Consider the following 144,179-nt stretch of genomic DNA (forward strand, 5'->3'; position numbering starts at 1 on the left):
GTTCAAATGTTATGTAGTAGTGCTACACTTATTAATTGTGTGTGAATGCATTTGGGGTTTGTTCATGGGTCATGTTCTCTCCCAGCTCTTATTAACAAGAGTAGCCTAAGTAACCCATTGCAGTCCAAAGTTAAGACAAATGTGTAATAAACTCTTGTGCTGTCGTTGCGATGTGTTTATGAGTGAGCGAGGAAGTAGGGCCGTGGCATGGCATAATGGGACTTGTTGTAGGCTACAAACACATTTAACCAATCAGAAAATGATATTTATGTAGAGGAGCAAACGAGGGCCCGCGTTTTTGCTTTAACTACATCTATACTGACAGACAGATACAAATGATAAAACAAACAACTTGTCTAAGATCTGGCAGTAAGTATTTCTTTCTGCATTCCTTTTTCAAATTCCTTTTTCAAAACTCACACTCCATCCATCCCTCACTCATGAACAAGAACCCAAGATACTGTACTTGAACTTTCCCACTTTAGGCATGGACTCTCCATCTAGAGAGATGTAGTTGTGGTGAAGGTGGAGCTGAGTCGGAAGGCAAAGCTCTCAATTTTCCGGTCTACGTTCCTACCATCACCTACGAAATGACAGTGTAACAGGGCAAACAAAGTATCGTTTCTCTGCCACTTTAAGTGGGTGTGTTTTTTTCCTTGTATGACTTTTCTCTGTGTTGGTGTGGGCCAATGGCCATGTAATTGCAGCTGGAAAGGGGTGGTGCTTATTGTTTAAAAATCTTGTGAAGCTTTTCCTTCAGTCTCTCTCACACCCTGTTGTCTCTCTATCCAGGTCAAGCAGCTCACCACATTACACCTGTAGGACCCACTGGGAATGTTGGGTGCTGGGGGGGATGCTGGTTTTGGATTGAATTTAATTTTAGTTGTTTTGACCAAATGTTTGTTACCGAGACTCTCTCTTACACCCTGCTTATTTCTCTATCTAGCCATGGTCCGCCAGGCAGTCCTAAGGGGCTCGGCGGGTATTACAACAGAAAAGACAAGATCATGGATACAAGTGGTGAAAATGAGTTTCCTCTGCAAGGGTGGCTTAAGAGATAAGACGAGGAGCTCAGTTACATGGGAAGAGCTTGGAGTAGAGTTGCTGCTCGTCTGTGTCGAGAGGAGCAGCTGAGGTATCTATTCTGGATGGCTCCTGAACCCCTCTCTGCGGAAGCCCTGGGGAAGACCCAGGACATGCTGGAAGGCCTCTTTGATTGCTCTGGGAACACCTTGGGATTCCCTGAAACAGCTGGAGAAAGGGTGCGTGGAAAGGGAAATGCTCATACTGCTGCCTCCACATCCCATCCCCAGATAAAGTGGAAGAAAATGGACAGATGGCTGGATTAATCAAAACTTTTACTAAATTAAGAGTAGGCTTACTGTTTACTTAAACAAGCAAACAAAGCATGCCAACTACCTATTTGGAACGTGGCAGCTAGCGTGTTAGCTATGTCCATTTATATATACAATCTATGCCAGGGGTCTCCAACCTGTGGCTTGGGAGCTCCCATTAGCTCTCCACCACTTTCCGAGTAACTCGCCAAGGGATTTCTGAAGTATTCTATTGTGCTGAATAACAACAATTGTATTAATTACATGCCTATTACCATTGAACATGTATCACATTCAAGCTCAACTTTATGAACTAATAAATGGACTGTGGTTTATGATTTATAGGCATCAAACTGTACCCAAAGGCTCGCCCTCTTTCTTATAATCGTCTCAATTTCTTGTAACCATTAAATGAGTAGCTCTCTAGCAGTTTCATTTTGTAAAAGTAGCTCACTGGAGGAAAAAGGTTGGAGACCCCTGGTTTATGCTTTGTACTCCAATTTTCTGTCCGTTCAGACATTGCTTACATTGACAAACAAGGTTTCACACAATTCCCAATTTGAGTTGTACTGCATTTGTGTTTAGTTATTTATCTGATGATGGCTTTGATTCATTTGAATGTATTTCTCCATAGGTTTTTGCACTTTATCAGATTCTTCAATACATTAGTGATCTAGAGTCTCGCACGTTGGCCAGAGGAATAGGTCTGGCCTTGCTGTTGTTCAGTTCTGATCTCTTTTGTGTTATCTTCGATTCTGGACCATCAGCCTGCACTTCAGTCAGACTGAAAGGGGCCTTCTCAGCTCTAGCTTTCCAGAAGATCCTCTCTCTTCGAGTCAACAGTGGCCTTCCTATGGGTGAAGTAAACATCCTGTAGCACAGATGCAGCTGAAGCTAGTACTATAGTAGAAGTAGTATAGTAGAGTTATAACTCTATATTGTTGTATATGCTTTCTATTTTCCTGTTTAGGTGATAAATGTTGTGACCAGTGATGGACACTAGATCTTTGAGGTAGTCTTAAATAGAGTTTATATACTAACGTCACTAGTGCTTTTTATTTCATGCACTGTGTATGCCTGTTGCATTTTGGGTTACACTACTTTAGTAGGAATCATCACTTATGCCCTTTCCATACCTATACAGGTGGGTTCTTATTCTTTTTCATTATGGTTATTATATTGAGAGACTGCTCACTATTTTTGATTTGTATTTTTTGCCTCTTTCAAAACTTCTGTCGTTCAGATGAAAATGCTACTTCAACCTCTTTACATTTGCATTAATTGTGTCATGGTTACGAATTATTAATTAAAATAATATTTTACCAATGCCTTCAATACACATAGCCCCTGCTCCAAGTCTTCACCTCCACTCCTAAGCCCATTCACCTTTCCTCTCCTTCCCTCTTTATTAGTTTATTAGTTTATTCCTAGTCTGGCCAGTAGATGGTGCCAATAAATACATGTGAGCCGGTAAAGTATGTTGCACTCACTTCATTAGGCCCGAGTTCTCAGGCACAAACCAAACCAGGAATGCAGACGGAAAACACAGAGACACCGTTGAGGAAATCTACCTGCAAAATAAATTATTAAGTACAGTTAAAATAGTGAAAATTGTGTTAAGACCCTAAGGACACAATAGTGCAAAAATAATCTGTCTTAATTTATAAGAAAAGTGAATATTCTGTTTAATTTAAGTAGCACAATGTGGTTATGAGCCAAAGCCTATTTTAGGCAACAGAAAACATGAACTGTCTCATCTAATCTAACCTAAGGCAATGAACGATTATTTAAAATAGGACTTAAATAGCAGGTGCTCCTTCCTATAAACAGCTAGGGTGTGTTTGTTTGTTTTGTTTGTTTGTTTCTGTAAAAAATAAAAAATAAAAAAAAAATGAAGAAAGAAATAAGTTGTGTCATAAGGGTTGTAGTAATATGAAATATTTGTATTTAAAAACAGGATTGCCCACAGATATTGTGGTGGATACCTCTGCCACCACTCCATAGTGTCAGTATTATTTAATTTTCATTATTATTTACATTAAGTTAATTACACTACACATCATTTAATTCCGTTATTTAGACTTATGTTCTAATTTGAGTGCACGCATTTTAGTTAATATAAGTCTAATTTACTTACACTTGTTCTTTTTGTTTTTTTGAGCACCGGACGGAGGACCCTGGGAGAGACCATCAGGACTCAGCAAAGGGGGGGAGCACTATTTAGTTTGTTTTACTAAGTTAATTTGTTTAGTTTGTGTTAAGGTCACATTATTATCACTTATTATTTTCTGTATTATAATTATTAGCTTTTTTGTTTACTTTGATTAAGTTATTGGTTTAGTTAGTTAGTGTAATTCCTCCCTCTTGTGTTTAGCTTTAGTTGGTCCTCAGGTATTTAAACACACCTGTTCCTTTGTCTGGTTAGGTTAGTTTTGTTCTGTTCAGTTTGATTTTGAGTTACCCCAGTTGGGCCCAGCTTTTTTGTTAATAATTTGCCTAATTTGAGCCTTTGTTAAATTATATCTTTTTTGGGCTTTATTAAATTTAAACTTATTTTTATACCTTGTCTTTGCCTTTCTGTTTGGTCCACTACAGATATAATGTGGACCCTTTTGATAATTAGTGATGATGAAATTTGGACAGCACCGGAGAAAACCTGCATGAAAGAATCTGTATGTTGACTCATTTGAGTCTTTTATTTTTTAATTAATGAATTAATTAATCAATGGATTTATATCTCACCTTTAAAGATACCCAAAGTGCTTACAATGTACTCAGTGGTAAGCTAATATAGTAGCCACAGCTGCCCTGGGGCAGACTGACAGAAGCAAGGCTGCCAATCTGTGCCATTGGTTTAGGTGAGCATGTTGCTCTCTGTTCAAAAACACTCCTTTCTAAAGCCCATATTTACACAATACCTACTCTATACTAATGTTCCCACCTTGGTGGTTGTAGTGCTGAGAGAGGGTGGGTCTTCTCAGCTGTAAGTCTAGAGGAGGAGCGCATGGGCTTGTGTTAGTGTGGAGACACTGTGAATGTGAATGTATCACATTTATATAACACCAGTGAAAGACTTAACTCATTTCTGCACACTGCAGGGAAATGGCCGCTGTCGATGTCTGACTAGTTTGAAATGACATTTGTGCCACTACAGTGACCTTGTTTCGCCACAGATCTCACAGCTTGAGGAGAAGTTGCTTGCTCCAGGTTTGGAAAATGGAGAGAACTTCTCAATAGGAGAAAGATAATTGCTGTGTATGGCTCGAGCTGTACTGCGCAATTCAAAGGTTTGTTTTAAAGATGACCCAAAATGTATTTGTGTATCACTAGTGTTATATTCAGGAGGCTTGATGACTGATTATTTTGAGAACAAGCTTTAATGCTAGTCTGCAAATGATGTAATGTAGTGTTTTACACATAAAACACATATTATGGGCGGCAGTAGCTCAGTTGGTAGAGCATTTGCCTACTGATCTAAAGGTTGGCGGTTTGAATCCAGCTCTCAACATAAACATCACAGGTTGAGCAGTCAGATCCACTAACCCACAGGTTGGCTGGTGTGATTCCAGCTCCCACAGATGAATGCTGTCTTTGTGTCCTTGGGCAAGACACTTAACCCACCTTGCCCACTGGTGTGAGAATGGGTGAGTGGTTCCTTGTTGTAAAGCACTTTGAGTGCCTTGAAGGTGGAAAAGCGCTATAGAAAAATGTGACCATTTACCATAACTGTGCTGTACATCTTAACTATTGTAGATTATTGTTCTGGATGAGGCAACAGCATCCATCGATGCAGAGACAGACGCTCTCATCCAGAATACAATCAAAGAAGCCTTCCAGGACTGCACTATGTTGACCATTGCACACCGCATCAACACCGTTCTGACCTCTGACTGTATTCTGGTCATGAACCAGGGACAGGTAGCACCCTATGAATAGCACATATATGGCCATCTTCCTCATCTCCATCTTCTCTTCCCTGGTGGAGGCTACTAACACTTCAAGCAACTGAGGACCATCAAGACACATTTGTAGTGATCTTCAGAATATTGTCAATATATACAGTTCAAAGCAATCCCTTTTGTTATGCCGATTAAAATGCATTTGGCTCTCATTTATACTGACCCTGTAATTTCTACATCATTTGGACATCATAGCCATGATGAAATTAAATAAAGAAATTAAATAAAGAAACACTGTATGACATAGGCTGCATATTGACTAACAACAGTAGAGTGATTCAATTTAAAGTAAGGCCTATGCAATGCGTTGTACACCAGGCGGACTGACTGCAAATTAGCAATGTATCAGCAATAGATTCAGTAAGGAGGCCTAAGTTAAGTGAATGAAAGATGGACACAAAATAAAGTTGGTTATATAGATGGTTGTACTGTTATTATTATAACTGTTCGTATATTAATAAGAAGGAAATAATAATACAAGATGGTGTATTCTTAGCTCGCCATCACAGTTGTGAGGGGAAATAACAAAAATAGACACAAAAACGGTTGCCAATTACACAAACTAGGGTGTCCTTCAGTTACTAAAGATTTGGGCCTTTAATTCGGTTACTATAGAAATTAGAATTATGTCCGTATTTAATCAAACTAAGTAGGCCTAGGCGCAGCAAGCCGGAAACCTGGCCTGGATCAGAAGACGGTACAGAGCAGTTGTTCTGTCGTCTCCCACAAGATGGCACCGTGTTATTACTTTTTTTTGTTACTTTGTTAAGACAGACGTCCCTGTCCAGGCAAAGCTCAAATTCTGAAACTTGGCACTCACATAAGCCACCATTCATATATACAGCCTATGTAGGCCACTGGGCAAGTGGCCTATGCAATGTCTGTATGATAGGTGGGCCTTTCTTGTGTTTCATTTTCACATTATTTTTTACATATTTTGTGTGAGTACAATGTGTGGAAATCGACAAAAATACAATATTAGAGCCTAAGTATTATTATTATAGCCTATATTTTTAGAATAAAGTGGTAAGGATGAAGAGTAGACTAATTTAGGCCCACCACTGTTGTAGTAAGTCAGGGCTGTGTTCGAGTGGGCGCGTTCCTAGAGCTGCGCAGCTCCGGAGGGAGGGGCGAACATACGTCGATACTCTGTCCGAGTTTGTCAGTTTCCCAAACATAGCGGGGAAGTGTCTCCTGCCTTGGACAAGGCGTACGCGGCTTTAAATCAGCGCACTGAAAAGAGCTTTGGGTAAGTACAGCCGCGGAACTCCTGCATAGGTCTACATGGTAATAGGCTGTTTGTTTTTGCTACAGCTTTACTTGCCTGTACGGGTTATCTTGATCAAAGCCACAGCCTACAAGATCATTTCAGTTAAATAGCCTATTGGACAATGTTGTGTCCATCAGTAGACTATCTTCTGGTTTGTTGTGATAGTAGGCGTGTGGACGCTGTAGTTGTCTTAAACGATAGCTTCCTATAGACGTGAGAAATAGTGTAAAAAGAGACATGAGTTCTAATTGCGTAAACAAAGTAGACGTATAAGCTATTAGTTGCTGATTGTAGTGAAAATAAACAGTTGAGGTGGGCCTAGACATTGTTCTATTGCACAACATTGTGTTCTTCAAATACAACACAGGGGGCCTTCACCTTACATTTAATGTCATCAGGTTTTCACAGTTATTATTTTTTCTTTAGACAGGACATAACCTTTGAGGACCTGCTTAGACAAGTGGATTTCTTGAAGTTCTTCCTTGTCCAAAACTTAGATTTCTTGGCTCTAGTCTATCAAATAGGATAATAGCTATATATCCCAATTCATACTATGATCGGTTTCACTAGCCACTACGACAGACAAAGTTTTAATCCATTTAGAGTATACAGGAGGGTGCAAGAAGGCTGGTCTGTATATCTTATATGTTTTCATATTCCATTAGCAGCTCTTGTGATGTAGCTTCACATTGAACTATCGTCTGTCCGTGGAGCAGCAGTGCAGGCTGTCTTCTGGCTTTTGTGATTACAGGCTTGAGGGTACAGGTAATCAGGTCATGGTCATCACGTCACCCTGTCATACTGTGATGACCACAGGGAGCATATGGGAGCCTCTGCCCAGCACACACAAGACCACTGCTGTATAGACCACTGTTATACATGTAGAGGTACTCTGGTTTACCATGTAAATATACTACATTTTAATACAAAGATACATACTCATTATAGGTTTTTATACAACCAAGATCATTTTAAAACCGTTAACAAATGTTATTTTCAGTGCAAAAATTGTGTATTCGCATCCTACCCTCTAGGTTGGGAATTTCTAATCTTGTAATTCGAAGACATTCTGAAAAATGTTCAACTTTGTCCTATATTTTTTCAGTATTTTCAGTATACCTGCTCAAATGAGTTTTAGTATTGATTTGTATCATTGTTTAGATTTTTTGACAATCCTAATGTTCACATAAATTCAGACATTGGTTCAGTTTTGATGATGCTTATAATGTAGCATCATTGTTTCATATCACAGAATATTTAATGTATTTTGCTAAAAATACATTAAATGTTCCTCTTGCTTGCAGTTTCAGTAGAATGTCACTGTATATATATGACTGTATTTTTCTTACTTTACTTTACTTTACATGGTTAACAGCATTTAACCTCCACCTCTCCTCTGTGTCCATCCGTTTCCCCAGTGCTATTTCCTTCCCCTGCAAGTTTCCCTAATGGCTGAATATTTGGGGCCTTGTGGTCAGCAGAAATAGCAGCACTTGTGAAGCACAGACTTCTCTTTTTGCACCAAAGCGCCTGCTGTGTGTGTGTTTTATTTTAAAGTTAATTTGGAGTGGGTTTTTTTGTTTTGTTTTTTTTGTTTTTTTTTGGACAGTTGCTGAACTTATGTCAGCAGACAATGCTAATGTATGAGCTATAAATATGATGTATGTATGATTTCAGTATAGTAAATATTTCAAAATATTTAAGTTCAAGTAGTAGTAGTAGTAGTAGTAGTAGTAAAGGGCTTGTTTTTTTTTTGTTTTGTTTTGTTTTGACTTAGACCAGTTCTTGTAGATCTGTCACAGTAATGACTTTATGGATTTATTCTAACAATCACAAACAATTTAGAATAAATTTTGTAGTTTAAATCTGCTCTTAGGGTATTGTGTCAATGGTATAAATTTGTTTCACTGTTATTGTTTATCATCTATATTTATTTCAGAAATATAACAGATTTCACGCCTTATTGTTCAATCATGGTATAAAATTATTAATTTCAAAACCATGATATTTCTTCTCATAGTAATCATCAAATGTTATATAATGCAATTTGTATTTAATGGATCCCCCTTTCCCCAAGAATTTTCAGTTGTCTTGACTTGTCATGGAAAATTCTTGCAACTCTCTTTAAATTGCTTTATATCAAAATGGCAACAGGGATATAGAATTGCTACTTTGTCACATATTTGCCCTTGTTCCTTACGTAATACTGACAAACTTTATCGGTAGCCTTTGTCAAACTCTAGTAGCCGATAGCCATAAGCCTTCAGTGTAACTTTTTCTCTCACTTTCAGATTATTGACTGATAACATCTCCAGCATTCCTACAGTTATCGACACTTGTAGGTAAGCATGGAAGCAAATTCAATTCTGGAAGTGTTTTGGATTATACTAATAATGAATTGGTTCAAGGTGCTCTACGTTACTTCACAATTTCACGGTTTATTTATTCACTTCTCACGTACTCAACGGTGAACTTAAGTAGCCACAGCTGCCCAGGGCTGGACAGACACAACAATGTTGACTATCTACCTTGAAAATATATATTACAAAATATACACTGAAAACACCTCTAGTCGTGTTCGCATCAGATACAAAATATTTCATTTATTCTGGCATATTTAAAGACGCTGTACCTGATTTTTATTGCTTTAAAAATTTGATGAACATATCTAGTTCATTTTAAATGGTTTGCAGTGCTCTAGATTTAAACCACACTTACCTTCAGTTCAGAGTCCAGTGAAGTTTTGCCATCACAGTAAAACGAACAACAGCTAACTTGCTAACTGTGAACTTTCTGATTATCGGACAATGGAATACTTTAGAATTAAATGCAATCTATCTGTACTATCAAAAGATAAATTTTGAGAACAGACACTTTAAAGCAAAACTCTAAAACTAATGTTATAAATTGTTGTCTTTGTGCTGACTAATCAAGTGAATGGGAGTTGAAAAGTTTAAGTGTAATTTTACCCACACTTTTTCCGCCCAGCTGTAGAACTCAGCTCCTATGGCACTGTCCTGGTCTGCCCAATAATCCATTTCTTCATATCAGCCAAACCTCTGGCTGCCTGCCGTCTCACCACCAGGCCACACACCCCATGTTTGATGCTAAAATTGCCAAAAAGAGAGTACGGATATTACCCTAGGTAAATACAGAAATCAAATAAAACAATTTCCAAATATTAGTCTTGCAATCGACTTTCCTGTACTTGCATAAAACTCCCTTTGTTGGTGAGATTAAATTGGTTTCCTCGGCTGTGCCAACTCAAACACTTTGAGAGCCAATGGCGGCGTGGGGTGACTTAATTAAACTCACTGTTGATTTGCTGAGACGAGGTCCAGACCTGAAAGTGGTTTAGGTCTCTGCTGCTTGATGGCCTCTTAATGCTAGTAACATTTTTTTATGGTACTTATAGCATATTCACACCTAGGTTGAATTTGTGTAGTGTGTTGCTTTTTTTTGTACAATATGGTTTCAAAATTTATATAAGAATATCTAATAGTATAATTGTATTAGCCAATAGTTAGAAATAATAAAAGTAGTAAGTAAAACTTAAGTTCCAACTGTGAATACTACCCGAGTAGCTTTTTGACAAAAGCTATGTACTACAGCATTATAAATGCTTAAAATAACTTAAAATAGACATGTGATTCAAAATAATAGCCATTGTTACATTAAGTACATTACTGTACTTTTTGAAATATTTTCTATCAGACTCATAATTGAACTCCTGCTTATGTTGTGAACATATCTTTCAAATAGTTACAAGGTACTTTCAAACTGACAGTCCATGCATTTATAAATTTGGATGTGCTACTGTTAATAAATACTACTTATGTTCCTGCTTGAATTAGTCACCCTCTTTGCTGTGTACATGCTATACCACACATACAGTCTGTTTATTGAGTGGTGGAAAGGCTTGCATTTCACAGTGTGGCCATGTGACCATGTGTGAGTCAATGTGAAATGGGTTGTGAGATTGCCTGCAGGACCCTCGGTGCAGGGCCTCAGATCTACTTTCCACAACATAAAAAGGAAGATACAACTTTGCTGAAAGAACAGAATTTTGATGAGAGCAGGAGCAAACTCAACTGTTAAAGGACTCATTAGAATATCATTTAGGAGATCAAAAGATTGGCCCGGATACAGATGTGTGCTTAGACACAGTATATCATTGTTTACACAAGGGAGCCTGCATGAGTTTGGATGGTGTCAACTAGTTGGCCAACTTTTTATTAGCAAAACACAAATTAACCATAAATGTTTTTTGATCATTTTGTTTCCTCTTCTCCACTAGGGAAACCTTATTCAGTGTTGGGTTTGAATTATATTGACATTGATTTTAGATTGTATTTCCCACGCAATAGAATGCTACAACAACTGTTCCATATTGTCATACTGCTAAGACAGCAGCAGATCGCATGGTTAGCATCCCTAAAAAAAGTTGACCTGGGTCAAAGTTTTGGGGTGACACTTGCTCAAGGATAGAATTTATGATTAGAGACCCATACTAGGTTTTAGCAATGAGTATTTATATCAGATTAGCCATAAGATTAGTTTTGGTTTATTGATGGCTTGATTGCCATTACTATACTAGCCTATACATTTTTTGTGTATATTACCACTCTTGTCATTTTTTTGGTCATTTCATTATTATTATTGTTATATTTTTAGTAATACCATACATTAGAAGAGAGGAGTGTAGCCAGGGATCACTCATGCAGTCTTCCAAGTAGTGTCCTTATAAGTAATTGAATTCAGGGGGTCCTTGGAATGAGCTATGCATGGAGCAGCTGCAGATTTATAAATATCATATTAATTTAGTGTCCCGTGCAAATCTGCGCTCTGTCGTGGCTGTTAGGATGATAAACCAACACATGCTCGCCGATTACACTTTGGAAATGCATCATTTCACTGTACCACCATACACGGCAGCTTCAACTCTAACTGACAACTGTGACATAAAGCTGTAGAGGGATGTCAGACCAACTTTCTTTATAAAGAGCATGGGGAGTGTATGGACAAGAGCAGTTTACTAGAAGTGAACCTGCAGCTTGTGTTTCAATCTTGTAGCCAGCATGACATCACTGTCTCTGAGTTGAGACAGGAAAATCTTATCCGCTCTCTGCCACTGTTGTAAAAGCAACACAATAATGAAATGACATCACAGCGGGACGATAATTAAATGAGCAGACGGCTATCCTACTGATTTTACTAGCACAGTAGTGAGTAACAAGGCAGATTTTCCTCATGAGTGTAAAGGCTACTAGACCATTGTTTATCAAACTATGGTACATGGACTGCCTCTGGTCACCCTCTGGAGTTTGAGTATTTGTTGAATTTAAAGATAAATCTATGTATGTTTTGGTCTCCGTTGGGTTGATCATTATTTAGAACTACCTTATCCTTGCCAGACCAGCCAGTCCCTTCTACTGTTCTAATCCAGAAGGTCCAGAACGGGCCTAAAGGGTGTCAAATCACTGTCCAAACCACAGCCACTAATTACTACCACATCTCTCTCAAATTCTGAACATTTCTTCAAAAATTCTCACATTCAGAATATATAGAAATATATACAAATGTAGAACTTATTTTACCTGAGATAAATAAGAGTTTAGTGCTTTGCTTGTTGATTGTGCAGAAATCTGTGCTATGTCTCACTATTTTTTTCACTGTTTCTCACTACTTGTTTTACCTGTAAGCCACCATGTTTTTTTGACACAAACTGAACATGTGTCTCTCTGATTGGTTAATTCACCTGTCAGTCATACCTGTCTGAAATTGAGCAGACAAGGTATGGCTCCAGACCCACACATCTTTGTAAAGTATAGTAAAAATGTGTGGTTTTGGCTACAGGGCCACGCAATCCTTATCCATAGTTTAGTCCATTTTAGACCTGGTTTAGCCCTGATTTAAGACTGATTTTCCAGGTTTACTTCTATTGAGACTTAGAGACAGATATTAGGTGGTCCTTGGTGTGAAAAGCTTGAGACCCACTGCACTATAAGACCAGCAGTAGCAATTTGAATCCACATATCTGTCCTCTTTTGGGCTAGTTCTTGTTTAGAACTAGTGTAATGAATGCTATTTTAGAACTGGTTTAGATCTAATTTAGACCTAAAATAGAATAATTTTAGATCTGATTTAGATCTGGTGGTGCTTGGAAGGCCAAATATTTTCATAGGTGGGACTTGGTGTGAACGGTTCGAGAACTGCACTAGACCACAGAGTTGTAATCCTTCATTACAGATTCCTCAGGTCCTTATAGCTCAGCAGATCTTGGCTCATTTGATTGGGGTCTCATGTTGTGGCCACTGACAGTTTGAGCCATCTAATCTTTAGCCTTCAGCGTGGCATTAAACGTCAGTGCTGCTAGCGGGGAAGATGAGTTTAATTATGGCGTATGTGGCTAAAAGTCATTAGCTTGGTGACCTGAAAAGCACAGAGGCCAGTGTCAATACTGAGCAGCATGAATCCTGAGGCTACAGCTTGCCTGTCTGACTGTGTGAGGAATGAGCCCAGCGCGAGTCCCTGCTGGGCTGCCAGCTCACACCAGCCACACACTAGTTTCCTTGGTTTTTCTATGAAACCAATGTTCCTGTTGTAAAAGCACTCCAAACGTGGAACACTTGGTGGTTCAGTCCTCTGTCATTTGCAGGCAGACTGCAGCTGTTGTGGCTTGTGGCACATGAAGTAACTCTGGGCTCAGTTTTCAAGATGTTTGGGGCATTGTTCAATTTGCTAAAATATGCTAATTTCATCTGAGTGCCTTTTAACTTTCTTCAACTCTTTATGTTTTTCCATACATTGTCACAGGCTTCCCTCACTTTAAAGATTCTGGTGGAGGGTTTGTACTCAGTAAACAGGGAGGTGTAAAAGACTAGAGCCAGTCAAGAGGGCTGATCTCACCCCCCTCAGGGAGCATCTACTGCCAAGTCTGTCTGTTTACCACATGCACACACACACACACACACACACACACACACACGCATGCACCCCCACCCCCCAAAAAAAAAAAATTTAAAAAAAAAATTATTAAACATTTTACATTGGCCTGTAAAGACACACCCTGGATCAGAGAGTGTGAAACAGAGGTCATACTGGGGTCAACACAATTAAAAGATAAAACCATTGTCATTAATGAGACAGACTGATGAAAAGATTCCTAGTTATGTTAGTACTAATCCTAACCTGTACTGTCTAGGCCCCGCATCATTTACCCTTAGCATCTTTAATATGTATTTCCCTCTCAGGAACAGAAGACTATGGTAGATACTGGAAATCAGATACTAATCAATACTAATATCAAAATTAGTTACTAATTTGAGTAGGTATCTACACTAAAAAAGTCGCATTCACAGGACAGAAATTAACCTTTACTGAATAGCTTTAGAATTATCTTAAAATGAGGGATTAAACAGATATAAGGCCACATGGTAATTTCTAAAGAAAGAATGTTTGTAATTATCATTGTGATATCAGAATTGGTAAAGAGGATTGAGTCTTTTCCTTAGTATTAAAATCATTTAAGATGTTTTTGCCCTTGTATTTTCCATCAGAATCAGATTGAAATGGTCAGCTCACTCTATGTTTGGTTAGCATTATTAGGAGAGAAAAAAGCATTTGTCTGTCTGTAAACTGGGTTACACAAATAATGAGTTTATAATGATGTGGTGATATACTATATGTGTGGTTTGTGGGAGAAAACTAGTGGCACAGGTCATAAAACAGGAAGTAGTGTGCAGAACACAACAGGAAGTACAGACTGTGTGAAGGAGGTGGCCTGTCCTTAATGAAAATGATAAAAGAAAATAGCTCAGGTTGGAAGCTCAGACAACTGGTATTTGACAATCCAACAGAAATGGACTAAAACATGCCTTTAAATGTATTAGTTGAGTGAGGCTATACATCTGATATTATACATCTTTAAAACACCATTCACAACATTGTGTACTAACCTACTGTATTTATAAAAATATGTTTCACACTAGAACAAAGCATGGTCCTGCATGTACAATAAGGGGAATTAGATTTCATGAGTGAGATAGAGAGGTCCTGTGGTTTGCGCCTCGGATAAGGCTTCATGTAAAGGAGACATGCAGCCGAGTGAGGAAGAGAAGCAGAGTGAGAATGTATTTGTTTTTCTTTAACTCCTGAATACATATTATGATTAAACTATGATTATCCACCTTTATACAGAGGTGTTGTTGTTTTGAGCTTTTCACCAAAGCAGGAGTCTTGACATGTCGGGATCACACACAGTAGGTCTTTGTGCCGTAAGTGTTGGCTGCTGTGAGCGTGTCCAGTGACTTTCATTGATTTTCACGTTGCCAGATCGGGTTTCTGCCATAGGGGCATATTACATCTGCATTGATCCGCTCAACTGAGGAAGTGTAGCAGTGATGAGAAGCCAATGTCACTGCAACATTCTGTACTTTATTTAACACAGCAAACTCACTTAACTGTTGAATAGCAAAGTAAAGGTTTTAAAATTGTATTACTTTTTCAGCCTTGTAAAAGTAACCTTTAAAGTTGTGTTTATTTTATATTTTACCTTCAATTTAGATAGCTATTTATTGGACAATATATGTATGCATTGTCTGTGTGTTCATGGAACCTAAAATCCAATAATAATTGTTTTTATTTAATTAAATAGCCTATGCATAGCCTAGACAGAATTTATACTGTGCCAATGCTAGGAAAATAAGGAACAACCCACAGATAATAACACAGAAAAACAATTTCCTTAGTTCCCCTATTATTCTTAGTGTTATAGACTTATTTTGAATTCTAAACTAGAGAGATTCAGAGATTAAGCTTTCAAACTGGTAACTACACTCTTCCCCTAGAGAATAAACAAGATCTCCTATTGTCAGTGACCATTGTACAAGTCTATCTGATCTCATGTTCATCACAGAATGCAAGTTTTCCTCAATGACTGTGTCTCGTTCTCATTGTTGGCCTGCACAGGTTACATACTGTAATCCAGGGAGGGTTAGGATAAAGCCTAGCCTCTCCTCCTCCTCACTCTGCCTCCTCCCAGATCAGATGAGATTAGGAGAGCGTTAAGGAGCTTGGGGTGAAGAGAAGAGAGCGAAGAGACACAGGAGAGGCAGGTGGCCAATTCTGCAGCGCTACACAGTGGGAAAACCCAGGGTTCAACACTGGTACTGGGAGATACTGATGTGGTAGCTTGGTAATCAAACAGTAGGTGGATTGCTTTCTCTGTTGTTGCTGTATAGGGCTTGTTTTGGATTCTTTAAGATGTTGTTTAAAATGAACAAACTGGATTGCTATTTACTTTTAATATAATTTCTTTCTGGGATTGCATAATTGTTAATGAAATTGTTATTGGCTTTTTATATTATTGTTCTAATTAGTTACAGAAATGAAATGGATTGGGCATTTGTGTATTACTTGTCTAATCTGTAATGAGTGTTAGTATTGTTAACGTTTGATGGTACATACTTTTGTTTTGTTTTTTCAAATAATCATGATGTCAGTTCTTGCAGTTCAATTCCTTCAATTCTTTGTTTCGTGCATTTTTTATTTCAGCCAATAGAATGGACTGAAGAGATCATGATTTCATATTTGCTGGATTCTTGTATGTTACCATTGAGAAAAGGCGCTGTGAATATTGCTATGTAAAAGTAGGATACTGTTTCAAAATTTGAATCTAATTTGCTATTATCTGTTTTACAGCTATCACAGTGTCCCATCCAAAAGCATTGTTATTCTATGAGACATTCACCAACGCCTATAGGGAGGAAGCGTCAATAACCTCTTCTTTAACGGTAAAATTGAGTCAGAATACAGTAAGATCATGTTGACCTTGTAGATTGTGTGAGATAAGTTCAAAGTGGTTTGCGTACATACACTCTTTTTCCTGTTGGGGAAGTTGGTAAGAGGCAGCTGATGATGTGTGCTTTAGTCAACGAGGCAGTGTCACAGAGCTGTCATTATCAAACAATGGAATGAAATATGCCTGTGTCTAATGCTAGCATCTTCTGCTCAAATTAATGTGCATGCAATTGTGTCTTCTCTCTTTGTTTTTCAGGGAGCCATGTAGAGCTGGACTGACAATGCTCACAGCAAGACAATGCTTTTGGGATTTCTAGTGATCTGAAACTTCCTGGGTGGCAGATATTTATATAAAATTTTCAGATTGTGCATAAGTTGTCATCACAATGGGAAGAAAAAAGATCCAAATAACCCGGATACTCGATGAAAGAAATCGTCAGGTAAGCACATTTTTATGGAAATGTTGCTGTTTTCTTCTTATCCAGAATACATACTTACTCCAATAGTTGTAGATGTGAGTTTGATCACCTGTTGTATTACCTTGAGTTCAAATGGACATGACTGACAATCAGGGACATGCATGGTCCATTAGTTTCAAAACAAATATGGCTGCTTACCAGAGGCGAGATGAGACATGAGATTTGGTCCACGAGAATGAGACGAGATGAGATTTTGATACTATTTTTAATAAAGAAATTGGGCAATTCAGTTCACATTTTTTCACATTTTTCAGTACACCATTTCGTCAAATCCAAGTTGAAACAAATAAAAAAAAAAAATCTCTCAAGACAAGTTTTCTCATGTGCACAGTTTTGTGGCAATTTTTTCTCGCAAGATTTTGAGGAAAAAAGAAAGAAAGAAATAGCATTAGGGACTGAAAAACAGTCAATATTTCTGCAGAATCAATGAGTGAAGCGCTAAATTCTCTACATTTGACTTGAGATATGTTTGATTTTGCTTTGATTTTGGTCAAAATAATAAGTGACCAACGAGCTTCTTCATTTCACATGTGTCACTGAAATAAACAGATCTGATTGCACGGTTCTATCGGAATCTGACTCAAGGCGCCACAGAGGGAGTGGGGACCAGACTGATATCCCTCTGTATAAACCAAAGAGAGAGATATCATTCTGGACTTGCCAGGCAAGTTTTCTTCCGATTTCAGGAGTTGTTGTGATTGCCATGTTGGATTCCTTTGGGTTGTGAGCGGTCATAGCTGGTGGCAAGGGCAGTAATTTGGGGTTAGCTCGGGCCGGACAGCACCCTATGATTAGCTGGGTGGGTCAGGGTGAGGGACACAGAGCACCCTCTCTGCTTGGCGTCTCGTAGCGCCACCACTATGCCGGCCACTGGAATCTCTCCCTGTCTGCCTCCTCTATATATATCAGCCCCACAGCACAACAAATACCAGTCTGTCTGGAAGGAAGGGCTGGAAATAGGGATGTGGCTGGAAAATAAATATGCATTGGTTATGTTTGTATTTGATGTTTGGTTGCCTCAGACATTTTTAGATAGACAGTAGTTTGCTGTTGGCCTATCAAATGTGCCAGTTTTAAATTTAGATATGTGTAAACTATATTGGGATGTACTACTACTTTATCTGCAGAGTGTCAAGTGTTGAGTCTGGCATTGCATAGTGCAACTATACATACCATTACTGCAGCAGATGTACTTTACTATTGAGATACAAGTTTTCACGTCCATTTTAGGACCAGTGATAGTATGCACATGATTGTCGATGATGCTACTAAACTTAACATTTTCAAATTTTCAAATTTAATATAAGTGATTTACAAATATGAACAATTTTGTTCAGAGAATTGCAACTGATTTTGTGTAATCCTGAATATTTTCCATTTAGTTCTATGAAAGTTGAACATCGAGTGTTCCAAAAGGCTTTAACCCCATTGATTTCACTAAAATAACTGTAACATAATTGATACATCCCTTGATTCTAGGGTCAGGATATATAGTTATAGTTATATTGTGATTTCCCCGAGATTTGATTACTTTTTTATTTTCATCATGATTCATGAGCATGAAGTAGATTTACACTGTCTAAGAAGAAACTACGTCCGCTTCTTCTGACAGTTCACACAGCATTGCATTTGGTTAAATCAACTTGTCACTCAGCGCCGGATGTAGCTCAGTAATGGCGTTGCATTAAACAGAGCACCCAAGTGACAATCTAACAAAAATAGCATAATGTCATAGAGATCATATCACAGTTTTATTGCCATATTGCCTATAGCCTTGTTATATAAGGTGTTCATTTACTGGTCGGGAAAGTAAAAAGTGATGATTGTTGTTGTTGTAAGTATGTATTTACCACCAGCCTGACATCCACATGATATTTTCACCACTTCTAAAGGCAGCCTGTGTGGACGTGCTAATATGAGTCAGGATCCCAGAAGATGAGAGCACATGAATCACTTAAAGGGTGTAAACTGCTCAGTGAAGAGGGCAAACACATGACCGGACTGTGATCTGTCCTCTCAGCTCCTCTTTATGTGTGCTGCAGGGTCTCTGTGGTAAAAACATGCACATGGACATTCTCCACTGCCTTGTTCACACCACAGCAGTGGCTATTAAAAGAGGCCCACATAGAGTTAAACTTTGACAAACTTTATTGATCCAAAAGGGAAATCACAAGGGACACAGCAACTTAGAAATACAACATAAAACCCAATATGTGGTAGTAAAGAGCTAATTGTATAATAATGAAAGTTATCAGTGGTAGTTGCACTGAAGTAATAGTGCAGTTACATGGCTGCATAGTACATGTGCTGCTGCCAAAATTGGTACTTAAGTTACTGTTTAACATATTTTTAGAGGCATTTTAGACCGTGCTTCTATACAAAAGTCGATCAATAAAATATCGTCATTTATTTATGTGAATGTTGCATGTATGAATAATTACTTTAATCTGCAACTGTTTCTAGCCAATCAGAGCAGGCTACACAGTGCTTTAATGTGTATTTGTTGGTGTAGAAAGAAAAGACAGCAGTGCATTGGGACCATAGACTCTATAAAGAAGTGGACTAAGGGAATGTGACGTCACCCATAGCATTCGGCTCCAGTCAAATGAAGTTACAGGGGCGACTTTGGAGCCGAGTTCCTTATTAGGAATAGGAATTTGTTTACAGACAAAATAGGATCATGTAGAGCTGGTTAATACGAACATTTTAAGATCAAAATGATGAGGCTCACAGCAGCAGTTACAGAAAGAGGGGCAACAATTTTTCAAGTATAAAGTCAGTTGGATACAGTTGATGGCGTTGGAAGCGCTCTTATGTTCACTTCTTATTTGGAACGCAGTGGCTAGTGGGTTAGTTATATCCATTTATATATACAGTCTATGACTGGGACAATTGGAACTCAGTAACTTCTATGGTAGCTAGAAATATATACTAAGAACAACTGCAAGTTAACCTTAAATATTTTCTAATATGTATAGTATTTTCCACCCATGAGTATAATACTAATATAAATCTGAAAAGTAATACTAAAAAAAGTTTGTAGCCGGGTGGGAACTATACAAGTAGTTTATAGACTGTGGGTTAGAGGAGGAGATTCTGTGAGATCCACATTCATTGTAAAAGCTTGTGAGGTTTTACTGCTGCCATTTTGACATAGACGAGCCTTCTTTTTTTCTTGCTGCTTTATTGCAAATACTATTTTGTCATATAAGGGATAGCCGTGGCTAAGCTCCCTTGACTTTCATCCTCCTCCACAAATATCCATTTAGCTTTATGTCTTCAGCCCTGACATTTGATTCTACAAGCAAATAAACTGTTAAACAGCGTTGACTTTCTGGACTTTTTATGATGAGGTTCAGATTATGCGCACTCAAATTCCAAATTAGATGTGGCATATGCTAGGCATGTTGTGAGATATAGGTCAAAATATGTTATGTCATTTACTCATCCCACTGCATGCTGGCCATAGTTGGAAGAAGTTTCTGCCTAGAGAGAATATATATATATATATTTATCTGTTTAGTATGTATAAGCAAAAATATGTTATTTCAATTTAATATTCCCATAATCCACATTTAAAGTGAAGTGTTTTTTGTTGTTGTTTTTTTAAATGCAGAAGTTGTTTGATTTTAATTGAATGACTGTAAAATTATTATGTTTCTTCTCACAATACTCATAACACACAGTTTGGTTTCCATATGTTTCCATTTACACAGTATTTTCCATCCATGAGTATAATACTAATCTAAATCTGAAAACTAATACTAAAAACAGTTTGTAGCTGGGTGGGAACAGTCTCCAACAATTGTACTTTTTGGAAACTGGCAGGTTTAATTTATGTCTCTCTTTTTTAAATTTTAATCTTCATGATTATTTATGTTTTGATTTGTTTTTATTATGATTTTAATGTATTTCTTATTCTGTGAAGCACTTTGAATTACTTTGTGTACGAATTGTGCTATACAAATAAACTTGCCTTGCCTTGCCTTTAAGTTTACTCTGTTGTTTCTGTAAGGAAATTTGTATTGCATTACTTTAACCTTAAGCCTAACTGTAACCTATTTTAAACCTGAACTTTAAATCATATTAATTACTTAATCTAATAACAAAGGACCTGATTTTTCCTAGGTCCTCATGATTTGAGTATGTATATTAGTAAGGTGATAAATACATGCACAAATGCAATACAATACACAAATGACAACTCTAGAATGCAATGTGTAAATAGATGTAACTGTATATATCTTGTCTTTATTTGTTTTTAATTTCCATGTATATTTCAGGTGACATTTATGAAAAGAAAGTTCGGTCTGATGAAGAAAGCCTACGAGCTGAGCGTTCTCTGTGACTGTGAGATTGCCCTGATCATCTTCAACAGCTCCAACAAGCTCTTCCAGTACGCCAGCACAGACATGGACAAAGTTCTGCTCAAATACACTGAGTACAATGAGCCACACGAAAGCAGGACCAACTCAGACATTGTGGAGGTAAGCCACCAAAGCCTGTGTCAATGTTTACTATGAGCTAACTCCAATAGGATCATACCGAGATTAGCCAGTGGTAGCAGCTTGAAGTCTTTCTGTGAGATGGTTGGATTGCTATATCATCTTCAGAGCTGGAGTGAAAATACATGCTGCTACTTTGAACAAAAAACAACACCCTTTTGTTTCTCAAACCTCACCCTCCATTTTGAACCTCCGACCTTTCTGCAGTGTAATCAGTGCTGTTGCATCATGGTCCCTTAGCAGCACGCTCCTGTCTCGCACAGCACATACTCATCCCCTCTGCTGCTGCCATTAAATTGAATGGTCATCGTGACTCACTTTGTGCCTGTTTATGTAAGCCTCTAATGTGTGTGTTCTACACATTGCTGAAAAGACTGGCCCTCCGTCACCGCATGTACAGTGCATACAGTCTGAAGTAGTGCCAAGTGCAAAAAAAGAAATGCTCCCTTTCATGAAATGGAGAGCAAATTTTGTTCACAGAAACTTTGCTGGATTTTGCCATGACATACATTAACTGTCACATACAAGCCAAGGTATAAATCTTCTATATTCTATAAACACACCAAACAGTGGCAAGTATTAGGAATCTAAACAGACTGGAACTTGAAGATCTGTGGTTCAAAGAAAATATGACTTTTTCCTCGACCTACCCTTTGTAGCCAGAGGTAGTATTTTTTGGCAGTTGGACCCTTACTAACTGGTGTGATAAGCTCCAGCCTTCCCCTCCACCACATAAGCATTAATGACTGAAAAACAAACACACACACATGGGAAGAGCTCCTCGTGGTTGTTTTAGTTGTTTTCTTAGTTGAATGGCCTGATTTGATTCTCCCTCTTTCCCACAGAGACAGTCCATATTACGGCAAACAGCAGACTCGAGCTCCCCCTGCTAACCACAGGCAGACACCTGTGTCATCTCAGCACAACAAATGTCATTTGCCTAAGATCTTTGTTTGCTTGTTCTCACAATTATCACGCAGTCTGACAAGCAGCTTAAAACAAAGCCTGCATTGGCAGAGGGCTTTTTACATGTTGGTCAGTTTATTTGCAACATTAGTGCTGCACATTTGCCTATTTGTAAAGCAACACCTTGTTGATATTCACAGAGTTTGCAAGCCAAAGATGTCAGACAGAAAGTTTCTACACATTCTTTGTGGTTGCATGAAATGAATATGTTGTGATCTCCTGATGCTACGATAGACCACACAATAAGTCTCTGTCTTATTTTCAGTTTAAACCTCCAAGTGTGTAGCTCCTTTTAGTTCAATGATCTGCAACAAGCGTACTGCCATATTTAATCCTTATTTAGACAGATAAGATCATCACTCAGAGATGTACACTGACAAACATCACTGGGCGTGTGGGGTATGCCTGTACAGTTCATGGCAGTTCACACTTGTAAAGTATGCTTCTTCAGTCCTTGGGAGCATCTGGACACCTTGTTTGTTTTATTTACCATACGTACACATAGAAAGGCCTCCTGGGGAAACAGCCTGACTGTACTGGTCAGTCCTGCTCTGTTCTCCTGACAGATTGCTTTTGTCATAATAATGAGACGGCTTTGTGTGCAGCAGAGTTGAGTTTCAGTAACAACAGAGCAGCAGTCCAAGATATGCAGCGTTCCTCATTTGCCTGCCGAGCACAAAGATGAATTACATTGTAACTAAAAGTGAAAACTTCACTTCAGACACAAAGCATCATTTGAATCTTTGGTTTAGTCTAGTTTAATCCCACACTTTAAAAAGTTGAACAGATTTCATCTAAACCTGTCCACTGGTCTACAATTGCTGTCTGGATAAAACACTGCGAGGTGAAAATTGTTTGGGTGGTTTTCAGGTTCTAGAATGTGAAATGTCTGTTGTTTACATTGTACTTGGCCTTGAAATATCCAAAAGGTAAATTCACAAACGGTGAATCTGATCATTTGTTTTAAACTCACTCTATTACAAGAAAAATTTCAAATCCAGCCATTCTTTGAAATCTTCCAGTTCTAACAGTAACATACTTCATAGCCATGTGTTGCCACAGTTATTGTAGCAGTGGTGGCACACATCCAGATGCCCTGGCAGATCCAGTTAAGCCCACTTTGACATTTGAGCTGATAAGGAGACCCTCACTCTCTCAGCCCCTCACAGCCACTTAAAGATAGCTGTGCATGGCCAGACATGATGTAGTGGTTAGAAACAGCATGTGTTGGGCCACAAATAGCCTGTGGAACTTGCATCAAATCCCTCTAGGCTGCATGTCCTCTATTGAACCCTGATAAGGAAAAAAACATAAATAAATACTCTCCAAAGACAATGCACTCTTATTTGATCTAGTCTATGTTACATACAAATATAGAAGTCATTACAAGTGATTAGCAAAGGCTGTCCTCCCTGTTGATGATGGGTCAGGCAGAGTTTACATGTCAATAGGAGACTGTGTACACTCACAATCTCCCAATGCTGAGCTACACAAGTGCGTAGTCCTCTCCCCCGCGTGGCCCTCTCCGCCCATTTCCCCTGACAGCATTAAGAACCATGGCTGAGTCATTAAACTGCTCAGTGATGCTATTTGCTTTGAAGTTTGTCTAGATTGAATATTTATGATGTGTTTTCCGAGCATAAATTGTCTACCCACCTCTCCTTTGTTGCAACACATTCCAGTTAGGATCATCTGGATTATTCTACTGTCTAAAACATTGATATAGAAGGTCTGTTTGAAATAGACTCTACATCAAGTGAAGACACCAAATGATGTTCTTTCATAGGGTTAGCAACTGTTTCAAGAACAAGCTAAACAAATGTGGCTGATGTATGAGAATTTGTCAGTGTCTAAATCTGTATCTATCTACATAACGCTATTTCTGATCTATGTTTCTCAAATAGAAAACACACTTCCAACTTGTGATGTCATGTAATAAAACAGGAATTGCTCCACTGTGTTTTTAGATTTCATACATCTTCACTAGAGTCATTTGGATAATTTAGAGATGTAGACAGACTAATAAAGGATAACGCAAACATGTATGAATGAAATAAAACACAACTACGGGTGTGTTTTTGAGGACGTAACAATGTTCTAACATGGCTTAAAGCTCACAAGAGTCAAGTTTGTGTAATGTAGGACCTTTAATCTAATGCTAATATTCAAGACATTATATATACCTTTTCCATAGGGATGAGTGGCATGTCAGTTCAGTATTGGTGATATCAAAGGGCTTTCCAAAGATTTTGAGTGCGTCTGAAGAAAATTTGGCATTGGTATTTTTTCCAGTGCATCAGATTTGACCCGCCCTAATTTTATGCATATTATTATTAAGGCTTTGGTCATCAACAAAACATTACAATAGGCGAATGAGTAGTTTGGTAGTTTGTCGGTCTAAGTGACACTGTTGGGAGGACCATAGAGATAAGCATAAGTATGTTCAAACTGTAGTAGGCTGTGTGCTAGGGCTGCAAGATTAATCAAATCAGTCAATCAGAATCAAGTTGAATTTGCAATTTGAATGGACACAGTTAGCAAAGGCTGCAGTTTTCCTCCATAAATATCTGTTGCAATAAGTACTACATCGACTTATTGTTCAATATATGAAAGCTGGAACAATATATTTAGGAGCTTAATAATTTATTGTGTGTACATTTCAAAAGTTTGCATTACTAACTTCTATTTCTATTGCTAATTATTGACCTATAATAAAGTTACTAGAATTATTTGAATATTTAAACATTTATAGAAGCACAATACTTTCAAAATGTTCAAAAAGGAGTAGGATGTGTTGTGGAAAAGATTTCTCTTGATGATAAATAATTAATCCATTTGCGAAGTCTGATGAGTTTTTGGAATACAGTCAAAGGTTTGTTCTTGTTACACCAGATATGGACAGGGCCTAGGCCTGCCCTGGCCAGAGACCAACAGCCTCTCCTCACCAGCAGTATGTCCCTACCACATTTGCCCAAATCTCTCTCCCCTAGTCTCTGCCCCAGAGCATTTGAGCTCTGAGTATTATACAGAAATTCAAGTTACATACATATCAGCACAGAGTGACACTTGTCTCACAGGCTGATGCTAATCAACTTAACATACATTTGGGGACAACACACAGTTTCCTGTAAGTTGGGGACAGTTTATGTTTGCTGAGCCTTTACACGTCAATGACTGGTCTGGTCTCAGGTAGAAATCACATTCATTTACACAAAGACAGAATGAGAGAAATCTTTCCACACTATAAATTTCCATCATAGGAAGGAACAAAGCTTATTTTAATTTTAATTTAATTTCTACAATTTACAATATTTCATCAACATAATATTCAGTAAACAGTTAAGTACATTATAGTGTCTCTTTGTGTGTGTGTGTGTGCGTGCGCGTGTATGTGTGTATATATATATATATATATACACATACACACATATATATATATATATATATGTGTGTGTGTGTATGTGTATGTGTATATATATATGTATATGTATATATATATATATATATGTGTGTGTGTGTGTGTGTGTGTGTGTATATATATATATATATATATATATATATATATATATATATATATATATATATATATATATATATTAGGGGTGTCAAAATTATCGCGTTAATTGCGATTAATTAATTACAGTCATATTTAGCGTGTTATGTTTTTTAATCGCGTTAATCTCATTTTTAATCTCTAACTTTAGTGTTTCTGTATGCGAGTTGCTTTATTATAAAACCTGTTTTTATGTGTTGTTGCACACAAAAACACATTTATACATTTTTTTATTTCGGTAATTCCACTCATTGCCGGAAACCCACACAAAACGCGCGCAGTAAGAGCGATGTAAACGTCATGTTCACGTTTGTGGCGTCAGTCACACAATTGACGAGGTCGAAAAGCCAGTAGAACAGGTGCACAGGTAAAAACACATTCGTGTCTTGGAAATTATTCTCCCGACGTGAAATATAAAAGAAAATAACATATAAAATCGCCTACAACTTAAATGTCACTGGTGAAAACAACCTGCATAGGCTCATGATGTCTGCACTACTGTCCTATAGTGACCTGCCACATGAGGGGACACGCACACAAACACACACAAACACAAACACAAACACACACCTTCATCATCGTCATTAACCTGAGAACGCGCGGACCACGTTTCCTTCCGTAGTTACTGCGCGGACACCGACGTGCTGCCGTGAGGATCGTGTTTTCTCGCTACGCTGCGTAAACCGCGCTTCCTCCTGTGAGCCTCTAAACCAGAACTAACACCAAGACTAAAACCAGGACTAATCCAGTCCAGAACTAAACCAGGACAAAACCAGAACTAAAACCAGAACTAAAACCAGACTAAAACCAGGTCTAAACCAGGTCTAAACCAGGACTAAAACAAGGACTAAAACCAGTGATCTCATATATAAAGCATTTCTCTATCAATAATATTTTTAGTATGGTTAAGGAAAGACTGGACTTTTTATTGTCTTTAAGTAGACAAAAGTTATTATGTTCAGATTTCCTCGTCTTTGCTTCTTTACAGCAAACAGTTTCTTATTCATGGAGACTTGGGCTCAACAACCAATTTGGAGAGATTTGTTAAACAATAAATTACTTTATAAAGTCACTTTTTAAAATCTAGATCAGTCTTTTGATCTGCCACAATAATGTAAAAATGAATTTAAATGAAAATACCTCAAATTGAAGGCTTTTCTCAGCAATTTTTAGGTGAGATTAAAATGAGATTAATTAGATTAATTAATTACAGATCATAATTAATTAATCTCTCAATTTTTTTAATCGCATGACAGCACTAATATATATATATATATATAGATATATATATATATAGAGTCTTTAATGATACCATCTATTCAAAAATGATTTACTGGGATTATCTTTCAATTTCGCAGAATATCTCTGTACCAACATATCGTGCTTCAAAATTTGTTATCATGACAAGCCTAGTTCAGAAATGTGATTCTTGTATTAGTCATTTCATATTTCAGTCTTTTTGTCAGTTCTCTTGGACGCGTTTAAAATGTGACCTTTGACCAGAATCCTATTATTAAAACATAAAACGCAAATCTTATCACAGTGCTTGTCAGAAAAATTGCAACTTGATATTATTTCCCAAATCCTTCAGCCCTGCTTGTGCACTGGCCTGACTGTCCATCTGGCTATGTGACTCTATGACGTGTAATGTAATGAGAAAAAGAGATGACATGATGGATACCAGAGGAGTGTTGTCAGAGGCCAGGCTCACATGACGTTAGCATGATTTGATTTGTACAGCAACGGCCCCACCAATCTTCAGGTGCCTTAAATCAACATTCATCCATCCAGCCTCTAGTATATTTTATAAACAATGTAATACTCAGTGTGACATTGCCAAATCCCTTTCTTGGCTCAAATCAAGTGAACATTTGAGAAACATTATAGAAGCTTTCAGTGCATATTTCATCTTTTGAGATTCCTGGTTAAAGATGTAATATGATGCATTGTTAGAAGTTAATACAGTTGTGAACTGTATATATATCTACCTCTATTTTATTGTTTTGATTTCTACATTTTAGTCTGCCCATGCATTAAATTTCAGCATACTAGACTCTGACAAAACAGTAGCCTCCTTTTATTTTTAAGTGGAATTTAAAGTTACACAAAATTGATTCTTGTGAGTGTTAAGTCATGTTATATTGTTGCTAACTCCTCAAAAACATACCCAAAGTTGTGTTATTCCCACCTGTTTGAGTAATCCTTTATTATTAGTTTGCCTACATCTCCAAAGCCAAAACGCTCTGTTCCACTGTTGCGATGTCATAATGGTAGTTTCAAGTTAACAGCTTTTTACCTTTAGTTCAGTACACATTGGCAATTCCACAAGTGAAATCATCCAAATGATTCTAGTGAAGGTGTTTGGAGATTTAAAACACAGTTCACAAGGTGGAACAGAGCGTTTTCATTTGAGAGAAGAAGCTAGTCTAAATATGCAGGGTTTGTGTGTTAAATGAATGAAACAAAACACAACTCCAGGTATGTTTTTGGTAAGGGAACAACATTATAGCAAAGATCATAAAATGGGCCCTTTAAGCCATTGTTATTGTTTTTTCCTGCCTGCTAAATGATGAGAAAATGTCACTTATTGTGTGATCTTGTTTTACTTGTGCATTTGAAAAATATACAGATTTCATGGGTAAAATATCAATTCCAGTATATCCCTGTGTAATTTGTAGGCCCTGAACAAGAAGGAGCACCGCGGTTGTGACAGTCCGGATGCAGACTCCTCCTACGTACTCACTCCAAGCACAGAGGAAAAGTACAAGAAGATAAATGAGGAGTTTGACCACATGATGAGGACACACAAAATTGTAAGTTGCTTGATTGCTTGCGGTTTTGCAGAATGTATTTTAAAGAAGATATATTGTGTTTTTTTCTAGTACTCAGTCATAACTCTAACACATGTAGATCGTTATTTTACATTTAGTTCATTGTAAACCACAATATTGATTTAAAACAGCATGATTCATAGTGGCATTTCAATGAAGCAAGCAGTGGATTTGCGTGTGTGTTTTATGGCAGCACATCATACACAACCCGGTATTAAAATTTTCTGAACAAATGCAAGATATTCTGGGCAAGTGGGAGGAGATAGGGGGTAGATGAAAACAGAAATTTTCTCATCACTCAAGCCTTGAAATGCAGGACAATGCAGGATTACTCAAACATACATGAATCAATTGAAATGCAACTTTGAGTAAGCTAATGATGAGGGAACACTGTTAAAACATAATTCAAATGTCTTAAAAAGTTGACTTAGCATAACATGACTGTAGTTCAGTTGGTAGAGTTGGTTGTCCTCTGATCCAAAGGTTAGCGGTTCGAGTCACACGTTCAACATAAACATCATTAGTTGAGTGGTAAGATCCACTGAGACACATGTTGTGATTCCAGCCCCCACAGTTCAATACTGTCATTGTGTCCTTGGGCAAGACACTTAACCCCCACTGGTGTGTGAATGTGTATGTGAATGGGTGAGTGGTTCCTTGATGTAAATTGCTTTGAGTGCCTTGAAGGTGAAAAAGCACTATATACACGTATATATATATATATACCCACTTACCATTTAACATGTCGCCTTTATTGAGTCTATTATCTGTAGTCCGCAGGTCACGCTCCCCCAGTCTTCATGCACGGTGTACCCTACAGCAGCAGTGTGGGGGCAGCCTCAGCTCTGTCGGACAGCGGCCTCCTCACAGCCGCTCACAGCCAGCTCCAGAGGAACAGCTCGCCCCAGAGACCTCCCAGCACTGGACCCACAGGTGGGCCTTAGCATTTCACTGGTAACTCTGCAAACCACTCAAACCACTGCTTTGAACTGACTGACTGCTCTCTACTGAATTTTAGGTGGTCACCAGGGAAGCTCAGACCTTACCTTGCATAATGGATCCGGTAATATTGGTGTGTATTTAAGAGAGTAGTGTGTACTATCTTGTTTTTGATGAGGAAACAACATTATAACTGTAATATGGGCCTTTAAGGTGAAGTTTTGCTTAATGGACCCATAAGTACATTTGACTCATCCTTCAACACCACAGCACCAGCCTGTCAGGAAACGGCATCCACAATTTATTGCACAGGGACCATTGTCTTGATCTTTAGTGAGTTTAAACTAAACTAGCATACCCTGAAGTAGCCCACTCAGGCACACAGCGAGTATGTGTCTCAGATATGAACACTGCAGTTATGTAATGTCAAACGCAAGAGCATCAAATCAATTATTCATTCTCTTTTATTATATATAACCACTTTTTCCTTCTCTCAAACACTGCCAAAAGGTTCACTGCTATTTTTATTGTGCAGTTTCCTGTTAGGTCAAAATAAAACAGAAGTAAAACGTGAAATTTTTGGCTGAACTCTGGCATAGCCCTATATTTTTTCATACAGATATTACAGTAAAAACATATCCAGTCTAATCTTGTATTTCTTGATTTTTTTTTTCCTGTTAGTGAATGGTTTTTTAAGTCCATCCAGTGGCAGCAGCATGGGGAAGATCATGGCACCCAAATCTCCCCCAACATCTTCATCCAAAAGCAAGACAGATCTGAGAGTTGTCATCCCCCAGTCCAAAAACATGACACAGGTAGAAAAACACACACGCACGCACGCACACACACACACACACACACACACACACACACACACACACACACACACACACACACACACACACACACACACACACACACACACACATACACACACACACACACACACACACACACACACACACACACACACACACTTAACTTATTTTCTCTTTCCTTTTATTCTTATTGCAAAGACAAACCATTTTAGGGGAAAAAAATTATACTGATTAGATCAGCAATTTATGTGTAAAAGGTAGGATTCCGTTCATAGTGCAAACAAACAAATGCAAGAGCATTGAAGGAGACTGAAATATGAACTTCGAAATTACATGCATTTCACAGCATATCAGATTGTAGAGGTCTGAAACATGATAGTCAGGCCCAGTAAACACAAACATAAATTGTGGCTAACAGAAAACTAACAGTTTATGCACATTAAATCAGCATCAGTTGTTCAGACAGCTAGCATAACATCAGTGAGGAAAATCATAGTCGTTGAGCGCAGCATTGTATTATCCAGAACTATTTGAAAACATGTTCTTGAACAGCACATAATGAACAGTCTGTGATGGAAAACGCATAATTAGTTTGTTTGGCAACTTTTTTATAATTAGTGTACGGCCATCTGCATCAGACTCTTGGTGGGTTTGCCAGTGTGATTAGAGTTGTTAAAAGGCGTTCAGTTTTCAATTTGACTTGATAAATTTCACAAATCTACTAGCGAACAATTATTAGAATTATAATATTTTGCACATTTGGGTTCATACTAGCAAGGGTCAATGTGTAAAACCATTGCGATGATGGGTTTGTGGGTTGTCTGTGGTCAGAGTGTAGTTGTTGTGTTCATTCTGAAACTGCACTTCCTCTTTTGTGCATATGTGTGCATGTGTGTGTGTTTGTAGACAAGGGAGTACAATGGGGTGGGTCCTTTACAAAAACATACAAGACCCTTTCTTCTAAGAAGGTTTACAAGAATCGTACAGGATGAAGGGGGTAGTGCTGTTGATTTTGAGAAGAAAATAGAGGAGAAACATGACAGCGTTAGCTTAGTGATAGCTTAAAGGACATGTTTTGGCACACAAGCACGAGTTATTCCACAGAGTCTAGTGCTAATGATCTCATTCAGGGTGATGTCATTTCTGACTTGTCACACTAAAACACCAACTGCTAAAGAGGAACAAGACACTTGAAGCAGCTAACAATCTGTCTTTAACAAACACTGAACTGCAAGGCGTTTAAAAACAGTACATGTCCTATGCGAGGTATTCATTAATTACACATTAATCAAACACTGGTTTTGATCCAAAGTGGGAAAATTCTCACTTCCTGACTGTTTTGGCACATTTCCCTTAAATGTGTCAGAACTTTTGCACAATTTGCTAAACTATTCAGTCAAGTCACCAAACACTTGGAATGAAAAATCACACTTTGTCTGCAAAACTTGAAACCATTTTGTAAAAATGATATTTTGGTCTAAATATAAAACACAATCACCAGACATGTATTCTAAAACCTACATCTAGCATCCACAGGACACAGGAAACATGCATTGAAACGTGTAGGCTACATCACTTTATTGAACAATAAGGCTGGTATCAAGCTGTTTGCCTGAGAGCATGGTTCATGAGACAAATTATTAAGTTGTATGTAATGCCATATACACTGTGATAAATATATCTCCTCTAAAGTAAAGCTTTCCTTCAGAACAATTCCTGAATTCAAAACAACTACGACATAGCTGACACCATGTGGCTGAAATGTGCATTGCATTTATCACCCACAATAAACCAACTCCTGCTAACTTTCTTTCTTTTTCAACACATATGTTTTAGAGTTTTCTAATATACTTTCGGTTGTTTTTATTTTGAAAACTCTGTATAGTATTCACTTTATTACAGAACAAGGTTGGCTATCTCCTTCTAATAAATAATTAAAATTAAATGAGATCTTTCCCTGATGTGACAGAATAATCATAGACAGTCCAGTCAGCCACTGTCCACCCCTGTGGTCTCCATGACAACTCCCAGCCTGCACCAGAGCCTGGTCTACTCAGGGAGCAGCTCCGCCTATAACAATGGTAAATAGACGTAGGGCTGCTGTTGTTTTTATCAACCTATGTGTTTCCAAATACAAATGAGCTGTGCACATGAATACCCTTAATGTTGTTTGTTTGTGTTGCTGTGACAGATTATCCTCAGTTGTCAGGCTTCTCCTCCCCTTCAGGCCCTTCTCTGGGCTCCATGGCAACATGGCAGCAACACCAGCTAAACTCTCTGAGGTAAATGCGGCAGAATCAGAGGTTTGGGCTAAGGATAGTAAAGACACAAACACCCACTACAGTGAAGGTGTGGCACAAAGTTAAGACATTGTGCTCTTATTCATTCAGCCACTTTTACATGTTTTACATTAGTATAAAATCACTTCATTTACTAGTTGCACTGTGAATACAGCTAATAGAAGTTCATCCTGTGCATTTGTCTGTCCCTAGTTCAGCAGGTTCCAGTTTGACCATCAATTCAAACCACAACATCAACATAAAAGCTGAGCCGCTGTCCCCACCTCGCGACCACCTAAACCAGTCCAGATACATGGGTGTGTCTCACAGAGTGGCCCCTCCCCCTCACTCCACTAACTCCTCCTCTGTTCAGGCAGAGGTGGGCAGGTCACCCACAGACAGCATTGGCTCCTCCTGCAGCTCCCAAGAGGGTGGTACCAGTGACCGTGATGAGCACCCACACAGAGCAGACTTCCACTCACTTCCTGTTGGACACATGAGCCGTGCAGAGGGCAGGGAGAGCCCCACTTTCAAACGCATGCGGTTGGACAGTTGGGTGACCTAAGGGCCTGATCCAAATCAAAGACATTTGCTGTTAAATTAAACCTGTTTTCAGATGTTGGACAATGACCAAGGCCAAGGTTAAACAACTTGAACATACCAAAATAATCATATATTAAACCTTTGAGGAAACTGGCACCAAGTGAAGCTACAATCCAAGAATTAATAATCAAAACAAGGAAATGTTACAATGTACTTTTAGATTTCCCTAATAGATGGCGCCAAGTGCTCAATTTGTTGCATATCTCAGGGCTTGGAACTTGGAATAAAAGCAATATTTCTTTAATTTTCTTACTCATCACAAGGTTATTTAATATCATGTCATCTGTGCTTTTTCTTTCTTTTTTTGTTTTTTTGTATTTTGTATGAACATAGAAAATAATTTATAACTAATAGTATACAATAGAACTATGTTGTTGTTGGTTTTAAACATAAGGCCATGCACTCTTTCTCTGTATTTGTATTTCAAATGTCCTTATTGGTTTGTATAAAGTATCCTTAATATATATCACTTTTGATTTAACTGGTTTGATGTTCTTTTCTGCTGTAGTCCCACATCATATTGCCAATATTTTGACAGTTGCCTTATCAAATTTATATATGAAAACAACCTGGACTACACAAAAGGGAAGTGAAAAGCTGTACCATGATCAGTAGATAAAGCAACACAGTTTCCATTGAGGAGGAAAGAGACTCAATAAGCCTACCTGAACATGGTACATTTCAAAGTAAGATCTTATCAATGCCACTTTAAAGAGAGCACATCTTCCAAAAGCTGTCTTTGAGCAAGTGCTGCAAATGTGTAGTAATTTTAAAGGTGGGATTAGTCTGATGCCCTCTTCTGATGAGGGCTGGTGAGAGTATGAGACCACCTCAGTTGATGAACATCCACACACACACACACAAATCTAGACTTAAGAGCATACATAACATAATAGCCTAGATGATGAAAACAAACAACTGTGGCAAATGAATAAAAACTAAACACAAACATAGAACATAATACAAAATCAAATTAGAAATGTATTAAGGCCTAACAATAAAAAAAAATCCCAGTAAAATCAGAATGAAACTCAGAAAATTTAACATTTAGTTTCAAAAAATGTGGATTATATCTGTTATAAATATGTACAACAATTGATTTAATTTATTAGGTCATTTGAATTACACAGACCCAACTCCTGAATAAGTTCAGTAGGTTATCTAGGCTTACGTCATGGTTCAGATTGTGCCTCCCTGTCCTGAATGATGGAGACTTTTTGGATACAAGGGCAATTTCTGACCCTTGGATATAACATCATGGTCCCCCAGATGTACCCAAACCACACATGCTTATTACAAATACATGGTTATTAAAAAGTCTGGATATTAATCATGTTTTTCAATTTGGGTCATTAATCTAAAATAAATAATAAAAGGTGCATTATGTAACTTTTCTGGTGGAGGACCTGCAACTGCTTGACTCCTTGGAGATATTAGAATGACCAGGTTTTCAAAATAAAAAAGCTGGGACACCCCCAGTTGTGGTGGGTGGTAATAATAAAATTGTGAAACGACTGCGTAATTAAAGAAAATTGTTCTGCACTCGGCCCATTCACGCCTAGCATGTGTTTATAGATGTCCCTGGTGTCCCTATTTTTAATAAATAGGGACAAAAATAGGGACACCAGGGCATTTCTTATATAAAACTGGGACAAATCAAGGGACAAACGGCTCAAAACTGGGACTGTCCTGAGGAAATGGGGACGTCTGATCACCCTAGATATTATTCCTATCCTATCTCTCCCTCCTGTAATGTTGTTTGTTTCTCATTTTACAATTTTATTACTAACCACCCCTAACTGAAAGAGGGTGTCAGCCCAGTATTCCCTCAGCCCTAAGTTCCCCTATTTCTAAGATTTTTCTCAAAAATAAACTCTAAATCAAGTTGTTTTTATTTTTATACAGCATTTAAAGGGATGATTCAGAATAATTTAAACCTAGGGTCTTTTGCACCATAACCTCTACATTACATTTGTAGTCTACTGCTGCTGGATAAAATCTGATGCAAATTGGTGATAAAGGAAATGGGGGAACATTGGGCCTAATTTTGGAAAGAAAAAAATGACCTTAGAAATGTGGAAAAATAAGGCTGAGGGAACATAGGCACGCTCCCACCGAGAGTGTCCTAGTTTTTTATTTTAAAATCTGGCCACCCTAGTAAAATTACGCATTACAACTTGTATAGCTTGGGATGAAAGTGGTAACAGTATTCACTAAACGGAAACCCCTCTAGTCCTTTTATTTTGGAGAGCTGACATTTCTGGTCTCCACGTGGGGCACGTTACAGCGCGTGTAACTTGACGACATCCGATGCACCGTGTGGAGAAGAGGAGGAGGAAGTCTGCCTCAGCCGAGTCTTCTGCTCTGACGGTATCGTGTATGTGGGACTATTAAACAGACACGATGGTGGCGACGGGAGGCTGATAGCAGTTTAACATGTGGAGCTTTAGTCATCATTCCAAGGTAAATGCGTTGGAGAGACTTTTATTTTAGTTGAGCGTCTCCCTTGACGTAAATTGCTCCCTTTATCGGACATGCTCTCACCTTCCCCTAGTGGACAGGTAGGCTACGTGCCCTTCCCTATTTTTGTGTGCTGGGGAAAAAAAAATCAGGCTTCTTAACTTTATTCTTAATTCTTAACTTGCGCCTAAAAGCCCTGCTGTTTATCATCGGTGTATTTAATAGACCGTAGTACAAAAGTGTGCGTTAGATTTCTGTGTATATATATACATATATATATATACACTATACGCTAAAGACACTACTTTTAACAACGTGCTGCAGCAGACAGTTATGTTAATAATGGGTGTAGGCACTTGTACCTACATCTGTGATGTGTGTCAACTTACAACAAATAAGCCTAACGATAGAACTAGTCATAAATCCTTGTTTTCATTCATAGCCTATTTATGCCACAACAATATAGTCTAAATCTACAGCTCAAGCAAACTAAAGTTAGACTAATAAGTTAGTTATGCAGTCTGACTTATTACGTCTTTTCCCACGTTGTGATAGTTCTGCACCTCCATCTATCAGAACTAACCACAAGCCCCAGCTTTCAGGAAATGACTACTCTTCTTCTGTCATGACACAGTTGGAACATAGTTGCTCAACTTTCTTTTTGACCAAAACGTAAGCAAGTAAAGGTGAAGTAAATCCAACAGTCTGATTTTTTGCAATTGCTATTATTCAAACCCCTAAATATAGTCACCATTATACCACTATACCAATAATATAGTTTGTATAATATTCATATGCTATGTGACTTTTCAGTTCAACATGTGTCATTTTGGGAATCTGTCTTTTTATGTAAACTCTAGTTCTTCCTGGATGTTTGTACATTTTTTATGTAATAAAGTTGGCATAAGCTGCTCCTTCTACATGTGCCAGCCTGTTGCAGCATTGTGGATTAAACAAACGTCTTATAATGGAAAGAATGCCACAATTGCACCAAAATATTAGGCTATAAAGCTAACTGATTACAGAGCTGCATTGTAGAAATCGTATAATTAATGTGTTTTCCTGCATGTAAACACATACATGGTAACTTTATTACCATTTCTACTGTGATGTTAGATAGCAAAAGAAAAAAAAATAATTCTGTCAACTTTTTGAGTTCACAGACATATAATGTTAGATGTTAAATCACTGTATAGTATTTGGACTTTACTTGGACACTACTATTATGATAATTAGCATAGCAGCTGATTGTTATTTTTCTGCCTATATTTTATTTGCTCTAATTGGCTTTTTCTAACTACTCTAATATTTATCCCACTAAAAATCTATACATTTTTAACTGATAATAATCACTTTTTGCTATATTTTCAAAAGCACTGTATGACACTTGAAAACTTTTTATTGTGGCAGGCCTGACACTACTTATTCCATGCGTCACACTGATGCCTGATGATCATAATAGATTTACAGTAGGTACATAGTGCTGTTTGCTTTGCGCTCTAACCTTTGATCTGTGTCCTTCTGTTGTATTGCTGTATCCCTAACAGACCAGCTCAGTGCACAAGGACCAGATAAACGAGTGAAACGTGATGCAGACCATGGCCTAGGGACCAGGGCCTCCGGACAGGGGTGTCAGCGGAGACCCAGACAGTCTCGTGGGTTTCCGTGACTTGAGAAGCCTTCACTTCTACTCTGTTTGTTTATAACCCTCAGCATCCTCACTGCTCTGGACCACAGGTTAGCAGGTAATAGCTTAGTAACTGAGGGAAGAGGGTTGAATGTATTTTGCAGCTGTGTTTCTATAGGCCAACTTTAGGCAACTTTGTCTATTCTCGTTACAGAATTATACCCTTCAAATTACTTTCTTTCCAAGTTTTACATTTATTTTCCCATTTGTTTTATTCAGTAGATATGGAATTACAATGAACTGCTCATTTTACACCAACAACAAAATACAAAATTAATTATTGATTTTAAAAAAGTAGTCCATTCCTCTTCATCGTACCAGCAGAAAACAAGATATTTGTAACTTAAAAACTAAAAATAATGTATTGGATTTTCATATTTAATTCTCACATAACCTTTTCCACAAAGTACAACATTAAATGATTAATTGTGTGATTTTTGTATGTAATTACCTATTTATGACTATTTCTATCCTGTTACCATGCTATATCTGTGTAGTAAAATGTTACCAAAATATTTAGTTTGTAAAATACAATTGCAACAGTACAGGTTTCAGAATTTTTACATAAATTATTTTTCACTGAAATGTATAGAAATATCCAAAGTGAATCTCTACATGTCAAAGCTGAGTAGTTATATTACTTACTCGTACCATGCTCTTTCATTTTCATTCACCCTGTCATCTCTATTAAACATTGCAGGGCTATAAAATGGTGTGATAGCGTGTAAAAAATCTAATGTCGGTCATTCATTTAAGATTTGATATTGCATTGGTAAAGGCTTTAACCCAAAATATTTCCAGATAAAAAGCCCATTAAAGGTGTTGCCATGTTAGAGACCTGGTTAATGTGATGATTAGAAGTTAATTATTAATTTCAAGGGTCATCATTAGGCAGCTGCTCAGTGTTCTTCATCTTATACTGCAAATGTGTACTTTACTTCCTCCAAGTTTCCACTATGAACAATGTCAGTAAAAACTGCGTAGTATTTTAACACTCATCCTTCAGTTAGAAGTGCTACATCATTTTAACACTCCTGCCTCAAAGCAGAATTTAAAGTTTCACACTCACAGAGGGATGTATAAAAAATACCCTGCATGCATACTGCAAGTTAAACAATTAAATATCATACAGCATATAGTTTTTATTGGACCACTTGATAAACTATATATTTAGACATACAATAAATGTGAATTAGTGGTCAGGAAGACTCTTGTCCTGTTGATTTAACTTTTTAGTGCTCTTGCTCATATGAGTATCTAGTTTGGATACTATTTTTAGTATTGATTTGTATCAAATTTTTGATACTTTTGACAACCCTTCCGCTTATGCTTGTCTTCGAAAACTTCAACTTTTAACCATTTGTGTAATTCAGATATGTGGCCACAATAAATGACTTTAAGGGTTTATTGTATGGCATCAAAGTCATGTGGTTGATATAATTAAAATTTACATTTATTAAACATTTTGTCATAATAAACAAAAACAGAAAAAAATAAATAAATACATAGACATAGAAACAGACAGAGACATTGAAATATTTGTCCTCATCCTTTTTTATTACTGCTTAAGATTTACCATTCTCATCATCTTCTTACTGAATGGCTGGTTACTTTTCTGGCATTGTTTTTTTTTTGGAATTACTATAATTATTATTTTCTTTGTTTCTGTGAGTGCAGTCCCACTTGTTTATAGCCCATTTCAGAGAGCCACTATCTAATCCTTATATTTGGGTCAGTCCAGAGTATTCTGAATGTAAGCTGCAGATGTCTGAGGCATTAGATTTTCCCATGCTTTTTTCCTTTACATTATATAATAGACCCGGTAGTGTTTTCTAGGTTCCTTTTCAACCTACTGTGTGGAATTTTATTTACATGACCATCTCTCAACATCTCACATACCTTTGGAGTAAAACATAAAAACTTGATTTACCTGTTGCAGTAACTTTATGCTTCATTTCTGTGACAGCGAGACAATTGGTGAATAACATGTGTATTAGTATTGTGTTTTGTAACTCATATGAATGCCAGCTCATCTTTGTCATTATTACTGTGTAATATGTTAGCCCGGCCCAGCCTGACCAATCACACTGCTCTGATGACAATAAAAGTATGATGTCACTAAGAGGCTTATGTTGCTGCTTGAATCTTAAAAGCAGGTTTTAGAACGCTGTTGTTGGTATTGTTGAGGTCACTGAACTACGGCAGCTTAAACTTGGAGCAGAAGATCACATTGATGCTTTGTTATTTGTTCTTTGTAGCTTTTACCCATAAGGTTATGTAACAGTCCGGTACTAAAGACATGAAAAAAGTGTGAGGTGTATGAGAAGAGTAGTAGTTACCTCTACATAAGGAAGCATGCTTTGTCTCTTGTTTCCTATGGGCAATGCAAGTTAATAATTACACTCATGTAGTAGATGTTTACATTTCTTTTTTAGCTTCCTCTCTTTTCCACACCTTTTCTTTTGTTAGTTAAATTATTGGATATAAATAGGTCCATTGTATTGTTGTTATAAATAGCTGAATATTCTGTCCATGTATCATATGAACTGGAATAACATATTATAATAGTTGTACATATGACAGGAGGCACAAGTGGACCAACTGAGTGATTCATTCAGCTCATGAAACATTTTATCAGTTAAGTTTAGACCAAGATTTGTTTATTTGTCACCACTGTTACCACTAATACTACATCCATAAACAAACCATTTAGGTGAATGAATGAATTTAGGAGCTTCATTGATATCTAATATAGGGAGTGTTTAAAAAATATAACTTGTTATATTTAGATTAAAATCATCAAGTATCAAGTAATCAAGTAGAAGTTTTGCTAAACAATACAACTATTTTCATACAATGTAGCTTATTTTGTGGTATTTTAATTTTTGACTTTGAATTTGTTTAATCTTTGATTTCCATCCATCTTTCCATTTTCTTCCGCTTTATCCGGGGTCGGTTCGCGGAGGCATGATTTTTGAATTTGTTAAATGCAATGTATTCAAGAAAAAAACATATTGGAAACCACTCATGCAGATTTTCTTTTGCATCATTTCCAACAACATTATTTTTGCTGTATGCATGCATTTATTCATAGACAAAGAAAGTGAAATTATCGGCATACAAGATAAACACAATTTTAATAATTTTGTGTAAATATTGCATAATGGATTTGTGGCAGCATTAATCCTACATATGCTGTTTCAGTACAGCCAGATGTTTTTTTTGTTTTCCAGATGACCAGAATGTGCAGCTCCTAAACTTGGACAGAAGCACTCTCCATCATGGACTCCAAAAAGCAAGGGGTCTTGAAGCACCTGCGCCAGAGGGTGCACCCGCTGCTGCCTAACTTGCTGAGGAACAAGACACCCTCAAAAAAGGGAGCTCTGCAATCTGGGCTGGCCCCAGACCACCGCATGAGCTCCTCTGTACCGGACATTAGACACAACTATGTCCCTCTCCCATCCACCGCACACATCCAAAAAAGGGACATGTCCAGCTATAGCAACCCCTCAACACCGCTCAACAAAACAGCTAGGAGGCAGGCAGCAGGCGGGAGTGGCCTGAGGATGGAAGCAGGGAGGAGTGAACAAGTCTTATGTGTGCCAGCAGACTGCACAGATGGGAATTCCTCCAGAAACTCTGATAGCTACCTCAGCCAGAGGCACCTGAGAGGTGCTGCAGACATGGAGCCAGAGGAGTTGAGCCTGCCTGAGGTCATGACCATCTACAGCCCAGAGCAGCCCACCGGGGAGACACAACAGGTACATGCTAATCAATGAGTGAAATGAAATGATTAAATAATATACTATATTAACACACACTGGTAGATTTCTACCACTAAACTACTAGGATATCTCAGAGATTATCCTTTGTGGTGACTGACAGTTTATACTTTCTTTTTTTCTCACCATAGCCTGATTTTTAATTTTTTTTTGCATTATTTTAAATGTTTGCATTTATTGTAGCTACACATACTCCAGTGTAGTCAATGCATTTGCACTTTTGCCAATGGTCTTTTTCCTCTTTACATTAATATTCATATTCATTAATACTCGATAGAACTTGGCGGAGCTAGACAACATAAGAGCTAAAAATGCAAATTTTGTTTATTAGAAACTGTGGCATCTTGTCAGAGTTCATTTTTTGGAACAGGTTATCCAAACACAAGAGTGTCTCAAATGTCAGGTGTGTGGTATTTGCAAAGAGTGTTCAAACTTTACTTGCCGCTTCTTAATGCTACAGACCTCCCAAAATCAATAGTTTACAAGAGGATTTAGATAAACTGTGTGTGTGTTTGCAGAGTCACAAGACACGTCTCTGCCACCTGCTCAGCCCCACAAGAAACAAGGATATGCACTAAACTAGAGAGTAAATATGGAACATGCAATGCACTTGCTGCTTGTGTGCACTAGTACAAGTTATTCTGTTATTTCAGTCTATTTTATCAGTTCACACTCTGGAATGAATCAATAAAGATGGCTAACCTACACAGAGATGGCCATTGCATAAGTCACTTGCTGTATATCAAGTGTAAAGCTAATTTTTTCATAATGTCAAATAGATGTAAAGCTATCAGCTCAACAGATTTTTTTCTGCACATAATATACAATTCTTGTCTTCTCAGCAGGTGCTCATCATGTAAAATCTGGCAAATACACTACATCCACGCTAATCTGCATTTGTCTACTTTTGTTCTTAACAGATAATGTTAACTTTATTTGAACAAGCTGTGAAGGTCAAAGCTGTTTTCATTTGCTGGGAAACAGCATAGAGAATTTTAAAATGAAGTGTAAAATATAATAAATTACTTATAGTAGTACCTGGCTCATTAAAAGAATCACCAGGGTCAGAAGGCACTACTCTGTGATAAGCCACTATGATCTCCACATTAAGCATGACATACATGACATAGATTATTTGACCAGATCAAATCTCTTTACATCTTTATATCTCTTCACATGTTTGATATTACTCATCATATTTTCTATTTTGTGATGGGGACTTGTATGCATGAATATGGACTCATGGAGACATTTTAGAACACATTTTACTGCTGTGGCTTGAACATTATTTGAGTAGTATCCTGTTTTGTGTGACTTGCTGATTGATGCCACAGTAAACATACCCCTGCTTTTACACAGATTCAAAATGATGGACTTTTTTGAATTTTCCAAAGCAGAAGTTGAACTGTAATCTGACCAAACTTGTGTAATGACCTGTGATTTGAGTGGGCCTTCTTGCACTAAAGTGCTTTCTGTTAAGATTGAAGTTGTGCACATGATTCCATATAGTGTGTGAAACAGTGTAGCTAAATGTTGATACCAGCTGCTTAGTTACTAGAGCAATGTTTTATGTCTGAGTCAATTCCCAGGATACAGTAATTTCTAATAAATGCTCCAAGGATTAACCAGCATGCACCATTTTTAACACTGACTTCACAAGCAAAACATAATTTTTTAAAATGTCTTTGTTTTTCTTCTTGCAGCAAGATGACAATACTGAATTGAACAGTGACATGATCATCAATGGAGACACCCAAACTGTAAGTGCTTATATGAAATAATTAGGCAGTCTAAATTCCGTTCATGGCTTGGGTGCGTTTTGAATATATATTCTTTAAATGCAAATGTAAAATGCTCTTCTACCACTAAATACTACATTCTGTCTGACATGTGGTTCAGTGTGGCCTGTTTATTGTTTTTGAGCTGCCCTGGTTTAGACTGGGGGAAATCTAACCTGATTCTCTGTTCTCTAAAGCACATAATTTCACACAAAAAAAGCTTTATAGAGATTAAAAATCTGTTGCAAAATAAAGCAAGGACTTGGACAATGGCAATGGCAGTATTAATGCAACAAAAGTAAAGGGACATCGTTCAGCAAAGAATATATTTTAGTGCTTTTTATTTCCAATTCAGTAGTAGTTCAAAATAGTGATGCCCAGATAAGAAGACGTTTTCATTATTTGGCTTTTGTATGTGTGTTTAGATTGAGCCGGGCGGTGAGACTCTGGCTGGGTCAGAGGTCACTGAGCCTGTAAAATCCTTTCTGGTGACCATCACGCTGAAGGAAGGACACAACCTCGTCATCAGAGACCGATGTGGTAACAGCCTTATCTCACCCTGACACCTCCACTTATCAGATAGACTTGAGATGATGGACAGGCTCATTATCTTTGTGCACATCAGTACACTAGTGTGCAGAAACAGAAAACTAAAACCCAATAACCTGCCAACAATAGGGCATTTTGAACATGTGTTTATGTGCATGTGTATGCAAAAGGCTGTGGCGAAACAAAACAAACATTACTAAGCATCACTGCAGGTTATGTGGACATGGCTCTTGCAACTGACACCACACTCAGATGATTCTGTGGTGTAACATGAAACCTCAACCATCGCCCAATTTCCCAATTTAAAGAAGTGTTGTTTGATGTTTGATGGCACTTTAAAATTACATTTGACAAAGTCAAACCTTCAACAATGTGAATTAGTGCTTGTGTTTCAAGGACACATGCCTGTTTTTTAAACCAGTTTATTTCCTTTTATTTCCTTAGTTCACTAAATCTTATAAGTGTGATAGAATGTCTTGTGTGGGAAATGATAAATTATTCAGATGCTGTCAAAGGTCTAGAATAATACAAAGAGAAAGCAGTTCAATTACTGCATATCATGCCTCATCTTAATGAGCATGGATTTTTAAAATTTGGATGCAAACTTAGATTTCTACTTAAAGGTACATTGTGTAACTTTTCTGGTTCAGAGCTTGTCAAATGCTTTTCTCCATGGAGATGTTATTGCTTTGTCTGTAATGTTTCAAAGTATGGCATTAAGCCTTTCTAATCTTCATGGAGACCAAACCAGACTAAGTTACAGGTTAGATCTGTGGAGAGGTGACCATGCTCATGGTCAGAATGTCTGTTTTTCTAGGTATTTTTGAGCTATTAAAACAACCAGTAATTTTAAAAATGTAAGATAGAGCTGTTTAATGTCATACTGTGGAATATTCCAGGCAGAGCAATGACATCTTCATAGAAACAAGCAGATGATGGAACAACCAAAATGTTACATAGTACACCCTTAAAGTAGAATCAGACATATAACTGGATGCAATAATATTTGACTAGCAGTAAAAGTCTGTTGTTAAGTTAGTTTACATACCACACTCATACCACCATAGCTATAGATAGATATAGATAAAAATCTGCATGTCTTTGATTTGTTGTGGTAATAAATATTAAATCACATATATGATCATATATATAATCATATCTACTTAGAAAGGTCATGGCAGCTTTGCTTTTTGAGTTTAGCCTTTTGTACATGTGTGAATATCTGGTTACAGCTCATGTTATTGACTCCTGGGACATGAGACAGCTGAGTGTCAGGTTAGCCGCTCAGCTCATTCGTAGCCAGAGCAGGATTCCACACTGCAAATTAGAACCTGTCTGCACCACACCCACTATTCTTCACACGTATGTTCACTCAGTATGTGTTTGGATTACCTCTATGCCACATAGTTTTATTTGTACACATCTACATAATGCAGAGAAAAAAGGATCAGGAAGATTTTTTTCTGCAGTGTAGTTAAAAGTGGAAGTATAAGCCCTGAGTGGTTAAGAAAAGAATGTTGCGAATTGATATGTCAAAACATTACAAGTTAATTCTTCACTTTACAAAGAATGACAAGTTATTAGTAGAATGTTGTGGCCTGCCAGTTAAGCAGAAAAACCACAAGATCACACTTTGTAGACTGCTCTTCACTAGTGTTAATAGTTTACTTGCACAGACATGATATAAATAATAAAATGGTCTAAACACATATTTTTGTGTTTACAGGTACAAGTGATCCATATGTCAAATTTAAACTGGACGGAAAGACGTTCTATAAGAGCAAAGTTGTATATAAAAATCTAAATCCTTTATGGAATGAGACCTTCTCTATGCCAATCAAAGATCTGAACCAAAAGCTCTATATTAAGGTAAACCAATTATAAGGCATCTACAAGTTTGAAATGATTTTATATTAGTTTTGGAATTAACTTTACTACATACTGCAAAAACGTATTACTTACAAATGTGTGGTGTTCTGAAATACAGGTATATGACCGTGATCTAACAACTGATGACTTTATGGGCTCTGCTAGTGTACTTCTGAGTGAACTGGAGATGGACAAGTAAGTACCTATGCAGTAAAAAGAGAATCTTGTTTACAAAATGTATATATTTAATAATACGTGGACATTAATAGTGCTATCTTAGCCAGTCACATTGAAGCAACCTACAAAGCACAATATATTAAAGGAGTGTTTTGGAGTGACAGATTGATGAGACTGGTATTTTGTAGTTTCTTCCTGTTCAGTTTTTCTTCAACCTAATATTCTCAGACTGATGCACCCTTTAATTACACTGATTATTACATGATTGGTAATATTACAGGCATGTATTTATATCCACAAAGTAAATCTGATAATCAACACCTGGTAAAGGGTGTTAGTCAGTCTTTAACATTTTCTCTTTCATCTTTGTCTTTGTCACACCTTTGTTTTGTTTTTGCATAGTTTTCCTGCACAGTTTGATAATCGGATAACTCCAAAACTTAGATAATGATCAAATATTTGTAATGCATGTACACATACCCAATGTGTTCAAGTTTCCAGGTTCCTTAGTAAATCAGTTTTATTAGACATCCAATCTCACGCCTCTCTTTACAACACTAGAGTTATTTCAATTTTCTCCAACATGCACTAGTAGGTAGCATAGTTCACAAAATAAAAGATTTTCTTTTAAAGGTTCTATATTACTCAAAATTGACTTGTGAGATTTTAGCCATGTTAGAAGGTTGTTACATCATCAAAAACATTCCTAGAGTTGTGTTTTGTTTCATTTTCACATGTTTAAGTAACCTTTTATTATTAGTCTATCTACATCTACGTGTTTTTCTGTTTGAGAGAAGAACTCAGTCTAAATATGCAGGGCTGTGTGTTAAACATGTTTAAATGCAACAAAATGTAACTCCAGGTATGTTTTGATGAGGAAACAATAGCATAATATGAGCTCTTTAAAAGTACATAGCTTGCCACTTATCAATTTTATTTTTCAACTGTTTTCCTAGACTAACAACGATGTCCCTGCCACTGAACGACCCGAATAGCCTGGAGGAGGACATGGGGCTGGTGCTTATGGACATGACCCTTACACTCAGAGATGGAGGCAGCAGGAAATTCAATGTATGCTCCCAAATACTCAAATAAGCACACATGATCCCCATAGCAACCAGCACTATGTATATGTGAAGCATGCTTTTCCAGTGTTTGTGTCCACGGCCTACTAACCTGTCTGTCATTCTGTCTAACATGCATGCGACGGTTGCAGCGATGGTCCAGAAAACGCAGCAGTAGGGTAAGGCATAATAGGCAAAATGTATTCATATCAAACTATATATTTTGCTTATACAAAATAGCTCAGTATATTAGAAAAGTAACTCACTCGGTCCTGTAGTGTGGTCAGGAGCTAGGCATAATCTGTCCACAAGAGGGCAGCAAATCTTTACAATAACATAGTTGAAATAGCGATCGGGAAAGCGCTAGTATAATATGTCTTTGTTGCCTGTGCTTTGGTAGTTGGTAGATGCATGCTTACTGCTGTAGTTTGTTACTAGCTGCTGTAGTTCCCTTTTCTTTTCTTTCTGTTTGTTTATTTATTTGTATGCCCTAATAAGTAATTCCTTGAAATCCTTATAAATAGGTTTCCATTTTAAAACCATAGCTCTTAAATTCTCTATAATATGCAGGGGTGAAAAGTACAGCAACTAATTACAAATACTCGTGTTACTCTACTTTTCTGGATAATTGTACTTTCTTGAGTACTCTTGCGTACTTACATAATTTTTTTTTAAACATGTAGATGTAATTGGGGTAATTCTAGCAATGCAGTTGTAATTAGCTATTATTTTGCATACTTTATAAAGTTGGCACCAATACAATCATTGTAACTGATTACATTCTTAGCCATATAAATGTACTTATACTTGAGTACCCATTTTTCCGTACTTTTTACAGTACTGAAATAATATTTTACAGTAATGCACATATTTTTCTGATGCAATGGCCACTTATTCTCTTAGCTCATTCCTCATGCTGGTACTTGAAAGTGTGTCTAGGCAATAGGCGTGGGGAGGTGTAACATGTGTGAGAGTTCACCAGGGTGCATTTGATGTGCTTTAATTGATTCAGGGTTAAACAGTTCTCCCCGCAGCATTGTGTCAGAATAGAAGCTCATCTAATTATCCTCCTATAGATTATTAGGATTTTATATAAAGGATTACTGCAGGCTTTAGTCAGTTTAGGCCTACCAGTGATATGCGTTTTCTGTTAAACAAAACGTACAATCTATTAAAGCCTATGTACATTATAATAATAGGTCGAAAAAGTACTAACTGATCTTAACACTTGAAAAGGCTAATTAAAACATAATCAGAATCAAAAAACGTTTTATTGTCAGTGAACAATGAAGGAATTAGAAATATGCTTCAGCGACATGGTGCAACATAAAACAATGAATAATAATATTAAATTTAAACTATGATTAAAAAAATAATAAAGAGATGCATTCAAAATAAGGTAGATACAAATATACTTTAATATACAGTGTGCGAAGGACAAAAGTGCAAAACATTTGTCAGTGCAAATAGATTAATGACTAATTATAGTAATTACAGTTGAAGCTGTTTAAAGTGAGAGGCGTTATAAAGTGACAGCTGTTATAAAACCAATTAAAACTAAATAAATTTTAAATCCCCAAAAATTAGTCTGGTAACATGCCATATAATGTATCTGTGATGTATTTATAACTTGCTGGTTTGGTAAAATCATATGAGTTCCTTCTATTTTTTGTGATTGCTGTTTACATTTGGTCGTTCTCCTCTCATAGTCAGGAAACCCACAGCAGACTTTTCGCCTGTCAGACACATTAAAGAAGAGCCAGCTGTGGACGTCTATGGTGACAGTGACTCTGGTGGAGGGCCAGGACCTGCCTGCGGAGCCTTCAACGGGGCACTATTTTGTTTCCTTCAGACTTGGAGAGCAGAGATTTAAAAGCAAGGTGCTTTTCCAGACTTTTTTTGTTAAAGCTGCAATAATTTGGGGAAGACAAATTCAAGTGCACATTTTCGAAAGCAATTTCAGCAATTAGATATATGCTTTCCAAATAAGGATTCATGGATGGATGTTGCTTACTTTAAATACATTCAGGACATATCGAATTTTGAGAGAAATTAGAAATACAAAATGATGAACATATTTGTAAAGGTCTAAGCTACAGGGTTAGTTCTTTTCCATTACCGCACAGAATCATTTGTTGTTTGCAGAGTACATTCTATTACATAAATAATTGCAGTTTCTGTCATTGTGATCGCAAATTAATTTGAAGTTGTTGTTTTTTTTTAGTTTATGTTTTTCAAGCATTGCAAATGAAAAGTGAATTCTGTCAACTGAACAAAAGTTTGAGGAGTGAATATATTCCATCACTCATCCAAGCAGCATCCTCAGTTCTGACAGAATTGTACTTACATGGACAACTGAGGGATTACATGGATTTACCATTTAGTCCTGCTGCGTAATAATATATAAACATTGTTTTTTAGAGTAAAAGCAAAATGGCCAATCCACAGTGGAAGGAGAAGTTCACATTTAACCAGTTCTTCGACAGTCCGGACATTATGGAGGTGGAAGTCTGGTCTAAGGAGGGACGCAAGACTGAGGAGTGTCTGGGAGTGTGAGTAAACCTATGCACACTGTTTTATGTTCTTCCACAAAAAAAACCTTTAAACTTTCACAGTGTATCAAATATGCAAATTCTGTGAAATGTTGTTAGTAAATGCAAATTGGACCTGTGTAAAGAAGCAGGTGTGCTGTTTCCTGAATTCGAGGTGTGTTTTTTGTTGTGAGCAGGTGTGAAGTGAACCTGTCCCAGATCTCTGTCAATCAAAGGAAGCTCTTCACGCACGTGCTGGAGCATGGGAGGGGCCGTGTGCTCTTCCTGGTGGAGCTAAGCGCGTGCAGTGGCGTCTCCCTGTCCGACCTGTGCGCCGCGCCGCTTGACGAACCACGTGAAAGACAGAGCCAGCTGGAGAACTATGTCAGTACCCACACATCTGCACGTTGCTACAACTTTGCATGACGGGTCCACACAGCTTGCAAATATCATAACTGTCTCATTTAGCATCCATCTCAAAAGTTACATTCCTGATACTTAGTTTTAGTCTGAATTTTAAAATTGTATTACAGACCGTAACATAAAATTTGAAATTGCTAGATTTTTTTCCCTTGTACATTATTATTTATTTATTTATTTTTTTAGTGCTCATAGAATATGACAAGCAATAAGATCAATTTATTCACTTGCCATTCTTCAACTACATGCTATAAAGATTTGAGCAACTTTTTACATTTATTTTTAATTGTTCAATTGAATTGCTTTATATTTTTGTATTTTAACAGCTTGCCAAGTGGTGGCAGTATTTGACAGAAACTTTAAAAATTTTTTGGCCTCGATCAGATGAATGCCAACATGAATATTCTTTTAATATTTAAATAAAACATATAACAGTTTTTTTTTCACTGTTGTTAAATAAAAGGCTGGTATAATTTGCATTAATTTGGGTTTATTCAGGTTTCGTTCTTTGCTCAAGTTAATTTACAATAGATATAATATTTAAACTCATTAGATTTTTTTGTCCTTCTTTCACCAGAGTTTGAAGAGATCTTTAAAAAATTTGCATGATGTTGGTTTTCTTCAAGTGAAAATCCTGAAAGCTTCAGACTTGATAGCAGCTGATATAAATGGTTTGTAAAGTTAGTGTTTTATTTATTCATTTTGTCCACTCTTGTTTGACACATCTACACACAATACTCTCTTTAGGGAAAAGTGATCCTTTCTGTGTGTTGGACTTGGGAAACGACAGGCTTCAGACGCACACAGTCTACAAAACCCTGTACCCAGAGTGGAATAAAGTGATTACACTGTCAGTATGGGAGAAAAAACTGCAGACATGCTTTTGTAATGTTTTATGCTGAATATTTGGAGTGATGTATTTGGCCTTCATGTCTGTCCACAGCCCTGTCAAAGACATTCACGATGTTCTGATGGTGACGGTCTTTGATGAGGATGGGGACAAGGCGCCAGACTTTTTGGGGAAAGTTGCCATTCCTCTGCTTTCGGTACAGTATCTCACATCATTGTCTCAGTAACATATTTACACCTTTAGCTTAAATGAAAGTGAAAAGTGGGCTTTCACTACAGCAGGTTGGAGACTTGCTAAGATGTAATGCACTGTGACTGCTGGTCAGGTTCATGGCTCTGCTCCTCACCTTGTGCCCTTTCTGTCCTGCAGATCCGGGGGGGACAACAGATCACACTCCCACTGTTAAAACAGGACCTGAGCGGCCTGTCAAAGGGGAGCATCACTCTGGAGCTGGAGGTCATCTTTAACCCTGTAAGTGAACCCACAATTTACTGGAGTGTACGGTAAGACTTTGACCAGTAAATAATTGTATAATAAACTGGGAACAAGGCAATCCATATCAAAACAGTCTTCTTTTTTTAATCAAATATGCTTTTAATAAATATACAACATCATATTCATTCAAAACATAATTAGAAAAATACACATTTTATGCCAAATGTGATTAACCACTTCTTTTGTATTTTCAGATCAAAGCAAGTATAAGAACATTTCAACCGAAAGAGAGGCTTTTTATTGAAGATAATCCAAAATTTTCCAAAAAGGTTTGTACTTTTACATTTTTATGTGTGGCTAAATACATCAGTAAAATAATATCAGATTTGTGCAAACTGATGCACAATCACATTACCACCAAGCAGCACTAAGGAGGTCAAAGGTGAGAGGTCAATATTGGGTGGAATACCTAAGTAAAACATAAAATAGATCCATGTTTTTATGTTTATTGCCAAATATGTTTTTGTGTGAACTGATTTTGAAACCACTTAAGTTTGATTGTCCTAGAAGAGCCAAAAACACAGAAGCCAGGACTTAGATTGGTCGGAATGAGTTTGCTGGGGCTGTAATTGACCCCGGCTGTGACAGAGTTCCTGCTCGCTGTTCTGCTACATTAGTTTGATATACAGTGTGCAGGACAGGGCGCGAGACGGGGTGCCTGACTGTCTATCCACTGCACAAAGACTCTTTGTTAGGAGACAATACAATGCTTATTAATGCCAAAATTGGTTAACACACCAGGGACCAAGTTAGGATTTCTCTCCGATTTTAATGTTTGAAGTTGGTTGAAAAAATTAGGTCACATTACTGAGTCTTTTCTTTGCCCACTGACTACTATGGCTCATCCAAATCACTATCTCATCAGATACGGCTGGGCAATATTGACTATTATTTCATGATTTTTTTCATTATCTCAGTAACAATATTCAGACAATATTTTAATAATGTGTGAATGGGCCAAAATGTACCATTAAATGTCTCAGCTGAGGTATCAGTATCGCACAAAATGTAAATGGATTAAAAAATGAACCCCAAAAGGGCTTGTTTGGGTGATTACACTAGACATTTCTGTGTCTTTTTGAGGTTTTTAATGTTATTTATTATACACAATATACCCTTTAATTCTAATTTAGCAATCTCCAAAATATTAGTTTCAATATTACGCATTTTTCAGTATATCTTCCACCTCTACTGTCAGATATACATTCACTACAAATGTATTGGCATATACCTATGTGCTTTTCATTTAACTGCAATTCAATCGAGCACCATTCAGTTACACCTTGTAAAAATCTAATTTCATACTCATATATCTTTCAGGCCCTGGCTCGAAATGTGATGCGCGTTCAGACACTGTTGAGGGCTATCATGTCTGCACTGCAGTACATCAAAAGCTGCTTCCAGTGGGAGAATACTCAGAGGAGCCTGCTCGCCTTCTTGGTAAAGTGGCTTAACTACTTATCAACACACTATCTGCATTTCTCTGTGTCTCTCCTCCGAGCTGCAGAATACAAGTGCAGCCTGGCCAACCTCCACTTGAACCCTTCTTCTGAGAATCTTAATCGATGCTGCGTTGGGCTGAGTCGAAACTGCAGCCCTGGCCCCATCTCCGTGTCGGAATGGCCGCTCTCGACGTTTGCGTGCCTGTGCGGAGGCCGAGTTAAGCCTCAGCTGGAGAGAGAGGAGTCCCGGTGGAGACGAAATGCAGTCTATTTTTATTCTACATCTCTGACAACTCATTAACCCTCGGTCCAGTCTGTGCTCAGTTTGATTTGGAGCCCATTACACAGACACAAGTCCAATTAAAAAGCTCTGTGGAGATAAGGCTGATTTCCCTTCCTACCATTGTCGCTTACAAGTGCTAAGCAGCTGTGAAGACTGAAATAGAGGGGCAGTCTTTTAGCACACCTTCTTAAAGTGGGTGCTGATCTCTTCGACATTATTTTCCTCCACATCTAGGCTGATAAAGATGGCACACAGCGCGGTATGTATTAACTATGCAGGCAATCAAGGTCATCCAAAGTTCCTTTTGTTTTTACACCTGTCCGCCTATAGATGGCACTAAGGCTTTGCTTGGCTTCTGAGGAATGTCTTGTGATGCTGATGAGCGGAAACTGTACTTCAGCCAATGGTACAGTTTGTTCAGGTGCTGTTGAAGATGGAGATGCAGCAGTAAGATGGATGTAGCCCCTGCACTGTCATCATTCAGGATTCTCACCTAAACTATAGTGGCTATTATAAGTTACAATTTAGATTAAACTATAGTTCACAGTTGCGAGATTAATCGCAATTTAATCAAAATTGCAAATTGAAAAGTCGCTACATTTAACAAAGATTATTATAAGTATTTATGTAAGAACTTGAAAGAAAGCTACTGAACAAATCTAGCTTTATACCTCAAGAAAATGTTGCATTTTATAGCAATTTATATAAATAAAATAAAACACATAGTAATAACAATCAATCATTCAACACACTCATAGCTACATTTTTTGCATACACTCAGTAATACATAGCATGCGTTACTCTTGTGCTCTTGGATTACTGCTGTACTATGCAAACCCATTGTTAGGCTCCGGCCCTGAAAATCCCACCACTGCCTGCGAACATACCACCCCTCTGTACAGTAGCTCTTCTGACATTATCTGCCCTTTCATTTTTTTATTTCCTCTGATCTCAATTGCATTTCCAGAACACCGCATCGGCCCCTGTCCTCTGCCCCTTCATGCCTTTCAACCTTTACAATTATCAGCATCTTTACGGGCGGCGTATACAGTTCCACTAAAGCGTGACACTGCTGTCTCTCCATTCCCTGTGCCCTCAGTCATTACAAAGTCCCCACTAATAACACATAACCCCTTCAGGGAGGAGGGGGGTTCAGCTCTGCTCCCAGACCCTGATTTTGGCCGCTGATAACACAGAGCAGAGCGTGCTTGGCTTTTTGCACATTAAATCCACTGGTGGTAGTAGTAGCGTTGGTAATGTTAGCGGTGGGTGGATGGGGCAGGAGTAGTACCAACCTTTAATGCCTCAAAGGAGAGTGATGTCTTGACCAGATGTGCATTTTTTTTATTAGCAATAAAAAAAAAAGTAAAAAAATAAATTCCACCCCCTGAATTTGGCCCTCTGCCACTTTGGCAAATGTGGCTCCTGTGTCTGGATTATTTCATACTTTGATTCAGCCAATCGAGACATAATATCCTCTTATCCATTTATGCGCGCACATGTAGCAGCAGCGGCGCGAGGAATGTCACACAGAGACTCCATGTGGCTGCAACAAATGGCGCGGTCAGCTTTATTAATACAGCCATGATTATAGAGCCAGCAATTATGTTTATGATGCTCATGTCAGTCAGTGGGAACAGAGTGAGAGAATGTTAGGCTAGAATGAACTAGTAATGAATTAGATATATTAGTATGTTTATAGACAAATATTTCAAACATGTAATTAGGAATGTTTAGATGATTTGGTTACTTGATAATCGTGATTATTAAGGTAACATTATAATCAAAAGGAAAATTTAGATGCAAAAATGAAGCCATTTAAAGTCAATATATAATCAGAAAGAGTAAGCCTATATGTATAATTATGTCACATTAACTTAATCATTCAGAAGGTTTGATTTCATAAAGCTGGTCACATACTAGACGAATGCTGATCTGTTAGACAGCAGTAATGAAAGAAATGTTAATGCTGTGTCAGTAGTTGTAAAAAATCTAATTGGAATGTTTCTTTTCACCTTTTTTCTCTCTAAAACTTCATATTGTGACATCCCTACATGTATTTAAGATGAGTTATCATAAGGTTATGATAAACGTAAGGCTTTCCCTATGACATTAAACAGCACAATTAAGCTAAATGGTTTTGAAATTAAACTTCAAAGTAATTATGCCTTAATAAATAATGTTAGCAAATATCAATTACATAATGTACTAAATCACATACTTGTGTTTTTGTCTTTGCAGTTGTTTGTTGTGGTGGTGTGGAACTGGGAGTTTTACATGCTGCCGCTCTTCCTGGTCGGACTCATCTCATGGAAATATATGAAAATTCGGTCTTCTCCGGCCAGTCAAGATCTGGTTTGTATTTTGTCTATTTTGCCTTTTTTATTTTGTATAAAGAGAACTTATTACTTTTATGTTTAAATTAACACCAACTGCAAACAGAAACAGAAACAGTTTTGAATCAATAAAAGGCAATAATGAATTACACATCCTTGAATGAAATAAATTATTATCTTAATAATAGAATTTTTTAAAAGCAATAAAGCCTATTATATGCTGGATAGATTTGCCGCTTCTAATGTGCAAAGCTTATAAAAATGAATTAAGATATTAAAGTAAGTAAATAAAATACTATAGTCCATTATAATTATAGTTGTTAAATATTAACACATTCAAAAAGGAGTGGGAACACATGCACACATTAGTACAATATAGTAGTACAAATGCCAGAGGCGTGAAAAAGCAACAATAAAATATTTATAGTTAGATCTGAGAATAGATCTATGTTAATTTTTGAAGACCAATAACAATATTATTTAAAATTTTACATTTATTTACCCTTTTTGAGAATTAAACTGTCCTACTACTAAACCAATTAACGTGTGGTCTTGCTGTACTGAAAGAGCCCTGATCACTCAAATGTGTCATTCTGTAGTACTTAAAAGAAGCACTTAGAAATACATAAATTACAAAATCCACTGCTACTTCTGACGCGCTACAAATATAGACACTGAAAAGAGCTGCTAATTGCTATTATTACCACTGAGACTGCACATGTCAAATTTAATGAACTGTTTAGTAACTGGAAATTATTTACCAAAAGACCACTTTTATGCTTGTATAATGGCCATGTGATGATAGTTTTATAGTGAATTTAAATGAATTATGTTAAGTTTAATTTCCCTTACCTCAAGATGTGTTCATGTTCCGTGGGAAAACTGTGTGCGCTGTGTCCACAAATGACAGCGAGAGACTATGCAGGCAGACCTCAGGGTCAACCTCACACTAGCAATTGTAATAGCCACTTCTTTAAGTCATAGACTAAAATTTAAATGTCTGTACTAAGTCATTTTTACTTTCACTTTTGAAGGAAAATATGGATGTGGCCGATGAGGAGGACGAAGATGAAAAGGTATGTGTGTATGTGTATGCTAATCGAAGGTTCCCCTTGCTGTGAATTATAAGAATTTTCTAAAAACTGAGTAAAATGTCTGTAATCTAGGAAACCCAATTGTTATTTTTGAGATTTTAGCACTTGACAACTTCTTCTAATTTAGTAAACTTGCGGTTGTCAGACAGACATTGAGGCTTAATAAAGACCTCACAGACTGGCTTCCACATGTCACCACACATTCATATGGTAATAAAGGGGTGGGCCGAGGGGCTGTGCTGCATTTGGGAAAGTCCCTAAGCTTATACACCATATAATACCATCAATATGGAACTAATGACAGTACTTAGGCATGCTTTTAATGCCTGCTCGAGTGGAAAGTGTTACCACGCTTTTAGGCGGCGATATATTTCATCAGAATGACAGCAGTTTATTGTAGGTGTCGTGAATGGACTGCGCTGTCAGCACAGTTGAAACTGCTGCTCAGGGCTGGATATAGGCTGGAGTCATCCACTCTAATATTACTTGGACATGCAGTTGTAGCAGACATTGCAGACAGTTGATGGGATGGGACAAGGCCATTGGATGGATGGAAGTCAGCTGACTCTAAAGAGAATAAGCATAATGCAACACAACACATTCCAAAAGCAGAATCAGAGTCATTTAAAACACATGATTTTGTTCTAGAGGAAATTGTGATAATTAAACTAAACAACAGATATCTTATATTGTATTCTGTAAGATGCAAACATTGTGTTGTAGCAGTATCATATGAAATATAATAACACGTAATGTTTAAGATTCACATATATACAGGATACACAGATACATATATTAGTTTTTATGTTTTTTTTTACACTGAACTTATTTTAATATTGCATGCTTATTTGTTTTGTTTGTTTGTTGTATTAACTTAATTGCCACAGGAAATTTGCAAAATGTTAAAAGTTTTTTCTTTAGTGGCACAAAGCATGATTCAGATCCATAAATGATTCCTGTATTTTTTCATATACTGCATACATATTTAAAATAATGATTTCAGTCTTCCTCTGTGCACCGTGCATTTGAAATAGCAATATTAAATGTTTTATGACATTTGGACACATTGTGGCTCTTTCCCAAACACTAGTATGGCTTAGAGCTAGTTATAATTCTTTGTCACATCACCAGCAGTTTCACTAAGTTGGGCCCATGACAAAGACCATGACTTTGGCTGATAAACAGTGTCCCCCCCCCGCATCCTGCTGACGCCGGCCCCTCTCCGGAGTCTTCACCCGGAGCAGTGAGTGTGTGTTTGATGTGGACACTGGCTCTCTCCACACATCCTCAGATCCGCACTGGTGTCTAGTCTGTTGTTTACTTTAAAGCCCCCCTTCCCCTCTGGGATCTGGATGAGCCTGAGAACGGAGCTTTATCGCTTTTATAATGTGCAGCCCAGTCCCACTCTCAAGAGCTACCACTTCAAAAAAGCCCTTTCAAAACTTGTTCACATAATATGCGCCTTTGTATTTGGGATTTATAGACATCCTACAGAGCAGCTTTGAACGCTTTTATTAATACGGCTGTACTTACACATTTGTCTTCTCACAGTTTTATATGGAGTCTAAACTGTCAGTCACTCCAGATATTGTATGCAAAATATATGTATAAAATAAGGCGTGCATCCTTAGAGCTACCCCATTAAATAAATATTAAGATCAGGCTCAGTGACTCGCCAAACTAATCCGTGGACCTAATAGTGAGACGCTGGGGTTTGTAACTCGCGCACATTTATTCCATGCTATCTCCCAAAATTCATTATTTTACCATTATTATATTATCCAAAAACAAAACATAAAAGTATCAGTATCATTTCTCTGTATATTTATATTTCTACTATTATGTGCTTTTTTTTTTAAGGAATCAGAGAAGAAAGGTCTGTTAGACAAAATTCACATGGTCCAAGACACTGTCATTTTAGTTCAAAATATCCTCGATGAGATCGCCTGCTTCGGAGAGAGGATTAAAAAGTGAGTTATTTTATTAGCAATTCCTGAACTATTTTATTTATTTTCAGTCCCTGTGTAGTTCAGTTTATTTTACTCACTTATTGCTATTACTTATTATTGTGTCCTGTTATATTATTGTACTTATCTTTTGTGTTTTATTCCTTAGCACATTCAACTGGTCTGTGCCATTCCTGTCCTGCTTGGCTTTTATCATCTTTGTCATCGCCACTGTGCTCACGTACTTCATCCCAATTCGTTACATCATTTTAGTCTGGGGTGAGTCTCACCAGTACCACTTGTGTGACGCTTGGTTTCAAACATACCTGCTGCTTTTTTGTCGTCCATATCTCCATTCACTTTATATTTTACATGCTTATTTATTTACGAGGGCTCTGATAGTCTGCATAAAACCTGTTGTTCAAGATAAGTGCATAATATAGTGTCTGGTGGTGGTTGGCGAAGTGAAAGTAAAAACAGTTAAAAGGCAAACGGCACTTGAGCAGGATTTGGTGGACAGCATGTGTCTCATGTGCAGAGATTTGTTTGTGTGGAAACAAAGAGCACAGCGGCGAGGGACTCCCTCTAATGATACGTTGGTGTGAATCTCTGTTTTAGGTATCAATAAATTCACCAAGAAATTACGGAACCCGTACAGCATCGACAACAACGAAGTGCTCGATTTCCTGTCCCGAGTGCCTTCAGATGTGCAGAAGGTAAGCCCCCACGGATCAGGCAGCCAGGAAGCCTCAAATCCCACCGCCCCGCAGCTTTGCACCATGCGAGAACAACTCCCAGGCATTCTTCACTCTTTTCTGTATAATTAGCCCAGCCTGTATAATTATGCAGCCGCGTATAATTTCTGTTGTGTTTTGGTCATGATACATCCCTGGTGGAGGTCTTTGCACAGCTGCCTGTTCCCATGCTTCTACAGGACATTCTGCTGTCTCACCACTGAACTCACTCAGAGACTGCTCTCCTCGCTGCGCTCTGAGGGGACAGAACTTAGCAGGATAAATGTAACTTCTTACTAACTACAGCATCAGTCAGAAACCCAGCGAGCATTTGGTGTATCTTGTCCAGATCTCCTTGTATTTTTTCCTCATCACTGTCCTCTGTCTTGGGCCTGTTTGACCCTGTTTGTCTCCTAGTCTGTGTGTGAGTCTGGAGTGTGTCTGAAAGTGCATATGACAGGTTAGACTACTCATTTCATTAAAACATAGCATCATTCTATTCAAGATTTTACAAAAAATCTTACCTAGTTTTTTTAGTTTTTTATTTTGGGAAAGTTTATAATTTGACATACTGGTTGGACACAGACAGCAGATATGACATATGCAGAGGTAATTCCATCCCTCACATTTCCATTCTGTAAACAAGGGTCAAAGCTTGCCTCATTTTCAGTGGTTACAGTTAGACTAATAAAACATAAATGACATTCTTAATTTGTTATATTAAGGTTTAAACTGCCAGAATAAGTGGTCCCTGAATTTTGGATGGAATTTTTGGTGTCAATGACATAGATAGAGTTATTCTTTTTTAGAACTCAGTTCTAATTCCTTTTTGTAAAGAAAAAAAACATAATGAGACTTACAATTGAAATAGAAGTATGAGTTGGTTTTTGTATCATAAAGTATACTTTCCACAGGAAGATATTGTCATTATTTTTTTTAGTATTAAATTCAAAGTAAAATACGTTTGAGAGCTTAACTACTATTTATGGGCCTTGATATTGAATATAGGTTGCAAATACTGGATATTGGTTTTGACTTTGGCTTTGCAATATGACAAAATGATCATATTTTTATCTTAATTTTAATTTGATCCTAATTTTTAACTTTGATGTAATTTCATCAAAAACATTATGTCATATAGACAAACTTCTTCCTTCAATGCCTGAACTTGTAACCACATGCTTTTACTGACAGAGGATTTGCTGAGGACCCCACAATTAATATATTAATTAATATAAATAAGTCTGGAGGAAAGTTCAGCATCAACACAAAATCAAACATCTGTCAAAGGCATAAAGTGATGGACTTGTAATATTAATTATGGAAAATTAACAGATTAATACAGGAAAATCAGAGGACCCAATCACTTACATAAATGATAGAGTTGAAAATTTGTGAAACATGTGTTGATATTTTATCCGAAACAATGACCCAACCTATTCTTTGAAGCAGATGATAACAGAAATTATAACTTTAGGTTAGGTCCAGTTACTTATTTACATTGTTTATGTTTTGTCTTGTTCAGGTGCAGTATAGTACGACCAGAGGCACCAAGAGGAAGAGGACCTCGTAGTCTGTGAAAGAAACATGATGCTGCTCTTTGCACAAGGAGGTGGATGAGCACTTTGTTCTTTGACGTGTGATACATTTTCAAATGTAATTCTGCAGTGAATGGAAAAATGTATTTCAACCAAAGATGTAAAAATTTAGTTTCATCCTCATGCTGCATCGGTAACATTAATAATAATAGCTACTTTAAGTTGTCTTAATAAAGCATGAAAAAGATTTAATTTATAATAAACAATTAGTTTATTAAGAATGATTTAGGCTTAATACTTACTTAATTAATACCCTAACACTAACTCCTATCCCTAAGTAGTTTCTTAGCCAGAATCATTCTTAATAAACTTTGTTCATTTTGAATTCAGTTTTTGCTCATTCTTCATTAAGGCTAATTAAGGTATAGTTATAAAGTGGTACCATTGTATATGTATGTATTTTATATTTACATTTCAGCTCTTATGACCTCATATAAGATTGTATTGTACAGTTTACTTGATCTTTTATTTGGTTTTCCTATTTTCATTGTATTTTATATTTCTGAATGTAAGACATATCGATAGAGTGTATTTTCTATATAAAGGCTTACTATGTGGGATCACCATATAAAAGCATGACGGCGTGACAGATACACAGCAATGGGTATTATAAATAGAATGCCAGATTAAATTATATGTTCCACAAGCAAATCATACACCCGTTTTACTCCGGTTCATTTCATCATGCTTCGGTATTTATGTCACTTTTATTATTTTGCTTTTGGTTGAACCGTTATCAAACTTGCATTGCACTCCTCTTGGTATTATACCCTTTGCTCTTGAACAAAATCTCAGCAACTCTGTAATACACTATTTATTAATGACTGTTCCGCTGAAATCTGTCTGCCTCTCATATCCATCAGCAATAAAAACTCAACCTCCTTTTGTCTGTGCGCCTGCCTCTGCTACAGGAATGTGTCTAATAGCCCCATACACATCTGAGCACGTCTCTTCATTAGGCTTTCATGAAGTGGTGCTAGGCTGCGCGAGACCTCTCCAGCACCCGGCCCCCTGCTGTTCGGAGGGCCCTTGGGCGTCCCCACCAGCGCGCAGGACCTGGCTGACCCCCTCTCAGTTGCTGTGACGGGATGCCCGGAGCCAGCATCCTATCAGACAAACCTGGAATACGGGTCCGCGCAGAGGAGGAGGAGGAGGTATGAGGATTTGAAATGCAGCCACAAGCAACAACACCACACCAATTTAGAGATTGTACAGCTGGAGCGGTTAAGATGGAGTAAGACGAAGGGATTTCTGGATTTATATTGTGAACACGTGGATGCTCAGGAGCGGTCTTAAGAAGAAATGACTTTAAATTACAGTAAATCTGCACTCAAATAAAATAAGGCATTATGTTGAACAATAGTATGCCACCTTTAACAATTAAATGCCCCTTGTAGAACAAAAAAACAATTATGTGTTTGCAAAATTGAGAAAATTACCCCAAATTCAACCAATTTACAATTTGATTCTTGGCAGTTGAATATGTTACACAATGATGTATATTTGCTGAACTGTTGTAAGAATGGGGGATGTGGAAGAAGTGGCAGTGGATGACCTGTGTTTCTCTTCATCTAGCTATAATGTTGACTTAGATATTCAATATTAATAACCTGCTGTCAAGGACACTGGAAGGACATCTCAATTTGACACTTATAGGCTGGCCATGAATATGTAAAGGCAGAGGAGAGCCTCGGAATTACAAAGTAAAATCATGGTTCACACGGGGGGACTAATGTGATGTGGCACTCGCATTCAGATGAGCCGCAAACCCAGCAGCTGATCAGTCTCCACAGACTTGTTAACGCTCACATATTAGACCTGAGAATCTTCTGCTGCGTTCACCTAGATACTGAACCAAACGCACAGCCAACAAATTCTTTATTTCTAACTAAAGAAATTAATTATATAGACCTTTCAGTGCAAATTGAATAGTTCTACTTACTTTATTAGAATAATTCTGTTAAATAGCTGGCACACTAATAACCTGGTATAACCATCTGCTTACATACAGAATTGGCAAGTAGCAGGCAGATCAAAATTATAATATTAACTTCTGTTGTACTGCTGCCATATAAAAGTCTTCACATGTCCTTATTTATACTCTGAAATAATCAATTAACATAGAAATAAACATAAATAAAAATAATAGTGTTTACTCTGAGGTGTTTTGTTGACAGTTGTGGGATCAGGGATTGGGGTAATGAGGTCCTGTTTGTTTCTGGAGAAGGCCATTCTTCTGTGGGGCATGATGGAGGAGGAATGGTAGGGTGAGTTCAGGTTATTGGTGTTTGATTTATGAGCTGTAAGCCATGAAAGTGTCCATCTTAGCACACAGTTGACCTGGATGTGTGCGTGTGGCAGTCACTCCTGGCCTGTTCATCACCTGTCTGGCTCCTTGTTTGCACAGAGCTGGGAAACTGCTGTTCTTGTTGCTGAGGTGGTGGTTCTGGTCCTGATGAGGGACATGTGTGTCTGTGGAGGGCCTGTAGGGTGGCACTGATCAGGTACTTGTTGTAACTGCTGAACTTAGTTCTGATGCGTTAGAGAACTGAGACTAGACCCAAAAAGCCTTTGCTCCACAGGCAGCTCTTTGAACAGCAAATCCGAGCATTCCTGGTTTTTGGAGGTCAGGATTCTGGTGCTGATGTCTTAAGTGAGCAGCACCTGTGTTCGCCTCTGGTCCTTCATATTTCAATAGAGGCTGGGCCTGAGACACCACAGGGGCAGAAGGGGCAGAAGCAGCACACAGGGGCTCATGTCCAGCTTCAGTCTGCAGAGCAGCAGCAGATGTGGACACACTCTTCAGCCTTGTGTGACTGGAGTCTGCTTTACAGGTGTGTACTCTGTCGATTTTATCATTACACCAAAGCACTGTTGGAGCACTTCACCATACCACTAAAATCACAATCACTCTTCTGTCTTTCAGTTTATACTGGAGCAGTTAGGAGCAAGCTTGAGCATGTATTCGGGCTGAGTCATATGTGTCAGCTTTCTGAAGGTCATATACCAGAAATATCTCTGCATGTCAATGCGTTTGCTCAGCTGTTTTTCTGCTTACTGTATTGACTGGCTCCATCAAAGCAGAGACATCTAAATGAAATGTATCTGACCTATATATGGCTCTGTCCCTCTCTGATGACCTGTGTAATTAAAATCCCCTGTGTGCCTTTTATGACAAGCTGTTGAAATTGCAGCGAGAGCTGCGTGTCCCTTTGTGAGAATGATGGACGGCCTATTGAAACTGCTGCATATGTAGGGGATGGTAATAGGCTCCTATGGGACATGTTGCTGTGGCCACGCTCAAGACAGCTCCTCTAGTCACAAAATGAATACTAAATTGTCTCAAACAGAATGAGCCATTGTACTAACCCTTCATGGAGCCTGCTGGTTACATCTATCTACTCCTCTGACAATTCTTTACACAAGCTCATATTTTTCTTACATTTGCATCTAGTGTCAGATTTTGATTAACTACATCCTTCCAATTGTGATTTAACTATATTGGTCACCATTTTAGAGAGTTTCATCATTGCCAGATCTATATACAAAAAGCATGCATTCGACTTAGGCCAATTTGATTGTACTTAACCGGCTGTTTACAAACACATTTCTATGGAAGACATCATCTTGAAAGCAAATTGGTTGTGTCTTGCCATATACATTAGTTATATGCCAGTCATTTGTGATCTGTAATGTGTGGATTAGACATGTAGCATGCAGTAGTCTATGTCATCATTATGTCTGGAGAATCATGTAGTCTGATTAGTCCATTTAATTATCGTATGTAAACCTGCTACACCTCCCTTGAATCCTGGCCCGCAGTAAAGTGTAAAGATGAATTGTGAAAAGAATGCGTGTTTTCTCTCAACACCCCCCACCCCCCTCAATCTCATCAGCCACCGTGATTAAGGTTTGGCATTGGGGATTGTGCTGTCTTTTTGGAAGAGATATTTCAGCTGCATTTCTGACACTCTGAAAGAAGAGGGAGATAAAGGAGGCGTCGGGGGAAAAACTCCTTCCCGTTGTGCGAGCCCTGGAGAGGGCCTTGAACCCTGCCATTCACTCCTTTCTCTCCATCAGCTGAGTCTAATTGCCAGAGAGGACAGGAGACCCCGGGCCCGATCGCTCCTTATCCTCTTTGGAGCTTTCAGGCGGCGTGAAAGGCGAGCTTCTGCTTTTGATCTTTTCTGCGATTCGCTTTTTCTTCTCTGTCATCCCTACCATCCTCTCCTCGGGAGTGACACCAGCGCCTTTCACAGGCTGCCCCTGTCTCCATCTGCCCAAAATAATGACCGGGACCCGGGCTTTATTAAGCGGAGGTGCAGAAGGGAGGTCAGTGCTGCGGGATGGCCCCTCTTTTCCACATCTACTCCATAGCCTCTGTGTCCATCCCAGGATCCCTCTCCTGTAGTGGGACAGGGCGCGGACAGTGAGGCCGGCTGTTCCCAGAGGCCATGCTACAATGAGGAGCCGGGCTGCTGGAGACAATGTGGCCTGTGTGATCTCTGTGCCGGGACAGGGCTGAGACGATGCCCTGCTCCTGTCCCGTGGGAGGACAGGCCCACTGGTCATTGTTGACAGCTAATGGACAGCATCTTTCCCCTCCCGTGTCCCCCGTGGACTGTGTCACTCAGGGTGGCTTAATAACAACACTCAGACTGGTCTCATGGAGGAATCCTGTGCTGAACGCTGCAGTGTTTGCAGATGAAAATCATGGTCCTCACAAATCTGAAAAGCTAACACTGGGGGGGAAATGGGATGAATGAGACCGACCACCAAGGACAGCATTCAGACAGGAACATTCAATATAACATGAAAAGAGAAAACAGTCATAGCCTGAAAAGATTTAGAATCACTTCATCGAATTAGAACAAGAAGCATCGGTAACACTTTGTTATGGCCACTGCTCAGACGTGAAGCACTGAATATATTTTAAACATTTTACAGCAGGTGTATATATATATATATATATATATATATATATATATATATATATATATATATATACACACTTTTTTTTTTTATCTTAACGACACATTTTTAAATTTAAACAAATTGTGTGACAGTGGTGCAGCGGGTCAAGTGTATACTCACTGACTAGAGGGTTCTGTCCTTGTTTGAGTGCTGCCATTGTGTCTCTGGGCAACACACTTCATTCATTACCCACTCCATCCCAGTAATGCGGCAAGTCGTCAAGTACAAAACATACAAATCTGTCTAATCACCATGCAACTTACTTCACTGCAGCAACATCTGATAAAAAGAGAGCAGACCAAAAGAAAAATAAATAACAACAACTAAACATATTATAGCAAAACAAAACATTTCCTCTTGCCGTACTACACCCACACAGGAAATGGAAACTCGCTTGTATTTTTGTTTACAGAAGTTAAGTAAGCAAATCTGGAGCATGGAATATTTCTCTCCAAAATGTCTCTCCTTCCAAACATATGAGTTTTACTGAAGTGTCCAAAAAACATTTCCACTTGCGTAGTAGCGACTGTGTCTGCCTGTGAGCTACTGTAGACTTCTATGTCAGTGATACAGACAGTGACGAACCCAGTGACCCCCAGCGTTGACAATAAATGCACACTGATCAGTTCATGTACACTACAAGTCAAAACTCTGGACACGCCTTGTCATACTACTTTCTTAATTTTGTATACATACTGAAGACATCCTATATAGAATTATGTAACAAAGAAAAAAATGCAGATAATTCAACTATATATTTTTTTATCTTTTATATTAAAGTCCCCCAAAAAATCCTCACCTTTGCTTTTTTGACGGTGCTGCAAAACCCTTGGGCTTCTCGATGAAGTCTCCTGAAATGGTTTTCACGTCACTGCTGCACCGTGTCAGGGCCCAGAAAAGTCAAAAGTGCAAACCAGGATTCAAAGGAAAGGGTGGCTATATTTAAATTTTTTGTATGTGTCTTTTATAATTTTGATGCCTTCAGTAAGAATCTACATTTGAAATAATCTTGAACAAAACAACCAGTGACTTGTGTTAATTATATTTTAGAGTAATTGTTATATTTTGAAGTGATAAGGTATAATGAATTTTAAAAGGGATGTAACAACAACCGAAATATTGTGATATCGTATCGTCAAAGTTCTCACAATAATATTGTTTACCATCACAATATATCGAATCACAAGTCTCTTTGCTTAAGTTAAGGGAACTACATAGACCATGATCCTTTGCTCTATTTCAGTGTCAAATATAAGAAGAAATAACTATCCTAAGCACTTTTAAGTCTTAGTTCTTTGGATTAAGTCTTGTCAAGGACTTTGTCAAGGACATTTTAAGAGGAAAAAATAGCATATTAACAGTTTTGTTAGCCTCCACAAAATATCGCAATAAATGGATATTGTTACATCTCTAATCGTGAGCCTCCCCACCATATCATGAGCTTTCCCACGATATCGCAATAAATATCATACCGTGAGGTTTATACCGTGACGATATCGTATCGTGAGTCGTGGATATCGTTACATCCCTAATTTTAAAATAACTTTTTTCTTAAATTTTTCATTAATTTGCCTGTTTTTTTGTATAATTTTCCTTGTCAAAACCTGCAAGCATGTAAAAACTCAGAAATAAACCAGATTACCATGGTAAATATAACTGTTTACAGAACATCTGAAAAGTCCATAAATTGAATGAACGTAAACTTATACTATCACGCTTTTTGTAATGTATTTCAAGTTGATGCTAAATCTGTTCACTGAGAGATATTCCAGTGTGTACAGTAGTAAGTAGATTTCGGCTGAAGGTTGATAGCACTACACTGACGAGCTATCACATGCTCCCAAGGCTAGTCTCAAATGTTTTTTTCACTGTTGTTGTTTTCCCCTTTTATTTTTTCATGAGCTGCATTTCAGTGGCAGTGATGGATCCTGGAGTGCAGCAGGAGCCGGGGCGGAGGCGGGAGTGCGAGGGAGAGAGGGAGGGAAAGGTTACAGTGTTAGGGCGCTCTGATAGAGATGTCAGCGCTGCTTCAGTAATCTTGTGACGCCTAAGAGAGCTTTGGAGAAAAAAAAGGAAAAAAATCTGAAAGACTAGTGGCTTGGTGACAGCAGAAGCAGAGACCACCCCAACAACAGCTGCGGGGGGAGCAGGGGATGCTGGGAGGACAAGAGGAGGGGGATCTTTACACATTATAGCTTCAAGTTAACCCTCCTCCTCTGAGCACTGTGCTAAAGAGAGAAGTGCTAGTGCTAATCACACTTGTACTGGAGGATTTTAGCCTCGTCTACATTATTCAACACCCGCTGCTCCAGCATTGTGTCCGCAATGTAAAAGCATCATGGAAGCTGGTAAAAGTTGCATTGTTTCAACAAAGAGATTTTTTATTTTTTTTTTGTATTTCAGAATATTATTAAATAATAAATATAATAAATATGTTTAGCTTTTGCAATTCCAAAATTCATATAACTTGATATAATGCAAAAAAAAAGCTCTTAGCTATGGCTAATATCTACCCCAGTCTCAAACCAGTGCAAATTTTCGGAATAAATGACTTCAATTTACTTTTTTAATTCAGCAATTTGAGTGTTAACAGGGTACACGTGGTCATAGAGATCCTGGAAAAGTCATGGAATTTTGTAAATTCAATAAAAATTTTGGAAAAGTCTTGCAATTTGTGTATCTTTCACGTAACTACAGCGTTTTGTTAAGTTATCATTAGGCTATTATGATTATTTCAGAACGTATGCATGTTTTGTTTAAAAGAGGTGACAGTTAATGCACTGACAGTATTTTGAATGTTAAAAAACTATAATTAACGTTAATTAAACTATAATAAGGGTTAACATTTCATATTTATCCCTAAAAGTCTGATCAATTCTACACATGTAGGGTGCCGTAAAGTCATAAGTAAATTCACTTTAGGTCATGAAAAAGTCATGGAAAAGTTTTGAACTCTGTGTTAATTATTGTGTTCCTTTGTGATACCATATAAAATTGCGAGAATTGCCAAAAATGTTGATTGTATGTATGTTTTTATGTGACACTTATTTAAGACAAAAAGGTGCAGAGTGTATCTTTTGGTGGCATCTGGTGGTAAATTCCCGTATCAGACCTTTGACCTTTGACCACCTTTGATGAGTATTATGAATACCTGCTACCATATGCCCTACAGAGACTTTTTATTGTCTGATTAAAAACATTAGAAATGATTGTAGAAATGATTCATGCTCTTCCTGTTTTCTTCTCAGATGAAGTATGTGTGAAATGGATAAATGATGCAGAATGACTTTATCAATTGAGTCTCTGTGTGTATTTGTGTTATTTGACGGTATTAGCTTTGGTCGTGTAACTGGAGCATTATCAGTGGAATAATCGGTGTTGTGGTGTGCGCTCATAAACATGTACTTTAAGATAAGGTCCTGGTAATGAAACGTGACACAGGTAGAGATGGATATCTGCACTGAGACGGCTGTGCTGGGCTCTGCTGTGTCTGGCTGCAGTCCAGACGTCGCCTCTCTCTCTCTCTTTTCTCTCCCTCTCATTCTTTCTGCCTCCTTCTATCTCTCTTCCACTCTCTCTGTCTCTCTCTCTTTCTCTCTGTCTTGCTCTCGTCTCCCTCACCCCTTCTCCCTGCCTCCTTCTCTCTTTCTCTCTCCCTCTATTTGTCTCACTCTTTTGCTCTTGCTGTCTCTGTCCCCCCCTCACTTGCTCTTTCTTTCTCCCTGCCTCCATCTTTCTCTCCTTCTTTCTCTCTCTCCCTCTGTTGTTTACTCTCTCTCTGTCTCTCTTCCACTCTCTCTTTCCTTCTCTCTCTGTCTCTTACTCTCCCTATTTATCCCTCTTTCTCTCCCTTCATTTGCCTCTCTTGCTCTGTCTAACTCTCTGCCCCTCTCTTTCTTTGTACCCCTCAGCCCTCCTTGTCTCTCTTCTTTCTCTCTCTTCTTTCTCTCCGTCTCCTTCTCTCCCCCTCTCTCTCTCTTTCCCCTTTCTTTGTACCCCCTCAGCCCTCCTTGTCTCCCTTTGTCTCTCTCTCCCCTTCTCTCTCTTTCTCTCTCTCTTCTCTCCCTCTCTCTCTGCTTCTCTTTCTCTCTCTCTCTCTCTCTCTCCTCTGTCTGTTTACTCTCTCTGTGTCTCTCTTCCACTCTCTCTTTCCTTCTCTCTCTGTCTTACTCTCTCTATTTATCCCTCTCTCTCTTCCTTCACTTGCCTTACTCAATGGCTCTCTCTAACTCTCTCTGCCCCCTCTCTTCTTTTGTACCCCTCAGCTCCCCCTATCTCTCTTCTCTCTGCCCCCCCCCCTGCCTCTCTCTCTTTCCTTCTCTCCCTCTCTCTTTCTCTCTCTCTACCTCCCTCTCTTTTCCCTCCCTCCCTTTCTTTGTACCCCTCATCCCCCCTTATCTCTCTCTGTCTCTCTCTCTCCCTCTCTCTCTTTCGCTCTCTTCTGTCTCTTTCTCTCTCTCCTTCTCTCCATTCTCTCTCTCGTCACTCTCTCTCTACCCCCCCGTACCACTCATTCCCCCTTATCTCTCTCTGTCTCTCTCTCTTCTCTCCCTCCCCTTTTCTCCTTTCTCTCTCTTTCTTCTCTCTCTCCTTCTCTGCCTCTCTCTTTGTCTCTCTATCTTCTCTCCCTCTCTCGCCCTCTTCACTCTCTCGCTAACTCTTTCTCTCTCTCTTTCTCCTCCCTCTCCCCCCTATTCTTTGTACCCCTCAGCCCCCCTTCTCTCTCTCTCTCTCTCTCTCCTTCTCTCTCTCTCCCTCTCTCTTCGTTAAAGTGCCATTTGCCTGTGTTTGGCCTTTTGTCCCACACAATTATGTTCAGCACTAACGGGCTTTCTTCTCCCATTGTTCCTAATCATTTGGAGGTGGACAGTAATGTGATCTGATGGAGGAGACGCTGTGGCCAAACCAACTGGCCACGCTTTTGGGGACCTGGTCACAATAATGGTTAGTTGAAGAAGATTAGTTTTATAGGTCAAACCTGTAATTACTCTGCTCAAAATGAAACATATAGTATCACTTTACATGGAAATATAAGATCATTCTACATGTTCTAGAAAAGCAGCTTTATTTTGGGACCAAACTGTAATTAAAATACACTTTCTGGCTTTTTTTGACATAATATATTTTATTTTGCAGTTTTTTTGTATGTTTTATATATAATTAAAACATAAATAAATAAAATAAAAATAAATCTGAACAGATTTTCCAACACAATATTGTTATTATTATTATTATTATTGGCTTTGACATTATGAATTTTCAAAGCAGACACCAGTAGAATATTGCACTTTTGAAGCTCTATGTTTTAATGTATATGAACTTGTCTTTAACATAATGTTTTTAATTCCGAATTAATTATTTCAAATGAAGTAGTTTGGAATTAAATTATTCTCCTTCAAGTTTACATGGAAATAATCATTTCAAATTAAGGCTTACATGGAAAACACTTGAAATCTTTCTTATTTAATTCCGCTCAACATCTGGGGGTCAGGAAGGATTCTGATTGGACAGGGACACAAACGTATTTACATCTACCAAAAGAAAACTCACAGCTGAGCTACTAGTGGCTTTTTTTGTCATCTTGGTTGGTCTTTACGCCTGGGGATGTAAAGTGTCTTTGTGACAGATGTCTGTAAAAAGCTCTGTATAAATAAAATACTTACTTACTTACGTACCACTGTCCCCCTGCCCATACAAAACGGAGAACAGCGGTCATCCAATGAGATTCATTTGGTCTTCCGATATTCTGTGTTATTAGGTTCTTTTTTTCAGACCTAGAGAGTGTTATTTCATACCTGACAGTTTCGACTGCTCACTAGCGTCTTCCTCAGAGTGGTCACGTGATGTTGCTGTGACGTGTCTGGTCAGCTGATTTAAACAGGTTTTGGCGCTGTCTTCCTACCGGTGTAGGCAGGACGACAGCGCCATCTGCAGTCCGACTTCCTCAGGACAGCATCCCAGGTGTGTGAGAGTAAAAAAGCCCCCTTGTCCCGGTTTACAGTCCTGTAGGCACGTTTCCGTATTTCGAATGCTTCTTTAATCCAGCGGCGATGTTTGTTTTCCTCTTTCCCAGTGATGTTTGCTCTATCCCAATCCATAATGTGGTTCTCTCTTTTACAATGGTCAGAAATGGCCGATTTGAGTTGTTCCTGTTCTGCTTTGTGTTTTGTTGCTCGTGTGCACGCCTTCGCTGTTTCCTTCTCGCATTCTGTTCTATGTTCCTTTTTATATATTTTTATATTTTTTTATGTTCCTTGTAATATACGAAATACCCTGCATGTCCTGCAATAAAACATACATGGGGGAAACAGGGAGGGTGTTCAGTACACGAAAAAAGGAACACAGAACAGAATGCGAGAAGGAAACAGCGAAGGCGTGCACACGAGCAACAAAACACAAAGCAGAACAGGAACAACTCAAATCGGCCATTTCTGACCATTGTAAAAGAGAGAACCACATTATGGATTGGGATAGAGCAAACATCACTGGGAAAGAGGAAAACAAACATCGCCGCTGGATTAAAGAAGCATTCGAAATACGGAAACGTGCCTACAGGACTGTAAACCGGGACAAGGGGGCTTTTTTACTCTCACACACCTGGGATGCTGTCCTGAGGAAGTCGGACTGCAGATGGCGCTGTCGTCCTGCCTCCACCGGTAGGAAGACAGCGCCAAAACCTGTTTAAATCAGCTGACCAGACACGTGTCACAGCAACATCACGTGACCACTCTGAGGAAGACGCGAGTGAGCAGTCGAAACTGTCAGGTATGAAATAACACTCTAGGTCTGAAAAAAAGAACCTAATAAAATGGAGAACAGCAGTCCAAACCCAGACTCCTGAACCAGTGGGAAGCAACTCCGGTTCAGATCAGGCACAGATCAACTGGAGAGGGGAGTGGTGTTAGGTGCCTCGGTCTGAGAAGCACTTTCCCCGGGAAGAACCAAATGCATGAAGGACCGACAAAACAACATATAACCAACTAAACGGGATTTGCGCGTCTGTCTGGATGTTTTGCACCACCTCGGAACCAGCCGAGCTCCTCAAGAACGGAGGACAGGAGCAGCTCGCCCGGACCTGCAGTCCACAGCGCATTCTCACTTTCGCCGCAGGGATCCTGTGCAGAGGACGGCATGGAACCAGTCCACTGCGCACTGGTCTTGCTCGCCAGTACCAGTACATGGAGGACAGAGCCTCCGGACCTATCTCACGACACGAAAGCATGCAGAGGACGGCACAAGACCAAGGAGGAGGCTGCACGCTATGGTGAGTGCTCCCATGTCTTTACCGCTGTTACCCGAACTCAGTGCTTCTGCTCTGAGCTGATGCTCTGTGAGTTGCGTACAAAGTTATAGGCTACATGCTGCTGTTTTATGAGTTCATGATGATAACTTGGAATGAAGACGGGAACGTGGGTACCTTTCACAGCTACACAGGGGGCAGAGGTACGGGGAACATTGGGCTGACCATAACACAAACATGATCCAAACTTTTTTCACCGTCTATCAGTGCACCAGAAGGGTGACCCAATGCACATGTGCTGAACGACGAGAATAATTTTTAAGAGGAATAAATGTTTACATGATCACTGAATAAATTAATTCAGTTTTTTAAAAAAAAGTTTAATTCTGAATAATCAATAGGCGCTGAGTAAGTCATTACTTAATTCTTTTTTCTCTCTCTTTTTTTTCTTTTTTTGAGTTTACTATATGACACCATAGAAGCAATAATTCCCAGGTTGGTTACATCAGTGTCAGAAATTATCTTAGAAGTTGCCATACAAAATTGTGTGTAAATGTGTGAGGGCCCTGACCCTGTTTGAGTGTGTGTGGATGTCATGTTTAGTGGTAGTAGCTGCGCAGAGGACATGTCCGCAGTCTCCAGCATGTTCACCATTCTGCCGTATCAGAATACATCCACCACCACCACCTCGCACATGGGCACATATCCAGAACTAAACCTGTGTATGTCCATGTCTGCACCGCACAGCCACAGAGAGGGCAGGAGGGCACCACCAGCCACACACACACACACACACACACACACACACACACACATACACACACACAGGACTTGTACTGAGTGAAGGAGGCTGGGTGATACAACAGATGGTCTAAGAAGTGGACGCGCTGTCAACTGTATTTACATCAGGAATACTATAGTCCGGTCAGATCAAGAAAACAGTGCAGCAAGTCTCAAGTAATTTCTGACATTGATGCTTTTTACACTGGTGGTCAGCTGGCATTCATAGAACCATAGTTACAACCAGTTACGATTGATGTGACAGCATTTTTCAGTGTTTTTTTTACATTGGAAGCTATAAACTATGAAGCACAATATGTTCCCTCAGCTAATCCTAACCAAGTCTACTCTAGATCTGGAGATGTATCCCTGGGCACTGCACTGTGACGCCCACTGCTACTGACAGGTTGCCCCCGTGCCACTGAAGGATGGGTCAAATGCAGAGGACAAATGGAAAAGAAGCGTAAAGGGTTGATTGCACATGAGAGTGGTGAAGAATGGGTAAATTCATAAATAGCTAAATTCACCTATAATGATTTTATATTAAACCCTAGACAAAAAATAATGTTCAGACATTCTGAGAACATATGGTTTGCTGATGAGTCAGATCCTTAGGCCTCTGTTAGAACACCATGTACCAAATTTGAACTTAGCAATATACTTTTTAATTATGTTTTTTTTTGTTTTGTTTTGTTTTTTACTTTTACTTTTAAACAGTTTTTTTCTTCAGCACAATTTTGTCTTTCTAACCCTCCCCTTCTGTGCATTATGTTGAATTGCTTGTAGTCTAAACATGCCACTAAACTAAGCATGGTACAAATAGAGAAAAAAACAACAATTAGCTACTACAAATAGTCTATATTCTTTAATTAGAGCCTTAAATTACTTTTGTGGAACTGTAGCAAAAGCTGCTATAAGATGAGGCGCATGTATTTAATCGAGACATTTGCACAAATGTAGAACATTGACAATATGTTTTGGAGAAACATGGTACATTGCTAAAAAAAAAAAAAAAAAGTAAATCTTGATTTAATCTAAGAATATTAATCTATAGCCTATTTGAGGAATTTAAATTTAATTGCTTATTTTAATTGTTTGTTTATTCTGTTTCCTACTGATTGTTCCAAAGTAATTTATCATTCAATTGAAAAGAAAATCCAACGTTTTTTTAGATGACATTCTTTAGGCCTAAAATATTTTTGAAGTATTAGCGTATATTTAGAATTTCTTGTTATAGTCATTTTTATTTATTTGATTGTAGTAGGCTATGGCTAGTAGCCTATAATCACTAACAGGCCAAATGTAGGTTCAGCGTTTGTGGATTTTCCTTTTACAAAATTGTATAACAAATACCAGGAAATTAATGTGGAAAACTTTTCCCTTACCCCCATGGGACTATGATGTCCATATTCTCAAATCCCAAAGCAAACAAACATTCATCATGTAAAAAAACAAAAACAAAAAATCTTATCAATACTATTGTGAAAGTGTAATATATAAAAAATTATTTGAAGAATATGAATTTGCCTAATGCAGATTTTGGTGCAGCGTAAGTGCGCCACAGAAGGCTGGAGCTGTGCGTGAGTGGATGCTTAGGGGGCGCCTCGGATTCCCAGCGCGAGCACATATGACAGTGCGCGGCTCGGGGCGGCCCTGCGCTGCGACATTGTGCCCCTGTCACAGCCGCCCTTCAAACGGCAGATGAAGCTGTCAGCGGGACCGTGACTGGCCGCTGACAGCCGCTCCGCCCTCTCCCTTCACCCGCGCACAAATAAATATGTCCGGGCTCAAAGCTGCCAAGGCGGACGCGGGACAGTGGGTCACGGGGCCAAACGCGCACCAAAAGGCTCTCCCGGTACCCCCGTAACCCGCGCTGAATGGACCGGTCACCTCGCCGGGGCAGCCTTTTCACCAGGATCCCACACGCTGCCCGCTGCTGAAGGGGACTGCTGAGGGGGACTGCTGAGGGCCCCTGTCTGTCTCCCATTGACAGCTTTTCAGGCTTTTATTTTTCCAGACAAAAATATCATCATAGAGAAGTACGCGAGTGATCCATTCTTTTTGACGCGATTTGACAACTTTCTAATAAGACAAAATGAATCTCCTGACAAGATGAGATGATTTTGAGAGCTGGGAAGTTTAAATGTGTGTGTAATTCAGGAGAGGCAGTGGGGTTCTGTTCACTTTTAGTCCTAAAAGCTTCATTTTCAAAGCTAAAGATGGTAAAAACACAACAATTGTTTACAGATGTCTTTTTAACAGTTGTTCATGTAACTTTTCTGGTGGTCTGCCAGGTGCTTGTTTCCAAGGAAATGTAACTGCATTACCTGGAATGTTTTACAGTGTGTTTCAAACTCTCAATAGAGACAAGAAGGTGACACCAGTAGGCCAAGTACAGGTCAGGTCTGTGGATAAAAGTTAGGTTACATCGTGCACTTTTAATAGAATTTGCTTTTCTGGGATTGGGAATTCCTGTGTTCGAGGTAGGAGTTTATTTTTGATCAATAACTGTAAATAAAAATAGTAAACAAATACAAAATCCTCTTTTTCATAAAATTAGGCTGTAAACAGAACTCATCACAAGCCTTCGTTTGGTGCAAAAAATAAATAAAATGAAATAAATTGCTTTGACGTCTAAATGACTGTTTTGCAGGCAGCAGTGGTTGGGTGCTTGAGCGGTACTGACAGACCATCTGCACTGCCATTTCCTCGATCGTAGGTGTCTTCTCACCTTTTTTCTTCAGCAAAATCACACATCTTTCATTGACTCTACAGAGGCGACTTCCTGTGAACGTGGACGCAGTTTGAACCAGTCCACTCTGTGTTTGGTGTTTGTTTAGATCTTGGATGTGCCACTGCTCCAGATGTGGATTTAAATAAACAATTGTGCCGCTTGCAAATCCCACTGACCCCAATTTAGCATTTCACTTACTGCGTCATTATGTGTCATTATATAACCGATTACTGACTCTTTTTATGTAACCCATCCAAAAGCGGACTGACTTTGCACGCCACCACATGCACACCGATGCTCACTTGCACATTTCTTAAAACCAGAGCTTATGCTAAGTGATGCAGCTGCACTGAGACGCACCTACTTCAGTATTTTTACATTTCACAGGAAGTCTAGAGTGATAGTTGTCTTTAGACTAGAATAGAATCTGGGCTGCAGTGTTATACTTAACAAGTTAATTTTTAAGTGTAATGGAATTGTGTGTATTGTACTCAAAATATCTTGTAGAATAAGCTGAAGTAGTCCAAGAGGAAGAGAGACATTTATTTTCCATCAGTACAGGACTCAGAACAGAGACAAAAACCTGACATGGACATGGTGAAAGTGCCCAGTCCAGTTTAATCTAGCTATGTGTCCATTGTAGGGAGTATTATACCTCATGACATAGGCTAAGATACTGAGGTGTGAGCCAGCAAAGTGGGGCACAGAAATGCAATTCCTCTAACAAATGAATAAAGAAGCTCCCTACAGAAAATAACCAAATTTGAAACCTCTCTGTATTAATCTTACTGTCAGTACCTGTATGCAATAAAAAAAAAAAAAAAAAAATATATATATATATATATATATATATATATATATATATAGTATATATATACTTATATATATATATATATATATATATCTTCATCATAAAGCATTGTACATCATACTTTCTGGTGAACAGTCACATTTTTATGTTGCACTTTTCCAACCCTCAAGGCACTCAAAGCGCTTCACATCAAGGAACCACTCACCCATTCACTCTAACATTCATACATCAGTGTACACAATGTATGCACTGTAGACAGGGCGGGTTATGTGTCTTGCCCAGGGACACAACGGCAGTATTCACCAGGGGTAGCATCATTCGAACTGCCAACCTTCAAATCAGAGGATGAACACTACCAGCTAAACTACAATCACACATACATGTTTTAATATCACATGAACCAATAATTAATTAAATAATAAATAATAATTAAATTAATGTTTACAAAGTTACTTTAAATAAATGCACTCTTGCATTTAGTCTCAAATGTTGTACAAGTGTTTTGAACTCTGTGTTTTCCAACACAGAGATCCTTCAGTCTAAGCAGCTACAGCCTTGTTTCCACTGGTTCACTTTGGAGCAGATACGGTCCTCAAGCATCTCCACTGTCTAAAGTGAACTGTACCCCCTTGTTTGGAGTTGGTACTAGCTCCCAGAGGGGTGTTGTGCCGGTACTGTCCAGCTCCAGTATGGTTAAAACAGTTATACAGATAATTGTACAAGAGAGAATGCAGACTCAAGATGAAAACAATGCCAAAAAGCACATATAAGAGCTGTAAACGCAGATATAAACTAGCTAGTCTCAGTGCCACAAACTTGGAATTACTAAACAGATCGGCCTTGCAATTCCAAATATAATTCAGTCCAATTTAGATTTTATGTATTAAGAAATTTGTAATGTTTGTGTGACATCAGCTGCTATGTGAGGTCTGCCCCTGGACCCAGAGCTGTGCTTTCTAGCATGGAAACATAACTCGACTGCAGTGAGCCGCACCAAACAGACTCGCTTCAAGGAGGCCCCGAGTGAACCGTGCCAAAGGAAAAGAGGCTTACAATTACCTATTAACAAAACTTAAGCAAGCAAATTCAAAGATTCTTATCCAGTGTTACTCACTTTCAGTGATCAGCACACCGATAACAAGCCACCAGGAGCTGAGAGAACAGGAGGTCAAAGGTCAGGGAGCACAGACAATATGGCGGTGACCCATGAATGAGCACACGATTAAGAAGTAGTGAGTAGAAAATCAAAGTCAGTGCAGCTTTGTGCGGGACAATGCTTCACTCTGGGCAACAGCAAACACACGGCCGCCATGTTTGCTTAGATCTCATTGAGCCAATATACATCGATCTTATCAACTGCAAGTGCAAGTCTGTTTTTGTGAACTCAAGTTTGCCCCAAATGCAACAATCTGTACTACAAAAATACACCTATCAAATACCAAATACATGGCCGTTATTATATTGACCCATTGACACCAAAACATAGCTGAACTCCTGTTTTGGTGCTCCTGTTAATTACTCACAAAAAGTTAAAATGTTAAAATGAACTAGTTTTTAAAATATATCACTCATTTTAAAAGCTCTTTGGCATTTTTACACCAACATGAAAGTTGGCACTGTGCACACTCTTACCATTAGAATGACACCCTCCGAATTTGAGTTCAGTTGGACGAGTGGATCGAGAGTTATGCATGGAACAGACGAACAAACAAACCAACAGACAGACAGACAGATGTTCCTTGCGTTAATAGATAGATGTATTGTGTATTTCAGGTCCATCTAAATATTCTGTGTTGAGCGAAAGCACACAATTTAAGTAGATCACCTTTAAAATTGTGCATCCAAACAAAAATAAATGGATGGAAAATGTGTCATAGTATTTAGAATCACTCTACTCCTTGAAACTTAATTGCTAGTTACAATTACACTGAAGGCTTGGAAAACAAAAAAGAAATATAAATGCATGAATGGTTCAATGAAAAATAGGCTATACTCAAATATGTTACAAATATAGCCTTGATTATTAGATACAATGAGCTTACCTAGTTCTCTTTACACCATACATCCTGATTAATGAGGTAAATGGCATGTAATTAGAATTTACGGACATAAGAAGTGACAATATTAGCCGAAGGTAATAACAGTGTATCACCTGTTATGCTTTAGCTTGTCAATTCAATCTGACCTTTCCCTTATTGTACATGTGTGAGATACATCCCTGACATGTAACAGTCCGTGGGGAGTCAGCTGTGGTCTGGAGGCACTATCGGTGTAGACGGATACTCAAACAACTCTTATGGGTGTACATGTGAAGAAAAGGCACTTAAAGATGTATTGTGTAACTTTTCTGGTCAATAGTCTGTTTTTCAAGGTACTTTAAAGCAATAAAATCACTTGCAATTGAATAAATGTAAGAAAAGTAAGTTTAATGACATCTCGTGGAACATTATTTAATTTGAACATTTTAATTATGATGCTGTCAATACAAGGACATTCTGTTTCATTCTAAGCCAAATTACTAAGACGCTGTTAACTATGATGTTCCCAAAAAAGGAACACAACATCTGAGAAAAATGTATTCACATTGTACATGCATGTTTTTAATCTACCTCCATGACGTTACTTGTAATTTATGAAAAAAGAGGAGCTCTGGGCTGTGAAAACAACTCGAAAGCAGTTATATATTTGCTTTAATCACAGGCATTATGTGTGTAATGGCTCAACTTTTATTGACATTATGGCATGATTATATTATTTTATTTGTTATAATAATATGTCTTAAATTTGTGTTAGGGTTAGTAGGGACTTTTAGACACTATTGTTACAGTACTTATACATAATCATCATATTAGGACTGCAAACAACCAAATATCCTGTCTCTGTAGTTTAGACCTCTACAAACAGGACAATGATTGTGTGATTATTGTATTAGTTAAGATGTTCGTATTTCAGTCTTCTCTAAACTTGAATGCTGCAAACTGCAAACAGAATCTAGATTAAGAAACATGATTCTCGACTTTGTTCTAATCACAATTCTAAGTTGATATCAACTCAAAGTATGTAAAGTATGATCAGTGTATTCCCTCATTTCCATATATAAAAATAATATTAAAAACAGTAACATTGGTTTTGCCAGTTACACTTTGATACTTTTGACACTTTTGGCTGGACTTTCCCAGCCAGAATCCATATCTGTGCAGGCTGAATGTAGTTATTGAACTGGCTCCAACATTTAACTTTGCTGCATGACCATCCACATTGAACCAGCAAAACACGGGTCACATGTTTGTCTATTTCCCAGTATGATTTTTCCTTTTAGTTGTCACTTAGTTTCTCAAATCTTTCCAAAAAGGCCAAATTTGCATCTTAATAGATCTTAGCAACAGGAGAGGCCCTACGGACACTGCGCTTTTCACAAACTGCTGAAATAGTGCGTGACGAGGAAAACTAAAGAAAACAAAAAAAAAATAAGAATGAGTCAAAAATCCATACTGGCAGATAAACAGTGCTTGTTTTGATTGTGTTGTCTAAAAACACGGCACTGATAGCGATGTATTAGTGAGGGATTAACATGACTTTCGCCCTGCTTTCTGCACACAATAAAGCTCTAATCTAAGCCTGGTGCTCAGGGAGGCGGGTTTTTGTTGTCGGGGGGAACCAATCGGGTACCTTTACGCCGGTATACGCCCCGCCCCTGGGTGTGTCTCTCGTGGAGCCCGGGCCTGGCAGGAGCGGTGACAGGCGCGCCCCTGGGATTCCACCTGTCAGCCGCAAACGCACTAATCGACAGGCCCCGCATAAACTGAACTCTTCGCCACCTCTCTGTCAAACCTTCATCCTCTCATTCGCCTGACAGGCAGCAGTCCCTCCTCCCTTCCTCTTCCTCGCATCACAAGCTCCGCCCTTTCTCCACCATCCTGCACAGAAAAATAAACACAGAATTGTAAGTTGGAATGAATTGGTGAGGTGTATTTTGGGGAGAGCAGTTTCCTTGTGCCTGGTTAGTGGAGCTTTAAGGTGGTTGAGGTGGGCTTTAATTTGCGCTGGTAATTGGGAGAAAGGAGGAGGGAGGAGGCAGGGTCATGGTCAGGTCTCTGGTGGAGGTTACTCTGCATCTGTCTCTTAGCAACGATAGGCCAGGCTTTGTACAGTCTGGGAGTTGATTGGTGCGTTTTTTGTCCCTTTTTTTGTAAGGAGAAAAGGGATGGGGGGTAGGGGAGGTAGGCAGCAGACAGCCTCGCTCTTTCTCTCACCGCTTTTAAGAATTTTTGTATCCACGAGTAGCTCACTGAGGCGTGGCTTTATGTATCAAGTAAAAAAAAGCAGCCCAGATCAGGCGAAAAGAGAGTTGACAGAACAAATGAATTAGGGAGTGAGAATGACAAAAAACAAAACGTTAGGCATTTGAGAACAATGCACCTTTTTATGAAGAAATTTTCTCCGTGTGATGAATAATTTATCGCGTTGACCTTTCCAGTTGTGGTGCATTTGAAGTGTCGCTAAATGACATTAACAGAGACGGCAGAGAATTCGGAAGGATTCAAGATTTCAGCTGCCCACAGCCCCGCACCAGACACATCACTGGATCGTCCCAACGCAGTGCTTTAGCCAGGGTCAGCAGCATGACAGGCCGAGGTCAAGGGTCGGCGCGGGGAGAAGGGCCAAGCTCTTGATTCACACCGTCAGCTTGGAGACATCAGAGGAGCCGGAGTGCCGTGCTGTCAGTCACACACATAAAACAGGATTAGAAGGCCAATTTAGGGACAAGCTGCACAAGTGGAGCATCTCGTCTATACTCTCACATATAGACAAAAACACTACAGGGTCTGAAATTGACTGAGGTAGATGTAGGAGATTGTATGATTGTAGGCTTGTACATCGAAATATCACAGTTGTGGGGTTTTTTTGGGGTTTTTTTTTTTTTTTTTTGGTCTATTTTGACTATCATCTTATAATAGGAATGGTTGAAAAGACTCCCAAATTAGCCAATTAAATACAAAAGCAACTTCCAAACAAGGGTAGGCTATAAAAGGATAATTTTGCACTAGTGAAATTAATTTTATAATCTATTCACATTTGTGCAATATAGAAACATAAACCAATCCATTCACATGTGCACTTTGGACTATGCAGTTCTGTCTGGATTGCTGAATGATTGTTTGATTATTAGCACCAAAAATATAGAGACATTTATTTTTGTTATTGACCACTCTTAGATTGAGACAAAAATTTCACAATTTTAAATTCCATGAACATTTTTAGGCTACTACAATATTGGTTTTACAGAATTGACAGTGAGGCAATCTCCCTGAGCTGCATGACTTCCAGAAGAGCCTTTTATACTTTACACACACCCAGATCTGTTTAAATTAGCCTAGTTTTACAGTTTTACCGTAATTACTTCATTATGGCCTCAATTATGTTTTATTTAAACAGTTATGTGGCTAAGATGTTGTAAACTTGAAGAGCAGACGGCACTTTATCAAGACAAGCATCATTATAGCTTGACAGCAATTTAAAGAAGGTCCCAACCAAACTAATGCACAGCCTCATGTCCTTGTGTCTTCTTTCCACATTGGACAGCAGAAGTGGTTAATGACTGCCTTTAGGTCTGCTCACTTACATTTACATTTGTTTTATTTTTAAGACATTTTTATAGTCTTTATCAATAATCTGAAGTAAAAACAAATTTACTCTACTCAAGAAGCATGTGTAACAAAACTTACACAATACATGCATAAATAGTTTTTTTTAACTTCTAATAGGCTTTTGTAAATTTTTCATTGTTAGACGTCAATCAATTTGCTTGTTTGTTTGTTTTTGTTTGTTTTGTTTAGCAAATTTCATCAACACTATATGTTAAGTCAGCAAATATTTTCACGTATATCGTAGGCTATTTGAAAAGATTTCCACACATTTATTTTGGTTTTGTACCCCTATGAAGAAATCTTTTAGGCTACTACAATAGGCCTAGGCTATTTTCATTACAGTCTTAACCCGTTTAATTGTGATTAGGTCCAGTGGTAACAAAAACATAAAAAAGCTAGAGAATGGGAGTGCATATTTAACTCCAAATTAAGTTGAAAATGCATAATCTATGAATATACTGAGCTCCAGTTCCCGCCAGGCGGCATATTCATTTGTTACCTGTTAAGTTAAGACTTGCAATTTTTGCGGCAGTCCCCGCAGTGGGTTTCTTTGAGACGCATTTCTTCAGATTTTCCTCACACTGTCCTTTCCATTTGGAGCGAATAAAAGTAACTTTAGATTAATTTTGCTGCGGGCAGATGGGCCTTGCTTTAAGTAATTGCTCCATGCGTTACCTACAGCCCGCTCTGCCCTAATGCACACACAGGGCATTGGCACCATGCGCCCTGGAAACGCGAGGTCGTTTTGGGACGGCGCTCACGTGCTTGCCCGTTTGAACTTGATCATTTAAAGGCGCATTACAACAAAATGAAATAAATAAGCGTTTCAAAATATTGACTTGTTTCGGGGTTAAAGTTGCACCTTAAATTGCGTCCTATAGATGCGGAGCTTGTATTTGAGTCTGCAGATTCCCCATAATGTTGTTGTCTTTTCAAATAGGAAATGGAGAGCTGGATAGCTAATCGAGTACGAGATTCATTAACAATCTAAGACAGTGTAAGTAAAGTTTAAAGCTTGCCCTAAATAACTTGACACAGGCCTCTTGGGTAGGCCTGTGGGCCTTACCTTCCTGATTATATAGGCCTACTCCTTAAGCTAGCCTAGATAATAGCGTAAAACATCTGCCTACAAATTTAAATTACGGAACCTGGCTGGCTATATTATAAAACTCATATAGGCATATTTTTTTATTATGATCCGTGTTTTTAAGTACTTCAAAAACACGGTGAAGCGGATAAATTAGAAAAGCATATTGTGTGATCGTTTGTTAACATGTGACAATAGCTTTTTTGTGTGTGAGTCCATTTGCTACGTTTATATATTTAATGGAAAAAAAAGATAGATTTTAATTTTTTTATGGGCTATCCTTTGCAAAGACCTTAAAGTCGAGATTTTCCATTATCACCTTTAACCTTATACTCTATTCTAGGCCTAGTTAGTAAATTTACAAATACATACTTTTAAACAAACTGCAGATTTGTTTGGTATTCCATTTCAGTTCGAGATGTAAACAAGAGAACTACATCATGATGAACATTTAAATAAACAATGAATAAGAATTTGCTAGCCTATTAATTAGTCTATATGGTGTGAATATGTCAACAGTTTGAATTGCGCGAAGCCATTACGGACACATTAATACGCAGTGTCAGAGGAGCAGTTCAAAAACAGAGCCATTACATTTGTGTTTATGGCGTTAGTATATAATTTCCGCGTGATTTAAAAGTGTAGACTTCGACCACAATAAAGCAATCTATCTTACGGTGCACGCTGAGTAGAAAGTGTAAAAGACGCAGGCTATTTTATTTTTATTTTCATGGACGGCTCTGGAATAGGCCTATGTCCTGACCTTATTTTTTACAAGGCTATTGAGCTTTTCTGATGCGGTGAAGTGCGTAGAATTAGGCCTGTCAGGTCATTCCAAAATGAAAAATAATAAATAGGCTATGTTTTTGTTTAGAAATTATCCAGGGAAAAAAATTGCCATAAATTAATAAATGATCATTGTTGAATATTATCATGACTAATGTATTTATTTTTTCAAATCAAATCAACAACAGACAGGCTACAGCACTGAGCATTTTGTTATGAGCGGGAGTCGGGCTTTGCTTTTACCGTTGCCATGGCGGACATATCACTCAGTAAAGTGAATTAAACACTCTGATTGGCTTTAACTATACATGTTTAACGCTGATTGGCTCAACCTAGTGCGCGCTGTCCAGAGCGCAAATACTGAGACGTTTAATTTATGAAAACAGTACACCCAGCTACACAGAGGGGGGAGTGCACTGAATGGCGCCATGCTTGCTGTGCGTCATTAGCCCAGACTGCATTTTCGTCCAGCAGAGCCGCCATACTTCTTCATATTCTCTCCCCGTGGTTCTGTACGTGTGTGGGAAAAAACTCTATTGTTTTACGGTGGCCCTTTGGCATTGAACAGCCAGGGGCCTTGCAGCGCCCTGCTTCATTTTCCTCCGGGTAAACTGTAGTGACAGAGAACTCGGGGGCCTCTCATTAGCTCTCTGTCCACTAAGAAGCAAAGAAGCAGCCTTAATCCTCTCTGTCTTCCTCAATCTGCCAGTGCAGGACACACTATAATAACCTGCCATTTTAATTCTGCTCTGCTCAGACCACTGAAATACTGCTATCAACAGACAGCACGAGGTGGTTGCACCATACAAGTTACATTTAATCTTGTACTTTTAGGTGTACGTGATGTTTAATATAAATAAAAGACATGCCTTATAACCTATAATATCAATTTCCAAAATAAAGTGACTCGTATATCAGTTTTTAATATGCTGTCTGTTGCTGATCAGAGATTTACTTAAACCTAAATTACAATTTCCTCTGTAGTGCTCAAGCTTAAGTATAAACAACCACGATTTAAAATGGAAAATAAACAATACACTTTATTTATAAATCTGAAGTTATAATTTAATACGGTATACCAATAAGTTTTCACAGTACATCAGAGTGTTGTCAGAAAGAAGTAAGCACAAAAACATTCAGCCACACAAACGCATGCACGCACACATACGATACTCAAATTTAAGAGCAATACCCTGCAGTGGTGTGTGGTGCCCGAAAGTAGCTGGGCTCATGTCACCTCTCTCCTATCCAAAACCCTCACCTCTGGGACACTGTAAACATCACCACTCCCAATATGCTGTTGATGTGTCTAACTCATATAGCCGCTCACCTGGGTCAATGTCAACAGTGTAAAAGAGAGATGACTTTGGATGCATAAACGAAAACACCCAGGTTTAAAGTAGTGTTGACAAATGTAGACATAAAAAAGTGTTGCCATTCTGGTTCGAAAGATAGAAATATGTCCTTTACACTTTACAAAAAAAGAAGACAAAAATACCATATAGAAAATATTATAAGAGGAAAAGTTACTGCCATAACCACAATGGTTCCCAATAAATCTATATAAAATGTTATTACTTCCCTGTTTTAGTTGCCTTGCTGTATTTCTTTTACAAATAAAACAAAAGCAACAAAAACAGCGTAATCTCATCCATTTTCATTCCAAAACTTGAGTTAAAGTGACATAAACCTGCAACCAACCTGTAAATGTTGCATTTGAAACACTGGTTAACATAAAAAAATGTTTTTTTTTCAAAGTGCCGTATCGTTCAGAAGGTGTAAAAAAATTGACACAAGATATTCCCTGCAGTTTTTTCACTACTTGGGGCAAGAAATACAGAAATAGTGGAAAAGGATCAAAATCATAATTTACGAGCACGATAAATACACACAAGGTCCAATAAATATAGTTTGTTATCCCAAACCACACAGAATGTGAGTAGTCCCACACAGGGCAGGTCCATGCCGTATGCAGTTAGTACTCTCACAAGTGACTCCATTCTAACAAGGGAAATTCTGTGGTTTGCTTCCAGAGAGAAGTCAATCATATTCCCAGTGGCGAGTGCAGTGTTTCCCTTGTTAGAAACAGCAGGTTTACAGATGCAGTAGTTCAGTTGGCTGAATTTGAGGTATGGGACCGTTCCTGACCTTATAGCACCGTGGTAGCTTCTTCTACTGAATAGGCATGTACGGCCAGTTGAAGCTGCTCCCAGACAGCAGCATGTCTCTTATAAGAGTTTCTATGGGAGTCTTTCCCACCAGACGCACAAAGAAGAGCTGCTCTATGACAGAGGAAGAGACGCTGCGCAGAGAGGGCAGGCGTAGGAGCAGCTTTCCAAACCTGGTGGGTTGGTTGGGATACTGGCTCCTCACGTACTCCTCCAGAGCACACTGCGACTTCTCCTGCAGACCCTCCACGTGAGCCACGTCCGACAGACCGCAGGCATCTGCGCACAAACACACAAACCATGCGATTACTGTAAGTGCATGTCTAAACTGTTAATTCAACATCATTTATAATTTGAAAAGCCGAAAAAAAATGTAGTTTGTCAATTAATTGACATTTTCTCATGTCAACTAATTCCATCAGACCTCAAATGTATATAGAGTAGTACTCTCTACTCAGTGACAACCTTTGCCAATATTGTTGTATATGTCATGGACCGTGCATACAGTGCATTTCCAGTACACACTGCCCCCAGTGTTCCTTCACATGCTGCATGTGTTGTTTTTTTCCACACAGCAGCCTGTGGTGGTACTGTAGAGCAGCAGGCCGAATGGAAGCAGGGGTTAAAGAACGGTTACTGTGTCCCAGTTTGAAGACACGTGTACACATGCGCTGACGGGACCAAAATAGATCATCATCGGAGACCTGCTTTATTTTTTACTTTAAAGCACTTGTACTTTTGATCTTGTTCACTCTCCAGCCATCAGATGTTATTCTAGAAATTGTGATATTTGTAGTATGAAAATATAAATATTGTTAAAGAAATTTAGTAAATAATATGTGTGCGCTGTACTTTTATAAATAAATAAGTGTAACAAACAAAGAAAAAGTGCAATTTTATGGGATTTTTTTTCATTGTATATTTATATTGTCTTTGTTTTTGTTTTATTTACTAGGCTATTGATATATTAAGTTAAAATAAAGCAATGTATAAATGTTAATAGCAAGCTTAAATGTGAAATAGAATTTCATGTTCTGGTTTCATGTTTCTGAATTTCAAATCAAAATATTTTCTTGTTTAAAGAGTTTTTATTTTAATTTTTTGCCTTAATGTTTTTGGAATCACATTTTTGTAGGATGTCATTTCTGAGATGACAACAAGAATATTTTCATGCTGAGGCTTAGGCTTGAAGGCTACAGTGTTGTGTTGTACCTGTTGTGAACAGGACGATGGCCTTGATGCAGCTGTACTCTGCTGAGTCCACGTGGAGCACCTTGAGCTTCTCCACCTGCTCCTGGAAAACCCGGATGTGATCCATGAAGGCCACTACGCGGTCAGCGGACATGGGGGAAGCGTGTAGCCCGGCGGCGGCCAACAGTGGGGCGACGTGTACGGGCATGGAGCATTGCGCCGCGTTAAGCACGAACAGTTCACTCCAAGTGAGGCGCAATAAGGCGACCTGGTCCGGTACCTGCAGATCAGGAAAGAATGGGATGTTCCGGGCCCACTCCACTGCGCTGAAGAGCATCCGCGCCGCCAACTCGCAGATGTTCTCGATGCCCATTAGGTTGTTGTTCTGGAGGCACTGGGAGCCAAACCTGGAGGTGGGGTAAGGCTCGGCCCGTAGCAGCAGCGAGATGTATCCGGACAGATACGAGTGGCACTGCAGAGGGTCCCCGTTTGTCAAAGCGAACTGACCGTGATAAGACTGAGTGGGCACACGGCCTCTCTGCACAGCTGCGGGACACAACACACAGTGATGAACAGTGCACCCACGTTCAACACGAAGTAGGGCTAAAAAGGTTTATTGTCTAGTTAGATATTTTGTACAAATGTCGTCTTAAGGTGTGGCCTTGCATATCATTTATAATAAAGTAAAACGTAAACAGGCCACTACGATAAGGCTTTACGTGCCACAGCGTCACGTTGAACTCGTGATCTGTCAGAGGCCACGACCTATGGGTGAACTCACACAGATACAGGCCTAGCTCTTAGGAGGTCATTTTGACTAATAAATGCATAACATAAAAAGGTGAATTAATAATACCAGTTATGCATGTTGTGTAAAAAGTAGGCTAGGCTACAGTTTAAAGCTACAAGTCCTGGGGTCGTATAATGCCCCCCAGATTGAAATAAGGTTTCAAAGGATGTTTGCCAAATTTAATTTAGTATTTTGCATATTCTGAGCATAAAGTTTATTTTTAAAATGAAAAGGAAGCACAATTGTAATGTCCTGTGGCCTGATCAGAGAGCCTACTTGAATTGACACTGACAGAGCTTGCTACAGCTACATGAAGGCTACACTACAAAGAGCAGCCTCATGGACGGATTAATTCAAACAGAACCTACTCAAATGAGGCACAAGTCGGCACGACACATTTAAAACATGTTGCATAGGAAACTTTTGTACCCTACAGGAAAGAAAGCCTTTATAACGAAGCAATAACACTCATTAGGCTAGCTATCCTTATATCCATGAATATACAAATGAATGAAAATTTAGCAAATGTAAAAATTAAATAGAATTTAGATTAAACCACCTATAATTACGATATGGCTCACTGAAAAAAACAGGGACTTTAGCCAACAAATAGATATGTCGCTTTTGATAAAGGCGAACAAAGGCAGCATATGGCCGAGTAGCTATCGGTCATGGCTGGATATGTAAAGGATGACGCGAAACAGTTGTTTATGTCGATTTTAAAGTTAAAAATATTCTTACATGTACTATTAGGCCTACTATAAAGTGGAAATGGAACCCATAGATTACTCTGGACATGTGTGCACACTGCACGTAAAATGGTAATAGCATAGCTGCTTCCCGAGCTTGTGCACTGTACCTTCTCTCCGCATGCCCACTTTGAGACACTTCTTGAGGCGGCAGTACTGGCACTGGTTGCGGTGGTGCTGGTCCACGGGACAGTTCCTGTTGGCCCGGCAAGTATAGGTCAGGTTCCGCCTGACGCTGCGTTTGAAGAAGCTCTTACATCCCTCACAGGTGAACTGGCCATAATGCTTTCCGCTGGACTTGTCCCCGCACACGATGCACTCAATCTGCTGGCTCTGTTGCTTGTCTCCGGACGAGGAGGACGACGAAGAGGAGGAAGAGTTGTTGTTCCCGTTGCCGGGTGTAGTGACAGAGGTGCTGGATGCGCCCTGGGATCCCGCTGGAGCCGCGGGGATTTCCAGAGAGGCTGTTGGGTTCATGTGTCCCACCAGATCCCCGGGTAGGGGTAGGGGTGCAACCTGGGACACGGGGGACGAAAGGGTCCCCTGGGAGTCCCCCACGCCTTCAGGGTTTCTCCACACAACCATAGCCATATCGACTATTTTCAAACTTTGCGCGTATAGTGACAGTCCGCTTAGAAACTAAAGTACAAGTCTGACCTGCATGAATTTACACTTTTGAAGCAATCAACCTCAGTGGGACAATTTTTACTTTTCATATGACCAGATACTCGACTATACGTAGTAGAAGGTCCCACGAAAAGTGCTTTAATAATCCAAATGACGCTTCATGCAGACTGATGACTGCTACTCCATCCAGGCATAACGAGGGAAAGCTGCGCAAATCAGTGTCTCCATCCACGCCACATACGAATCTTCTAGTTGCAGTCTATGATGAGGTTCCTTATGTCCAGACTTTCCCGCTTTACGCAAATCCTCCACGAGAAGAAAACAGCGTTTCACCAGGCTCCAGGCGGCCCACACTGTCCTGGTCACTCAAGTTACGATAAAGACACCGGAGGAGAGAGAGCTGTGATGGATGATGATTTTGGCGAGGCTTCGCTTGGGACGGAGGAAGAGATTGGTGCGCTCACGCGTCACAAACAGTGACGTCTGCGCGTTGTAGGCGGGGTAGAGGAGTGGTTTAGCCGTGACTGGAGAGGGGGGTGTGGCTGTAAGCAGTGTGCAGTAGCTACAGATGCCGTGGATTTCTTTTCTTTCACAGGTATTATTTGATCTCACTGTGTGTGTCGTGTGTTAGAAATGTTCAACATTATAACTCTGCTTATGACTATCCTCTGCAGATTATCATGCAGGCTCAAGTGTAAATATAAGTGACACGATCCACGTGTTGGACCCAGCACATTTGAAGTGCAGGAATGTAATGCCACCTAGTGTTACTAGATCATGTTCAAAAAGCATAAAGAGGAGATCACTCACGTTTCTATTACGGAATATGAAAAATGGGCCTAATAGAAAAAAATACAATGGCTGTGTCTATCAGTTAATGTCATTTTTCATAACCTCCTCTCCCAATAAATAAATAAATAAACAAACAAACAATTAAATAAATAAATATCCAGTCACGGTGATGCCAACGGGGCCTTTGATGGAGCCAGCTCATCTTCATATGAAAATATCCACATTGCACTTCACTGTTGACTCATGCACCACGGGTCCTTGGGCTGAGTGCGCTGTCATGTTCCCTCAGACAGCCAGCTCTGCAGTCATCCTGCGGCACCATGCACAAGCAAAAAGATGGCCAACAGGCAGCTGATGTTTCACGCACAACAGAAGGTCAAGGCTAAACACTTTACTGTATACAGGTCTGTTTCTCTGCCATTTAACCTGTGGCATGTGTGGCAGGTTAACATTCTCACTTTAACAGAGGATAAAAGATGTTTAAAGATGATAAATCCTTGGCTCCCAGTGGCCTTTAAGGCGTTAAGACAGCAGTGCATGGGGAGCGGAGCGCAGGCTAATTGGAGGAGAGTTTGGGAGGGGAGGCCTGCTGTGTCGGCACAAGCATCAAGACGAGACAGTTTACAGCACAGTGGGAGGTGCTACGGGCGTGCTGATAAAGATCCATAGAGAATTTAGGGAATCATCTATCATTTTAATACAGCATCCCATTATGGTGTTTAACCCTAGAACATTAGCAATATGTTAAGCTCGCCATGTTCAAGTGTGATGAGTGAGCTCTGGTACTATTTGGGTGGGCTACAGAAGCTATATTCTGGTTAAAAATAATCAGTGAAAAGGAAATTTTGAAATTTTTGTGTTTTTGTGCAACTGGCTGTAACACAATTGATCTTTTAGTTGACCCTATGCATGCTATGCCACAGGAGTTTCATATTTCACTGGAAAGGATTGGTGAGGGTCGAATGTTTTGACTGAATGGATTTGGCATAAGCTCATTATAGTAAAAGGATAAATACGTGTGATCTAAAAGTACACCAGTGCTATTGGTGGGGGCTTACAGTGTTGCTCATGCAGCTACCTACCAAAGCACATAAATTTGGTCTATTGCAAATGCTGGAAAAATATTGACGCAAGCCCCGGGATATTGCAATTACTAAACCTTAATATAATAGAGAATTGTTGATGATATATGATTTGTAACAAATTTGACATATATTATTTATTATTATGTAGTTTAAGTCATTTTAAGCAGATGCAACACATGCTGAACTTTGAACCCTGTCTTACAATCAACGTTGGATTTCTTCGGCCATAAGTCGGGTCAAACTGTGGCCAGAGAGCTACAATAGCTTGTAAGTTAGATTAGCTCTACTCAAGCTCTGCTTCACCTGTGACCACTCATGTGACCCTCACCTTTCTCTAACCCTAGGTAGCTCAGCTATGACCTCTTTAACTCAACTTCTAATGTTTTTCTCTATTAAAGTGCAGGCTAACCAGAACTTTTCTGAAGTGGATCAATAACATGCCACACAAAGAGCTGAGGCTCTATCTTGGTTGAAATGTTAGCATCCTCATTAGCAGTCGTTCTAAGTCCTGTTTAACCTTTGACCTCAGACAGACAAGAGACCATTATCTCTGACAAGATTAGGCTTAACCATCATAGCTAAATGAGTGATCAAAATACAGACACCCTTGTGACTCCTATAAATTTTTCCAAAATAAATCCTGTCAAATTCAAGTCTGTTTTGCTTCCTTGCTTTTATAATATTTTAGATAGCAGCAGGTTTTCTTTTATTGTTGAAAAATGGTTATGTGACATTTTTGAACTCTACATGTATGTCTCTTGAGTTTTTGAATATTTGCAAGTACAGGTAGAGCAATGGACCGAGATAGGGGGGTAGATGAAAACTGAACATTGAAGCCTGGATGCAGGACAATGAAAGATTAATCAGTCATGAATGACATGTAACTCAGATTAAGCATGTGACGAAGAAGCTCATTTTACACAATAGGTCTCCATTTAGGTGGAATGTTTGGTCCTGCAGACTGTGGCTACAATTTACGCTGTCAATATAGGTACAATATGCAGATATTTTGAATTTCATCATTTACTGATTTTTTTTGTCAAATTTGCAAATGGAAAATGTTTACATGTTTTTTGTTTGCCCAAGTGGATCCCTTATACTGTATTTCCATCTTCAAATATTCTTTTTCATGTTTTTTATGTTTCAGAAGTTTTGCTGCTTCCCCAGAACTGGTGGCATATATGGCAATGAGACTTTCCCTTTGCATCTGTCCACAATTAGTGTCTCCCTCTCAAATATTGAGAGGGAGACAAAAGAAGGTTGAAGGTTCTGTCTAGTAGACAAAATGAAAAAGTCTTCAGCTGGGGAAATGTAGGTAGTCCTTCTGGTGAGAATTTTACACAGATAGTGGACACATCAGGACTGGCTTTGTTTGACCTTTTTAGTAGTCATATTTTACATAGAAGAAGTCCTTTCAGTTTTGCATTTTTTTCCCCAAAGTATACCAAATGCCATTCAGATGTTCTCTGCGTCCTTCACCACAGCACATTTGCTCCGGCCTGATCTTGATTGATCATGTATTTGTATCTATTCATAGAGGCCAAATTCATCATTCCAATTTGTCAACTTGCCGAGTTAATTATGTGCAGGGGAAAAAAGAGGACAGACTTGTGTTTAGACTCATCTGAGGTTTCCCTGCTTCACCTCTGCTTCAAACGAGCCGCCAAAGCTTCAGCGGCCGTGTGAGCTGCTTGGCACCATGGGTAATTAGTGTGATGAATGCTGCAGCGGCACAAATAGTGGCAGTGGGCTGTCTGCTTGATGGTGTGGCTGCGCACTGTCAGAGCTCAGGGGCTGCAGGCTCATCAGGGTAATGGATGATTCGCCAACAGGACCATCTCTCAACCAACAGCACTAGATCCTGAGCTGGATTTTTGTATTTCTTTTAAATGCAGAGGTTCAGGCTAGTTATGAAAGTCAAGTGCATGTGTAGGCTACCTGATGTTCTACACAAAAGAAAAATCAATAATAAATAAGGCAATGCAATGGAAATATACCAAGACAATATAATAAATATGTTTGTGATTTTTATGTGCCGGCAGGCTCTCTGGAGTGCATATATGGATATGCAAACATCTTGATATCAATCCTCGGTGGGATTCATGCTCCATTCCTGGGGTGCAGAGCCGTCGCTGCTGAAATGATGGATCACATTATTAGATTAGAGTAGAACAAGGACAGACTGCAACTGGATTTGCAATTCACAACCTCTTTTGTATATGGACCTTCTCTGCATGAAGGGGATAATTGGGCCGTTGTCACTGAGTCAGAGAATGTTTTTAACAACGCAGAGAACCTCGCAATAAATCAGGTCAGCAGCTGTCGAGCCACGTCACACGACCAGGCATTAGTCACATGCAGAATGATCCCTTTGCATACAGCACAGAGACGAATATATCATCATTTATTCACACCATGGCATGTCCGGATATTCTAATTTTTCCAACAAATGAAGGGCATATGGTGATTTTGTGTGTTGGAGGATGCAAAGGGCAGAGGCAGCTGTGAGTGTATGAAGCCCTGGCTCTTTGTGCTGTCATTTCAGCACCAGCTAATGGCCTGTGCTTACTCTGTGCCTTGACTTTTCAACCCACAGTGACAGTGAATAATACAGACTGTGTAGCATTGAACTGTGTGCTATGTCATCCATGTAGGAGAAGGCAAAAAGGCCGGCTGCTGTAGACAGGTAATCCATAGCTTTATCAGTTCAGATACACAAGTTCAGTGAACTGTTTCCATTGAGAAGACACCCAAAGCAAACACAGTATGAGAGACGGCAAAGGTCACAGAGAGGTGAGGTGAGGGTGCATGGGTGAGACTTTGGGACATGGCCCTGTCAGTCCAAAAGAATCTTCAGGTCATTGTGAAGAAATGTGGAAGACACATTTCTCTGTCAGCTCACAGGGAGCCTACACAGCCCAGGGTTACTTGTAAAGTCCCAAGTCACTGAGTCAATAGCCAAAGAACATGACACAACCTCTCGCAGTGACTTGCCATCAAGTGGAACATGCAATAGCACGCTTCCCATCTCAGTGAACAGTGACTGGAGCAGGATCTCGTCTGTACTCCAGAATCAGGAGTCCAATGCCTCCATCTCATCAGAGACGCTCCAACCTGGTACGAGGTGATTCAAGAGTCACTCCAGAGCCCTGCTATTATCTGCCCTGTGCACTGTGGCGCTGTGGGGAGTTCGTGGATAACCAGAGGGTTGGGATGACAGGAAATTAGATCATGGCAAAGCATGAGCACATTTCGATTAAACCCATGTCAGGATTTATCTTCTTTGCTAGTGATTTAGAGAGGGAAATGTGACCTTTAGCTCATGTTTGACCAATGGTTGAACAGCAAAATCCACTTTTAATAGGACTGAATAGACTGGACTATTGTTCAGATCAATAATGAATAAAGTTTAGCTGTATTTTCTTAATGACAGAAATAGGACAAAACTTAATCAAGATGCAATAGCCATATAGCCAAATAAAAATATTATATTTAATATATGTACAATAAACATACAATCATGAACCTTTTCAAGAATATACACATACACTTATGTTTTAAATAGAAATCCATGTTACAAAAAGAATAAAAGCAATAAAGCTTATCTGAAGTCCCATAGTGATGCTCTGAAAAAATAGGTGATATTTTCTTATTTCAGTGCCCTTATTCTTTTAGAATAGATGATCTTGTAAGAGCCGTGAAATGCACACTTCATATCACCCATAACAGACTGTAAGCAACAGACCACTCCAACCGTCACTAACATGGTTAGCACATGGTTTTGCTTGAATCAAAGGCAACATGCTGCTCAAACCAAAATATCTATCTGCACATGAAGAGTTTCCTTCCAAAATAGCATCCATTGTATGCAAAAGATAATAAAAAATTAAAGGGTAAATCATGATTAACCTATTTACAAGAGAGCTACTCACTTCAAAGGCTCAAGTAAACTATTTCGGCAGTAAACTCTTCAATATACAATACTTTATCACTTAAAGTCAACTATAAAAGTCTACTTGCTGCAACCACAAGGCAAGCTCATCAAAAGAGAAAAATCGTATGTAAAACAATTATGCTGAACACAAGGCAAACATCAGAAGCACATTTAGGTGCCAAATGAAACAGTCCCGTCAGTGCAGCACAAACACGGAGCGAGTGCGGCCGCTCCTTTCTCTCTTTAGGCAGCCACACACGTTGGCCTCTGTGTTACAGAGCACGGGGTGATATGGCACAAGAAAGGCTCCACCAAAACAAAGTGTACAGTTTCTTATTCAGGCACAGAGCAAGGATCTGTCTGTGAAGTTTCCTCTACACCTGGCCATTTCTACTAGATCTAAAGTCAGGCTAGAGATTGTTATCATTGTTATTTTTAAACAGCTATTACATACTAAACACTTCTGATTTCTACTGGTAGATATACAATACTTTATATATACTTTTATGAAACAATCCCATGTGATATGGTTTGAGGAAGTGGAGGGATATCACAGAAGGCTACATACAACTGGAATCTGAGCTCTTGTGTTAAGTTCTCTGCTGGACATTACCCTGACACAGCGTCACTTGGATGGCACTATATGTACACACACTCAGACACACTCAATGGTACACATCACACTGCTGAGATGCTGCCACCTGCTCATCCTAAGCTGGTCTCCAGCAGGAAACAAGTTATACCTACGTACAATCCTTTATCTAAAACGGCTTTTCATCCATTCATCTTTAAACATTGCATTACACTAAGGGTGCATTTGCTTACTCTCATGTTGATTTGTTGTGAGTTTTAAAACTTTGGCATGGCTCTATGGTGAGTCTAGGTCCAATAGTTTTAACTTGATATTTAAAACTATATGAAGGGAGTGCAATCTGAAAAAATACACATCGGTGCCAAACAGTACAATGAACAAATAAAAAAACTGTCATGATGTATATTATTATTATTATTATTATTATTATTATTATTATTATTATTATTATTATTATTATTATTATTATACTGTACTATCAAAAACTGACCATAAACTCTACTGAAATCAAACAAGTTGGGGCTATGGCATATAAAGTGCATATGACAGGTTTTTGTGTTATTTCTGATTATTAACTGGTTTGGTTGGATAGAACTTGTGTTAAATATTTATCATAGCTTTACATCAGTCAAGTGGCAGTTTGCAAAGACAAGTAAAACAAGGTGAAAAATATATATCATGAAAGCATGAAGTTCCATCCAAAATGCATAAGACATAGGCAAGGACAGTTTAAACAATAATTTCAGAAAATGATCAGGTGTTGTCATACATTTTAATTTGTCAGATAACAACTCTTGTGGGAATTAGAGGAGTTTTTGCCCTTGGAAATGGTTATAAATATATATGCATGTCCCTTCTGCTGCAGACCAAGCATGCTTTTGAGTTTCAAAAGGGTGCGAACATAATATGCTTCCATTAAGTGGCATTATTTTAGGTGTCTGAAATGAGGGTGCAAACATTTTAACTGTGGTTGCAATGCACCCTTTTGCACCACTGAAGCTAGATAAGACTTTTCTAGCAAATTCTTAAATGACTGGTGTAACTTGCCATATGCACTTTAAATGACCAACAGTGTATGCTGATATAAAAATGTGTGTTTCCTTGTGCATGCATTGGGAGCATGCTTTGATCATTCTGGCTGAACACTGTGCATCATGCGGTGTTTTGTCTGTGAACCCATCTATAAGTGCAGTGAATAGCTCAACTTGGTGCCATGTGCTTAAATGCAAGTACTGCCTCTGTTAATACTGTGACGGTACAGCCCTCCACCTCTGCATCTCTCTCCCACGGGACCACCTCTGTTTACTCCCTGGCTTGTTAATTATCATGTAGTTATGTATTACACAGAGGTGAGTATAGTACACAATTACACTTGAGTAACGTTCTAAAGAAACTGTACTTTTGAGTAGTTAACTAGCAGTACACATTTTATCCTACAAGTATTATTTTTATTGAAGTAAAAATACTCTTTTTACTTGAGCAGTTTTACTTGAGTTTTGTTCACCCACTGCGAGTCTACAAAACTGACAAAAATTTTATGTTGGTCATATTAAATGATTTAAGCATTTGGGTTTTTTTTTTGTTTTGTATTGTTTTGTTTTTTGTTTTTGTTTTTTGCACAGATTCTTCAGTTTTGATTTAGTTTTTCTCATTTACCAGATTTTGTGCATTATTCGTTGTTTTGGTCTTCCAATTCCAAGTTATACATCCCAAAAATCCAGGCAGTTACTCTTTTAATGACTCTTACTTTAGTAGTTTCCCCTGCTTTTACTACTTTTTACTGTCATTAGAGTCATTTCTTGGACCAATACATTGTGCTTTGAGTAATATAATTTTGAAATGACAGTAATATTACTTAAGCACTATTTTTGACTATTCTACTCACCTCTGGTATTACTTGCATTACTGCTGCAGGGCACTATTCCAACAGAAGCTCTACACTACAATGAAGGTTTTGCATGGTGGTAGGGACAAAGATGTGGACTGCTGGTCAGTTTGAAGCTTTCATTGGAAAGGATTATCAGATGGCTAAGGACTGTTTGCTTCCATGTATCTTAATTAAAACGTCCTCATAGCTGAGAAAAAATATGTGGCCTTGTGATCTTATATGGAACATATGAGTAAAGGGATAATTACAAAATAAAACAACCATCAGCAAACAAATGCCTATTAAAGAACAGTCCTTTAGTATAAAAGGCCCCTGCTAATATGTGCATCAAAATCAAGTCACTATCATCTTGAGTCTGAACCACAAAATGGACTTATTGGCTGAGAAGATGGTGCACATAAAGCAGTTTTCTTTTCAATGCCAGATACGTGTGCACCTTTCTTCAAACTAACACATTCTTTCATTAAATTAATCCTATAGGTGTGGGTCAAGTAAATATTTAGGTTCTAAATAAGTTAAAATGTTAAAAATAAAAAAGCAGCGTAAAGGCTTAAATCTCCTTTTGTGAAAGTGCACTATGACAGAATGTTTTCAAACCTTTATCAAAAAGATTTTCTAAACCTTTGTATTTCCTCTCTGAGAACAACTGCACCTGAGAAGTACTTCTTTCTAAATGAAAGAAATAGTTAATAAACTAAATAGATACAACAGATATTTCTAAAAAATAAAATAAAATTAAATAAAGTAAAGTAAAAATAAAGTTGGATTAAATATTCAAGGGAATCTGGCTTCATAAGTGACCAGAGCTGTGACAAATTTACATCTCTCTTAATACTCTGGAAAAGCTCAGATACGTAGTATTACCTCTCCCATAAGAAAAGGAAAAGCACATCTTCACTCTCATATATATATCAAAACTCAAGAATAGATCATTTCTGTGGGCATTCTATGGATTCAAACACAGAGCCCTAACTCGGCTCAGTCTATGGTACAGACTATAAAACTGACTCCATGTTGTCACTGGTCTCGTGGTCCTCCAGGTTATAAATGTACTTTGTCCTGTTGGCTGTGTTGATGGTGATGTCTTTGCCCAGATTGTCCAGGGTCACATTAGATGAGAAGAGTTCAGTGGGTGTCAGGTAGCCCTCACTGTTCTTAATGTACTTCCTGTAGTTCCTCCTCAGACACTGCCATGTGGTGGCGTACAGTAGGAAGGCTGAGGACTTGAGCACGATGGCGATGCTCACATACAGATGTCTGTAGGACACATTGTCATACAGCATACAGGCACCTTTCTCTCCACACACGGAGCTCCAGAACAGACAGGTGGAATCGATGCCCATTCCAAAGATGAGCGGGGGAGGGATGAAGCCTGGAGGTTATAGTGCACACATGAGGTCAAAAGCCAAACTATGTCTAAGTTTAAGCATAGACAAATATACTAGTAGAGGGTGTATAGATTCTGCTCTTACCTATAAGTCTGAGGAGCAGGAACAATACCCCCAAGGCATAGGACTTAAGCTCAGGGCTTACAGTTCTGAAGAGAAAAAAATGTTAAAATTATAATTATTACAGAATTAATAAATAAAATCATATTAAAACTAATAGATACATCATTTGTTAGGAGCTTTTATATATCTCGAGCTGCAGCACCACTGTATAAACAGGACTGCAGCTCCCTCTTGTGGTTACACAGTAGTAGTTAAACAGCAGATGTCTGACCTGATGAGTATGATGACTGAGGGGGTCTGGGCCATTGCTCCAATCATGCTGCACACACAGATTATGGAGAGGAAGGTGAGGAAGGCTTGCTGACAGCCTGGGCTCGGGCACTTCCCAGGTAAAGCCACAGCTTCCTCACTGCTGCTCGATACACATGTGCAGCTTGTCAAGTTCTGGCAAATGCAAGATCAGAAAATTACGGAAAAAGAAAACAAACCCTATACCAAATAATGAATAATATGAACACATATAAATGGTCAGCTCACTCGTTTGGTGCAGCCAGCGAAGCACGCTGAGAGATAGGTGATTCCATTGGAACCACACACAGGGCTCACTGATGCTGTGTAGCAGTTACAGTTACTGATGCATGCAGACTCAGGCATCTGCCAGGAATGTAATGTCCTATGGGCAAAGACCATGCAAGTTATCTGCCAGACAAAACTAGGGCAAAAATTAAAAATAGTTCTTTCTTGCTGCAATCTAAATCCTTAGGCTAATGCTGATTTACGAAAACGTATTACTGCCAATTGAGTAAATACATTTTAGCTAATTGTGTCATTATGTCATGTTTTAAGAAAAAGAGAATCCATTACACAGTACAAAATGAAAATTATAATGAAACATTAAAAAACAAACAAACAAAAAAAACATGATTACTTGATGTTATTTCAAGGTACTATCATACTTTACACAATATTTATGTATGTATTGTATGTATGTATTACAAGATTCAAAAAAATATTGTTTTTACATGATACTCATGGTAGTATTGCTCTGTACATTACTTAAATAAAACAGCAAGTCAAGTTGTCATCTTGTACTTACTCATTGACATATGCAACAGTAACTCCAGCCACAGGCCCAGTATCACAGCCCAAAAAGAGGAAAGAGACGTAACAGGCAGTGGAGATAAGGTTGACGAGCATGGCCATGCGCACAGCTCCCAGCGCTGACAGATTCAGCTTTTTCACTAGTAGTCCTCCCAGGAAGATGCCCAGGCATGCACAAGGGATGGCTGTCATACCTACACAAACAGAGATACAATGGGCTAGAATGTGCAGAGTTTAGCAAATGTGCCCTGTCATCTTGAGCTTTTTACCGAGTAGCTGATTGGCAGAGGAGGTGGTAAGATTGAACTGTTGTTCCAAGTATTTCCCCAAGAAGGCAGCAAAGCCAGCAACCACAGCTATCTCCATGCAGGCTGCCAGGGTAATACAGGTGAACACGGGGTTGGAGAGAAGGTGCCTGGTCACCCGGGGTATCACTAAAAACAGATAAAGCAGAACAGCTTGTCTGTTACATCCACACATTCAATGACATAGTTGCCTGTTGCCTTTGTCAGTAGGCCTATAAATGCCCTGCAACACTGTGTGCCGTAGGCCTGGCACAATAATTGCTATATCAACTAACTACTTATGTTTTGTTTATAAAAATAATTATAATTGTCTATGGCAGAAATCAATTTTAATATTTTTATTAATGGTGATGTGTGTTGTACATATCTCAATTAAGTATGTGTTTTCATGACAGTCCTAGTACACTGTAGCAAAAGACTCACATGTTTCCAGTTGAACTGTATTCTATTCTTGACAAGAGACATGTCCTGCAGATCAATTAGTGGGGAGTGGCAAAAGCTCTCAAGCTTTCAAAATGATTACGTAAATCTATGTATCTGATCCAAATCGTTTGTAATGTTTGAATTTTTATTCATACAAAACTGTTCAGTAGTAATTTGAAGGATACATAATGGTTATACAACAGATTTAGGTCTCTTGTTTAATAAGTTGACAGTGCAGTGTATTAAGGAAATAAGTGCATTTTCCATCTCTACACTGGTATCGCTTAATATGAAAATGTTTAAAGTCAATGCATCAGTATCTGAACTGAAAAAGCTGGATCAGTGCATCCCTACTAAAAGTACATATGGAGCGTCACTGTACCTCTCAGGTGTTGGCAGACTGATAGGCCACTGTTTATATCAAAGCCATGGATAGATGCTTTGGGTCTGTCCAAGGTGAGAGAGGATGGCAGCATGGCCTGCTCGCTCTCCGCTCCAGAGTCCAGGCCCTGCTCATCCAAAGCCTGGGGGAAACCGAACATGAAGAGGGCTGATACAAAGAGTAAGGCACTGCACAGGAGGAAGCCAGCCCACCACGCCCCGATCCAGCGAGGGTCATCTGGGGTGATGTCCAGCTTACCTGAGGACAGACACGCAACATAAATAAATACAAATAAAATCAAATGTATTTCACAACATCTCTTTAGGGTTACACTATATATCACAATCAACACCACAATTTGAGTTGGTGCAATTATTAAGGGCCCATATTACACTATTTTCTGATCCATTATAATGCGGTTTCCTCATCACAATCAGACCTGGAGTTGTGTTTTGTTTCATTCACATGTTTAACACACAAACCCTGCATATTCAGGTTGAGGTTTTCTCTCAAACAAAAAAACACTCTTGTGATGTTACATGGTAATACAGGAATGCTTCATTGTGTTTTTAAACGCCGTACTACCTTCACTAGAATTGCCAATCTCTACTGAACTAAAGGTAAAAGGTAGCTGTTAACTGGAAACTACTGCTTCATGACATCACAAGGTGGAACAGAGCATTGGAAATGTAGACAGACTAATAATAAAGGGTTACTCAAACATGTAAATGAAGCAAAAAACAACTCCACATATGTCTTTGAGGAGGTAACAACATTCTACCATGGCTTAAAGAAACTATTTTGTGTAATATAAAACCTTTAAATAGTAAAGACTTAGATGTTCCTAAAGGAAGCTGTCCCCTGCAAAGAACTTTTGTAGAGAAAACTGTACCTGCAGACCTCTACAAACATGTCTAAAATTCATGGTATTCATGTATTAGTGTATCAGTTCATGTTTCAGTCCTCTCCCAAATGTTAATAGTCCTAGATTTAAATTTTTACAGTGTGCCCTTGAAACAGAATGCTGTCTTTTTTGTGCAGCCCAATATTCTCTTGTACAAAAGACTGAAGATTATTACTCACTGGTGTCAATGAAGACAGCGTCAACATAAACTTTGGTACAGACAGACCCCAGAATGAAGCCACATGCTGGACCAAACACCAATGTTGAAAACAAAATACCTGCAAAACAAAACAGAGAATAATACATTATGAAATAAATAAACCCACAAACATGTCTACGAGTCTAGAGCTGTTTGATCCTATAACAAGTGACTTATTTATTGATGTAGTTAACTATACATTGTCAGCAGAGGGCAGCATTGTGTAAAACCTCACAACAATTACGGACTCTTTTTTTGTATTTTCCCATCTCCAATAAAAGTCACAACAATAACTGGATTTGAAATTTGTGGTTTGATGTTGCTAGTAAATAGATTTTCAGAGCCAATATAACAGCTCAACTAATTGCCAAAAAAGGGTCATAAACAGGAAATGGGCTCTGATATTGGCTGCACACAGGGTTTTTATGAGTGCATTTGCGTTTGGGTTGCAGTAAAAGCTTTGTGATGGTTTGATACTATAGAAAAACAACAAGAGTTTAGCCCACTGCCTGCACCGCACAGTGCAGGCGGTTTACTCTCCATCCGGATGAGAGGCGGTCGATATTCTTCTGAAGGATGCAATGATTAGTGCTTTATCACTAGTCTTAAATCTAAAAGACAAATGGCTGCTTCATTTTTCAAAGTGCTATCAATGCATTTCAATACTAGGCAGAATGAGTCCCGGAGAAATATTGTCTCATCCTGTACACCCTGGTCAGTATTCAAAAACAACTTTGCTGTCAGCACAAAGCACAGAGCAATGGTCAATATACATATTTTTTTGTTTATGCTACTAGGAATTTATCGATTAAAAGACAGCTCAAATAATTTAAGAGTCATACAAACACATGCCACACAAGACTGGTAAGTGATGACAGTACAAAAAAAAAAAAAAAAAAACAAAAAAAAACATTAGAGGAGGGATTTAGTATTTAACTATAACATAATTATTTTGTTCATTGTTCAGTTATTCAATCTTGATCTAAAATGGCTTCATAAGAGAAAAAGATGCACTGGCTTCCTTTAACCCTACATGTATGTGCTTTTTAAATAAACAGTGAGCAGGAATATGTGGTATTTCCACAGACATTTTCAGAGCACTAAAGCCTTGAATGCATGACAATACAGGATTACTTGCACATGCATGAATAAATCAAGATACAACTCTGAGTGATCAAATGATGGGGGAACACTGTTATAACATGGTTAAAAGCTCATAATTTGTTTTCATGTCTGCTTAAACAAAGAAAATCTTCAATTTTTCTCTTGCATGTCTGTTAAGATGAATGAGGTGATGGTGTAGGACTGCGCTGGCACAGGGTCACGACCACAGATAATCTACTGCACTGCCATCAAATCACACACACTGTGGGCAGCTGCACTAATCCATAATGTATGTGACAGAGTCCAGGCACAGAGCACTCATGGAGGGAGCCCAGTCAAAGTGTTGGTGAGCCATCTGCTGTACAGACACCAGGCCCAAAGCACTCCAAACTGCTCCACACATCACCACTCTGAGCACTTGTTGCATTGTTTTTGTGTAACACACAAATACTTTTATGTAACACGTAAATCATTTTAATATTTTAATTTCATGTTTAATTTCAGTTTATTTACTTACTCACTTATTACCCTTAATTAATATATAATTATCTAATTAATTGTTTGCGTTATTATCAGATTGTGATTTATGAAGGCTGTGACTATGGGATTTAAGTAAATGTGTGTGTGTCTACAGTAAATTTAAGTGTTTCAATGAAAAGAGCACATTGTTTGGACTTATTTCATTTACCTTATTGCAGTTAGTAATACAGTCTTTTCTCCCAGCCCATTGCATGTAGAAGAATCTGCATTAATATGTAATAGTATTATTATTTACAAAAAATTGCTGTACTGTATCTCTAGGTGTGTGTGTGTGTATATATATATATATATATATATATATCACTATCAGTAAACAATTCATCAATTTGTAGCTTTTGCTGTAATTATTTATGAAAAGGATTGTAGTCTCAATTACCACAAAGATCTTAACATACCAGGTCTGTTCTTGATTTTAGCTAAATTAGTTACTGAAAAACGTATGTATTGAAAATGTATTGAAAATCAGATGACTTTTCTGACATGCTGGGATGGACTGCATAACTATGTTAATATACGGAGACACAGCACACTGTAAAACACAGGATCAGTTCACAGAGCCTCAAACACAGCCACAGCAGCAGGAGAAAGGTGACTCTTTTAAAAGCCTCTGCTCCCTGGCAGGGCAGCACATTCATAATTTCTCACTCAGAATCACATTATGGAACAGTTCAATCACTGGCATTTTGTGTGTCTTGGCAAAGGTGCATCCAAAAAACAAGCTGGCGGCGCTGAATGGACAGGGCATGCTGACTCGACATGCACTCCTTCCTCTGCTGTCAAGGCCAGACTAATAACTTCACTGGAGGAAAAAACATTTTGCTGCAGTGGACCTAACTTGCAGCCTCATAGTGCTTCATTACACACATTATAGGGATGAAGAGGAGCTCCGCTGTGAGGCCAGAGAGGAGCTGACCCAGCGGCAGAGCGTGCCCTCAGGCCCCTAAGTGTACACTACAAACCAATACTCTGCTCGCTGCTGTGCTGCTATTTACTGTCAAACGGATCATTTCATTGAGATGATTTCAAAAAGTGTTTGTATGTAAAAAGGACAGTGAAAAAATAAGTAAATAAAAGACCTAATGGAAAAAAACAATAATCCATAAAAATCAAATATGCATTAAAATGTATAGTTATTTATGATAATACTATGATTAAGTGATTCTACTGCAGATCCTTATTCAAAACTAGAGTGACCAAACACCCAACCCAGTCTTTTCTGCTAAGGCATACCATATATGCGTCAGACAGTACTTCTGCCTGGGGTGTCAATCGAGTAGACAGCAATCAATAACCTAATTACAATGTGGCTTGAACCTTTAGACAACAATGGTCTTTAAACACTGTCTCAAACACATACAAAGTTACTTACTTCTTACATGCATGGTGTGTGCTCCAAATCCAAAAGGCAGTATTGTAGTCTCCATCACCTACTGATACTAGTGGAGTACTATACCATAACTTTTTTCATTTGGTCATGAATTATACCGTATTATGGATAGTTTATCACAGTATCAGAAAAGCATAGGTTGACAGGCCTACATGTTGTACTGTATTTTTTGCAAGTGATTATTGTGCCCAACAAATGATCCTGGCTCTCACATTGTTAACAGTAACCATGGAAATCAATGCCTAGATTGTAGAAAAGCAATGAATGAAGAGAGGGGGTGGATGGTAAAAACAACACCAATCTGTCAATGTCAAAGCTACACTGTTAATGTAGCTCTCTTGCAAGCATATAAGTCCAATGAAAGCAAAATGTGCATGTATACATGTTAACACATCATCCATGCCCAGGTCCATGAAAGGTTCACAATTAACAAATACTATCTGATCGATCTGTACAGAACAAGGTCATGATAAGTAAAAATCATATCTGTATCAGGACATTAAATCACAATGGATATCTAACATTAGACATGTGGCTGAAGTTGGCCTTTCGCCATCACTGTTGCATGTTGGGCTTGCCTTGTTTGCCCTCCTCCTCTATACTCTACTACTGGCAGAGGCTGTGTACATCAAAGGATGCACTGAACAAACCTCCGGCCTTGGTCTCCTCAAGAATACAAGCAGAACAGTTTGGTTTATCCACAACATCAAATGTACAGGCTAGCAAACACTAGTTCATGAAATCACTATACTTCAGTACAAGTACTTAAAATCATATTTTTTGATGCCTCTTTCTTTGTCATGTTTTGTGTTTTTTTTGTTTTTGTTTTCAAATGGATCCATATAGGAGGGTCATTCAAAGACACAGGCAAGTAGTATCAGTGTTGCTATACTGTTGCCTAGCAACCTTAGCATACTGCTAGTGATGAGGTTATGTGGACTTGTAGAACAGGACCACCGAGTTTAAGACAATGCACCACCCCCCTTATACTGGCTTTTCATTTAACAGTAAAGAAGTTCTTGCACTGGATCATATCATTTACAATCACACATACTTAGCTTTTGTGGTGCATTCCATTAGACTGGCCAGCCAACCTAAACACAAAGTGTGGAACAGAGTTCTGATGGACACGAATGTCAGGCAAATTAACCAGTAGAGAAACAAATGGTCCATTAGTGTCAAAACAAATTGACAGCACTTAATGTCTTTCATCTGAGGTAAAACAAATTAAATATTTTATGTAGGCTATATTTAAGAGGAAATGCCTGTATTTGTGAGCCACATGCTAGGTTTGGACTGCACTGTCAAAAAACAGTGGAAGCCTGGCTCACCAGGCTAGCGTTCAAGAATGTTACTCACCTATATACAATGAGGAGTCCTTTTTGTGGACATGGTCATCAATGTATGACACTCCCAGAGGCTGGACAGGCGTAGCTCCAATGCCCAGCAGGACCTGAGCTCCGATAAGCAGCAGGTACATCATGTTGGTGTTTGCTCGGTTGTCACAGTTGAAGCCAGAATCTCTGTTCTCTGACCTGGTCCTGTTGGAGCACACGTCCCTGCCATCCTCCGCGTGCCAGGAGTCTCCGGCTTCATACTCATACTGATGAGTCAGAAACTCGGGTAGGGCAGACAGCAAAGCCCCGAGAGCCATCACGATACCACCACATCCAATGAGACGGGGACGGTGAGCTTTGGCGCCAAAGTAACTAACAAACAAGATTAGGGCCAGGTTGCCAATCTCAAAGCTGCTTGCAATGACGCCAACATCAGCACTCTGCAGATTGAACCGTCTTTCCAAAGTAGTCAACACACTCACCTAGTGGAGAAAGAAAAAAAAAAGAAAGGCAAAATAGTTAGCAGGCCACTAAGTGTATGAGTGATTTGACTCTAATGTAGCTTTATTGGAAGTCTATAGCCACAACTAAGTAGCCCAACTTAAGTTTCAATGAACAGGGACATGCTGAATAACAAACCGTGCTCCAGAATGAATCCCAAGATCTCAAGTTGTGATTTTAACTAAAACACATCATAGACTATTCAACCCTAAACCTGTGATCTTCCTTTTCCCCATAGAAACCCTAAGCTAAACCTTATGCCAACTTGCAACAGTTAAATGTGCATGTGAGTGAACTCACTCAATTCTAGCATGGTATACAATAGGAATGGTACAAGATCTCATGACACAAAACTGTCACAAGATCATGCATACATGAGAAAAATTATCTTGTGAGAAGTGTTTATATTTGGATTGGACTAAAAAGGGTTACGTGTTGTTGAGTTGCATCTCTTTAACAGTTCCAAAAAGGAACTGGAATAGAACTGGGATTGAAACAAAATTATAAAATAAAACAAATTTTGAGGCCAAAGTTGGAAACTAAATTGTTAAATTGATATTTTAGGAATTATGTTAAAATCTCGTCTTGTCTCATTATCATGGATCCAATCTTGTATCTCATCTCATCTTGTGGAAAATGCGTCTCGTCCCATCCCTAATAAACAATATTACAGAGGAGTCATTTTGAAATAACATGAAATTTTATTAAAAAGGCTTAATACACAACCCTCAGTCAAAAATGAGCCCATGCCTCCTCAACTGGTGAAAGACCTTATTTAACCCTTTTGTCTTTTATTCCAGGCGAGTCAATGGAAGGGTATTAATAGTGATACACAGCCTACTCAACACGTCTAAATTAGACACACATTCAAATGATGATCTTTGTGCACACCACATCACCAGGCCTACTACTAATGACCGACCAGAGATTAGGCCTACTCTCTCCTCTACACAGCTGAAGCCCCTCTCTTACAGGCTATAGGCCTAGATCATAGCAGAGGAGCAGGATGGATGAGACCTACTGGTCAGTGTTTCGTAACCTGCTCACCATCTACACGCAACATTATCCCACAGGGTAGAATAGCCATCACAGACGGCGCGAGACGCTTTGTGTCGTTCAAATGGTGCATAGGCCCAATTATAGATAATACGCATCAAGTCTCGGATCAGTCAGAACATGGGCCATCATTAAGATCATGTTATGTCGTAATGAGGTACTGTTGGGCAGGCCATTAATTACATTAGCCTAATGCCACTATCAACTGTGCGGATGGAGAAGCACGTTGACTTTGGATGTGCCGGCTGGATGACCGGGTATAACGTTTACATAAACTCACCAGATAGGCGCCGACGGTGCCTTGTGCCAACATGAGCGCACACTCCGACACCAAAAATATCTTGATGTTGGAGAAACAAGAGGTCTTCTTGTCGCTGTCATCTTGTTCTGGGTCGTCCGTGCTGCGTCCGTGCTGCTCCGCTCGGTGCAAATCTGGTTTTTAACCTGCATCCTGTGGCTCAGGCTGCGGGCGGCTCGGACAGCAGGAAAAGAACCGGGTCCAGTTCGGTGGAGACCATCTGGTTCCGATGACGAGACGCACTGCAAAATAGAGTCTGAGATGCCTGTATCGGCTAGATAGGCTATTGAGGGTACACTGCTGTCCAGTCAGCACTACGCGCAGCAGCCACCTTACAGCCACATCATGTTTGAATAACAGAGCACGAAAGCACGCCCGTGCCAAACGTAGAAGGCACACATTGCCTCCATCATTGTCCTAGCATGACATCCGGAGTAGCATCTCTTGTTATGACCGGGTATTTTGGCCGGTACCGAGCCGCATTCTGCGTCTTCCAAAAGACCAGATGAGACTCCTCCTCCTGCTCTGACGCGCGCTCCCCTTGCTGCACTAGCCGCCATCCACAGACCGCGCGCATCAGCTGATCTGAGCCAGGGCAGGCGGTCAGGTCTCGTGTATGAACAGATTTAGCGCCCCATTTAGCACATTTGTAGTAGGCTTCAAACCAAAACTATATTCTAAAAACTATCTTAAATAGGTCTGGCTGGTGCTGAAACTCAAGTCGACAAGACTCCGTGTTGCAAGTTTATGACTAGAGTAAATTGGGTAGGTTCCTTTATTTTTCATATTGGGCCCTGAACGTCGTCATCAAAAAGACTTCAGGCTAGGTGAGTGAGTATAAGTAACCTCTAGGGTAATTACAGTTATAGTAACTTCTGTGAGTAGCCTGATGTTCGCTTATAGACCAGATCAGAAGGACCTATTCAAAATATCTGAAGCAGCACTATCTATCAGACAAAGTGTGGACTCAGCGGAAAGATGGAGGAGTCGTTGAGAGGAGGTGATTTAGGGCCCATGGTGCTGCTGATGCGCTGCAAGCCAAATGAGGGCATTATTTGAAGATGTCTCAATCCTAATGCCTGCCAACAGTTAGGCCTAATAGAAATGGCCAACAAGAAACTGTAAACAAACTACAGACGGTATTTTTATTTATTCTGACTTAAATGTATAAGTAGTAAAAATATTACTTAGCCTATGATAATGGAATACCACAATATTACTCACATTATTTTTGACACCTGCAGCTGTGCAACTGCAAATAATCATGGGAGAATGGGCCTCAATACTAAACTGATTGTCCACTACTACAACACTAGATGGCAGCAAAGGTTTTAGCATAATATGGATACAACGCCAACAGGGTTGGTTGTTCAGTGGCTATGGTTACATGCACACCAAAATCTGATCATTATCTGATTTCTGGAGTAATCTGATTATTGAAATGTCATGTAAACAGTATCCTAACATCCCGTGTCAGTAATCTGATTTCTTTCTAATGTTCACAAATGTGAATGGTTTTGACAGGGAAACATGCAAAGCATGCAAAATGTTGCAAACTAATGCAGTTAAGAGAAATTAATGCAAGAATGTTAATGATAATAATAGTTATTCAAAAATTCTATGTATTCCAAAATACATTTATCTCACAATAACTGTCACACATGTTGATCATCACATTTCTTTTGCAGATGTAAATTCACACCAAAAATCAAATTGAATTAAATGGGTTATCTCATTATTTTAGTTATCTGATTTTCCATGTAAATGTATGTCTCCCTCACTGGAGTCATAATATTGGAAGCTATTTTTGTTTCTGTGCATCTAACTTACTTGCAGATAATAGAAGTTATACACATGTAAATCCCTGAGTATCTGGGGGAGGAAATGAGATACCCCCACTACCCCTGAGTTATCTAATGTACAGTGAAAGCAACACTCAGGGTAAAACTGAACACAGCATATCAAGATATAATCTATGATATGCAATCTAAACATATTCAAAGGACTCTAGGGAACAAAAGGACTACAGGGAACAATGTTGAGACCTTTACTTGATTTAGTAAAATAACAAGCATTTTAATATGATACCAACCTTTATTAAAGGATCAGACATCATTTCTTTTTACTATTGTTGTAGATTACATTTTAGTGTGGTGATGCGGAATCTACTGACAGCCAAATGGGAAAAAAAATGATGTGAATATTTGTTTATTTGATCATTATACTATTTTGTCTGCTTCTGGCTTGTTTAGGTGCCATTTTTGCATTTACACTAATACTGACTAGAGGTTGGTCGTTCACTCACCACCCCACGATCTAGTCCTTGGGTAAGACACTTTGCCAAGTTATATCTATAAATGTGGTGTGTGAGTGAGCAGTTGGTGTTGAACAAAGAGTCAGTTGTGTCACGTCTCATGGGTCAGTGATGGTCTGGGGAGGCATATCCACGAAGGGATGCGCAGACCTCTACCGGCTGGAAAACGGTAGCCTGACTGCCATTAGGTATCGGGATGAAATCCTATTGTCAGAGCCTACACTGGTGCAGTAGGTCTTGTGTTCCTCCTGAGGCACCACAATGCCTGGTCTCATGTGGCAAGAGTCTGCAGGCAGTACCTGGAGGATGAATGGATTGATACAACTGAGTGGCCCTCAAGACCTGACTTAAACCTGATAGAACACCTCTGGAACATTATGTCTCCTCAGACTGTACAGGAGCTCAGTGGTGCCCCTGTAGAGTGACATACGACTGTCTGGAGTGACATCCCACAGGACACTATCCATCATCTCATTAGGAGCATGCAGTGACATTGTCAAACATACATAAAAACACATGGGGGCCTCACAAGATAATGAGAAACATTTTGAGTTGCAGAAATATTTTTGGCAAAATGGACTAGCCTGCCACATTATTATTTAACATAGATTTTCTGGGTGTCTATAAAATGAAGCCATTTGTAGGCTGAAAATTGTATTTCCATTAAAAGAAACGGCATTCTTGTGTTCCGAAGACATTGCCCTGTCCATATTTGTATAGATATCAAACATATATATATTTTTTCACTTTGAGATCTGATGTGTTTTCAAAGTGTTCCTTTAATTTTTTTGAGCAGTGCAGTATTTACATGGTCAAGGATCAAACACCTATTTAGACAATGAAAACAGGTATTTCTAGGTAAATAGAACATACTAACATCTTTATGTGAGCTCCAAACCTCCCATGCACATGTATCATCTGTAGATCCAGAGGATATCTTCATTACAGGAGAATGCAATTTTAACTTCTTTATCTTTCACTTTCTCAGAAACTGTTAAACACCTTTAATACAAAAGCAATTAGTAATGAGTGTTAATGTTCTGAGTTAAAAGCTATCTCTGCACTTTATCAGGGACGTTTGAGACAAACCGTATTATGCACAGGGATGTGATGTAGGAGAAGGTTCACTTCTACATCTTATTGAAGATTTAAAGTTTTTGTAGACATAGAAGTGTTCATTCTAAACATAGAACAGAACATAGAGTAACACTAGTTTAATGCCAATGATACTCTTACAAAAAATGCACTACACTTTTGACACACCAGTTTGACATAAAAAACAAACAAACCAAAAAACAAAAAACACGTTAATCAAGGAACAAACTAGAGATATGAGGCTGCCTCCATTTGTTGTCTTAAAATATTCCATGTGAAGTGTGGAGAACATCACCAGCGCCACTTTAAACTAGCTTTGTTGCATGTTGATTCCTTTTTTATACATAGTATTGTAATGTTACATTTCGGTTAGGATTTAGTATATTCAGAAATTGTTTGATTGTTTGAAAGAAAAATAATGATTTTTTCACAATGTCCTGTTAACATTCATGAAATTAATGAGCGCCATATATACATTTTTATTAACAAAATTAAAAAATTTTATGAAAATTGAGATTGATCAGTACAAGTAAAAAAAGTGATACATTTAATGTTTAGAATGTTCACATATCATTTAACAGTTTCTTTTATGAACCTAATATTAGTAAAACAATGAATGCATGATCAGATGTGTGTATTTTTCTGGCAGCTTATCTAGTACTTAGAAGGAATAACACACATTGCTTGTCATTGCTTGTGGCTCTTGTCTTTCAAACAACTTTGTACACGCTTGATTTGACTTGGTTGCATCCAGTGTACTCACCATGTGCTACAGTGAACAACAGACTCTCTAAATGCACAGAGACGCTCACTGTGAAGAAGCTGCCACAACAAACTAGAACATGAAAAATAAACACCGCTAATGTTTCACTTTGACATATATCTGCACTTCAAACTAATTCCACGTATTTCACAAGCACTATGATTGACATGTATGTTGTATGGAAGGAGTTCTGCATGTTGAAAATTGATTAATTTAGATATTTGCTTTAGTTTTTCAAGTACAGCAACATTGTAATAGATTTATTTCCAAGGTAACAGTTTGCATTACATGAAGGCCACATACACACAGTGAAAGACAAAATACAGTTTGCCTAGAATGATATATTTTGCACAATACTCTTATTGTGACTCAAAACATTCTTTTTACATTGTCATAATGTGCCATGCCCTGTCAGAACTTTACTGACACACAGGAGTAAAAATGCTGAAGATGCTGCAGCGTACAACTCAATTTATAGTATGATGGGTAATCAATCAAATCAGGCATTGATGTTTTAAGCAAAGTGCTTTCATGGTCTTGGTTTCATCACTGTATTCTATGAGATAATTTGTGTAATATATAATCAAAATCTGTTTAGCTTAACATTTATGTTCAGTGCTTTATAAAAAAGCATCAACCAGTGCTGAAATAGAAAAACACTAAAACAAGACAAAGAAATAACTGTTGTACTAACTACTAAAGGTGGAATGAAACAAGATCGCGATGAGGCCAAGATGGGTTGTCTTTTTTTTCATGATCAGAAAATAGTCCATGTCAAGTAGACTTAGAACCTGAAAGACTCTGTTTTTGTGGTGTTGTCTGTGTCTGACCTCACCGTGGCTGTGTGGCCATGCTTTCTCAGTCCCTTAAAGCGCACAGTGAACAGGCCATAGATGATAGGGTCCATGCAGGTATTGAAGAGGCCAAAGATGAACAAGATGTGAGTGAGAGAGTGAGACACTTTCCCCTCTAAGTCATCAGGAAAGAACCAGTACCACAGCCCCAGGAGGTAGTATGGAGTCCAGCACACTATGAAGCACAAGACGATTACTAGACTCATCTTCAGAGTTCTCATTCGAGCTTTGGGGATGTTGTTCTGTGTGCAGCGCCAATCGGGCTCACTAGCTGACACTAGGTAAGAAGAAGAAACAGAGAGATTGGATAACATCAACTGTCACTGCTGAATTTGTAACGCACAAATGTACACCATCTTATCGGATGCACTGGTTAAAGTATTATTTACAAGCACATTTTACTTTTACATAGCAAATAATGTGTTTAATGACATAATGTCACGTACAGCTCTTTCCTTTCATCCTTTTAGAAATCTGGAAGAATATCCGGGTGTAGACGGTGATCATTATGATGAGAGGCAGCAGGAAGAGGCAGCAGAAGGTAAACATGTTGTATGCCGTTTCTTGCCAATGAGTTAGAAAACTGCCCCTGGTGGTGCACTGGGTGAACTCTGCAGGGGAGGTGATTGTCACATTGTGGAAAATAAAAATCTGTGAAGAACAATGCTGTTTAATAACAATAATAATAATATGACAATATTACATTGCTGAAAACTGATAGTCCTACTTTCTATGGAAACAAATGTGTTGTTTGAAATAGACATTTAATGTGTAATTTGGTTGACCGAAATTCAATGTACTCTGACACATTCAGTGTTAGACAGTTGAACACAGCTACAGATCTGCATATACATTTACAATAAAACATCATTCTTATCTACAGGATTAATCAATACAGTCCATGATGAAGGGATTAATCCTTAACAGTGAGGCGCAGGGCCCTTACAAAGGCACAGATTATCTCAGTATACTTTTGTTGTATTTGTGATAATTTATTCTATGCAAATACTCAAATAGGTTATAAATATAGAGAGCTTACTTTGAAATGTATATAAACATTATGTATGCAGGTTCAAATGCACAGGCTTTTCCTTTAAATTATAATATGGATAATAGTGGCACTGTATATGCCATAACAAGAATACGAAGCTAAATAACATGTATATAAATAAATGCTTTGAACTCTTTACTGTTGTATCAGTTGTGGCAGCTTACCTGAGGGACAGAGAATAAGGTGCTCAGGGTCCATGCTACCACAAGCATGAGCCTATTCCTTTTGCGGGCCATGCTGATAGCCAAAGGGTTAAGGATGGCCGACTGTCTGTCCAGACTAATCACCACGGTGACAAAGGCACAGGAGTACATGGCCTGTAGCTTCAGGAACATGAGAACTCTGCAGGCCAGATCTCCAGCCAGCCACTGCACGGTAATGTTCCACACAGCATCCACTGGCATCACTATGAACGTGACCAGGAGATCAGCCGCGGTCAGGTTAATGATGAGCACTCGGACGTGTGACTTGCGCTTGTGGCTGTTGGCTACCCATAATGCACCCAAATTACAGAAAGTGGATATGCCACATAGGATGAACGTTATTATCACTCGGACTTTGGCTGCTGTGGTAAAGGTAGGCAGCTGCAGTCCACTGTCCACTGTGGTCCTGTTGCAGGTAGATGACCAGTCGCAGCTGGCATTGAGGGCACAGACCGGGCTCTGTTGATAGGTGGCAATGGGAGGTTCACAGGAGGACGAAGTGTCCATTTTCTGACCCTTGCCACCGAGTCAGTCAGTCATATTCCTCATAAAGGCTGCAAGCACCAGAGGGAGGAAGCATACACTTAAGTCTTATGCAAGATGCCACTGTAAAGACACATATGGGCTTCAATAGGAGCAACTAATGACTTGTGAGTAATCGGACACAGATGGAGCAGTGTGCTGCGCAAAGCAAGAGTCCGTTTCACTAGAACCATATCACGTCTAATTAGCTACGTGACCCCAGGCTGTGAGCATCACCACCAATAAAAGTCATAAGATTGGCTAAGTCATAAAATAAGAATAATTAGCATTCATTTTTACTTTAGTCAATAGAATAAAGCAAACCTAATAAAATATGCACGTATGCCCATGACATCTTAAATAAAAAAAATAAAATAAAAAAAATACCTTTTGCTTTGTTGCGCTCAATTGCCAGTATCTTAAATAAGTCCCACACATGGCTGGTGCAGGTCCACGCGCCGTGCTCCTCTCATGTTTCTCCTGAAGCGCGAGGCGCGCGGAGTGGCCGCGTGCATTTAGCACGAGGGCGCAGAGTGGGAGTGAGGGAGTGGGCGCGGCTTCTCTCTCCATGGTGTCTATCTGCTGCGCCGCTCACGGATTTGGAGCTAATTTCATCCGAACGCAAACTCCATCAAATTGGAGACGCCTAAACTGTTTTTGACGGATGCTCATTTTGACTTTCAGTTTGAATAGAATGGGCTGTCTGTCAGTATAATGCAAATGTCATCAGAGGAGGAATAGGTTATCCCAAAATAGCGTACTTATGTAGGATACTTAAAAAAGTAAGCAACTATAAAATGACTAGCTATAGCTGTATCTAGAACTTGTTTAGAATTTTAAAAAAGGAAGAAAACTTGCTGTCCTTTACAACACGCTAGTGTACGTTTAAAACTAGGCTATATTAACTTTATTTATTTTTTTTTAAATGTCCTTGCATTTCTTTTTTCAGTCTTGTAGGCCCATATATTTAACTAAGTTTTGGGAAATTTAAACACAAGTTTATCTTTGAATAGCCAAATTCTGTATTGTCCTGCATTGGGAGCCCAGAAAATACCTGGTTTCACCTACCTCTCTATTCCCGCCCACTCAAAAAAATAGACTCCAGATCGCATGTCTAGTAGCCTTTTTTAACGCTAGAAAGTTTATATTACTAGTTAAACTAAGCATATTTGTCTTCTATGAAAAAGTAGTCATTATTTATTCATTCCATACTCAGTGGAGGAAATCTATAAGCCACAGCTCCCAATCTTCACCTATCACTCACGCACACACCACTTTCATATTAGGCAAGGTGGGTGAAGTGTTTTGCCTCAGGATCAGAGTGACCAGACGTCCCTATTTACCTGGGACAGTCCCCGTTTTGAGCCCTGTGTCCCCTGTCCCAGTGGATTTATCCAAAACTATTCATTTGTCCCAGTATGATACAAGAAATGTCCCAGGTGTCCCTATTTTTGACCAATTTGATATCTGTCAACAAATACATTGTCATTTGTTTACATAAAATACAGAAAAGCTGCTTAAACTTGACCAAAACACAAAGGAAATGTGACTATACTGACACATTAGTCATGAATGGGCTGATGAACTGTGAAACATATTTGACTAAATAAACTTTTGTCCAGGTGACAATTTGAATTTCTCTTTTTGCCACTTCTCCTTAAATACGTACTTGTTTCACAATTTTATTATTACCACCTACTCCAAACCGGGGGTATCCCAGGTTTTGATTTTGAACACAGACACATGAAAAATACTCCTGCAGAATCAATGAACAAACCTTTAAACCTTGTCAAAATTAGAAAAGAGAAGAAGAGGTTGGTTTTGTTTTAAAGATAAGGGGACCAATGCGGTGTGTTTTCCATACATAACTGATAGTCCAGTTCACTATATACTTTTGTGGGAGTTTTTGGGGGATTTGCTAAACTATATATTTTTGTAAAGATTATTGTGTATAGAGTCAGAAAATCAATGTTTGCATTTGCCCAGATGTCTATATAGCGGCCATATTGAATTTGTAAAAAAATGGAAGCCTAAAAACTCTTTTTGAAATATCTCAGCCTCTGAATAATTTGAAATGTTGATTTTAATTGCTAAACCCACATTTTCAGGGTCAGGGAATCAAATGGTGCTAGTTACAAAGCTATAACCTAAAGACTTAACCACATTAACCCTTAGATACATAAGTGGGTCAAAAATGACCCGGTTTGGTTGTTTTCTTGTAATTTCATTGTAATATTTGCATGTAATACTCCATATTCCTCCAAAAAACATGTATTTTTAATTATCCTGTTCAAATGCATCAGCAATATGTGTAAAACAAACTATAAACATCACATGCAATTGGTCAGATAACTCAAAGAGTTTAAAAGTAGCTAATATAAAATGTGTATGTTGAATGTCACAATATGATTATGCAACATTTTTAATTAGACATTTTCTATACATCATCATTATCATCCTCACTTTCATACAGCCATAGACCATATGTATGAGTAGACAGAGCTAACGCTGTAGCTGCCACGTGCCAAATAGGAAGTTCTCCAGGAGGCTCTTCTGTCTCCTTCTGACTCTGGCTCCAATGGACTTACATTAGGATCTTGTGGCTCCTTTCTCTATAACTGCTGCAGTGAGCCTCACCATTTTCGTCTTAAAATGTTTGTATTAACCCGTATTGTCCGTCAAAAAACTCCTATTTGTAATATAGAGTCTAGCTCCAAATTCGCTCCTGTAACCGTGAGCATCATGAGCCTCATTTGAGCGACGCTGAACTCTGTGTGTCACACTCGCTTAGTCCACTTCTTTTATACAGTCTATGCATACAACACAGCTTGGGAATCATCATCATTCTGGCACTGTCTGCTACACTGACACATGTCGGTACATGCTAAATCTTGAGTTTCTGTTGTGCAGTTCTGCAGTCACCTTTGTAGACTACTTAGCTGTGGTGGACCTGGACCCTGGGCTTTCACTAGGACCAATTGCTGACTATCATGACATCATTTATTTAAAGAAAACTAAATGAAGCAAATCGCACATGCACTTACTTCATATATTTGTTTAATAAACATTAGCTACTGTTCACCAAGATGATCCAGTCCACACAGAGGGGGTCTCACACCCAGAGGAAACAATAGTAGATGTTGAGGCCAGTTACAAGTACCTTGGTATTCCACAAGCAAATGGTAACCTTGAAGAGGCAACAAGCAAAGCGGCTACGGCCAAATACCTGCAATGAGTGAAACAAGTCCTTAGAGGCAGGTGGTGGAGGATAAGCAACAGAGCAGAGCCATGGTGGTGGACATCGCAATACCAAGGGATGGTAATATCAGGAAAAAGGAACACACAAAAGTAGAAAAATACCAGGGGCTTAAGGAGGAGCTGGAGAAAACCTGGAAGGTGAAGGCATCAGTGGTGCCCGTAGTGATTGGAGCACTGGAAACTGGAAGAGTGGCTACAGCAGATACTGGGAAAAACAACGGACCTCTCAGTCCAGGAAAGTGCAGTACTGGGAACAGCAAAGATACTGCGCAGAACTCTAAGGCTCCCAGGCTTCTGGTAGAGGACCCGAGCCGAGCTGGATAAGAGTGAGAGAGACCAACCACCGTGGAAGGTGAGAAATATTAGCTGGTTAGCTGTAGTCGTTTATGTTTAAATATGTTCTTTAAATATATTACATATCTTCTGAGTTAAAATAAAGATAATACATACTGTGCATGTGTTAGATACTCTGTAAATGCTCTTAAGGGATCACACTTTTCTGATATAGCAAGTCTGAGGAAGAGCTATTGGCTCAAAACATCACTGTAAATAAAATCTTTCAACAAGAACTACTTTATGTGTAGATCACTCTCACCACCCATTCTAGAAAGCCTGCAATGTGTGTCTTTGAAATCATTCACACACTAAATATTAAATGTTTTAATGAGTGGTATAAAAAAAAAATCTAATTTTTTTTTCATTACAAACATATTTCAAGAGAACAACCACACTGGGTTATTATTATCTAATCATGTACTGAAGGATTAATATGGTAATGTTGTGTAACTAGCACTATTGGATTCCTTGACCCTTACAATGGGGATTTAATAGTAAAAATCAACATTTCAGTTTATTCAGAAGTCGAGATACTGTAATTTTTACATTTACAGCGGCCATTTTTAAAACTTCAATATGGCAGCCATACAGACATCTGGGCAAATGCAAACATTGATTTTCTGACTCCATATACTATAACCTTTCCAAAAATATATAATTTAGCAAATCCCCCAAAAATCAACTCATGCTGACTCAGTTTTATTCAGCTCTCAATTATTATTGGTCATTGAATCACCAAACTGTTATTGCATTATCCTATTAATACAATTTTTACTGGTATAAGCCCCCAAATTGGGTCATGCCTTGTGAAGCGAAAATAGTCACAACACATTCTGTCTATAGGACATGAATACATAGATACCAAATGTATTTTTCTGCCACTGCAGTAATGGAGTTGGGCATAATTTGAGCTTTTTATATGGAGATACAAAAGAGCTCTTATGTGTGTGCATCTGTGTAGGCACTTAGAGGAGGAAAAGAGATAGGCAAATGTACCACCCACTGCAGTGAAGATAGGCAATAACAAGAGAAAGGAGCTTTTCAAAACTGCTGATGTGAGCTGACTTGTTTTTAATCACAGGGTTAAGCCTGAACTGAAGATCATTTTTGAAATGACAAAACTACCAACTCTGTTCTTTTAAACAAACAATAGGTTATGAACAAAATATGATCAATAAATGAACAATTACACACACTACAATTAACAACAGGAAAAAAGAAAATTGTGCATGTAAACAAGCCTCCAAAGTAATCAGCAAGTTGAAGCAGAATATGAAAAAAAGCCTTCATTTGGAACTGCAGCTATGGATAAGCCAAACTGGACACAGCACTCAGCACAAATTAGAATGAAAGTAATTTACAGATAAAAGTGAATCATATGGGATCAATCACAATTCTGTACAATGGGTTTTGGTTCCAGCCACTGCTTTTTGAAATTCAAATCTTGTCTGCCATTTTAACTTGTATTCTAAACAAAATATGTATGGAAAATTTACAATCTGCAAATATGTACAGAAATATGTCCAACTTAATGTGCGTAACCAGACTTTTATTCTATTGTAATGCAGCAGGACAGTCTGTCTTACTTTGGGCTCATGTCCAAACTAGTATTAGCATTAGTATAAATCCTTACTAAATTGTTCTTTTGGTTTAAATTGGGTATTGTTTTGAAGTGACTTATCTTGGGTTTCTTTCCTTATGCATCACACTGAGTAATTTGTTTATAATTAATGTTTTATCACTATTATATTGTTAACAAAAGTAGCCAGATAACCAGTGTTTGGAAGAATACTTTGAAAATGTATTTAGTTGCAGAATACTGAATACCTGCATTAGAATGTATTTTGTAACATATTCCGTTGCATGTTCCAATCAGAGTACTATATTCTGAATACTTAGAATACGACACTACACTAAGTTACATTATATTACAGTGTAAAGACATGACATAAAACTAAAAACAACTTGATTTGTGTTGTTATGCAAAAATGTATGTCCAATTAGAGAAAAAAAAACATACACACATGCATGCACTACAATGTGCTTTCGTTTTTTTCCTCACTAATACTGTGAATTTTACTGAATACCACCAAATGAAAGAATAACTGCCCAGAATACACATACTCAATATTTGTATTCTGAATATGTATTTTGGTACATGTATTCAGTTACTTTGCACCACTGCTGATAAATGAACATACTAATGAGGGTGTGAAAAATAATCAATATAATACTGTAGGAAAATTAGTTCTCTACATTTGACCCATCTTTTAATGCAGCTGGGGCAGCCTGTCAGGAGCACTGGACATCACAGTGCCACCCTGGGGTCTCCAAATCGTGGTCTCTGCTTGGTCAGTGAGGGACATGATAATTCCATGCTTACCACAATGCCACTGAGCCATTGTACACATTAATAAACATAATAAAATGGGACCATACATTATAAGGCTGATTAGTGTATTGCATTGTGTCGGTCAAAGAGTACAGGCTTTTGATTAAGGATATCTGTGGGTCAGACTGGGTTTAACAGACCAAAGGTGCTGTCTTTCTACAAGACTAACCTGTCTTTTGGAACTGAGCCTGTAGAAAGTGTGTGGATGTGTTGGTGTATATACATGATGCTGATGTCATCAACCTTCCCCTGTTAAAGGCTCTGTTACTCAGGTAAGTCTTAATCTGATCTTTATTTTATCATATTTTAGCTGGAACTACAGCAGGTGAGCTGATTTGTGCTTTTTAAAAAGTCTCTCACATATAAAATTGCTCGCACAAGTTAGGTAGAATTAGCCAACCTTTTTTTCAGTTAGTCACTCTCTCCAGGACCATAAACATTCATATTGATCACAGGCTCGTGATAATGTGTTGTTTCAATCCATTCAGTGTTTTCAGACAAATGTAAAACTTTTGTGCATTGCGTCATCATGGTAATGGCTGAACATTCCACCATAGAGACACATGTAAAACATCCCCAGCGTGATGTCACTGCAAAGTATCAATAGGTTGTGGTCATATTCTACCTATATACCACTGTGGAAGATCCATAGTTTTGAAAAACAAACTAACTAACTAACTAACTAAATTCAAACTTATGATCCACAAATAATGAATGTCATCATTATTTGTTAGACTGGCACCATAGTAATCTTATGTCTTGGATTCCTTCCATAATAAATGTGAGTGTTGCTCTATGTTGCCTGCCTAAAATCCAAAGATTACAGCTAATCTCCATGGAAATTACATTTACATATGTATATTGAAAGACTACTGCACTATCCTTTAGAAAATGTTGACTTAATTTAATTCCATTGATCAAAATATTCTAAAATATTGCATCAGTTCTTGTACTGAAAATATGGAAAGTTTGTAAGTGAAGGTCACCTGACTTGTATGAATAGTATGCTCCGAAAACATTGTGCACAGCAGAAAAAGATGGTACATTTCACATCACTTACTTAAAAAGATGAGTGGTTAAGAGGAGCCAAATGTTTTAGCATAGCATTTACTAGTATTTATTTCCAGACTTCCAGGCCAATATAAAAACACACAAGACACTAACAAGAACAGTACAGATTGGGTTATAAACGACAGCTGAACCAGCGTTGGTGTTGGTACCACACAACACCATTACATTTGTCACAATTTAGAGTTGATCATCATCATCATCATTGTCGTCATTATCATCGTCACCTTCATCATCATCACCCTGGTATCATCACGATCATCCCCATCATCATCACCATAACCATCATCACCACCCTTATCATCATCATTATCTCCATCACTATCATCATCATCATTATCATCAATGTCATCATCACTACCAGCATCTTCATCATCGTCGTCATCATTATCATGATCGCCTTCATCATCATCATCATCATCATCATCATCATCGCCTTCATCATCATCATCACCATCAACACCATCATTGTCACCATCACTATCACATCATCAGCATCAGCATTGTCATCATTATCATCATCGAATTAATCATCATCATCATCACCATCACTGTCATCATCATCACTAAAACCATCATCACTATCATCATCATCATCATTATCGTCATCATTATCATCGTCACCTGCATCATCATCACCATCATCATTGGCATCATCACAATAATCACCATCATCATCATCACTGCCGTTATCATCATAATCATCATTATCTCCATCACTATCATCATCATCATCACCATCACTATCATCATCGTTGTCATCATTGTCACCATCACTATCATCAATCACTATCACTATCATCATTATCATCATCATCAGCAGCAGCAGCAGCAGCAGCTAGTAGCAGCATCATCATCATCATCAGCAGCAGCAGAAGCAACAGCATCTTCTTAATCATCATCATCTTATCCATGTACCTACAGGCCTGTGCTAATTGCTTATTCATAGGTTGCTTTATTGCTATGACCACAAAAGGCAGTTGCCATAGCTTGAAACTCATGAATTCAAGCATATGTTAAATAGGCCTATAAGGACAACACAGAGGCAGACATGGTTTTTCTCCAATTGACCTGCATCCTCAAATTAGACTACCAGTAAATCAGAAATTGTAATGCTGGTATCTGTCTATATGCTATCCCCTTTAAATATGTCAATCTTAGACACAAAATGTGCTGTCTCTGTAAGTTCATATATACTGTAAAGCTGTTCCCACCTTACAATAGAAATTATTATGCTTGCTCCATGTCTGGTCCATATGGCTGACGACTGTTTGCATTCTGATGGGATTTATGCTGCAGCGGAAACCTTTCTTGATGCATACTTTTACAAAGCTGGAAAAAAGAAATAGTTATTGTACCCTTTATGGTATAGAAATTTACAACATCAACATAGTCATATTTATAGCATGCATTAAAATCCTCTCAGGTCATTAATATGTTGTAGTATCTCGCATTTCTGTGGAAAGGATAAGCCACATTCCAGTAAAAGACCATATATCTATGACAACACTGACTATATATTTAAGAAGGTATGTAAAAATGAAACATTCTCAGATATGAACAAGTATTTATTGCTTAAATGTACACAGAACTTCTGCTATCTAGGTCATGACCCCTCCTAAGCCAAAATATGAAAGATCTAATAATCGTGCCATAGATAGAATAATATTGTAAAATAAAATAAAAAGTTATTGTTGTATAATGAAAGACAAATAAAGTTAAATAAGTATTTTCTTATAAAAATGGCATTATAGCATATATGTCTCATCGTGATTGTGCTCTCCACTGCTGGTCTGGTGCCTGATACTATAAGCGTTAAGCACTCTGATGATCACTGAAAGCTATGGCCCTGGGCGTCATGGTAAACCTATCTGGTGATCTCCCCTCTACATAGGTCACAAATACGTTTTCTTATTCTGAAACTGGCTCCAGGTGAACATGCAGTGTTTTTTGCTGTAATTCCCCTGTTTTACTCGTGTGCTAATAATGCAGTTATAGGGGATGTTTGAATATTTCTGAAAGATTGTTTGCCAAAAGGCATAATTGAACATTCAGCAATCAATCATGGAATGTGAATGTGAATATGACTATAAATGAATACAAGCTACAGTATCCTTGACACTTACCGTGTGGTGCATGGATGTATTCATTTATTTTCATGTACTCAAATCATTTGAGTACAATGAAATGATCAGTTATTGCAGTTGTGTGGTGTTGCAGGTTATATAACTTTTAGAAAAGCTGAAGACTCTCAATGCTATATGGAGACCTCTCAATGACATGAGGTATTATGAGATTAACTTATCTGTTGGGTATTTTATGGCTTAAAAAAAATAAGATAACCATTCTTACTGTGAGCATAGTCTCTTACAGATCTGACCAATAACTTGGCTTGGTCGTGCCATAGGCTTGTCTCCATGGAAATAGATCCATTTAATACCATCCTATGTAAAATTCTAGGCAAAGCAGTAACATTCAGCAGGTGGCAGACCCTTCAAAAGAAAAGTTACATATTGTACCTTTAAACATAGGAGTGGTATCGAATCTGCATCTTGTTGTACCTGTTCTGCATTATGTCATTGTGGTTAACAGCACTCCTGACTCACAGCGTAAAGTCCCAAGATTATCCCCAGGTGGGTGGAGGTCTTCTCTGGTTACTCAGTTTTACCTGTCAGTTAGTGGAAGGAACTCACAAAAAAAAAAAAAAAAAAAAAAAAAAAGTGATATTATGTAACTTTTCTGGTGCAAGATCTACCACCTGCTAATCTCCATGAAGTTGTTATTGCGTTCCACAATATGCCATCAGTTTAACTATCATAATGGAGATAAGCAGGTAACGCCACCAGGCCAATGTAAATATATAAATATATGTTATGTCTGAAGTATTTTTAGCAATAAAATACCTGTAACTGAATAAATGCCATATTGTGGAACATTCTGAATAAGCAGTAACATGGACACAAACAGGGGGTGTACTCTCTGTGAGAACTACACTATTTACGGATCTATGCTATAATGTTGTTTCCTCATCACAAACATACCTGGAGTTATGTTTTGTTTTATTCAAACATTTTAACAAACAAAACCTACATATTTAGGCTGAGTTCTTCTCTCAAATATAAGACACTTTGTTACATCTTGTGATGTCATGTAAAAATACAGGAAATGCACCACTGTGTTTTTAAACTCCATACACCTTCACTAAAATCATTTGGATAATATCAGTCCTGGAATTATCAACCTCTGCTGAACTAAAAATAAAAGGTAGCTGTTAATTTGAAAACTACATCACAAGGTTGAACAAAGCATATTGAGCTTTGGAGATCTAGACAGACTGATAACATGTGCGAATGAAACAAAACAGAACTCCAGGTATCTTTCTGGTGAGATAGGAGCATTACAACATGGATTAAAGATCACAAGAGTCAACTTTGCATAATAAAGGGCCTTTAAATAAAAAAAGACGTTGTATCAGAATAGGCTTTTGTCATGTTTATCCTATTTTTTGTCATTTTTAAAAAACATGTTTTTGGTCACCGTCTCCATTCTCCAATAGCCTGATTCATCAGCCAGTTTCCCTTTGTGGAAACTGTCTGACCTTGCAGCATTAGAATTTGTTTGCTCAACGGTAGGCGGGTACTTTTTTATTTAACCAATCGCTGCTATTTGGTTGTGATGTATGTAATGTGCCGCTAACAGGGCTAACTGATATATTGACCTTTTCCCAAATTACGTAGGAAGAAGAGCAATAACATCTTTCGCCTTGATAAAATGTATCAAACATTCTCTTTGTTCTGGCTTTAAATCCTCGATCTCAGGAATCTTTGCCAACACAGAAGGTATTGCTTTTTGCTGATTGGCTGGTGCCTGAACTCGCACTTCCGGGGTTTTTGCAAACTGTCTAGTGTATTCCGATTCCTGATCTAGTCGCTGGAGAGAAATGAAATTGAGCAGAGGCACTAGGTGGCACCAGCCTGGCTAATTCTCCGATATGGGTGTGCAAAAGTATTGAAATATCACCATATCGTATCATTTAATGTGATGATACAGTATTGATATTATGGGCTGCTGTATCAATATATCACCAAGAGTATTTTTTTGTTTATTTTACTAAATTATTTTGTTACAGCGCTACAGCTGTGTTGCTTGTTTAGAGGAAGGAAACTTGTTTATGCAACACTGTAGTTTTCATTTTTGAGTAGAACATGTACCTGTTTGAACTCTGTGTAAAAAGTATAAAAAATCTGCTAGTTTTTTCCTCATTCTGTTGTTATGCCAGAGTAAGCCTTTATCCCGGAGAGACTATTCAAGCAAATTGACTTCTCTGTTGAACTTATTTTCTTACAAGGTGTGGCGCTGAGAGGTTCACATTGTTGACTCTTCAAAATGGACTTCTAGTGTTTGCTGGCCTCTTCTGCTGGAGCTGCCATTAGACGTTGTGCAAGAGGACACACACATGCACGCGTGTGGGCGCCCACACACACCATGTTGGGTTTCCAATCGTTTTACATTTACATTACACTGACTTACATACATACATACATTTATTTCTTGGAGACTGATCTTAATCTTAATCACAGCTACTAACCCGATATTAACCTGATCTAAACTTTTCCTGTTGCTCTAATAATAAAAGCTTCACGCCATGCGGACCTGATAGTCCTGATGTTCTTGTAAAGGAGGCAGGTCCCTAAGGTGAGTGGGTATACAGATTTTAGTTTCAGACACACACGCTCACAGATTGACAGCCTGGGAGCACTGATAGGGAGAGTGATTTTGTAAAAAGATAAATTGAACAAATTGCTTTGAATTTGCAGCATTTCTTGTAATGTCAAGGGGAGAGCGTCAGATGGCTTCATATCTTCATATTGTTATTCTGGTCACATGGATGTCAACAAACTTCAAGCAGCCTGTTTTCTACCTGTTTAGAGGCGGCACCTTCAATTCACCTTTATTGTTGTTGCATAAGTACGTCAAAATGTGAAGTGCATCTGGGATCAAAAGACACCTGCACACTCACATCACACACTTAGCACTGAAATAGTCATTCATTTCAGTGGGTTCAGTTCAATAATGGCTCTAGGCACAAAGGTGTTTTTCAGCCTAGTCGTCTATTGTACTACACCTGAATCTGGAAGAATTCCAAAAAGAACAGGTGATGACAGGGTCTCTTCCTCGAGAATCGGGGTGGCTCTGTGTCCTGATGTCCCCAGAGATGGCGGTGACAGGCCCTGGTCTTCTGTGAGGTGTTGACTCTTTGGAGAGTTTTGTGATCTGCTTCTGAACAGTTTGTATAACATGTAGTGAAACAGCAGTGCATTGTCAAAATGCTTTCAGTACAACAGAGATAAAAGGCTTCCAGTAGTTCTGTAGGCAAATTGAGTTCTTTTTTTTTTTTTTACAGAGAATACACTTGATTGGGCCTTTCTCAGGTAGGTAGTGGTGTTATTTGAGGTCCCAAAAAATGTAAGACTTAGGACTCAACTTCCTCTCCTTTGATTTGATTGTAGTCCCCCTGGTGTCTCCTACAGTAAATTATTCTTCTTTATGTTTAAAGGTCAAGTTGTTTGCTCAGCACTACTCTGTCAGCCTCTCAGTTTCAAGTTGCCATGAGACAAAAGCCACAAATTCTTTGACAAATGTCACCAAATAGCCTATGGTGCAACTGGTCGCTTGGATTTAGCAGTGGCTATTTTGTTAATTTTCTCAACCAGTCCATCTGCTTAAGAAATATGAATGAAACTCGACATTCTTAACTACATTGTGTTCTACTGAAAATAAGAAAATATAATCAAAATAACAAACATTTTACACTTAAGTGCGTTGTTCAAGCATTGCTAATCCATGTTACATTTCCTTTGGCCTCTTTGCTTTTCTGAACTAAATCTTCCTGTAAACAAGATATCCTTTTGTAGGTTGGTGTAGTCCCTTATTCATCCAGGAGTGGTCCATGGTTTAAAATGTATATCTATACAATGTTTTTAATGTCTTGATTTAAAAATCATTGTTCAGACTATATTACTCATATCCACTGGTAAAAGAAAAGCCCATACTAAAACGCCTTCATAAGTAATTAAGTTAGAAGCTTTGTCGGGGGGCTAATACAGTATATAACCCACTGCAGTCTCCTAATCTGACTGAATTTCAATTACAAAATATTATACAGCTGAATACAATTTTATAGAGAATTCTACATTTTCAAACTTCTCAACAAAAAAACAATTTCTACTTTTTAAAAATTCTGTTAGGTCTGATGAATTCAAAAGCCAAGGAAAAACATGTCTGCCATATCTGCCATCTTCAATGCAGCAAGTCCTGTTTACTGATGTGAGAAGATGCACATTTCCCATTTATGCTAGTCAATTGAAGCCATACAACCTGAGTGAGTGTTGACAGGCTTGGGCAACGTTGGGGCTTTCATGTGGAGAAGTACTCAATCATTGGCCACATAAGGCTGCAGTGTGGACTGAAATAATCATGATGCTGAGGTGTGGGCAGTTGGTCTCACAGGGCACAAGTCAGTTTCCATTACTGTTGTGCGAGATAAATTTGAGCAAGGTACAATTATATTAAAGCCCCAAAGCAAACTGGGCCACTCCAGTCCCACTTGGCTGTTCATTTCTAAAGTAGAGGCTGTGATTATTGGACATGGCACCACAGTTAACACCAGTTGCCATGTAACAGGGTGGAGCAATTTTTTACTCATTTTGAGCCATCAATTTATTTGATTTGACAAATTTGAGATTTTTTAGTCTTACTAAAAACAAATAAAATGGCTATCAATATTAATTTAGTGAATATAAACATTATAGACTTTTTAATTGCTACTATTCTAACATTTCTGCTTCCAAATCATTTTTTACACATAGATTATCTGTAGACCTGTCCATTTAAATACATCATGCTGATCGTGATCTTAATAAAATTCCCATTAATTGCACAAAAGAGACCTCTGAAACTTTAATCTGCACAGGCAAAGATGTACAACACTGTTCTGTCATTTTAGTATGTTACATATCTAATGTATTTATTTATTTGATAGGGATGGGTATGTACACCTCAGCAGTTTATCAGTTGAAATGACAATACAATAATTTTGTGCACCAACATTATGGGCTTGCAATATTTTCATTCCAATAGGCCTACCATATATCAGTCATGTATATATTAAAATTTTATCATCTGAGAAACACAATGAACACTCTGTGCTGCTTCTACATTAGCCTGGTACAGCTGAATGAAGAAGATACTGTGAACTATGGCTGGGTGCAAAATATCCTTTTATTGATCGTGATTTTCAGTATAATTTCATAGTGTCTTATTAAACATAATTTCATAACTTTCAATACCAATTTCCTGAAAATTACTGATTGAACTGGCTGCAGTTCTCCTGATTAAACCTAGGCTGATCATTGACCAACTCAAACTCATTTAAAATTCCCTGCAGACAACTAAAACCCTACAGACAACACCCAAATCCAGAGCGAAAAAAAGATCAGCAACAGCCACCCTAAAAACAATTTCAGTTTTGTCTCATTGCTGCCCCATCAACAACGTTTGTTTATTTCAATCTGGCTGAAATCACAACCTCAGCTACTTGAACAACTCCTGTCACAGTGAAGACGAGCATCTACAACCTAGACAAGACATGTATGCCTTGCAGTTATAGTTTGCTTCCCCCTTGTGGCCAACATCTGTATCTAACTTAAATGATCCAGTCCTTAGTTAAATAATGCAATCACAACAAATTGTAGCTGGGGTGGTGCCTTCCATTTTTATTACACAATTTGACATAAAACAAACTGGTAATAAATGGCACAACTCCACTACATAGAATCTATTAAAAGAAATTACCAACTTCTTTCTTGTTGTAAACCTTAATGCTGTTCAAAGTTCTATCTCATCAGTCCATGTTACAAAATACTTGTTATCTGGTCTAGCCTGTCTTCTGTTCACCTTGTTGAACAATTTTAGCCATATTGTTAGGACTGAGGATTTCAATCCAGTAACCATCAGGATCCTGAATGAAAGCCAGTCCAGACATTTTACCTGGACAAAGTCAGAGAACAGTGAAAAGCAAGGTTAAAAAGTAATTTAACATGTATCCACTCAAACTATATCAACTATAGATATGTTTTAATACACAACTTGAGCTTACCTTCATTTGGCTTCTTAACAAATTTCACTTCTTGCTCTTCAAACAATTTACAAGCGGCATCTACATCTGGGACAGCAATTCCTATGTGACCTACAAATAGGAGATATACATGTCCTGTTAATATTCTATTGATTATCAGTTGCATTATATTATAATTAGATTATGTTTTTGTCTTCTTACCAAAGCCCCGTGGGTCTGAATTTCCATTGTGATAAGATGTAGTCTCATCAGATTCAGAGCCCCAATTACTAAAGTAAAATCAAGGTAATACTTACTTGAAAAATGTATAACTTAAAACAAAAAAGGAAAAAAAAATTAATGTGATGACTGACTGTGTAAGCTCGATGGTGGCTCTTCTGGAAAATGTCCAGCATGTTCTGTCTTTCACATCAGTAGGAATCTCCTTTGGGTCCTCGTAGCCCAAAAAGAACAGAGAGAAACGCATGGAGGGGAAGTCAAACTTTTGCAGGAGCCTGAAACATTTGGCACATCAGAGAGAAAAGGCTAATTTCAGTCAGGTTTATGGGCAGGTCTTGCATTTACAGTAGCATCAACATAGTCAATATTTAGTGCTTATGAACTTATTTTGTTAAAAGAAAACTTTGCCAGAGTATGTGTGAACTTAAGCATTGTGATTTTTTTTTTTTGAAAAGAATTTCTGTTCTAAATGCCAGACACTAGGGTGGTAATGTGTGCAACACATATGTGCAACATCTTAAACCCCTACATCACGTTCTGAAAGTATTTTCTGTGAAAAGCAAACTTACGTCATGCCAAGGATTCTGGTGTAGAAATCCAAAGACTTCACTGGATCTTTAACACGGAGCATAGTCTGCTGCATCATAAAATCCTGGATGATTAAAAAAGACAATATTAAAACAACATTAAAAGATACAAAACTAGAGAAAATATAGTCCTGGGTATTAAAATGTGCCTACAGAACGTAATAATTCGAGTGGTAATGGTAAGAAAAACATACCACCCACATTATTGCCAGTTCTCAAACATTTTAGAATCTGCTGGTTATTTCATGATGTCCATGATAAAATATTCAGTTTTAAATAACAGTTAAACAACTAGGCCTAAAAGAGTGACAGAAGTGAAAAATAGCAATCATGGTACAATCAGTCCAAATTTTTTCATTTTAGCTACATTTAGAATGTAGAGTAATCCTAGATCAATCAATAGATCCACGAGATCAATGCAGTTGTGAAAATCTGCAGACCAACTGCAGATTTGGCACACACAGGAATGCAACGTGGTTGACACGGGCACTTTGGCATGATGAAAAGGTGGTGTGGTGAGAGACATTGCTTTCTACTCCAGTGTGCGTTTGAATAGCTTATATTGGCCTATTCATACCGAATCTTTAAAAAAAATGGATGCTATTGGAGGCTATTCTCCGTAGCTTTGAATGTAATCCCCGTGCTCTAATATGCCTTGCCGCACCTAAAACACTTTTCTGGAAAGTGCGTTACGCACAGGCATGCTGCATGATAACTTGATAAGTCCGACGCAGCTCGTTTTTTTTAAGAGATCTTCTTGACCAAGTAAAAATCCACATGGGAAAAGTATAACTTCCATTTGATACAAGTTTTACAACTGCTTTACCAAAACGTTTTGGTAAACCACTTACCATTGTGTACGTAGCCTAATAGACTCGGTTATTAAATAGACCATAGAAAATAGAAAAAACAACTATATTAGATGTAAAGTTAAACGATGGCAACTTGCCTTCACCGAGCCCTGACAGCGGGTTTGGCCTGTGCAAGTAGCTGCACGGTCTAAGTTCACGAATGCTAATCTGCAATGGTCGTACAGGGCTCCTACCTTTGTTATTGCGTGCCCCTCTTGGCACGCCGCCGCTGCTGCCTCGTCTGACAGTCCTTTGTCGCTCATTTTGATTAAAGTGGTGTTGGTTATAATCGCCACTCGGCAACACTTCACTGCTCACTGGGCGCAGCGCAGGCGAGTGTTGCACTTGAAGCTGAGCTCTGTCTCTGCCTGTCACTTCAAGGTCCTCATCCGGCTCTGGCTTTCATAATAAAAGCCCATCTCCTGCGAGTTCCTGAATTGTATGTATTAACACCATAGATCTATTAATATAACACACCTGGATCATTATTTTACATTTTGTTGTAAACGAAATATTTATTTAATAAACAGCTTTTTAAAAGAAACTGGTCCATTGTTGGGGTTCAAAACCGATGGAGCAAGCAACAGATTTTGTTTTTATTGTTGAAATATGTCTGACATGCACGACCCAGTGGGTATTTTTCAAGTCCCAGGATCCTTCCCCCCAAAGATCACTTTGTAGCACTCCTCCAGAGTTTGCTCCTCCGAAGCAGAGCCAAGTGTCCTGCTCACACATAGAACTAGAATAAAATCTTATTATAGATCCATGTGCTCACAGCTCCTGGAACGCACCCAGAGCGCACCTGGAACAGGCTCCAGAGGAAGCAGCTGCACCGTGTCACGTCACGTGACCAGATTAAACGGTGGGTGTGTGTGTGTGTGTTCAGTAGTGTTTTTAATGTCAATATGCATTAAATCCTGTGAATAATAAAGGCTGAGTGAGTCACCCGTTATAGTTATTTAGGCTGATAAATTTGCCTAAATAAATGCCGAAACATTTTCAGATAATAGGCTAATTTTATTCCCAATCCCTTTAAGAGACTTTGCTGCATTTGTCCTGATTTTATTTCACTCCATCTAATAATGGCGTTATCTGCAACGATGTGGCTAAAATAGTGAGATATTTCTAACACTGTTAAAAGCTCAAAATTATTTTTAGTGTAAGATGTTACGGTGTAATCTGCAAATTTCAACCCACACCCATTTTGCCAGTCAATTGCAATTTCTGATTGTTAAACGAAGGGCAAAGATGACGGAGGGTTACATTTAGGCCCGTGTACATAATGTGTGAATAAAATAACATGTTTAACTTAAAAAAAAAAAAAAAAAGCCAAAACTCAGTAATACTGTGTAAATTACTTTAATGGGGGGAGGGGGGGGGGACCTATGGTAAAGGTGAATGGCATATCATCAGCTAAATGAGATGACTGAAAAGCACTTGAGTACCTGAGTTATATATTTTTTTGTCATATATCTATAGTTAAGTCTACTTTAAAATGACATTTAATTATAAAGGTCTTCCATTAATGCATTTTAACACACAGCATTACATAATTAAACAGCACAAAGATGGTATCCCAATGCTATGTAAATTCTGAATTACTCAGCCATCAGTGGGATTAGAAAAGAGGTTAAAGGAAAGTGTAGTATGGCATTAAATAATAACTAAATATTACATGACACTGTCTCCAATCAGTGTCAGAATTCTCACAGTAAAGACATGAGAAAAGAGGTACATAGAGTTTGGAAAAAGCCCTTTGACTTGTAGCAGCAGGGCAGTTTTTAGTAGCTGCGTCCAAACAGCGTATAGTACTTGGCAGGCTCTTTGCCACTGACACACACTTGGCCAGGCTGAAGGGTCTTCAGAGGGGAAAAGGGGATGCAGAGGCTCTTGGCTCCCATAGATGGAGCTCCAGGCTCAAGATCCTGGTCCCTGTTGTAAAACACAATTGAATGTCAATCTATATCAAATCAATTCAGCAAAAGGGCTGTAAATGGTGTAAGGAATACTTTGCAGTGGTTTTCTTGATCCAGTCTTCACACTCAATTTGTCCACAGAAGGGAATTTGGACAATCTACAGAAAAAGTTTTACAAATAAATATGTATATGCCATAACTAAATTATGCATATTTGTGCAACATAATTTTATGCAGAGCTACTCACCTTTCCTTGGTCCAACTCTTTCTGAAATTCCTCCATAGTGTCAACAGCTACCATGTGAGTGTTCAAGTCATCTGATGCTCTGCAAACATGTCAAATCAAAATAAATTTTCAATCATTCACAATTTCACTGTCTAGGCTTATTGAAGTCCAGTTAATGTATAATAAAAACTAAAAAAGATAACTCAAATAGTCAGGCCAAAAGTGAATGCTTTAAATTCACAGAAGCATATCTTACTTCTTGTAAAGACAGTTTTGAATCTCTTCCAAAAGAGCTGGTATCCTCTTTTCCACCTCAGCATCTGGAATGGTCAGCTTTTCACCATTGTCTCTCCTCACAGCCACACACTGGCGCTGCTGCATGTCTTTGGGACCAACTTCTAAACGGATTGGGACTCCCTGAAAAATTCCAAAACAATACATATTTCTCCATTCCATTTCTTAATGCCTCAATAAAAGACAATTTGAGAGTAATGACCTTGAGCTCCCAGTGGTTGAACTTCCAGCCAGGGGAGTAGTTTTCTCTGAGGTCAGTCTTCACCCTGACACCAGCATCCAGCAGCCTGTTCATGTATTTAGAACACTGCGCCAACAACACGTCCTTCTGCTCCTCTGAGAGAGAGGCAGTCACACCACAAGGGATGACCACAACCTAGAACATAACACATTTGTTCATGAACTCTACAAGGTTGTATTTATTCGTTTTTTGTTTTTTTTAATTATCTGAGCAGTTTGGAGTGTACCTGTAGACAGGCAACCCTCGGAGGAAGCACAAGCCCCATGTTGTCACCATGGACCATGGTCATGACACCAATGGTCCTGGTGGTGATGCCCCAGGAGTTCTGGAAGGCCAGTTGCTTCTCACCTGGATTTTTGGGATCTTCAAACATGATTTCAAACATTTTAGCAAAGTTTTGACCAAGATGATGAGAAGTAGCACCCTAGAATGGAGGTTAGTGATTAGAACACAGCCAAAAAAAATATTTTATTATGATCCTACAATTGTAAAATATTTGATATTTGATCAAACCAATCTGTTTAAAAAGTACCTGAATGGCTCGACCACTCGCAGAGATGAAAGCCTCAACAGTGGTGGTGTAATCTCCCCCTGCAAACTTCTCCTTCTCAGTTTTTCTTCCCTTCACGACTGGAATGGCCATTAGTTCCTCATAGACCTTGGCATACAGGTCCAAAATTTGTAGCACCTAGAAAGATTACAAATGTTTTAACATATATATTTATGTTCAAATGGAATTCAACAAGATCAGGGGACAGGCAGAGCATTACTTCTTCGGCTGCTTCCTCTTTGGTGGCAAAGGCAGTGTGACCTTCTTGCCACAAAAACTCTCTAGTCCTTAGGAAAGGCTGGGGATGTTTGAACTCCCATCTCTAAAAACATAACAAAAGGACAATGTTTTAATTGTCAAGACACATAACCCAAAAAGAGATTTGAAAAAAAGTACTAACCACAACATTACACCACTGATTGAGTTTGATTGGTAGGTCTCTGTGGGACTGGACCCATTTAGCATAAGCTGGGTACATCACTAAAACCAAGGGCAAACAAAGAATAAATCAAATAAAAAAATCAAAATACAGTGTGAAACTATAGACAGACTAGACAAGAACATAAGGTGATGCAAGTACCTGTCTCACTGGTGGGCCTGACAGCAATGGGCTCAGCCAACTCAGTCTTTCCTGACCTCGTCACCCAGGCAACCTAAGAGAAGGCACAAATATAAAAACTATACAAAAACCATAAAAATACATTTTAGTGCTTCTAATATGCAGACTCTACCTCGGGGGCAAAGTCTTCAATGTGGGTCTTTTCCTTCTCGAGGGCTGCCTGAGAGACAAACATGGGGAAGTAGCAGTTTTCCACACCAAGTTTCTTTATTTCCCGATCGAAATAGTCCTTGATGGCCTCCCAGATGGCAAAAGACCATGGTCGAAGCACATAGCAGCCGCTGACATCATAGTACTCAATCATCTCTGCTTTGGTGATGACCTGGCAAGGAACAGTTTAATAAATTAAAATACATGTTATTATTGGAAAATAATGTCAGCAGGGATAAACAAATTTTGCAATGAGAGACCTCACCTGAGAATACCAGTCAGCCAAATTTTCCTCTTTCTTAGCCTCAAGACCCAATCTGTTGAAGAATAATTTATTTAGAAAGTTTGCGATCAGTAAGTACAAACTTAGAAAAACTTTTAATCAAATACATGCCAGGTGCCAGTTTAAAATAAAAAAACTAGTCACATTTTCACATACATTCTTGCATCACATAGCCATTACAAGTGAGCTTGTGCATCATGCATTCAAACTGTCAGCAAAATAATAGACGTAGAATATTTGCCTGGACAGGTAAATGGATAATCCTTATTAACAGTGCAATTTCACAGACTAGCAACAAGGAAAAGCTGTAATTTTCACCTCAGTCAAAATATTTCTAGTAACTACAACTTCAGAAGCCGTGCTATCAGGTTTTTCAAACATGACTACAACTCGGAAGGCAAACTGAACAGTCAGGCAAGTCACTCGACACTCACCAACTCCATGACTTTAAGATTGAACAGCTTCACCAGAATCTTCATTTTCCGTCTTCCATAAATTGTGCCAAATTCCATTTTCAATCAACTCAAATGACAACCTCAACTCAGTATTTTAGGTAATTTATTTTATTGAGAGCTGACTAGACCCATTTCAGTGGTTCAATTATTTGTTCACCAAATACACAATAATGCAATTACTAAATTAATAAGGATTATCATTTAACCAAAAGTCATCCCTTTTAAACTGACCAAATTTCACACTTTTTTTTTGTCTGTTCATCAATCTCTCACCGTGTCTGCTTCTTGGGCCCTTGGCCCTCTCCTCCTCCTGCTCCCCCCGCTGCCTCTTTGCCCTGGCTGGGCTTGTCTCCTTTGCCCTTCTTTCCACCTCCAGCTCCTCCAGCAGCCCCCTGTTTTTCAGATTTGTTTTCCTTCTCTTTGCGACTCTTGTTTTCACCACCAGATGCACCTGCTGCTGCCATTGGTTTGTACTCCTGTCCTGTCAGTGCCTTGTACTTGTTCTTTAAATCCAACAAAGTTTTCACGGCCTCGTCAACTTGCTCCTAAAATTGACAATACCGGCTTTAAGTACTTTTCTCCCCCTCTGCTGCATTCTTTTTAAGAAGGAATGGCTTCTCACCTTGGCTGCTTTTTCAGACTTCAGTTTTCGCACCACCTCTCCCTGTTGTGCAACCCGTGCATACAGCTCCTCTGCCTGTGGGGACTGAGCAGACTGGGTTGGGGGCTGTGGCTGGGCAGGGCTCACTGGGACTTGTACTCCTGGTTTATAATCCTGTCCAGTCTGTTGTTTGTACTCTGCCTTTAGAGTCAACAGCTGTTTAACCGCAACATCCACCTGATCCTAATAAAAGAAGAAACAAATGCTTATTCACTGTGGAAGAGCTACAGTGAAATGCAATTGTAATGACTTTACTTTTGGAGCTTTTTCAGACTTCAGTTTCCTGACCACCTCTCCCTGCTCAGCCACCTTTTCATAGAGGCCTGCTGCAGAGGGAGCAGAGACAGGCATACTCTGAACAGGGGCGGGGCTCTTCTGAGCAGGGGCAACTCCAGGTTTGTAGTCCTCACCCGTCATCTGTTTGTATTCAGCTTTGAGTGCAAGGAGCAGCTTCACTGCTGCATCTATTTGATCCTAGAAAAGTTTGAAAGACATTTTAAAAAGAAAAATATATGTCCAATAGAGTCAAAACGTAAAAATGCCAGCCCAGAAATTTGCAGTGGTGATTTTGACTGACATACCAGTACATGCAAAATTGTTTTATTTGAAACTTAAAGCTGCGACTATACTACATCAAAATACCTTAGGAACTTTTTCAGCTTTGAGCTGCCTCACCACCTCTCCTTGCTGTGCGACACGCTCATACAGGCCAAAAGAGGCGGAAGATGAAGAGAGGGCTGAAGAAGAGGGGGTGGGGGATATAGGGGCCATCCCTGGTTTATACTCCTGACCAGTTTGGTTTTTAAACTCTGCTTTCAGAGCCAGCAACTGCTTCACTGCAGCGTCTATCTGGTCCTAGTGCCATTAAAAAAAAGCATTTCTTTAGTTGAAAGCCCTAATGGTCAATTTAACTGGCATGCCAATGTGTGGATGACAAAAGACAAAATGTGGTGGATACGTGACATGGCAATTCAGAACACAGAGTATGAAGACAGATGAAAAGACCGCGCTAACACAGCATACACATAACACATTGTAGAAAATACAAACGGTATCAGATGGGCAGAACTACCATACAAGACAAATGAAGAATCAACTTATAATTTATTTAACAATTATAGTAGTTAATGTAGCTACCTTAGGAGCCTTCTCTGCCTTCAGTTTTCTGACCAGCTCGCCTTGCTCAGAAACACGTGTATATGGACAGGTGGAGGAGGCTGTTGCTACAGACGATGGTGCAGACGATGGTGCTGGGGTGGATACTGGTGGAGTCATGCCAGGTTTGTACTCCATGCCAGTCACCCGCTTAAATTGTGTCTGCAAAGATAAAACAGTAGTAGGAATTCATTCTTAAAGGTTTATTTTAAAATGTAGTTAAAGCGGTACCTTCAGAGCCAAGAGCTGCTGGACAGCCTTGTCCACTTCTTCTTTTGGTGCCTTATCAGTCTTTAACTGGCGCACAGCATCTCCCTGAGCCACAATGCTTGAGAACAGATCACTGGCTGAAGCTGTAGCAGGAGCTGGAGCTGCTGGAGATTGTGAGGCTGCCTTGGCAGTGGAGGACTGAGAGCAATTTAAAAACAATGACATTTACTACATTAGCACTGTTCATGTTGGTGCAGGTTACACAAATACAGCATGTAATATAAAAGCTGGTGTACCCAACTTTTCTTGTTAAAAGTTAAAATCAAGTACACCACAAGTCCAAATTCATCAATTGTATAACAAATGTTAAAAAATGCTTTCTTACTGTATTGTTTGAAGTCTGACTCTTGTTCTTATCCTTTGCCCCAGCCGTTGGCATTTCCTTCGTATGACCATCAGGAATATAGAAGAGGACACAGGGGCTCTCCTTGCAGCTGTTGGGGCTATCAATGTGCATAGTAACTGTTAAGTCAGCTTTGAACAACTTTGAGTCAATTAATGAAGCACTGTCCATTTCCTTTACCTGACTGGCTCATATGGCTGGTCACAAATGTAAAAGCCACGTCTCTGGAGCTGTATAATGTCTCCTTTTTTTAGGTTCTTCAGACAGGGGTCTCCAAGCATCTTTTCCTCAGACTATGGCATTACATGGATAAAATTAAATACAAATCAGAGAACTAAGGCAGTCCCTGAACAACATAAACATAGGATGTCTTCCAACAAACCTTGCTATTCTTGTTGATGTAGTCCTTAAAGTCGTCATCTTTGCCCAAGACTGCTTTGGTGATTATAGGCTGGTAGGCGACACAAACTGTGGGCAACAGAGGGGTGCTTTTTGTTTCAGCAAGCCAGGTGATCTTTGCAGTCTTCTTGTAGTCTGTATTCTCAAGGTTCAGGCGAGCCTCCATGGACAGAACCTTCCCATCAGTGGCTCTGAGTGAGAAAGTTCAGTGCTTACAGTGGCCACAGGAATACTGTATTAAATATTTTACACAATCCATACTTGTTAATCTTTGTGATGATGAGGTTGCCCCAGTTAATGAAAGTTACCACCTCGCCCTCAGAGAATGTTTCAGCATCTGCTCCTTCAACCAAAACCCGCGGCCCATACCAAACTTCCTTCATTCCTACATCAGCATTCTACATACAAACAGAGTGATAAAAACCCATCCTTCAACAAATCTGCATTAGGTAACAGTAAAAGTTCAATGGCTGACCTTGGGATGTTTTGGAACTTCTTTCTTCCCCTCCGTGGCTCCGGGGATGGACACAGGGACCACATATGAGCTGGACAGGGCTGTGTACCTGGGAGCTACTGGATCAATAACCTAACACATACAATTAAAAAAGTGAGTCAGAAAAGTAATCATCAAATTACATGCATAAATCAAAGGGAATACATCAAAACAAATGATACAAATGTTTAGCCATATATATGTAACAAAACAATCTAATCATAAAGGAGAACATAAATGGAAATTCATGATGATACAAGCTTGTGTACAGCAATAAAAAAAATCTCTTTATTGGAGACTAAATTATAGCCTTAATCCCTTTACCTAAATATGATTGCAAGTATTATTTATGGCAGTCTGCTTGGCTTATAAAAGAAAGAAAATGCACCCATGGACATCAAACAAAATAAGACAATGAAAACAGTGGGGACATTTTGGGAGAAAATTGGAGGGCAGATGGAGTACCTTCAGACAGCTAATTGGCAGCTTGGAAACACAAGAGTGAGATGCTATTTAATGGAAGGGGAGACAACAGAGGAAGAGACATGTCTCAAGTGAATGGACCACTAAGATTTTGGAGTCTCTTGTGCATTACTAAACAGTGAATAGTGAATTCAACTGTCTGAAGAAAGCATGTTATAGGTGGCCAACATGCATGTTAGATTTATGGCACAGGAGTGACATTTTTATTCCATCAGCTTTAAAATATAATTTTTTGAACAGATGGGCAAAGCAACATATTCTAGCAATGACACCAATAAACATAAACAATGATTCTTACATTCATGCCAAAAACAAAGTTAGAAAAATAAATGTAATGGTGATGCCATTTTGTTAATGATGGTCAGCTGACAAGGACAGTACAGCAGAAGAGGTGTCCAAAAGCAATTTAACCAGCCAAGCAGAGCCATTCCAGATGTAATGGACGCTACAATATCAAGAACACTTAAAACAAAGTGTACCTTTTTATTGAAGGCCCAGATCTTGTCCCATTCCATGTTCACCACAGATCTGGAGCCACCCTTGATGAAACAAGCCGTGAAAATGTTTAAGAATAAATACATTCAAAAACAAATGTGGGCCAAAGTAGACCACAATTTAAGAATTGTGGAGACACACCTGAGCGGCTATAAACTGTTTCAAGCCTTCCACAGTCATTCCTCTCCTAAGCACTCCTCTCACTGTAGGGAAGCGGGGGTCATCCCTGTTTAAAACATTGGAGCAGTGGTAGAAGAAAAATTAAAAGAATTTACCTCACCTGAGCCTGAAATATATGTATGCTTAAAGCTTACCATCCATCAACATAACCCTGGTCAACAAACCAGGTGAGTTTCCTCTTGGATAAAACCGTGTTGTTGAGATTAAGTCGAGCATACTCCCAGATGTAGGGTTTCCTAATTCCCAGAGCATTGATAAACCAGTAGTATTGTTCATCACGGTCATGGTACTCTGTCGTCCTGAGAGCATGGGTCACTCCTTCCACACTGTCCACAATTGGGCATGCAAAGTCGTATGTGGGGTAAACTCTGCAGAAATAAGATAAGGTGTCCAATATTTGCTTAAAAAAAGAAGCAAGTTATACAGTATCAACAAAGTCAACTACTTATAAGTGCTTTTGGTGCGGGGGTGCGGTGTGTTCTTGCAACGGTAAAGCGTAGGGTCTCTCAAGCAACCATTGTTTGAGTTCATGTCCATCTTGGCCCTCATGCAGCAGGTCTGCCCATATTCTGTGCCCTCTTTCATCTCAGACCACATTTTCATGTTCTGCTCCAGAGCTGTAGAAGACAGAACACCATAAACCAATATGTTCCACTTTCATCACGAGTGCACATGATTGCCTCTCACAACATACTGTTGTTACGGCATTTTGACTCAATGCGCTGCTCTCTCTCCTGTTTCATCTGCTCTGGAGGAGTGTCATCAATGTATGCCTTGCCCTCAGCAAGAAGTTTCTCAGCATAGCGCATTATAGCAGGGAAATGATCACTGGTGTAAGTGAACTGATCTGGTTTGATCTGGAGCATGGCAACGTCTTCCAGGATGACCTTAAAAAAATAAATATATATATATTTATTTATTTTTTTTACATTTTATCTTGAAACAGAATAAAATAAAAAAAAATTTTGCTCCAACCTTCTCAAAGTCCTCTTTTTCCTTCTCAGGATTAGTGTCATCAAACCGCATGATGAGCTTGCCTTTGAAAGTCACCTGGTAATGTTGATTAAGCAGAGCAGCCTTAGCATGGCCAATATGCAGATAGCTACACAGAAAAATAGGCAAAAGCATAAAACAGGCGTTAAACTAGTGTAATTTCATAATATCCCAAATTCAGAATATCCTTATACTCTGGCCTTACCCACTGGCCTCAGGAGGGAAGCGAACAACAACATTTCCCATTTCAGCTCCTGGCAATTCAACAAACTTTCCAAGATCCTGCTTCTTTTCTTTCTCCAAAGACTGAAAACAACAGAAAAATAAATTAAACTGGTTATGTACTTACATTCATATTTTTTTAAATATATTTTAAACATTTATTAAGAATGATTGTCATAATAATTCCTATATTGATTATATCATTCAGTACATGACAGATGAAATAATTATTTTTGAGGGTGAATATTTACTGTGAATACTTTTTGTACTAAGTTCAGTTTTTTAAGATAAAGTTTTATTTATATAGTGCTTTTCACAGACATATGTCACAAAGATAATTTATAGAGCATTATTCATTCACTACATACATGGTAAACTACTATTGTAGCCACAGCTGCCCTGGGGCAAACTGACAGCAGAGTAGCTGCCAATCAGCGCTATCGGTCCCTCCGACCAGTCATGCATACACCACTTTCACACTAGCGGGTAACATTTTTATTTCTGTACTACGAGCTGAGCTATGGAGGGTTGAATAAATAACTTCAATAAATCATTAAGCCCTGCATTTATTTATTGCAGCTCATGTTCATTAACAAGACCAGAACAGTTTTTATAGAAATCTTGCTTATGGTTATTGTGTCAGTGTTATAATGCCATTCAATATATTGTTTATAGTCTATATTTTCCTCAGCAATATATATCATACTTCAAAATGTATTATCATGAAAGGGCTATTAAATAGCATTCAAATCTAAAATGCACTTACACTGGATCGGGCTTCTGGGGCTTTTTTACCGACATACTT

The 144,179-nt window shown here is 38.6% G+C and overlaps 7 protein-coding genes across 17 annotated transcripts in view; 2 read left to right on the top strand and 5 right to left on the bottom strand.

Moving 5' to 3' along the window:
- The first annotated feature begins 6,428 nt into the window (after positions 1–6,428).
- LOC110175251 (myocyte-specific enhancer factor 2A-like) lies at positions 6,429–33,818 on the top strand. Of its 5 annotated transcripts, XM_055154504.1 has the most exons (12): positions 6,523–6,542; positions 8,855–8,905; positions 16,266–16,357; positions 16,621–16,804; positions 21,127–21,330; positions 28,546–28,680; positions 29,472–29,631; positions 29,717–29,770; positions 30,319–30,452; positions 32,425–32,536; positions 32,647–32,737; positions 32,948–33,818. In XM_055154504.1, exons 4-12 carry the CDS (start codon positions 16,751–16,753, stop codon positions 33,297–33,299), a joined length of 1,296 nt encoding a protein of 431 aa, XP_055010479.1. In that variant the 5' UTR covers positions 6,523–6,542; positions 8,855–8,905; positions 16,266–16,357; positions 16,621–16,750; the 3' UTR covers positions 33,300–33,818. The 5 variants fall into 5 exon arrangements, with proteins under 5 accessions (XP_020797044.2, XP_055010481.1, XP_055010477.1 ...); XM_055154506.1 differs by lacking the exon at positions 16,266–16,357 and having other exon boundaries at positions 6,446–6,542; positions 32,953–33,153; XM_055154502.1 differs by lacking the exon at positions 16,266–16,357 and having other exon boundaries at positions 6,447–6,542.
- A 1,821-nt stretch (positions 33,819–35,639) lies between these two features.
- mctp2b (multiple C2 domains, transmembrane 2b) lies at positions 35,640–61,314 on the top strand. Of its 4 annotated transcripts, none has more exons than XM_055154482.1 (24): positions 35,640–35,800; positions 37,345–37,542; positions 40,718–41,245; positions 42,970–43,026; positions 43,470–43,584; positions 45,320–45,462; positions 45,581–45,657; positions 46,596–46,710; positions 46,856–46,882; positions 48,413–48,583; positions 49,125–49,255; positions 49,432–49,618; positions 50,232–50,325; positions 50,402–50,504; positions 50,598–50,700; positions 50,874–50,975; positions 51,194–51,268; positions 52,320–52,439; positions 54,966–55,079; positions 56,095–56,136; positions 58,015–58,124; positions 58,270–58,379; positions 58,719–58,816; positions 60,360–61,314. In XM_055154482.1, exons 3-24 carry the CDS (start codon positions 40,766–40,768, stop codon positions 60,405–60,407), a joined length of 2,622 nt encoding a protein of 873 aa, XP_055010457.1. In that variant the 5' UTR covers positions 35,640–35,800; positions 37,345–37,542; positions 40,718–40,765; the 3' UTR covers positions 60,408–61,314. The 4 variants fall into 4 exon arrangements, with proteins under 4 accessions (XP_055010457.1, XP_055010458.1, XP_055010460.1 ...); XM_055154483.1 differs by having other exon boundaries at positions 37,345–37,534; XM_055154484.1 differs by having other exon boundaries at positions 35,644–35,898.
- Positions 61,315–85,592: 24,278 nt separating this feature from the next.
- On the bottom strand, positions 85,593–90,297 carry LOC110175308 (COUP transcription factor 2-like). 3 transcript variants are annotated; one of them, XM_055154574.1, is made up of 4 exons: positions 89,496–90,297; positions 88,737–88,740; positions 87,873–88,397; positions 85,593–86,939 (listed from the first exon to the last, which is right to left on the bottom strand). In XM_055154574.1, exons 1-4 carry the CDS (start codon positions 89,979–89,981, stop codon positions 86,665–86,667), a joined length of 1,290 nt encoding a protein of 429 aa, XP_055010549.1. In that variant the 5' UTR covers positions 89,982–90,297; the 3' UTR covers positions 85,593–86,664. The 3 variants fall into 3 exon arrangements, with proteins under 3 accessions (XP_055010549.1, XP_020797121.1, XP_055010548.1); XM_020941462.2 differs by lacking the exon at positions 88,737–88,740 and having other exon boundaries at positions 89,501–90,297; XM_055154573.1 differs by lacking the exon at positions 88,737–88,740 and having other exon boundaries at positions 87,873–88,403; positions 89,489–90,297.
- Positions 90,298–99,245: 8,948 nt separating this feature from the next.
- On the bottom strand, positions 99,246–109,448 carry LOC110175528 (solute carrier organic anion transporter family member 3A1). The gene is given in 11 exon segments (XM_020941729.2): positions 99,246–99,680; positions 99,781–99,845; positions 100,031–100,203; positions 100,297–100,432; positions 100,856–101,054; positions 101,130–101,294; positions 101,971–102,228; positions 103,054–103,152; positions 107,464–107,923; positions 109,279–109,401; positions 109,404–109,448. Coding segments are annotated over 11 exon segments (2,100 nt in total). The 3' UTR covers positions 99,246–99,303.
- A 4,754-nt stretch (positions 109,449–114,202) lies between these two features.
- Positions 114,203–116,177, bottom strand: LOC110175341 (gonadotropin-releasing hormone II receptor-like). The gene is made up of 3 exons (XM_020941508.2): positions 115,538–116,177; positions 114,769–114,973; positions 114,203–114,599 (listed from the first exon to the last, which is right to left on the bottom strand). Exons 1-3 carry the CDS (start codon positions 116,081–116,083, stop codon positions 114,253–114,255), a joined length of 1,098 nt encoding a protein of 365 aa, XP_020797167.1. The 5' UTR covers positions 116,084–116,177; the 3' UTR covers positions 114,203–114,252.
- A 14,723-nt stretch (positions 116,178–130,900) lies between these two features.
- On the bottom strand, positions 130,901–133,328 carry glo1 (glyoxalase 1). Its single transcript, XM_020941633.2, has 6 exons — positions 133,141–133,328; positions 132,078–132,160; positions 131,643–131,783; positions 131,491–131,558; positions 131,311–131,400; positions 130,901–131,201 (listed from the first exon to the last, which is right to left on the bottom strand). Exons 1-6 carry the CDS (start codon positions 133,207–133,209, stop codon positions 131,089–131,091), a joined length of 564 nt encoding a protein of 187 aa, XP_020797292.1. The 5' UTR covers positions 133,210–133,328; the 3' UTR covers positions 130,901–131,088.
- A 961-nt stretch (positions 133,329–134,289) lies between these two features.
- eprs1 (glutamyl-prolyl-tRNA synthetase 1) overlaps positions 134,290–144,179 on the bottom strand; it is a 12,054-nt gene continuing 2,164 nt past the window's right edge. The window contains exons 5-35 of one of the 2 annotated variants that reach the window (XM_020941369.2): positions 144,141–144,179; positions 143,358–143,458; positions 143,135–143,261; positions 142,854–143,046; positions 142,605–142,776; positions 142,294–142,527; positions 142,121–142,205; positions 141,964–142,023; positions 140,984–141,094; positions 140,770–140,906; positions 140,492–140,699; positions 140,290–140,402; positions 140,092–140,209; positions 139,728–139,904; positions 139,479–139,658; positions 138,984–139,196; positions 138,597–138,815; positions 138,303–138,524; positions 137,954–138,225; positions 137,208–137,259; positions 136,905–137,114; positions 136,754–136,826; positions 136,574–136,653; positions 136,394–136,495; positions 136,156–136,311; positions 135,850–136,047; positions 135,585–135,758; positions 135,345–135,505; positions 135,110–135,188; positions 134,956–135,020; positions 134,290–134,878 (exon numbers count right to left, since the gene is read on the bottom strand). The exon at positions 144,141–144,179 is cut by the window's right edge and continues 98 nt beyond it. In XM_020941369.2, coding sequence (XP_020797028.2) covers positions 134,728–134,878; positions 134,956–135,020; positions 135,110–135,188; positions 135,345–135,505; positions 135,585–135,758; positions 135,850–136,047; positions 136,156–136,311; positions 136,394–136,495; positions 136,574–136,653; positions 136,754–136,826; positions 136,905–137,114; positions 137,208–137,259; positions 137,954–138,225; positions 138,303–138,524; positions 138,597–138,815; positions 138,984–139,196; positions 139,479–139,658; positions 139,728–139,904; positions 140,092–140,209; positions 140,290–140,402; positions 140,492–140,699; positions 140,770–140,906; positions 140,984–141,094; positions 141,964–142,023; positions 142,121–142,205; positions 142,294–142,527; positions 142,605–142,776; positions 142,854–143,046; positions 143,135–143,261; positions 143,358–143,458; positions 144,141–144,179 — 4,482 coding nt within the window. In that variant the 3' untranslated portion in view covers positions 134,290–134,727. The remainder of the gene's footprint in view (positions 134,879–134,955; positions 135,021–135,109; positions 135,189–135,344; positions 135,506–135,584; positions 135,759–135,849; positions 136,048–136,155; positions 136,312–136,393; positions 136,496–136,573; positions 136,654–136,753; positions 136,827–136,904; positions 137,115–137,207; positions 137,260–137,953; positions 138,226–138,302; positions 138,525–138,596; positions 138,816–138,983; positions 139,197–139,478; positions 139,659–139,727; positions 139,905–140,091; positions 140,210–140,289; positions 140,403–140,491; positions 140,700–140,769; positions 140,907–140,983; positions 141,095–141,963; positions 142,024–142,120; positions 142,206–142,293; positions 142,528–142,604; positions 142,777–142,853; positions 143,047–143,134; positions 143,262–143,357; positions 143,459–144,140) is intronic. The other variant, XM_055154704.1, reaches the window with a different exon arrangement.

Source organism: Boleophthalmus pectinirostris, unplaced genomic scaffold (assembly GCF_026225935.1).
Source record: "Boleophthalmus pectinirostris isolate CB_2022bp ecotype Guang Dong unplaced genomic scaffold, ASM2622593v1 HiC_scaffold_19, whole genome shotgun sequence".
In the NCBI taxonomy this organism is placed as follows: Eukaryota; Metazoa; Chordata; class Actinopteri; order Gobiiformes; family Gobiidae; genus Boleophthalmus; species Boleophthalmus pectinirostris.

What these genes read in the sequence shown, in the direction of transcription:
- mctp2b (XM_055154482.1), top strand. Translation starts at nt 40,766, where the DNA reads ATGGACTCCAAAAAGCAAGGGGTCTTGAAGCACCTGCGCCAGAGGGTG. An exon ending in ATCCAAAATTTTCCAAAAAG is followed by an intron (nt 51,269 to 52,319) that starts GTTTGTACTTTT and finishes TATATCTTTCAG; the next exon opens with GCCCTGGCTCGAAATGTGAT. An exon ending in TGCCTTCAGATGTGCAGAAG is followed by an intron (nt 58,817 to 60,359) that starts GTAAGCCCCCAC and finishes TGTCTTGTTCAG; the next exon opens with GTGCAGTATAGTACGACCAG.
- glo1 (XM_020941633.2), bottom strand. Translation starts at nt 133,209, where the DNA reads ATGAGCGACAAAGGACTGTCAGACGAGGCAGCAGCGGCGGCGTGCCAA. An exon ending in ACCAGAATCCTTGGCATGAC is followed by an intron (nt 131,784 to 132,077) that starts GTAAGTTTGCTT and finishes CAAATGTTTCAG; the next exon opens with GCTCCTGCAAAAGTTTGACT. An exon ending in GCCACCATCGAGCTTACACA is followed by an intron (nt 131,559 to 131,642) that starts GTCAGTCATCAC and finishes ATTTTACTTTAG; the next exon opens with TAATTGGGGCTCTGAATCTG.
- LOC110175251 (XM_020941385.2), top strand. Translation starts at nt 16,751, where the DNA reads ATGGGAAGAAAAAAGATCCAAATAACCCGGATACTCGATGAAAGAAAT. An exon ending in CCAACTCAGACATTGTGGAG is followed by an intron (nt 21,331 to 28,545) that starts GTAAGCCACCAA and finishes TGTAATTTGTAG; the next exon opens with GCCCTGAACAAGAAGGAGCA. An exon ending in TGATGAGGACACACAAAATT is followed by an intron (nt 28,681 to 29,471) that starts GTAAGTTGCTTG and finishes TATTATCTGTAG; the next exon opens with TCCGCAGGTCACGCTCCCCC.
- LOC110175341 (XM_020941508.2), bottom strand. Translation starts at nt 116,083, where the DNA reads ATGGACACTTCGTCCTCCTGTGAACCTCCCATTGCCACCTATCAACAG. An exon ending in CCTTATTCTCTGTCCCTCAG is followed by an intron (nt 114,974 to 115,537) that starts GTAAGCTGCCAC and finishes TGTTCTTCACAG; the next exon opens with ATTTTTATTTTCCACAATGT. An exon ending in AAGGATGAAAGGAAAGAGCT is followed by an intron (nt 114,600 to 114,768) that starts GTACGTGACATT and finishes CTTCTTACCTAG; the next exon opens with TGTCAGCTAGTGAGCCCGAT.
- LOC110175308 (XM_055154573.1), bottom strand. Translation starts at nt 89,981, where the DNA reads ATGGCTATGGTTGTGTGGAGAAACCCTGAAGGCGTGGGGGACTCCCAG. An exon ending in GAGAGAAGGTACAGTGCACA is followed by an intron (nt 88,404 to 89,488) that starts AGCTCGGGAAGC and finishes GTGTGTTGTGTC; the next exon opens with CCGCAGCTGTGCAGAGAGGC. An exon ending in CATCGTCCTGTTCACAACAG is followed by an intron (nt 86,940 to 87,872) that starts GTACAACACAAC and finishes GTTTGTGCGCAG; the next exon opens with ATGCCTGCGGTCTGTCGGAC.